The following is a 144,179-nucleotide window of genomic DNA, read 5'->3' as shown; positions in this document are numbered from 1 at the left end:
CATTTCACAAGAGGAAAAAGAAGCATTGTTTGCTATATTACACCTCCAAAGTAACAGATTCATAATTAATCTGCACGATGGTATTTTGCACGTTAAGGAAAAAGCAACAATCTTCTCTGAGGGCACACCCCACAGAACAGAGGCTCTGACGCTTGGGAATCAACTGCATGCAAAGGCCTTTATCACTTAGCAGTGGTTAAGACCTCATAGATGATCTGTCTTTGGCATAACACCCATATAGGCACATTGCAATGAATGACACAGGTAGCTTTAAAAAAAAAAAAAAAAGGAAAGAAAATAAACAAAAAACAGAGTCATCATGCATCTCTGTGTATTGGCTGGAAGTGAATGTGGGGGAAAGCACTAATAAGAGAACAGATGCCCTCATGATTCTGGCATCTACATTGCTTTCTGCTTCTGGAGTAAAAAAGAAATTTGTCATAAAAATAAATGAACTGACATCAAATATTCAAGTTTTGGGGGAAAAAAAAAAACTGAAGGCGATATGTAAATACACAGTAAACAAGAAAAGCTCCTGTTAACAGGTTTTTCTTTCCTCCCCAGGTTGACAGGCTCTGCACCAATGCAACTGAGAGAGAATGAGACCTGCTGCATTCAAACAATTTCTAACAGAGCTAAAACTCTGCACTGAACATGGACAAGGAAAGGTTGGGCAACTGCCTTTAGACAAGGCTGCCATGTCACTGCCCATTCAAAGGGCACTACTGTAAAGCAACAGGTTTGAATTATATTATTTCACAGCAAGGTGCCATCCATTCCTCCTCGCACTGCAATTTTAAATCCCAAAAATAGAGTGGCCTTCACAACCCTCCCACAGTGTACCTCTCACACCACCACAAATACAGCTCAATAACTGTCCATTGTCATCAATATTCTCCTGACTGAAGATGACTTAATAAAACACTCTTAGAAGCCAGTCAACAAGACTTACAATTAAAAGGGAGCCATTGTTAAGCTTCAGTGAATTATTGTTTTACTTAGTTCTCCACACTTCTACTAAACCCAGTATAACACTTCATCCCAGGCTGGATCTATGCTATGTCTAGCTCTGAATGGAGAACTCTGTAGACCTCCAAAAGGACAGGACTTGTTGTATCATCATAAAACACAACTTCAAAGGCCTACAAATCTCCTAGATTTAAACTATGCATAGAAGCCAACAAAGATCCATATGCTGATGAGTCAGTGCCTTCATAGAGCTGATTCACATCACACAGAAAGATGCATGAATCCTTATGCACGCTTCCTATGAAATGACCATTACATTTCTCTAACAATCAGATTCCTGCTGGCCAAAATGTTATTTGGTACCTGCACTCAGAGCTGGAGGCACTGAAGCTTTCTACCCATCAAATCTAGGATCAAGATTTGAACTGCAATAAAGTAATTGGTGTACCTGGTTAAAAGATGAGGCAGAGCCTCTCAGCATTGGCCTGGAGCACACAGAAGACAGAATCCTCCTATAGGAACTAATCCTTCAGCCGAAGGAAGAAATAGTCAGAACACCCACCAGGTCTTGCTACATTTCATATTACCATCCTAATAAACAAGAAGGTTTCCAACAGGCTCTTATTAACAAAGTTTTGCTTAGCCCAATGCTGTCTCAGCAGGAGGCTCCAGGGGTTAAGTCAATGGGACTGTCATAACCCAGACACAGGCAAGTGTCAGTCAAAGATGAACTGCAGGATCTGGAAAATGCTCTGCTCTACTAGATGCAAGGAGTCACAGTGATTATATGCAGTGTGCTTATGATCACCCCATGCACAGGCAAATCCATAAGAGATTACTCCATCCTACCCCATGCAGCTACAAACCACAGCTGACTTTGAGATACTGGCCTGCAGACAGAAGACATTGATTATCTTGTCCCTTTTTGCCAAGCACAATCTGAGAACTACAGCTCAACCTGCTTGTGGTATTACTGATCACCACTGCAGAAAGGGTCATGTCATCTCTGATTTCATCACAATATCTGCAAGAATCATGCAAAAAGTGCTGCTGCATCAGACGTAAATTATTCTGTGTTTTGTGCAAGATAGAGTTTTACTGGGCATGTAAGTGTAACTTCAGAAATGTTTTAAACAAGGAAGTGTTACAATCCTCTGTGTAAATGCTGGCTTCAGAATGGGAGGTGCCTTTTCTTGTTTTCCTTGGTTTAAGCTCCCTCCAAAATGATGCAACCTGACTTGTGAAAAGTTATCTTATAAAGAAACAATGAATTTATACAGGCATATCAATTTAAGTTCACACTTACATGCACCAGTATCACTTCTCCAGGCAGAAAACATATTAGAAAAAGGACTTTCACAGCATTATCAACAGCAAAAAGGAAAGAAGCTACATCAGATACCAGCACTGACAGAGAATTGAGGTCATCTCCCAGGTCTTGTCATCTACTCTGGAGGAAACCATGGTTTGGTGTCAAGCTGAAATGACTGAGAGATGGAACTTGACAGTCCAGACACCTGCAGCCATGTCTAGAAGCCAGTCTCCTTCTTCATCCCTCATCTTATCCAATTTTAAAACGAAAAGCTGCCCCCCAACCACCTCCCATATCTTTTACAAAGGTTAACTATTTAACACTAAAGATACCTACTATAAACAAAAATAATAGAAGACTGTACATGAAAAATTTTGAGGAGATATATGAGTTACTGCCCTGACAGCAATTTTTTTAGGTTTTGGTTGGTTTTTTTCTCAAATTTTTGAAGACAGAAATCTGGGTAACTCCTATCTTTAAAAACCTTCAATATTAACAAAAGTTTCCCTACTGTAAAACATTCAGAATTACTCTTTTCTTCTCTCTCTGTGTTAGGAAAAGAAAAAAAAAAAAAAAAACTCTTGCAAGGGGTTATGATGCATCTTTAATGACAGAGCTGAGAGAAGTGTCTGCCATACAAAGAAGGTAATCAGTCAATCAAGAGCCCGCTCACCAGACAGAAGCCGTCAGTGCCTAACTGCTCTGTCTCCACCTGTCCAGGGAAACAACAAAACACCATGGTACATGCCTGACAATTGAGTGCAAAATAGCACACATATTTATCTATTTCTAAGCATCAAAGGGGCAAGTTTTTGCTTCAAAATAACATTTTCAGGAATATCAAACCCAGCATCACACATGTACCGGTGTGCATTTGAAATAAGACTAGTGACTTTCTTTTTGAAAACAGCAGCAATTCTTAAGAAACAGAAGGGCAGTAGGTGAGAATTGCTATAATTAGGCTAGCTGGAAAATCATCTGCCATGAACTTGGCAATCTAGATCAGTTAAGCGAAGAATTGTAGTTTGAAGAAGGAAATACATCTCTTAAAACCAAAACAGAAGGGCTACAGAAGCTGTATGGTTTTGTATTAGTGGAAGCTGTATGGTTTTGTATTAGTGGGAGCATAAAGGTCATCATTTTTATTTCCTGGGTTCAATATTGTCTGAGACAAACCACATTATCCTTCCCTGCCTCGGTTTCCCCAGCTAGACAAGGATAATAAAGCCTACCTATGTTATAAAGGAATGATTGATTGTGCAGCTGACTTCATTAATATTCACAAAGTGCGTGGAAACCCTTGCATGAAAAGTGCTGCCCAAGTACTGACTGCTAAAACTGCCATTTTGCTGAGTGCTCTTGTGAAAAAACTTCGATTTTTTTTTTCTTTTTTTTTACAATTCTCTCCAGACGAGTAAGTGTTTGGGAAGTGCTTGGCATACAAAGACTTTATGAAAGCAGCAAGTGCCTTGAAATAACCCGCTCGTTATCCCGCGGCGGCCTGAGGGCGATCGCGCCGCGGGGCCCGCGGCCGATGACGCTCTCCAGGGTGCTGAAACCCGCGGGTGCTGCCCCGCCGCTGCCCCGGGCGGGCTCTCGCCTGGGCCCTCACCTGGGCCGCACGGGCTCTCGCCTGGGCCCTCACCTGGGCCGCAGGGGCTCTCACCTCTGCTCTCACCTGGGCCGCAGGGGCTCTCGCCTGGGCCCTCACCTGGGCCGCACGGGCTCTCGCCTGGGCCCTCACCTGGGCCGCACGGGCTCTCGCCTCTGCTCTCACCTGTGCCGTCACCTGGGCCACACCTGCCCGGGCAGGCCCTCACCTGCGCCCCTCCCCTCAAACGGAGCTAGCCCGACGCGAGGGGCAGGCTGGGCTGCCCAGCTGCAGTGCCAATCACTGCAGCATGTTATTGGACTATTTCAACACAAACCCGAGCTTCCAGTCTAGATCCCATTGCCCTTGCTTAGTGGCCTAATGGCATCCTGAAGAGAGGCAGCTCAGGTCACAAGTGATCTGTGATCTCACAGTATGAGCATCTCTCCTTGTGTTTTAGTCATGGAGAGGTCTGTGCATGCAATGGGTCTAAACCTTTCTGTGTGCAGAAGTCTTCTGTGGAGCACTCTGAACTCAGATTTCTGCACCCTGAAGCATGACCTGACTTAAAGCACACCGTCTATTCCTATGATAGGGAAAGGCAAGAGGAATAGCTACAGATTATGGATTACAAAATAAATTAAATAATACTTGGAGGGTAACCTCTCTGCAGCTTACCTGCCTTTATCTTTTTATTCTGGGTCACCACCTATCTAGTTATTTTTATGCTGACAGGGGCCTTGGCCAGCAAGCCTCAGAGCACTGTGCAGCTGTTCTGAATACTCTAAAAAACTGGGGGAAAACATGTCTGTAATGGTTTAACCCCAGCCAGCAACCAGGCACTACACAGCCACTTAGTCACTCCCCCACCAGCATGATTGGGCAGAGAATCAGAATGGTAAAAGCTGGAAAACTCATGTGTTGAGATAAAGACAGTTTAAGTGGGTAAAACAAATGCCACACATGTAAGCAAAGCAAAACACAGAATAGATTCACTGCTTCCCATGGCAGGCAGGTGTTCACCATCTCCAGGACAGCAGGGCCCCATCACATGTAACAGCAACTTAGGAAGACAAACTCCATCACTCCAAACATCCCTCCCCTCCTCCTGCTTCCCCCACTCTCTATACTGAGCATGATGCCTGTGGTGGTTTGATAGGAAATATGTTTTCTGGGATGCTGTGGTCAGGCCAATTGGTGCTCAGATTTTAATATTGGCACCTAATGTGGCCATTGGACATTGGATCTGCCTCTGAGAGCACGGGGTTAAAGCAGGGCTCTCCCTGGGAGGCTCTCTTGGGTTCTGGTCAGTGAAGGGTTCAGAGCTCCCCTGCCCGGCTGCGGGCTGGGCGGGGCAGGGGCAGCCATGCGGCCGGGTGAGGTAGGCTGGGCCCTGGACAGAAGGGAGGGGAAGGCCCCTGCAGGGTGGAAGGGTGGAGGAGCACTGAGAGGCATGGGGCAGCCACCCCCCACCCCCCAGGAGAGACAGAGAGAGAGCCTGTGCCTGTGCTTGTGCCACCTTGAAATTTAATAGTGGCCGGCCGAGAAGGAGAAGGGGGGGGTGTGAGAAGGTGCCTGGCAGGGCAGCCATGGGAGTTCTGGACAGACAGAGCCTCAGATTTTTAACCCTTTTCTTGGATGATGGAAACCTTACAAATGCTAATCCTCCTGGAGCTGAATGAGAAGAGAGATATAGATGAGATAAGAGGAAATGGGCCACGAGAGAAATAGAGAAGAACTCAGGTGGAAGAGATGATGGAGTAGCTTATACTGGACTCTTTTTGTGTAGCCACGGACAAAACCATGTTTCCTTGGGATACAGGGACTGCATTCTAGGGGGAGGCAATGCCTCAGGACCAAGAGGGTTCGGTGTGGGTACCCCTTGGCCCCAGGGGGTGAAAAATATGGGGGGGACAGATGTCCCAAAGTTGAGACTGTGCCTTTTTGGAGTGGGATGAAGCATCCTTAAAAGTTGATGCTAGAAGCAGCTCTGGTCCATGTTCAGTGGTGAGAGCGCTGGACATGAAAGGAAGAGGTCACCATTGGCACAAGAAGGACTCCTCCTCTTGATGAACTGAGGATTGAGTATTCTGAAGGGTGGTGCCGGACCGAGAGTCAATGATTTGGGGGATGTATTGTATTGGGAATTTGGTGGGGAGGAGGAGGAGATGTATTTGTGAAGTTTTCATTTTCCTTGTGTGTTTCTTTTTTTTTTTTTTCCCTTTCCCTTGTAGTTTAGTTAATAATTTTTTTTTTCCAAAGTGGGAGCCTGCTTTGCTTATTCCTGGTCACATCTCACAGTAGAAACCAGGGAGAGAGTATTCTCATGGAGGCACTGGCATTGTGCCAGTGTCAAACCATGACAATGCCACATGGTCTGGAATATCCGTTTGGTCAGTTTGGGTCACCTGTCCTGGCTGAGTCTCCCCCCAATAACCCCTGCATCCCCAACTTCCTCACCAGCTTAGCAGTACAGAAAGCAGAAAAGGCTTTGGCTCTGTGTAAGCTCTGCTCAGCAATAACAAAAACATCCCTCTATTAGCAACCTTGTGTTCAGCACAAATCCAAAACACAGCCCCATACCAGCTGCTGTAAAGATCATTTACCCCAGCCCAAACCAGCACATCTTATCTCTTTGATCAAAAGCAACACTTTAATGAAAGGAACCTCAAGTTTTCCATGTGTACTCCGCTGGTAGGGCTCACATAACAGGAAACCTTACCTGATCAGGGAATCCTACTGGCAGCCAGGAAGAAGAGGGGACAGGCCAGCTGCCTAACATACAATATGCAGGAACAAACTTGATATTTTGTTCATGAAATATACAGCAATTGGCCCCTCATTCTGCACTCATCATGAGTAAAGACAGGAGTGAGGGGAAATGCCCTGTTTTCCACTAGGTCTTTTGAGGCTCATTAAATTACCCATTGTTTTCTAACCTGGATATTTATGCCCTTCCCTTGTGAAAAAGGACAGCAAATAAAACTGCAATCCCCAATGCAAGTAACAAACCAAACTGCCTCAATCTTATATTTCTCTCAGGGACCATTTCTAGCTGTGAAAAGGCAGCTAGGAAAATACTTCTCAGAGTCACAGATTAGACTAAATTAATTAATGTTTTTAAGGCTCAGGTATTATAAGAATGCAAGTCATAGAAAAAGCTTATCCAAAAAATTAAAGGATCCTAAGTGCCTACCTCTAATCTTAGGAGCTCTCAGGATGGGGAAGAGAGATAAATAAACCCATACTTGCTCTGAGGGTTAACTCACTGTCATGGCTAAAATCCAAATTGAGTAATTACATTCTGTCTCCTGAGTGTGCCCTTGAAGTTTCTGCTAAGCATGTGACTTCTCTTCACTTCCTGTTGCCAAGTTCTGTTACGTGTGCCTAAGGATCATCTGTAGCCACCCATATGACCTGACACACTGCAGGAAGAGGAAGGTTTTGTTCATTCCCCACCCTGCAATTTTTTGATGAAAAGTCTTGTTGCATTATCATACCTCATGTGACTTCCAAAAGCATTTTGCTGGGGCTGCTTCACTATTAGCAGCAATACCGTATTTGCTCCATAGCACATTTTATAAGTACCTTTTCCCAGTGACAGCTATACTAGGAGTGTGCCAAGCCTCTAATATCCACAGCACAGCTCTTTATACTGCCTTATTTAACAGATGCTGAAAAGGCTGAGAACATGCTGGCTGTTTGTTTTCAGCATGGGGTTTAAAGTTTAACATTAGAGTCATTCCCTGTACTACAGCAAGGGCCTTTAAAAACCCCCACAAAAATCTCCTTGTGATACTAACAGAGCCATGAATTTTCTCTTGAAGACACTTTTATACATCTCTTTATTGTATATTTACTTAGGCTTCCTTCTTTACAGCACATTTTTTCCTAACAGGAAACATGTTTTATACCCCTACAACATTACTCCAGAGAAGCCAGGATAAAGCCAGAAGCAGCAAAGGCAGCATCTACTTCTAACAGGCTGCTTGATTTTCCTGGAATCCCTCCTAACATTAGAAATGCTGTAAAGGAGATTTTTAAAATGCCATTGGGACAGAAAGGAAACAAGAAAAACCACACACACTCACACAAAAAACCCCAAACAAACAAAAAAAACCCCAAACAAGCAAACAAAAAAAAACCCACCTACATGAAATTGCTTCCCCAACTAGATCTTGTATCCTAAAGATATACAAGCACCTTATTCAAACTGAAAGGGATTACCATTCGCTACTTGAATATTCAAAAATCTGGTTCCCCAAGTCTCTATTCTCTTTTTCATTTGGCATCTTGGACCCTGCTAGCCAAGATACAGTATCATCTTATAAAACCAGGAGATCCATAGGCAGAAGGCTTCCAAAAGATCCCAAAATGCACACATCCAAACAGACTACCTGTATTTCCTGGAAGCTGCAAAACAAGAGAACTTCATTCTGAAGTTAAATCAATTACCAAGGTTTTTTTTTTTTTTTGGTTTTTTAAATCTAATATCAAGCAGCAACTGGGAAAGGTAGATTTTCAGTATCTGTAAAAAATAATAAAATAATCGTCTACTTGTTACAAATGTTTTCCATCTACACAGTAAGTAACTTCCATTAACAGAGTAGAGGTCTGTCTTGTAACATGACATTCCAAAGTGCTAAAAACCTGAAGCTCCATTTAGCTTTAATAAAAGCTGTGGAGAATAAACCAAAAATTAGACCAGAGCTGTCTGATAGTATTTAGCTATACTGGGGGCAAGAAATTGCCTTCATCCATACCTGAAAAGAGGCCAACTGCCATGTAACTTGGCATCCCAAATGACTTCAAGGTTGAGCTCATGCTCTGGCTGCACAGAAGGATGCTCAATGCTCACCTGCTCTTGAAGGAGCAAGATGAGAAAGGCACTTAAAATCCAGCCTTCTGAACATTGGCAGAGCAACAGCTGCAAAATACCAGTCAAAAAGTTGGAATTAGTTGCAGAAAGAGCTACCAAGGAAGGGGCAGCTAGTCCTCTGCTTGGAAGTCTTGCAAGTCTCCAACTGTAACCAGACGAGGGAGGCACTGTCTGGACTGTTCCACGTCTGTGTCAGTGACTAACCACAGTCAGGAGACACGTAGGCAGCTGACTCCAACACCTCAACAGCAATTCTACTCCTCTGAATTGCATTACTTTTTTAATAACTTCACTCCAAGGTCAAGATATATGTTTATGTGATCCAGACCCACAGCTGTCACCTGTAAAAATGAAAGCCATCTCCTTAGGGAACACTGGAAATGCCCCATGCAGTTGAAGCCCTTTGGCAGTGAGAACAGAAATGTTCAACTGTTCTAGAACAATAAATCACAATGACAACACAGACTGACATGGAACATTTTCTCTCCAAGAGAGCATTTTTATGCTTTGCACTTTTTCCTCCTATTTGTGACACAGCCCACATTCTGTAATCTGAGTAAATGGCCATTTTCCATGCTTGACTCAGGCTAGCTACAGAAATGGAAAGGCAGGAGCATCACACCAAAGTGACATAAGCGAATGAGCCATCTGATGACTACCTACTAAAAGAGACCTAGGAACCTCCTGTTCCCCCCACCCTCCAGTTTGTCACTGCAATGTAGGCTAGGATACTGAGGTCAGAGCACTGCGCACTCAGAGGATTGATGTCAATCTCTGCAAGACATCATGCACTCTCTTCATACAGGACAGCCCTCTAGCTAGTTAAAATGGGCTTCAGCCTTGCTTTGGTTCCCTATGCTGTCTCATCTCCTCATTGGACTTTGCTTTGCCTCAGTGAACTCCCATTGTTCACAGCAGAACATGAAGGTTGATGAATTTATCCTCACATTACTCTCTGGAAGGCAGAGAAGTGTCAACTTCTCATCTGCAAAAGGGTGATAATTAAATGCTGAGAGAATAAATGACTCGCACAAGGTCACTTGGGAAGTATGTGGCAGAACTGAAAATTAAATGCAGATCTCCAGAGCTGCAGGTCAAGGCCCAGAACACAAAATCTTTCTGCCCTAGTGGCACAGTGAAGATCAGGTGTCCAGCATACCATAAGACCCTCTGTCAGAATGTGTGTGTCACTGCTACTGACACATCTTACATGTTGTTTATCTGTAGGAAGAATTTGATACATTTCAAAGAATCAGCTAAGTATTAAAGATTAAGCTGAGAGGAAAGCAACACAGAATCTACCTGAGAAGTTATTAAAGGCCTTTTCAACATCTTGCATAAGGCAAATATGCCCCATAGCCTTCTCTTGGGCATGCTACTAGTCCAGGGCAAAAGCTAACATCAACACCATATTTAATGTGTAGAAATCATTAAATGCAACCATGGATTTATCTTTATAATTTAACATAAGACTTGTTAACAGATTAAAGGCTTTGGTAGTGCTACAGATAGCATCAATAGTTTAATAACTATTTATCTGCAACGTCACACCTTACTTGCTGTGCAAACTTCTGTTGTCTTCTTATTGCAAAGCTCCCATACCTTCTCGGTAGTTTCTCATGGGCATCTCCTCACAGCACTGACTCCTTCTTCTTCACAGCACAGCCAACAAACTCCACCTCTCTCCTCACCCAGATAACCTACTCTTTTGTAGCACTCATCTTCTTATTGGACACAGCTGTGGCCTGTTAAGGGCAGGCCTGTTCCTAATCTTTGGTGATTAGTGCAGCTGCAACTCCTCAGGTGTGAGACTACCTTTGCACTTTCTTACATTCTATCTCTCCACAAACTTCTACTAAACACAGACTTTTCCTTCTCTTCTTTCATTTGCAGATGCTTCCAGCAGATATATGTGATCAGACTTCCCCCAATATGTGTCGCAGGTTTCCTTCAGATCTCTCCCTAAAAAACTTTTAGCTCTCAGGCTTTCAAAAGGAAATGAGGCACTGGAACAGGTTGCCCAGTGACGTTGTGGATGCCCCATGTCTGGACATGTTCAAGGCCAGGTTGGACGGGACTTTGAGCAACATAATTTATTGGAAGGTATCTCTGCCCATGGCAGGGGTTGGAACGAGGTGATCTTTGAGGCCCCTTCTGATCCAAGCCATTCTATGATCTTAACTAGTATGTGAGTCCTCCATCTGCTGTATTTTGAAGGTAGGAGTGACACAAAGTTGTCTCTGCAGGAGAAATGTAGGGGTCCTGTAAGCCATAAAGCCTCCTTAAGAAACCAGAAAGGTATGAGGAAGATGACTGGGAAGCAGCACAGAGCTGAGCTGTTATGGAAGTGACACTGGGTGGCAGGGCAGGGAGGCACTTCTGAAGGTACTAAGAGAGGAGCACATAGAAAGGTGGAGAGCTGAGAGAGGAAGAAAGTCATTCAAGTAGAGACCTGAACCAGCTGGATTCCAGCCCCAGAAATCTTTGATTTCATAACAACCAGGCAAACCATAACAGTATTCTGTAATTCTTCAACTCTTGGTGCTTCTTTTTAAGAGGTATCAGTAGCACAATGGATTCCAGTGGCTTTGCTCATCACTAATCCCAGGTGTTTGTCTCAGCTCTGTGATGATTCCTCCTCTTGTCTAATGCATGTTGCTGCACTGCTTTGGTGCTCTCTGAACTCTCTGTGAAGTCCCAGAGTGGCCTTTGTTCTTAATGTGTGCACAGAAGAAAGCAGATGGGTAAAGCTTAACTCTGAGAATCATAATAATAATTATAATAATAGAGGTAATAATAACAAATCAGATGCTTTCATCACAGTTCTGAAAAGTTGCTACTGATTTTGTAAAATTTGTATTTGTATTCAAAAAACTCAATTACAAATTTGTGACACTAATTCCCTGCTTCACTTGGACAGCTCAGCTTTCCATAGTGCAGTCAAGTTTCCACATAATTCCATGGTGTTTCATCAAACAAAATATTTGGAAATATTCTAACTATAATATTTTCTTTCAAGGCACATTTCACCATCAAAATAAGTTCGTATTTGTTTTGCATTTTTTTAAAGTAATATAAGTATTCATGGTCAGAAGTAGTATTTGGAGTAGAGAAAAAGATCAAATGGCTATAAATTATAGCCCAAAGGGAGTTAATAACTGTACTCAATTTTTTCTAGTAAATTAAAGTACTGAGGAAAAATTTCACCATGAAAAAAACCTCTGAAATAACTGGGGGAAAAAAACAACCAAATATGTTTTTATGTTTCTCACCTGTTTTTTTTTAAGTTTTTGCTTAAGGAAAAACATTACTCTTAAGCTGGTCCCTATAGTGTGTCATCAAATTACACTTTTGGAATTACAAAAAGTTAGGATTATCCAAAGGCTGAATTCATCCTAAAGAACATCCCCAGATGAAACATTCAACTGTTCTCTATAAGAACCCAAATTTGCCCTCTACTGCTATGACAATATTGCAGAGTATCCATAGACAAATCTGCTCTACTGCCAGTGAAGAGACAATGCTGCTGCCCTGTCTTGCTTCTGCATTCACATAGCAATTTTGGTTTTAAAAACAACCCAAATAATCAACAAAAAAAGTTGAAGTCAACATCCTAAAGCCTTTCTTGCCTTGTTCTTGGAGGATGTATATGTTGGTACATAAGAATAATCTTGAACATTTTTTATTAATATCTCAGCAATGCAACACTGTATCCCTATCAGGTCTATCTAACCACTGCCCACTGATTCCAACTGATTACTTACATCAGTTTACAGTGCCTAGGCAGAGATAACTTTATAGATCTAATACTCCAGAACTGCCAATGGCCCAAAGCCAATCAGTGGATTTGGCTGCTAGAACCAAAGCTGCACACCCCCTTCATAGCCACTATCTCTGCTAATGAAAAAGGGAAGGCTCACCTGGTATCACTGGGAGACTCACCCCCTCCTTAACAAATATTTCTTTTATGTCCTTCTTTCTCTTCCAAATCCACTGCTCTTAGCTCTAAGAGGCAAATTTCAGTAGGGCACCATGAATAGCTATCCAAAACAAACAGAAAAAGCTAAACCCTGTAACATTTGAGCAGCAGCTAGGTCAGGACTACTAACTTCCATGGAAGAAGAAAACTAAAATTACTTTTACTATTAACAGGGCAACTGTGGGACTAAGGACCATTGGCAAGGGCTCAGGTACAGCAGATCTCTGCACACAAGCCTCAGATGAGAGCTCTGGTTGCCCCACTGCCAGCACTACCCCAATGGATCTCACAGCCAGAGCTGACAATAAAACAGGACAGCTCTCCCTCCAGGCTGCCACTCTGTGCTCTGAGCAGCACCACCCACACAGGAATGGGGCAGCACCACCATCAGCAGGAGAGGAGCTGTGGGAATGGGGCAGCACCACCGTTAGCAGGAGAGGAGCTGTGGGAGCAGGGCTGAATGCAGATGGAGCTGCTGAGAGCCCTCCAGGCACTGAGCAGTGCAGTGTCCTACTCAGCTCAGAAAGGAGCAGTCCCAAGGGGGTGAAGCAGACCCACAACGCCCTCCCACAGCAGCCTGCATGGAGACACGGATTTTACACCCATGAATATACTTGAAATGTGATAAAAGGAGGAGGGAGATGCTGCAGAGGGGGAAATGAAGTCACATTTTCATGGAACAATGGTTTGAGGGGTCCCACAGGATCACGTGCATCATTTTCAACCTGGCAACCCCAAACGTGCAAGGCATTGGGTGACTAAGACACAAAATTAGACACATAAAAATGATTAACTTTCAAACCCTGGGGGTTTCTCCCTTTGATGGAAACATCTCTTCCCATTGCTGCAACTTCATCATCTTTGCTTTTGAGGGAAGCAAATTTTGATGACTCCAGCGGAAGAACACCAAACCTTGGATGGGAGTCAGAGCTTTGACATCAAAGTCAGCAATGCCCCTGCAAAATGAAGTGCAACTGAGAAGCACAAGCACAGTCACAGGCCCCTTCTCTTCTGTAATTTTGCTTTCAGCATGCTCACCCTTCCTAGAGAGGAGTGAAAGGACACAATGACAGCTTCACCACACCTTTGCTGGGATTGGCAGCTTCACACTACATGAATACCACATTATTCTCTCCCTGATCTCTCATTTTCCACTCTCTAGTTAAAAACATCATTCCTGTTGTGCCCTTCACACCCTTTCCCTCTCAGATACACTTCACCATCTAAGCCTTTTCCCCACGTTTTGCCACTTCCTGTCCTCCGTGCAATCCCATTCCCAGTCCTTCTAATCTGTTCCCACCTACACATCTCTTGCTCTTTCCTTCCTCAGCCTTAGCCCCTCTCCAACCTTTCACGCTTTCTCTGTTCTCCTCACATCTACAGCTGCAATCCCATTCTCTTCCCTACTTCTCCCATCAGCCTGTACTCTATTCCCAAACCTTCTTGCTCCCTCAGACCCTGTTCCCTGCCCCACAGCTCACTTTCCTGTCTCAGTTCCCACACATTTTTTTGTATTTCTCAGCTCTCACCACTTTCCTGAGGGATCATCCCTCCCACCAGGCCCAGCTTGCCACCTTTTGTTTATACACACAGTCAGGTCTTCCCTCTCCAGCTTTGCTTCTAGATCTGCCACATTTAGAGAGTCACCCTGACCTACTTAGGTTCCCTGACCTAGTTATAGCAGAAATACCAATTCTAAACACTTGAGAAAAAAGGGCAGTAGGAGGAGAGAAATAATATTATTATGTTTAGAAATAAAAACAAATCTACCAGCCCAGGGCTGCTGAGTTATTTCAGCTCTGACCATGCCCCCAGGGAAGCAAGAGCAGCAATTCACTTGATATTTCAATGCCAGCATGGCCACAGATAATTCAAACCAAGACATCACCTGCAAAGATGGTCTGTAGTCTCTTGCTCTCATCCCATTTTTTTTTTTTTTTTTTGATTCCAGCCTTATTCTGTCTGGCCTTACTCACCCAGAGCTTGTCTTGACCTCCACACAGATATTTCACAGAAAACCTGGGTTTGCCCACTGCTCTCACCAGCCCTCCTTGACTGTGGATCCAGGCGACAGCAGCAACCTGTTGGCTCAGGAACAGCATTTCTACAGCTGGGATTCATTTAGAAATCAAGCAATGCTTTGCATCTGTTTGTATGACAGCCTCAGCCCTTTCATTCTACTTCAGCTATTGTCACAGCTGTCTTCTCCCTTCTTCTCCAAACTGCATTGTTCACTCACCTTGCTCCTCCACCTGGCTTGGTGTTGCAGTGCTGTCACACCTTTTCTTTACCAGCTCTGGAAAGAAATGCTGTCAGCAGTGCCAGCACTGACACACAAACCCAACTAGAAATAGCAAATATTCTTCAGAACTAGTCAGGAGTCTTGGGGTTAGCAATGCCCATTCACTTGTGTTCTGTGTCCTGTGCTCATGACTTAGCAGCCAGGAACCACTGCTCTGTGACAGCTGGGGCTGTGATTCACTTCCAGCTAGGCTTTTATTTTAGTCACAGCTAATACACTTCCCTGTAGTGTTTGTATTTTAGGAATCATATTAGCCCTTTAGTTGCCTGGATGAGTTCATTAAATCAATGTCTCTTTACAGCTGACACTTGTGGTCCTGACCCACCCTGTATAGGGCCAGTGGCCTGACTAACACTAAAAGCAGCCTGCTCTGCACCCTGAGCTCACAAGGTACTCCCACCACCACAGCTTCAAATCTTGCCAAATATTCCAGCAGAGGCTCTCCCTCCATTGCCAAAGTCCCATCAAAAAAATGTAGCTGAGTGCACTGTAGCCCTCCCGCAATTCCACCAGCTATGTTTATTCAGACATGAGAGTGTAGTCATTCTGCATTTATTTACTGTGATTTTGTACCTGTTTGCCAGCTTCAACATAAACCACGTTTTTTGGCTATTGATTTCTGGGTTATGCACTAATCTGCTGAGCAAATGGCTTTGGAAATTTACTGTGGAGCCCCCAAATCCCTGTGTTGTCATCAGCCACTGCCTGCTAAATGTGCACTTGTAGATATTCAACTGCCGTTTTAGCTCCTGCATTTCCTTTACACCTGATTTCTCCAATCTGTCCCTCTACCTGTTGGTTTTTTACTCCTCATTGTACTGTATCTACATTTAGGTCTGGTCCTACAAACGCAGTGCACACCCACAGTCCATTCAACCACCCTTGGTTTTGACTAAAGGCATCACTTGCTGTTAAGATCCAATTTTTGAAATTATTACAGAGATGCCTCTGCCCAAATTAAAGAGCAAACAAGACCACATGCCAAAGTCAATAGTAAGGATTTTATTTAACTATAAATGTGAGGTAGACAGATAGAAAGAAATAGAAAAGGGGAAAAGTGGAGAAAGAGAGACAGATTAAGTAAAAAGGTATCACCACTCTGGGGGCCCAGTGGCATCCTGTTGGTCCTCCTGTTCAGTCTTCTCAGTGGTATGGGTGCCACAAAACAAAGAGTTCTATGAGTTAATATAGTCCAGGTATATGTGGGAATGCCCCAGCGCTTACCCTGCTGGGGGGAGTTTTACACTGTCTTTTGCAACCAGCTCTGGATCTGTTGCAACACTTTGGATCATGTGCAGTCCTCTGGTGGAATGCCTCAGAAATGAGTCTGGGGGCACTTTGGGGGTCCTTGATGATTTATGACACTTTTTAAATCATGACAGCTGCCTCTCACGAGTGCCCCATGTGAATGTGACCTTTCAGGAGGAGTTCTACAACTGAGCCCATGTGTGCAAGGGAGGATTCTCCATAGGGTCTCCTTCTTATCTGGTTTGTTGCCTCTGGTGGTGGGTGTTCAGCCCCTCTGTCTTATCCTGAACAAGGATAGAGGTTACACCATCACACACCCAAAAATTCTTCTCTTCTCCCTCAGCTGAGGGAGAGCATGCAAACCCAGTCTCAGCAAATACATGGCCTCCCCGTGCCAAATCTAGCCAGAGCTGATTTTCAGCACAGCTGCTGAGCTTGGCTTTCCTTGTGGATGGATCCTCTTCCCCCAGCCTTGTTTACTTGTCCCATCAGGTGGCTTAACTCATGGTCTAAATTCCCATCAGAAGGCATATTTGGGGGTGTGGGCTTCAGTGGTCACAGATCAGCAGAGTTCCTCTGTGATTTAAAAAATGTTTGAGCCATTGCCCATTTCAGTATCTCACACTGGCCTCTCTGCTCTTTCCCCCACACAACTCTGCCCTCCCAGCCCACATCAGCATCAGCAAGCCCAGGCACAGGCCTCCACACCATTCTGATAATGCCTCTGTCCTCTGACCTGCATGTTTAGTCAGAGCAAAATTAAATTCTTCCAGCATGCAGAATTGACAAGGAGAGTCTGCAATTTCAACAAATCTTGAATTCTGAATACACTGGGAAAGTGCCTCATGCCACAGGCAGGAACATCCTGTGTTAGCATCACCCCATTACCTCCATTTATAGACTGCCAAAAAGGGGTAAAAGGACTGGAAAAGGACAAAGCTGTGCCTGCACAAAGTATGTGCAGAGGATCCTTGCCAGCTTCTCAAGACAATATAAACCCAAGGAATTAAGACAATTCCAGACATGCTAATTACATTTGCCTTTGCAATTTCTGATGGGATTTTCAGATGTCTCAAAGCATTCTCTACCTGGCGTGTGTCAGCCACACTTCACTGCTGCTTTTATGTTATTAATATTGACAGCCACTCCGTTTAAATGCAGGTTAGGTTTGAAATCCTGTCTGTTTGCTTATCTCTGCCTTTTGCTCTTGTTTGTTTCCATTCATTATGGAGAAATCCTTCTCTCCATAAAGCCCCTTTGAATGCCTCAGCAAACATGCAAACACAGTGCTAAATGGATTAACTGGGAGGTACTGGGGTCTGAAGCTGGCCAGAATGGATGCTACTGGATCAATCAGCTCTGCGTACCAACTCACGGTCTACATTCCCCCTATGGTGTGAGATCTTTCTTTTGTGGAGTTCAGAGCAGGTCTAGTGGCATGCTGGGTATAACTTCCATATGATTGGAAACAAGCCATTCACAACTCAGTGCGTTTAATGGGGTTCTGGTAATGAGCACTGACTGCCTAGGAGCATGGGAACAGAATAACTAAACTGAAGATTTTGAATCTTTGTAGAAGAGTTGTCTTAAAGCTGTCACAAGAAGAGGGAACTCCTTTAACAGAAAAGATGGGTGTGAGCATAGGAAAACACAGGTGATGGTCTGGGAGCTCTAGGAGGAGCTGCAAAACATGGAAGACCCAGCCATGATTACTCATCAGATCCTAGCATTTCCTAGCTTTGACATAAGGTAAGGCTGCAGAGGAAGGATGGGAAGAAAGCAGTTACTTGTACTTTGCACAAGTAGTCGTTGATAATGTGTGTGGTCAGAAAAGGCAGTATGACCTTGCATTTCAAAGGCAACCAGGACAGATATAAACCACCTTGGACTGCACCTCCAACCTTGATAAGCCATTTTGATAATTCCTGAAGTTCTCCTTCCCCTGCATATTAATGTTGTGATGAAAAGTGACAAGCTGCCTGATGAACGAAAGCAGACGAGCGGATCCTGAGAGCACAGAAGGAAGATATCTGTTAACTTAGACATTAACTTTTGGGGGTAAAATCCCATCAAAAAATAAAGTGTTCATTTCTGTCCACCCATAGAGGTATTTTGATGTCACAGGCAAAATCTGATTACTGATTTGGGGGGTTTTCAACCAGTTTAATTTATTGTCAATGAACAAGGTTCTAACTATCGATTCTGGTACTGAGACAAATAAATGGGCACACAGGGAAAGCATTTCTTGCCTCTGCCAAGATTCTATTCCCTACTTTCTTCTCCCCAGTCCCCCCCTCACACGTTATACGCCGTTCCTCTGACTGACCCTGAGTGCAAGAGCAGTGCAAGAAAACGAGGTCGGTGCCTTCGCCTCCTCCGACTGCAGCTGCCGCCCCCGCCCAGCCAAACCCAGCCCAGCCAAACCCAGCCTGCCAGACCCGGCTCAGCTGCTGCTCTGCTCCAACGCGGCCTCGGACTCTCCTCGGTCTCCCCTGCTGCTCTGGCCTCCTTGGTCCCTGAGCATGGCCCTTGCCAGCCTTTCCAAAAATGCTGTGGCGGAGGTGCCACAGGCTCCCAGGGCCCGCCGGCCCCGCGGCCGAGCCCTGGTCCTGCGCGGGGCGCGCACAGCGGCCGCGCCCGCCCGCGCCCGAGCCCGCAGCCCCGGGACAGCCGCTCTTCCCCTGCCGGGAAAGGAAAGCTACCAGGCTCCCAGGGAAAGCTGCTGTCCCCCACAGAGCCCTCCAAGCCCTGCAGAAGCCCCGGTCCCCACAGAGCCCTCCTAGCCCTACAGAAGGCCCGGTCCCCGCCGCCGCTGGTGGCAGTGCCAGCGATGTAAGGAGCGGCCCCTGCGCCACCGGCCGCTCCCGCTTTGACTGATACATAGGTTTTCTGCCTATTATACATATATATTGGTTTTCAGGGAGAAAAGCATTTTTTGCTTTTAGCATGCTTAGGAGTTTAAATAAAAACAAATATATCTATATTGACTGTAGTTATTATGCTTGGTTTCATACAGAGTAAGTGGTTCAAACAAAAATAGATTGGTTGGAGTGAATGTGCATCAGTTCCAATAATAACACAGGCAGCTTCGAGGAGCATATAAGTTTCATTTAATGTGAACTGGGCTTTCAATGAAGAGGCAAGAAACACTGGGTTAGAATAGCTTTTAGTCTACATTTTCTGTCTAAAGGCTTCTGCATTTACCAAATTTCTGAAATAGAATGGAAGTCCATAAACAAGTGGAGAGAGGCGTTTGTCAGGAGGCCAGAGTGGTGTTACAGAGGGAGGAAGTGATATACAACAAAACATGATCCTGAGGTAGAATTTCCCACCTACAGTATCTCTTTGCAGTTATTCCCCTATGTGTGGGATTATTTCCCCCAGAAAGAATGGGCTTCAAACTGGAGCAAAAAAAAAGCTTAGTGTAACAAAGGGTTGCAGGTTGTGAGAAAACTGCAGTAGCTGAGAGCCAGTTTTCACAGGGAAAATTGAGAATGAACTGGGAGTTTAACAATTTTCTTGGGTCTAGGCCACATCCCTCAAGAAATGCTACAGACAACTAGGAGAGGGGTGCCTTGGGCAGGATTCAGACAGGCTTTCTGCCCCTGGTGTCGTGAATCCAGGAGCTACTACAGTCATAACAGCTCCAGGTTAGATAAACACAAAAGGAAAAGAGATCTCTTTAAGATATCAGATGTTCTTTCAAAAACATCAGGGAAACAATCTGAGGCAGTGATTCATTTCCAGGAATGACTGTTGATGGTGAAGGGATCAATTAAATCCAGCACCTCTGCTTCCCAAGACTATAAGATAGAGCAAAGCTGGGACTGTAATTCAAGAGTGAAGATTGAACAGTGACTTGTTCAGATCCATGTTAGATCACAAGAGACCTAAAGCAATGGATTTACACCCCAGACTCCAGTCATGATGGAGGTATGTGATGATCTTACCCTAGGCAGTGCAAGATACTCCTCTGCAGGCAAGGAGCCATTTGGGAGGCACCAAAAAGTAAGGCCATTACTTCATAGTCTTTGAGTCTATATGTTTTACCTATTTCCCTCTTCACTCCTCAGATTTCTTCTATGTCCTTCAGAAAATTGGACACTGCCTGTGCATTGGAACCCCCTGCTTCAAGGACCCACTCTCACCTGATGGTAATGAAAGGATATTTCTCATGGGATGAGAAACATGCTAGAGGAGAATACTCTCACTGTGCCTTTAGGATGGGCCTTTGAGGTAAAGGATGGGATCCTATCTCCCACAAAAGCTCCTGGAAGTTCCCAGCTCTGAGGCCATCTGTTCCCCATGGGACCATCTGTTCCCAGTGAGCAACACCCCAGGAGACTGTGTTTATCAAGACTAGCAGGTTGAAGTTTGGCAGGATCTGCAAGTAAGTAATAGGAGGCCTTTAAATGCAGACTTTCTATTTGCAGTATGTGAAGCCTGCATGTGTGTGTTTCCTCCAACCACCCATATACCACAGGGGAAAGCATTCAAAACCAGAATCCAAAAATAGAAGAAATTGTGTGACTCACAGCATTGCCACCCGGAGTTGTATGCTCAGCACAAATCCCAGGCAAAGCAGCTTTAGGTGCCAGGCACCCTCTGCACTCAGAGCTGCAGGTGGCCCCAGAGGAAAACCAACACTGTAACATATATTGATGATAAAGACATGTCACTCAACAGTGCTCTTCCCTTCAGATGGGTGCTGGTCCAAAGTCACATTCAGGGGGATGGGTTCTGCTGGCTCTGTGGGTCTTTGGTGAGAAATAGCTGAGAGGAGCAGCTTCCCCTGGTGTGCAAAGCACAGGCCTGGCTGCCTACATGTATTACAGCATGACACATAAAGAAGTATTAACACCACTGTCATTGGCCACGTTTCTATTTCCCTAGGTTTTTCAGCTAAGAAAGTTATGCTTTACTTCTGCTCTTAAATGTCTTCTGTTCAATATCATCATGGTCCTTCCACAAGATGTGCATATTTCAGAGGTCACTGAATTTGGTTTTGTCTATAGAGAAGAAAAGGTACATGGGAATTACCAAATTTTTCTGGGTAATATCCAGTTTCATGTCAGATAAACAGCAACCAGCTGAACATTTTCTCAAAAAAATGTATTTCTAAAAAAAACTATTTTTGGCAAGTTTCTTTATTTTTTTATTGTAAGACTGTCCAATATTTCAATATATTCTGGCCTCTTCTGTAAGAAGTACAAAGGATAAAATGGGTTGTTTTAAAGCAAGACAAAAAAAAAAAAATAACAGGATTTTCTTTGCCAAATCCCATCTTGAAGACAAGTGTCAGTCAGAAAAGATAAGTAAAAATTTCAGAAGGGCAAAAAACCTTATTTCATGATCAGCTCCGGCCATTTCTTTTTGGACCATGTTGGCCAGGTGAACTGTGTGATACAAATAGCAAACAGGTTTTCTGTGTGTACTCATGTCTCTCTCTAGTGGAAAGCCCTCATCACTACACAAATACAGATAAGAGGCGTGGACTCGTCAGCTCAACAAGGGGAGACCTGCGCCCCACAATACCCCTGTGTCCTGGGGGCTGATGCTGCCCCATCCTTGGGGCAGAGCTTTCCTGCCTTGCACAGGAACCCATTCCTTTTGCCCTTTGCCCTCAGGCAGAGCTATGCCATGACTTAACTTAACCATGGTATCTTGGAGAGTGGGGGACATTAGTGTCATATGCAGAGATAAATCAGTACCAAAAAAGTGTTGGCATTTAAGGATTTGAGTCAGATCCATTTGCACTGCAATGGACAAAAATAAAGAAATCTTCAAATGTCTTGTTAAATGCGTTTGCAGGTAGAAAACTGCACAGAAAGAGGCAGGCATCATCTAAATTCTCATGGCAAACCCTTGGAAATGGAGCCAAACACCTACCAGGTACCAGCCATCTCTGCCCAGCTCCTCCTAACCCCTAGGGACAGGCAGGTGGAGAGCCCTGGCAGTGCCCACTGGCCTCAGTTTACCAGTCCCTGCTCACATCCCTACACAGCCACTAAATCTTCACTTTAGGCTGTGATGTAGCAGTTCTGAGCCTGCTGGCGGGAGGCACATGCACCCCTGACTCCTCTTGCAGTGCAGCCAACACCATTGCAAAGCCCCCAGGGAGTGTGGCAGGGGGTGCAGCAAACAGTGCTGAGCCCTGGGCCTCCTGCTGGCAAGGGCCAAGCAGGGCAGCCCCTGCCGAGCAGATGTTGGGCTTGCACATGGCTGGGTTTTCCTTTCTGTGCTGACAAACCAGCACCATTCATCTGGCAGAGATGGGAGCTGTACAGCATGGAGAGGGTGGGTCATGCCTTGCCCTTTGCCTCTGCATGGCTGGGGGAAGCCAGATGCTCTCTGCTTGCCAGGGAATTGCTCCTTACTTTGCCAGGCCTGGCTCAAGCATTGCTGCCCCCATTTATTCTCAAAGGGCCTTGTATTGCATTTGCACAGGATCACTGTGGAGCACTGTTAAATCTGGGAGCTGCAGAGTCAGCACCAGTCATCCAGGGGCCCTGGGAGCAGCCTGCATTTGGACTGGCCACAGCCTGCTTTTCAACACACAGGGACCCTATCAGTGGCAGCACTAGGGTCCATCTCTGTAGTGTGCTGTGCCTGAGAACACTGCCCCACAGAAACCATGGGATGGCTGGAGGCTGCAGGAAACTCCAAGGGCTTAGCTGGGGTGAGAGGCCTGTGATGGCACTTAAGACCCAGGTTTTCTTAGGAGTGCCAAGTTACCCAAAGTTTACCTGCTGCCACATGGGCTTCCCACTAAGCAGTTTATCTCCTGCAGCATTGCCTCCATTTCACAGAGGTAGGAACTGAGAGATGCTAAAAGCAGAAAGCCTCTCTTACAACTGCAAGATGCCAAAATGCTGGCTGACTTGATGAACAGATGCACAGAGGCATGCTAGGTCCTGCTGATGGAGGGGCATCTGCAGGTGCTCCACACTTGGGTTAGCACTAATGAAGCACTCCAAATAACTGGGCACTTCTGAAAAATCCGGCCTAAATGATGCATCTGGTGTGGCAAAGCGTGTGTGAGGCATAGCTGGGAGCAGCAGTCTTCAGGCAGTTTCCCAGGTCTAAACACTAAGCTTTCTTTTCCTATGAACCCACATTTGACTGAATACCTTGTTATCACTGGCTTCTAAACTCTGTTTTAACAGAATTTTAAGCCCTTGAGGCCTCCTGCTGCTCCAGCTCCATGGTTTCCCTGGGGCAGTGCTCTCAGGCACAGCACACTACAGAGATGGACCCCTGTGTGTTGAAAAGCAGGCTGTGGCCAGTCCAAATGCAGGCTGCTCCCAGGGCCCCTGGATGACTGGTGCTGACTCTGCAGCTCCCAGATTAACAGTGCTCCACAGTGATCCTGTGCAAATTAACACAGATTCCATTACAGAAATCAGCATTTTGTTTGTAAGTAATTGTATTTATTTCTAAGTATTTGATGTATGTTGAGAGAAGAGCAGTGCATGCCCATGGGTAATATGGTCACCAAGGCCCTTGAGCTAAGCAGCACCCACAGTCTCCTCTGCTTATGCCCAGCAAAGCTGAAGACTGTGATATTCTTCACTCAGGAGAGATGACTACCATGTATCAGGCATGAGCTTTGAACTAGGGAGTAACAGGCATAAAGCTCTTTACTCATTTCATTTCTGTTACAACATCAAGAGGCTACTGAAAACAAAATAAAACTATTTCAGAGAAATATTTCTACTTTGCCTGTTAAAAATTGGCTGAAAGTGATACCTTTGATTGCCTAATTTGTAACATGCCTCTAAGATGGGATGACAGCAGTGACTGTCAAGGCATGAAATCCCATTTTTTGCCAGCAATATTTGTCTTTTACCAATGAGCTAATTGATTGAGCTTGGCTGTTGGAAGCCATGAGTTTTATCCACAATGAACCCTGTATGTGTTTAATACCTATCAGCTAGAGGTCAAAAATGAAAGGTATTTAATCTCCTCCTCTCAGTCCTAGCAAGAACGATTTTAAAGTGATAGGTTTAAGGGCCCACATCAATTTTGTCTCCTAAACAATCGTTTCGCCACATTCTTTCAGTTACACTTTATCTCCAGCAGGATCTAAGCAGCCTGTATTGAGCCTGACTTTAAATCTCGTCAAGCCCTAGCTTTCCCTGTAGCAATAGAGAGGGAAATATTTAGTGCCAGCCACTCTGCCACTTCACCTCCTGACACAATATTATTTCATCATAACCTGTCCAGTGAGCAAATTGCTTCTTTGGCCCCCTTGCTGTCTCTACGCAAGGGTTGGGCTATTGATTGTGACAGTGTGCCAGTGTGCACAAGGTGATTCCTGGAGAGGAGGGATCGATGGGAGCATAATTGCTACCTTGTTGGCAGCAGCTGGGGAAGAGGGGCTGGAACAAACAACTCAGTGGCAGAAAAAAAGCTGACACTGCTTCTGGAGCATCTTCTTCTGGCTGCAGGGTGCCTCACCATGGGGCAGGGGACACAGCTAAACTGATGCTAGGGGAAAAGGCATCAGTTATTTCCATGGAAATGGTTTTGCACTTATGGAGGATTAGAGATCTGCAGACCAGGGGAAAGAATGGTGAAGGATTTGTATCTAGAAAGGAGCCATAAAATGAAGAGTTGGTGGGAAAAGTGCCATGGCACTGCAGTTTTTTCTCCAAGGTTCATGTGCATTGCAATCACAGAAAATAAGCCTGGAAGGGAGACTTCAAGGGTTATATAATCCGTCCCCCTGCCCCAAGGCATGACCAGCTATACTTACACCACTGCAAGGCTGCAACCCTGGCTTGGGGCAGGATACAGTGGTATAAAATGGGCCATAAACCAGCACTTTAACACAAAACCAAAGGCTTCTATACTGTAGACTGTGCAGAGACTGTAGCATGCAGAGTGACCAAAATCATGCCAACATATTACCTGTTGGAGCAATCCACTTTGTAAGCAGCACCTCTGTATTAAAGTGCCTCAGTGGAATATTTTCCAAACTTTGCCTCAGAGAAAGGTGTAAGCTAATGGGAGTTTCAATTGGAAGCAGGTCCTTACAGGAACTGAAGCCTGCTTTCAAAAGTTGGGCATACTGGGCTAGGCTCCACCGCTTTCTTCTCTGTTTTCATTTCCTTGCAATGCCACAGATTCATTTCTGCCACACTGATGATGCAAAGTCATGACATTAACAGCTCTCAAATCTGTGTGGAAAAACATGTCTTCAAAATTCAGCAGTGATCTCATGCCAGCAAGCAGACACTCAGCTGGCCAGGGTCTTAGGTGACAGTCCTTTTTGCTTTCAACACACATTGCTGTTTTTCTCACGAGTACCATCCCAACTTATTGCAGCTTCGTGTACTGCAAAAGATAATGTTTGTTCTAAGTGCTGCTTTTGTCTCCCTGGCAGGGAATGGCTGGGAAAGAGCCAACACATTGCTGGTTATCTCCATATCCACCTGGAAGTGGCAGCACCAGAAGTCATGCCACAGAGCTTCAGGCTTGGCAGAGGGCAGGGAAGCAGCAGTGTGCTCCAACCACCCATGGTGAGACACACAGAAGAAGCTAAGCAAGGAAGGCCAGAATTGAAACAGCAGCAGTGGGGTGAGGGAGAGCACCAAAACTCAAGTCTCAGCAGCTTAGCTTTTTTCCAACCTAATGTTCAAGAAGCACAGAAGAAAACAGAACCCAGACAAAGCTGAGCTCTAACATTCCCCTGCTGGAGAGCCTGTCTGCAGTGCAGCTCGCTCCACAAAGACAGAAATTGCACATGGTCTTTTGCACGAGGTTCATATATCTTTTGTCTCCTCACTTGTCATGTTACATCATCCTAGGGACTTGCACAATATATCCCCGTATGTGGAGATTGTGTAGAGATGCAAAGTCACTTACTAAAAAAGATTTTTTAACTCCCCAACTTCCCCAAGCTTTATCTAAGTCAGACAGCAGCAGGGAGGGGAAGGAGGCAGGCATGTCACTTCATGTTTTGATCAAAGATTCAAGTTTGTTATTGATTCATCCAAGCCCATTTACCCATCTTCCACCCCTGAATTCTTCCTAGCATCACTAATTCTATCTCTAGTACGTACACACAAAGCCAAAGAATTTCCTCCTCAAAACTGTGCTATGAGAAAGCAAAGGCAATGTCTCATTCTCAGAAATTCCATCTTTTCCATCACACACTGGCCTCCTGCCTTCAGGCTCAGCTTGCAGCAGAGAACAGCTTTGTCATCACTTGTAAACAAAGTGCCTTAATGCAGCTGGAGAATAAACACAAACCACAGTGCTGTTTCACAGAGTTACTTCTCTGATGTTCTCAACAGTGTGTAGAGCTTACCTGGTGCTTTGTCCCCTAAGATCTCAAAACAGCAGTCAACTTAGTGGGGAAAAGGGCTTCTCCCTACACCTCAGTCCTAAAATGAGATTAACAGCCTAGAACAGACTTCAGAAAAGTTAAAAAGAGCTTGGAGTAGCTGTAAAGCTGTGTTTAGTGTATGTATGTTTATGATAGCAATCAACAATATTAACGTTAAGTAACTGCTCTACTCTGCACTGATGTGGCCTCACCTCGAGTCCTGTGTGCAGTTTTGGGCACCAAATATAAGAAGGACATAAAGCTATTAGAGAGTATCCAAAGGAGGCCTGAGAAGATGGTGAAGGGTCTGGCAGGGAAGCCTGAGGAGTGATAGAGGTCACTTGGTCTGCTTAGCCTGGGGAAGAGGAGACCAAGGGGAGACCTCATTGCAGTTACAGCTTCCTCATGAAGGAAAGCAGAGATGCAGGGATTGATCTCTTCTCTCTGCTGACCAATGACAGGACCCAAGGGACTCACATGAAGTCGTGACAGCACCAAGGCTGCCAGAGTGCAAGGAGTGTTTGGACAACACTCTTGGTACTTGTGTTTCTCTTGGGGCTGTCCTGTACAGGGCCAGGAGTTGGACTTTGATGATCCCTGTGGGCTTGTTCCAACTCAGGATGTTCTATGATTCTATTATTATATATAATAATCATATAATAGTAGAATAAAAAGTCAATAATCTCCAAATATTGGCAGTCCTTCAGAAGAAGAGGTAAGGTGTTATAGGAGGGTAAATCTAATAGAAGAGAACAAAAAGAAGGTAATAAAGGAAACCCAGCATGAGCATTAGCATACATTTATTGGAAATTCATCTAGTACAGGACTCAGAACTGGAGCACTTATTTCCTCTACTTGCTATAAGTTGTTATAGTTTCTGAGACTAAATACAGGGGAAGATGCCCATGGAAAAACAACTGTCCAGGCTGGAGAGGACTGTGTGCTTCACCCATTAACAGGGTGGCCAATCTGTATCACTCTTCTAGCCAAACCAAGCATAATTCCTCATGGAAAATTGGCAATGATCTCATACTCACTATAACACCATGTTTAGAGAAAAAATCCAAATCGATTGCTATTCATACATCAGATGGGCAAACAGATACCAGCTGCAGAGTAACCCACTTACTCTGAATTAGCAACGACTGTATTGCAATGCAGGCTTTGAGTTTTTCTAAAATATAAGCAGGGAGAGACCATCATAATGTCTGTGTTAATGACTGGGTATGAGGATCATGGAGCTGAAAATTATTTCTCCTAAACTTCTTTCTTAGAAGAGGACATGTGTTCAGATTTGGCTGGTTGGTCTGAAACTGTGCCTGTGTTCATTCATCTCTGGTTCATATCCAGTTTGTGTGCTGGGACGTATCACCATGCTGATTTCGGTTCAACAATATAATTTGAAATAGATGAAAAGCACAACCTTAAACTAACCTTCCACTGGTGCATTATTTAATAATTTAATAACACTTATAATTTTGGAATTAAAATTATACCATGTAGAAGCTTGGATAAGAATGCCAATTTGGTTATACACTGAAAATATCTCCTCTTTTCAGGAGCACAAGCAAGTTTCTATTATACATTAACATTATAGGCCAGATCTTCACCTAGCATAAACTGGCAACACCACTGTGCTGTACCAATTTATACCTACAGCTGATGTAGCCCAGTAACTTCAAAATAATCAGATCAGCAGCCCCATGCACAGCACTAAGTAGAACCATACACAGGGATAAATTACACATGCCTACTCACTGTGGGCATAGAGCAAGCTAAACTGAAAGGAGTTAAAACTGTGCACTCTGATGCATTCAGTCCTTTGATGTGAGCAACAGGGGTGATGGCAGTGTTGTATTGGAATTGGATATGAAGGCATGAACGTGCAGACATGGCTAAGTGTGACAGCTATGCTAATACTTGGAGACTCACGTAGTACAGAATGTACAGAATTTGTGATTTTCTTGCACTGAGAAAAGACTTCTATCAGATTCAGCTGAAGGTTATTGGTCTCTGAGGGCAAGGGGGACATATGCATCCTTCTTCACAAACTGCACTGTAGTAGGAAAAAAGTTCGTGTGTCCCCATAATTTTATGGGCTAAAGAAGCAGTTCTAATGGATGCCGAATCAGATAAATCCTGGCCTTCCATATGCTAGACTAGGTCAGTGTCCTAGTCTCAGAGGAAAGCTATAGACAGAGCAGGATATAGCCTTTCACATATGCTGCTAGACAAGATGAGCAAGAGAAGTCCAAGTTTGCATCAGCAGAGCACACCTTGGCTCCAGCTCTTAGTCAGCCTCCCACTCTGCCTTTTCATCCCACACAAGCAGCATAGCACCCCCAAATACCTGCATAGGGAAAAGCACAGCTTGCAGTATTTGTGCAGGCTGCCTGACCTGGCTCCTCCGAGAGCAGGAGCAGGTACAATCAGGAGTGCTGAGCTCTGAGAGTATAGCTTTGCCTTTGAATCTAATTAGCAATGCAAAGTTGCACCCGCAGCAGAGCCTGCCTAACGTACAGAATAAAACTGGCCTATTTCTTAATGCTCTTATTAGCACTAAATACCTTCCCTCTCTGCCCAGACACATGGCAGAGAGAGCAAGAGACGAGGGCTTTAGCTTTTGTGCATAATCAGGTGGGGCGAGCTATCTAACCCACACTTGCCTCTGCCTCCCCCCTTCCAGTTAGTGCTTTCATCATGTTGAGCTCCTGTGCTGTGGTTTCCAGGCGAATTTCCACTCAGTGCTCAGAGAGCTGAAACCTTTAGATTAATCCCAGATCTGTCAGCCTCCATCATTTTCAAGCAGGGCTGTGAGCTGCAGGGCACTCCGTTACTTTCTCTAGTACTGAGGAGCCTTAAGCCTCTTGCTCTCACTCTCCTGGAGAGTGGGCAGCCCCATTCTTCTCCCTCCCCAACCTGAGATGACCTGAGTCTGTGGCCAGTGTGGTTGCAGGAGGATTCTCTGTGAATCAGGTGATAAAATTGTTTCCTCTCCCTCAATGAATTTTGACTTGATCTGCAAAGTTCCAAGTCAAGTAAGAGACAAAGACTGCCAGCAATCCCCAGCAATCCCCTTGTTCCCTTACACATGGTTGCCCAAGCCCTTAAGCTGCAGCCACTCTGGCTCACACCATTATCCTGCTTGGTTGCTGCAATTGTGGAAATGAGCCTAAATACCCCACACAGGAACTCTTAAGCCATTTCACTGATAGTTTAACACTCTTCTTAGGCTAAACTTGAGATTTTGCTCAGATCTGTTTTGGTTAAACTGAACTTCTCTGGTTCATCTTTTGGTGATCAACTGCCAGGGGAAATTTTCCCCTGTTCCAGCAGACCATCATTGCCAGTTACCTAGCCCCCATCTCTAAAACAACACTCAGCAGTCACTCGTGGACTTTGCATCCTTTCCTCCTGCTTATTTCTGGTTTTGCCCTGCTGCAGGCAGCAGCAATGGCTGCTGAATAGAAGCTGAAGTACCTAGAACTACTGCCTAAGACAGCATGGTTCAGCATGGTTCAGTTTGGTTCCCAAGATCTTTGTGCTCACAAATCATGCATGAACCTTGAGAACTATGGAGAGCTTGCCTCCAGCAAGCTCTTAACCTGCTGGAGATGCTGCATGGCTAATCTATCAGCAGAACCCTTGTAAGATCAAGCAGAACAGACAGAGGATTTGCAAAAGTACTCACTGAAGACTCAGTTCTGGGCTCAGCACTGTACAAAGCACAGGCAAATAACTGGTCTCTACTGCAATGACCTCTAATCCACCACAACACTTCTTTCCAGCCTCTCCCCATCTCTGGAAGTGAACTATGCTTACTCAATCTGCAACTGGCTCTGCTGGATTTCCTCCCATGCTCTCTAGCATGGCAAAGGGATAGAAGTCTGCAAGAGCTGAGCGCTGCAGAAGTCACCACTGGTAGAGCAAAACAGTCCTGATCCTGACTTGTAGGCATTAATGTCATGTTCTGGAAGCTGGAAGGCTGGTATGAGAAGCTGGCCTGAACCAGAGCACATGTTTCCCTGTATGAGCCTGAAAGTTTTGGAATACCAAGAACCAAGGTTTTCCATGTCTGTGACAGCCCTTTAGTGCTTTAACCCCACTGATGCCAGGGAAGTGATGGGCAAAGAGAAAAGAACAATGCTGAAGCCCATAGAGGGGGCATGAAATGAAGCAAAAATAGAACAGTGAGGACTTGAAAGATGTGTCCCTAAAAAACATTGCATACATTAGGAAAGCCAGAATGTGTGAGCAGGGTGGTGCTGGTAGCCGCTGCCCATGATACCAGGACTTTTTCTGGGGTCCTTTGCATCACACAGGTGCTGAGATGGGCTAAAGAAACCCCATGTGCTGGACACCAGGCCATGCTTCTGATACCAACCACCTCTTGGAAGAGCAATCCTTGCCAGGAGTTTCAACAGGGACTATTTGAAACTTCAGATACAGCCCGGAAGTAAAGCCGGACATGCACACCATCTGGGATGCTGAGAAAACTGCGGTTTGCTCCGACCCCAGAGGAGCAGATGACTACCTAACACTGCAAGGAGGTCTCCCAGCCTGTAGGCCCTACAAGCCAGCCATGGGCAACTGTGATCCTGTCCTCTGAAACCCTGCCAACCTGGAGAGAAGAGCTGCTCAAGGGGCCAGGCTCACTTCTTCAGCAATTATCCTTTCTATGCGTACCTCCTCCTCATGTGGGTACCTCCTCCTCCTGTGTGGAAAGGAGAAATACTCTGGTGCTAGGTGCTGTGGGAAGAGTTTAACCCTTCAGCTCATAACAAATAAATCCCATTGTTCCAGCACCCTGGCTAGCACTCCCTCCAGTCTGTACCTCCTGAATCCCTTTTGAGAGCAGCTGAATCAATGTTTGACTTGTACAAACAGCTGCCTGACTGCAATTTGGAAGGGATTCAGATGGGGATTACAGCAAGGCAGTGGATAAAAATCTATTACATGGCAGTATTTATTTTAGATCCCTGTGGCACTCAGTGTGAACTCTGGCAGCATCTCCTGCTCCTTAGTCAGTGGCACAAGTGCAAGGGATTGAGAAGAATCACTTTCAGGAGTGTGTACTGCAGAGCAGTCAGAGGAGAGGACTAAGATCCAAACTGAGTACACATTTCCAAGCCAGACTTACTTGGCTCCACAGTGGATCCTCCCAGGGATGGTGTCGCAGACATCTTTTTATGAAAATCCTTTTCTTAGGATTTTTCTTCCTGAGAAGCTGGGAGGCTCCAGGAAGAAAATGTAAACAATGGTTGTCTGCTGCTGTGGAATGCAACAGGTGCATCTGTGATTGGCCCATCTTGGATGTTTACAATTAATGGCCAATCCCAGCCCAGTTAGCTTGGACTCTCTGTCCGAGCCACAGACCTTTGTTTTCATTCCTTTCTATTCTTAGCTTACCTAGCCTTCTGAGATGAAACCTTTCCTTCTATTTCTTTTAGTATAGTTATAATGTAATATATATATAATAAAATAATAAATCCAGCCTTCTGAAACATGGAGTCAACATTCTCGTCTCTTCCCTCATCCAAGAACCCCTGTGAATACTGTCACAGGATGGGAACATGTTTCGTTTTCAGGAGGATTTGATATTGGTAAAATTGCATTGCTTTGATAGCCCTAAGGGCCTGTGCCAGCTCTGGTTTACCAGACCAATGTTTCTGGCTTAGTGAAGCTGCATCCAAGATCAAACCCCAATCCTGCCTTCTCTCTTTGGGCACAGAAATGATCCAAGCCCTGAGTCAGCAGTAGGACCTGCCTGGGAGGAGGAAGCTCTTGTGTCTGGAGCAACATTGCAGCAAGCCCCACTTGGCTGCTGTCTACTAATAGCTTAGCAATGAAGGGAATAGGTCAGGCAAGAGGGCACCTTCCTGTAGGTGGCGATCTCTGAGATGAAGTGTCCCAGGAACAGGACTGCAAAAAACCCACTCAGTGCCCACAGGGGTCACCACCAAACCACCACTGCTGGCCCAGTCTTGCCAAGCTAGTCAGGAAGGTACTCATACCCAGGACAGGCATGAGTACCGTGAGTCCTTTCCCAGCTTAGGCACACATAGGTTGCTGGCATGAGGGAGCACCAGGGTAGTGCTGAGAGATGCCGCTGATTTAACAGGCTGTGACAGGGCTGTCCAGCAGCAAAGAGAGGCAGAGAATCCACCACTCTTGAAAAAGAAACACAGATAGGGGAAAGGTCTAAAGAGACTGAATTGCCCATCCCCAGCTTTGCCTTTTCTTGTGATGAAAGTACCAAATTTTCATCTGCTGGAGGTACACCACGTGTTGAGGGAGACAGACCTCTCTACACCAGTGCTGCAATATTTTCTCCACAGGGTGATAGTGCTAAGAGCAAAATGAGCACTGGCCAAGGCTGCCACCAACAAGGCAGCACATGTAGGCGCCCAATCCCTGGCAGCAGCATTTATTTCTGGACTGAGTGATGCAGAGATGACAGGAAGAAATGGACTGGAGAAAGGCTGGAGGAGCCAGAGCTTGTTTGGGCAGCCCTGGTGATGAGGGACCGGCCCTGAGCACAGCCACAGACTTCAAAGCCCAGAGTGGCTGTGTCCTAAGCACTTAACAATTCCCTCTGGGGACTGCTCACATGGCTGCATCTGTGCTGTAGTCAGCCCCATGCCAGTGGATGAAGCTTTCCCAAGGTGCCACCAAAAATACAAGGTAGCAGAACCTCCTCTTGCTCAGCTCTTCCATGGGCTCTGCACAAGTCACTGCTCCTCCTGCTGCTGTATGGGTGACTGTGTTGATGGACAGGCTTCAAATTAACCAGCATTGCTGGGGCCTAGGATGGTGGGTCATTTTCTCAGCTTAGCATTTTGAACTTTTAGTTTAAATTTTGCTATCTGTAGTCCATAGATAAGCCAGCCCTACAAAGATGCTGGTATACTTAATGAATGGAAAGCTTGCAATGTGCTTTAAGATCACAAGGGAGAAGATACAAGAGACAGGAAAAATATTGCAATACATGTAACATTTTATCAGATTATAACAAATTTTAAAGTGCTTCATGTATCAATCTTTATAAATAAAGATGTGCTCTATCATAGATCGTTTTCTAAAGGACCCACATTGCATTGAAAAAAACTAAAGATCTGGAGGGCTGGGAAGAGGCCATAATTCAGATTTCTATCCCCTGGACTCATCCCCTCCATATGGTCTTTTTTTCCCTTCACTTCCTCTTTCACTGCAATCCACATTTCTGTTATCCTCCATTTCACCCTGTCTTCCTCTGTCTGCTGTTGTGAAGTTATTGCTCACCGGGTTTTGTTTTCACACAGAAGCCAGAAAGTGTAAGAAATAACATGGGGCCCCAGAGGCAACCACACCAGGACAGCAGCATTCACATCCTTTCCTCTGGATGCTCTGACTGCCTTTAGGAGTTGCAACAGGAATAGGAATCTGTGACTCTCCCAGCTTTTTATGTCATTTCTGTGACCACACAGGCTTTACTGCTGGACCAAGCTGAACTCCCCAAGAAGGAGAGCTTCACTTTTTTGTCATGGAAGAGCCTTCATCCTTGTTCATGTAATTTAGTCCATCCTCATCCCCAGAGATCCTGGCTTACCTGAACAAGCCCAGCTTTTCCTCCCAAAGCAAGACACTGGGGCATTATGCTATATTACTGCTAATGAAGTTGCTTTGTTTGTTCTATTGCTTAGGGGAATAAGTTAATGTCTCAGAATGCCCTTTAACAGTATTTGTCTTTGTTTATTAAATATTTATTTTGCAAGATAAATGCGGATAAGAGACTCCTAACAGGATTCCTTCTGGAAGGAGAGAGTGCTAAGAGTTACAGAGGATAAAATGGGTACAGAGATACAGGTTGAGTTCTTATCCAGAACAGGATACATCACCCCTCCTTCTTAACATGTAAAAGATAAATAGTTTCAACCTCCTAATTCTCTGATTTTATTCCCCATCAACCAAAAGAAAGTGGATATGATGTGCTTATGAATCTTCTGCTCATCTTTGTCTGTGGCCTGACACTCCTTCCCTCCTTTTGATGTAAAAAGACTGAACTTCCCAACACAGTGAAAGGGAATCTTACAGGCTGATTGCTCCAAGAAGGATTTTGCAGGACAGGAGGAGAAAGCAGGATGGCACTGGTACAGAAAGCCTTCTGCAGCAGTATGAAGGGAAGGGACGAGGGGAAAATCACATGGATGTATCACAACCAGGATTAGCCTGTTCACTGGTAGCCTTGCGGACTCTGTACAGATCTGCTTAGCTTTTCTTTGAGTAAGCATATGGCAGAGGAGAAATACAGATAAACCATAGAATGTTAAGGGGATGAAATGGACCTTAATGATCATCTAGTCCCAACTTCCCCTGCCATGGTCAGGGATGCCTCCCACTAGACCAGGTTGCTCAAGGCCTTATCCATCCTGGCTTAATGCAAGAGGGTGAGCAGTTGGGATAAGAAGTGAGCACTGTGGGCTATCCCAGAACTTTGCAGGAAGGTTGAAACAGCCTCCCAACTCCTCCCCGTGACAGCAGTTTGGTGGGTCCCTGAAGCCAGTCTATAACTCACAGGATCAGAGTTTTTAGAGAGAGGAACAGAGGTTTTAGAAGGGACATGCCTGATGCATCCCAGCTCTCTGACCCTGATGCCCTGAGTAGAATTGGCAGGTTGGGAGATGGTGCTGGTCTCTTGCACTGCCACATTGTATGATCAGAGTGAAGATGCCATCTCCTCTCTGTCCATGCACATCCCTGGCATTTGAATCCAGCCTTTCTAGTCAGAGCCCACTGTGGCTCCTTGTAGAAAGAGATTCTCCCCCATGGCATCCTTCTGCTGGGAGGGTGACTCCCCTGGCCTCTTCCCTGGGAGCAGCTGTAAGGGAGGAATTGCCATCTTTTCCCAATGTGCATGGGAACTGAGCTGGGAGGGAGTGGCGTGGATTCAGCCTCCAGCCACCTGCAGTACAGAACGAACGGGCACATCATTACCCAGAGAGCTCTGTAATTTTGCTTTGCAAATGCTCGCCCACTGGCACAGAGCCCGAGGAGGGGAATAGGGAGAGGGTGGTTGCTCACAGCTCTGCATGCCAAAAAGGCACTTTACCATGCATGAGGCCACCAAAGCTTCCCCAGCCATGAGACCTTGCAGATTTAACTCTCTCTGCTGCTCCCCAAGGCAGCTTTTTGTAAGAGGGGTGGAAGAGTGGCAAGAGAGGCAGAGAGGGAACAAAGAACAAGGATTTTTTGAAGAGAGAGATGAAAGCAATGCAGGGAAGGGTAGAGGACTCTGGCTAGGGAAAGGGGTATGTGGAGGTTGTGGAAGTATGTCAAGACAGGAGTTCCTACAAGAGTTGCATGAAAGGAAGAAGATTCCATCCCCAAGGCTTTCCAAGCAGGCAAGCTGTAAGAACCCTCTGGGTACTAACAGCAAGAGTGGGAAAGAGCCTGCTTGGGACTTGCTGCTAAATGCACCAGCCTGCTTGTAGGGAGGCTGGTTCACACATAGATACTGTGTGTACCTGCAGCAGCATGCCATTCCTCCTGCCTCCACCACCTCCCCAGAGCTTTTTAATTTGTGGACAAATTTCAGCTAAATCTATGACACAGGTACATCTCTATCTGAGAAGATTCATGGAAACAGGCAAACAAACAACAGAAGAGAAACCAAATTTCTATTAAGAGATGTGAAATGTGAATTCAATACCAGCAGAGAACTCATACAGAAGAGTGCTTCGTTGAATGTGTCACGAAGTTCAAACTCTAGCTCTGAAAAATATCTTTTCTGCCAGCAATTGTACAAAACCACAATAATTTGAGTAAGCTGGATCCCTATGCCCTGCTCTGTGCTCATACTTGCTCACCTGCTAATTTTGAGCTCATGCCCTAGAGATGTCCCCTTCTCTGAGGTGTACATCAGAGATGGCAGTGGGCTGATCCTGCTCAGAACAAGAGTAAACCCAAGTGCTCAGCAATCATCTTTAAAGAAACTCTCCCTGCTCTGCAAGTTTGAGTCCCCACACACACTGCTAGAGGACTGCTACATCCTACAGAGGATCTGTACAGAGTGCTGTGTAGATCTTCCCAGGCAGCAGGGCCTTGCACTGACTTGGATTGCACCAAGAAACTGTGGCAGAAGTATGGCCCAAGACGCTGTGTGTGGCCAGGCTGCTGCACACCAGAGAGGGACAAGAAGGCTCAGCTGCTTTCCACTTTTCCCAGTGTAATCTTGTGATTTCTGCTGCTAGGCCTATGCCCATCTGGGAAGAGATTTTCAGGACAAAAGGGAAACAAGGCTGAATCCAGCTCCAACTTCTCTAGCAAGCTGGGAAATCATGTTCTGTTTAAGCAACTCTAGACATTCCTTTTCTACAAGCAGGTAACTCCAAAAAGAGCAACCTTTATGCTTTTCAAATACCATTCCCCAGCCTTGCCTTAAGGGCTCTGGCTAAATTAAGCAACATGTCAACATCAGAAACATCTGAGAAAAAAAACCAGAAATCATGTGGAAGCAGGTCTTTGGGATGCAGGGTCAGATGCTCTCCCTTTTATAGCAGAACACCTGTTTTCTGCTTCACTCTCAATTTCTAATAGCATAAGGCACAAGCAAACTAGATCCACTCTGGTCACTTGGCCTACTGTACCAGCAAACATGCATCCCAATTCTGCTGACACTCTTACATGCTCCAGTAGCATCTACAGCTTACAGTATATTTACTGGGCCTCAAGTCACTTCAAGAAGCAATTTTTAATGTAATTTGATGACATTTTGATGAGCCACACCATTTTATTACAGATTTGGATCAGCCCTTATTTTTAAAATTATTTCTAGAAGTGTAATATGATTTTTTTCAAGCAGATAATTAGGGGTTAATGCCCTGAAAAGCTTCAATCTGTGCCCCTTGATCTTACACATATACATGTAGACTTGACTTCAGCATCAGGGCTTTAAAAATTAATATGGACAAGGAACAGGCAGAAAGGGGGCAAACCCCAGAATGACTAAGAGAGCATTCAACATGTTGGTTGCTGTGATTTTTACTGGTTTTCTTCCCTTTCTCCCGAGTTTTTCTTCCAGTTCTCACCCATTCACAGCATGGTGCGGTGGCAGGTGAGTATTTCCTTGGCAGAGCTGAGAAACTAAAAACTTTAATTTTAGAACTTTAGAAAGAGTCCCTTCAGTAATGCTAACATCACTCAGTGTGATGTTGGAATACAGCTGGGAATTAATGGGTCAGAACAAAAAATTTTCCCCACTCTGGGAAAAAATGTGTATTGCTGTTGATTGCTTCATTTCTTTCCGAAGTACATGGGAGATTTCAAGAAAAGACCCAAAAAGAAAAGGAGAAAAATCACAGAGACTTTCTATATTTAGTAGCTTCTAAATTTTGGCACATTTTCTTGCTAAAAATACCTAGATGGTATTACCCATTGCTGTGGTGGGGGAATCAGTATTCTGCTTTTTACCATCCAATTATCCAAGCAACAAGAGAGGCAGACAATTGGAATTTAATATTCTCTGACAGTTGTCTGCTGAACACAGAGCATTTAAATGCCCGTTTGCAGAACATGTCGAGGAACAGAGTCCAGTTAGTGCGTAGCTGAGGTGCTTGGCAGTGCACCCAGCTCAGCCCAGAGAGCCAGCAGGCAGGATACCAGTGCCACTCCTCACCTTAGGCTGGGAGGAAGTGCCCTCATTCCCCTTAAACAAGGCACAGTGAATGGGACCACAAGCTACCAAAGACAGCAGCAGGATGTGCACAAGGAAAAGGGACATGCCTGAAGCAAGGTGCCTGCCCAGGCTCTCATCCCAGGACACCTCTGAGCAACTGGGGTACACAATCTATCCTCATTTCTGGATCAGGATGCAAGTTATTTCTTTAGGGAATGTGGGACTATGCTTACTCTGTTTCTTTTAAGCACTGCCCCAGCATGGTGCATGTTAGGCAGCCCAGTGCCCAGCCCAGCTGAAGACCCAAGCTGGGAGCATCCACAGCTTGAGGGGGCTTGGTTGTCATAGCCAGCCCTGCTTGGAGCCTGCATCTCTGAGGAAAGCTACTGATGCTGCTGCAGAATTGTGCTGCCCATTGTAACCTGGCTTACCTGAGTTATGTTTTTGGACCAGGATCTAGGAGCAAGTTTCCTTGCGTGGGTTCTTAGTTTCAACCTTCTTTATGTGACCAATCATCAGTTTCCTAGGACTCAGCCTTCAGTATAAATACTAGTAGTAAGTAACTACCTCCAAGTAGGAAGTGGATTTTATGAGTACACCTGAAGCTGCTGAGAGCCATTAGTTTAAAGTGCTGAACTGTATCCTTTAAACAGGAGCACCTTGAACCTAAAGTAGAAATTATTCCTTAAGAGCAGTATAATAAACAATAAGGATTTACAAGAGCATCTCTAGTCACAGAGATCTAGTCTCCCTTTCCAAAAGAGTAACAGGGCTAGGGAGGCAGCAAATGCAATGTCTCAACATTTTGACATGTGACTCAAGATATTTAAGAGAATATTGTCTAGAAGAATGTACTGAGGGATAATAACATTCAGTTAGAAAAACATTTCTTTAAAATAGTTATCATTATTACATTGCCAAATGTATTGAGTGGATCTTACAGGTATTCATTGGAGGGTCCAGCACTAGTCAGTGTTTCCATTAATGACTTGGATAATGGAAAAAAGAATATATACTTATTAAATCTGCCAATGTAAGCTGAGTGGGACTGAATACACCAGAGGACAAAAATAGAATACCAGATAATCACATCAAATTGGACAAATGATCTGAGAACACAAGATAAAATTCAACCAGGACATATTCATGTAATTAGACTTAAGCAGAAATAATCAACTTCATTAACACAGAAAAAGGAACAGCTGTCTAGGTGGCAATTCCACAAAAAGGGGTCTGGAAGTTACTGCACACCACAGTCTGAAAAGCAATTTTAAAAAAAGCCTCACCACCACAGGACAAATAAATATCGTACTGGGACTCTAATGTCAGTCTGACAGACCTGTGATGTAGATTTTTCCCTGAAGGATTATGTCCAGTGTTAGGTGTTCCACTCTGAGACAGAGGCCAATTGGACAGAGCCCAGGAGAGAAGGGGAATGGACAAATATTTAGGATCCGTGGCCAACAAAAGTAGACAGAACAGAGAATGTCCAGATAAAGAAATGATAACTGGGGAAGCACACCATAACAGTTTTCAAATATCTGAACAGCTGCTACAAGGAAAAAGGTAATCAGTTTTCCATGCCCATGGTGAATAAGAGGCAATAAATTCAACTCCAGCATGGAAGATTTGGGTTAATCTGTTGAGAATAGGGAAGCACTGGAATAAATTGCCCAGAGCTCAGTCAAAATATTGACAAAGGCAAAGGAGGTGCAGCTGGATATGCCGTGGGCAAGGAGACAGACGAGATGATCTCTCAAAGCCTCTTCCAATCCTATTTCCTATAGCTTTTTTGTAGTAGCAAGTTTAAACTGAAGCTGTTCACACAGCTCTGCATTCCCCAACTCTCACATCAGATATTTTCCACAATGAAGAGTTTTGAAGTTTTTACAGTACAGCAAAACACACCCACCATTCCATACCCAGCTTCAACAAATCTCTTTTCTAAATATGCCAGACACATATTTATGTGCTCTCAACGCTATGAGGAGCAGAGCCTGGAACATTAATCTTTCAGCAACAAAACTATAGTCCTCTTCCAACAAGCCTGTCTAACTGTTCCTAGGGGTGACTACAGAGCCTCAGACCTCCATGGTTGCCTCTCCCTTACTCCATAGCCCCAGCTAGGAAAACTGTTTACATCTCAGACTCGCTGGGCTGTGCATATTCCAAAAATACAGAGGTTTGGGGGGTTGTTTTGTTTATGTCTTCCTGTGTGAACTTCTCACACCCTAAATCTAATGCACCCACCCAACAAACTACAGTCACATCTAGAAAGATTATAAAACCCTAAAACCACTGTCAGTCTCAGACTCCAAGAATAGGACCAACAGCAACAAATGTTTGTAACACCTGTATTTAAAATCAGCCCCCCATCTCTTTACAAAAAGAGAAGTCCTTCTGCCAAGAGCTAGAGCTGTTGCAGGATCTGTGGTGCAGGCAGACGTGTCACAATGTTCTGCTGTGGGGCAGAGTGTGCTTGAGGAAATGGGCAGGGAGCCTGTGCTGGGAGTATCATGGCCTGCAGTGCTCCTGGAGGAACATGACACAGGTTATGGAAGTGTTTACTACCAAGAGGAGAAAAGTGACCACAGGACTGTAACTAGTGGAATGAGGGCAGACAAAGACATACTGCTTCCTTCTTTAGTGATATCATAAAACTTTCCTGGTGTTATGACCAGGAGTGCATGAAACACCATTTCCCATGCCATACATATGTCTCCTCATGGTTCCATGGTGATTCTCTCCAAATTGAGAAGGTCATGCTTCCTATTCAGTCTGCCAGCAATGAAGATCTTTAAGGCCATTTCTTTGATCAACCATAAAATCACAGACCAACACCTAGCAAAGTCAGTGAGTAATATATTTTCATGCTGAAGAGCTTCTGAGACAAGTTGTCAGCTGGCCCCAGTCATCCCAGCTCTTCCTGCAAGGGCTCAGCTGCAGCTGAGGGGTTTTTCTTCCCTGCTGCTCTGTCTGGCAGGGGGCTACTGCTGTTGCACACTGGGTATCCCCACCTCCTGGAGACTTAGAGGAAACAAGGGCATATCCTTAAGTGGCTGCCCAAGCAGGACACTGAGTAATTTTGGTACAAGACAGAAGGAGCCCGTGTGTGCTTCATCCGGGGAGATGTGGGTCCCTGCAGCCCAAGTGGACGTGCCACAGGGACAGGGCACAACTACACTTTTCTTATCAATGCACTCAAGGGGGAAGGGGGACCCCTGGGGCAGACAATCTCTGCAGCTGCCCATTCTTCCTCTCCCATCTCTCGCCCACGGCAACTCCCAGCGATGCTCCCAACACTGGCTGTGCCCCTGCTGCTTGAGTTAATTACAGTAATTATACCTGTGCTCCTCAGCTCCAGCTCACTTCTGTTGTCACTTCCCTGCCCATTCATTTGCAAACCTAATCACTCCGTGGATTTTTTTTCAAAAGAAAAAGCGGTAGGGAGAGCAAGGATACAAATGAAAAAAGAAAGTATGATTCCTGCAACAACAATACAACAGAAATTGAGACACCATTGAGCAAAACATGGGGTTTTATTTAGCAACCTTGTGAGGACTGCACACTGCTCCCAGTTCTGATAGATAGGCCTTTGCTGGGTTACAGCACTAGAACAGAGTGGGGAATAAAGAAAGAATTGCATCAGCCTCCCCCAGTGCCTGCCAAATTGCCTCAAGATACTGCCCGGTGCTTGAGAGCTCACCTGCAAAAAGGCAGGAGAGCTGCCTGAGCATCCAGTGTTCCCTGCACAGCAGGATGCCCACATGGACACAGACACCATGAACCCCCAACAACCACTCTGCCTGATGTGAGTCCTACCCATTTCTTGGGCAGCTTTTATGTGTACAAGGGGCACTGCAGGATCTGCAGCTGTGGAAACAGAAACCTCTTTTCATGCCTGGGAGGCTTTCCAGCAGTGACCCTGGAAAAGCTGTGGCTAGAAGCATGCACTTCAGGTCATCTGTCTGATGAGGATAGATTTGAGGTCAATCCTTTGAACACAGAGGGGGAAAAGTGTAACCAGGAAAAAAATGGGCAGAAATGGCTTCCTAATTGTTTGCAGGTGCTCTGAAGAAGAAGCGAAAGCAAGAAAAGGAAGCTATGATGTGCCCCGCCAGCTGACACTGGGACCAGTGTTATATTGCTGCCAGGCAGCAAAGGAGAGCAGATGGGTTTTGTCACCCAGTACTGTGGATACAGTTTTGAGGAGAAAAATACAAAACTGCTGGTTTTGCCTTTTACTGCAAAACAGTGAGAGTGAGAGGCAAAGGGACAGCCTGGCTCCTTTGCACTAAGTACAGCAATTTAATTACACTGCACTGAAGCACTTTCACACCAGCCATTACACCAATTGTTCTGTGTAGCCACACACTTGTGAGCTTGTTCACAGTATCATCCCAGATGCCAGAATTTCCCCACTGCGTACCAAGGCTTCTTTCTCTCATTAACCATGCTGGAAAAGCGGCCCAGGGGCTGCAGAAGTCCAAGAGGCTGAAAAGCTTAGGATAAACCTTGATAAAGTACTAGAAGTATTTAAGAGGACTGAAAACAATTGATATTTCTTATTACCAGAGTAAATGTTTCACTGTATGCTTTATACGCAAAATATTTCTTGTTTTGCATGTCTGCATAGTGAGCACTTTTCTGGACAGAAGCAGGAGGTAGAAAGACCTTCTGAACATCATGGGCAGGAAAAGAGGTAGTCAGGGAAACATGTTGGAACTATATAGTATTTCTATTTGCAGTTAATATCCAACTGGAATATTTTTTGGTGAAGTGAAAGCAAAAAATTCATTTTAGTGTAACAGGCAGGAAAATGCAAACACCCCAAAGTAATGCCTTGTTTCCAGGCAAGAAACATGAAATGAATACTGCACTGCAAAACATGTAACTGCAGCATGACAAACTAAAGGGTCTCCAAGTCCTTTAGGTGATGTGTTCAAAAGGGCTTTCTATCTCCCAGGAGGCTGATTGCTGGGGGAGGAGAGAGAGGACCTACAATTAGGTTGATTAAAATAGTGGTCCCAGCATGGTCTGTTCTTCACTGTTGCCAGGAGACTAGAAGGCTAGGATGAACAGTTCAAACTTTTTGTAACAAAAATAGGTGTTTACTTCCACACTATATGTTCTTGGCCCTCTCTAAGGCTTAGCATTCTCCATTAGTTCACAAGGAAAAAAACCCAATCCAACTTCACTTAGACTTGTGTTAAAATGGATTTACCATGTTCAAAACTGTACCAATTCTTCCGTGCCTCCATCATCCCAGCCCAGTGCCAAGCTCCAGGCTCTATGCTAACTGTTCAGTGGCTGTTCTTTCACTTTTTGTGATATTAATCTGGTCTTTCTTTCCAGATCTGGGCCCTAGAACCCAATAAGCACGTCAATTCTAGGTTGCTTGTCCCCTCCACGGAATCTACATCTGAAGTAAAGGGTGGGCAGGTGGCTCAGCTGATGGGTGAGGACACTGAGATGGGCAGCCATTCACAGGTTATTTGGCGGACATGCACTACCCTCAGTCAGTGACTTATGCTGGAAGAGGTGACAGTAATACCTCAGGAAACAGAAGATCTTGATGGAGAAACTAAGCCAGGTTATCTTACCAACTTGATCCACCTCCCCCTCCCACACTTTTCCCACCTGATACAGACGTAAAAGAAACACCAAGTATATTGGGGGAAAAAGGTTATAGTCCAGAGTGAAGCCCTAATTTTTTGCTTGAGTCCCTTTTAGTTAGCATCCTAAAGCATACAGAAAAAAAGCCCCAAAACCCAAAACAACAACCTAAAAAAAACCTGCAGTAGTAGCTGTTCCAAAGTTCTGAGCCTGAAGATCTTTATGCATTTGAAGCATTTGACTTAGGCCCTTTGCTTCAATGTAGGTCTTGTCTTTCCTAAAGCCAAAGAATTAATAAATGCATTAATAAAACTTAGCCAATATGCCTTTTCTAAGGCTTTCACTTCTTGTTGTATCTGTTACTACAAAAACTGTACATGCCAAGCAATGTGTTTGCTTTTTAACACCCCAATGGGTGTTAAAATCCTGAAGCAGGTGGCAAGGGGCTGTTATAGGTGGATGGATAGCAGGCATGGCAGTGTTTTAGAAAAGACGGATCAAGATGACAGAGAAGGTAGAAGATTGCAAAAGTAGCAGCAAAATTAGCTGAAAGCTGAAGTCCCTACTACAAATGTACTGAACATGCAGAGTTTGAATGCCAAAAGAGAGAGGATCCTTGCTCCTGTTAACACAGCAGCAATCAGGCAACAGCTGGAAAGAGGCATTTAAACCTCCCTGTGTAGCTGTGTTGCAACACAGTACATAATTACTCATCATGCTCCTTTCCACAGCCTGCACAGGCTGCCTGCTGGAATTCATAGAACCACAGAATGGTTTGGGCTGCAAAGGACCCTAAAGATCACCTAGTTCCAACTCTCCTGCCATGGACAGGGGCCCCTTCCACTAGACCAGGTCACTCAGAGCCTCATCCAGCCTGGCCTTGAACACTTCCAGGGATGGGGCATCCACTACTTCCCTTGGCAACCTATTCCAGCATCTCACCACCCTCACAGTAATGCATTTTTCCTAGTATCTAATCTACTCTCTTTTCTAGTATATAAATCTACTTCTCTTTCAGTTTGAAGCCGTTCCCCACCTGCCCTATCTGTTGGGGAAGATGAAACAGGAAAGCCTTATAAATATGATTGCCTGGCAAAAGATTTTGAGAATATGGAAACTATAAGCAAGATTGAAATGAAAGCAAGCTTTGAGATACCAAGCCTTAGTTACTGAACAACTGGAAAACAATAGTGTGGCCGGCTGAAGGTAATCCCCTTTTGATTAAACAATACCCTCTGCTTGCAGACAGGTCTAAGGGTCCGAGCAGACCCTACTAGCTTGGCAGAAGGGGTTCAAAGAGCAGTTTTTAGGGTTTAAAATGTAGCACAGTGTCTCAGTCTCTCTGCGAGCCTCTCAGGAACCCTGGGCCAGTCCCGAGTCGGCAGACACCGGGGAGGGCAGCCCCGACACGGCCGACAGCAGGGAGACACTCTCTGTGCCCCGAGGGTTTTGAGGGCACTTAGGCTGGTTGCCTTCGCCGCAGCAGAGACAGCAGAGACATCGGTAGAAGAGAAGGGGCCGACTCTTAGCAGGGGTAATCCAAGCTTTTATTAAGATCCCAAAGGAGCTCCTCCGCCTCAGGGGGCCTCCTGCCGAGAGCCCCGGGAGATGTCCGAAGGTCACATTTCAAGGGAGGAGAAAACCAAAAGCAGATAACATTTACTGACCAATAGGTATCTCTGGGGGATAGATACTGGGGGACAGGCATATCGGACAGCATATGGGACTAGGCCTGGGGGGCTGACCCCTGGCCTCTGGCAAATCACTCGACAACTTGGACCGAAACTTCTGGATGGGGGGCTGGGATGCTGAGTGATTGACAGAGAGCCAGGGTGGGGGTTTAGGGAATGATCTCATCCCAGGAGAGGGATAACACAGATAAAGGGAGGGGAGTACAGTCTGGGATAAACCATTTGGGAAAAATATTGGAATACAAAACAAAACTACTTCAAAGTATTACAAAATATAAAAACACACTACAACAGCACAGTATGGTAATGTAATGATTCTTATAGGCGGTATGTAAATGCTATAGGATTTGTATCTTGTACTAGATTGGTTAGTGAAAATTAGAATATTCAACACAGAAGAAGATTTGCTGTATTGTAAGAGGAACTTCATCCTCTTATTCCTCTCTCTCTCTTTTGGGCTCCTCTTTGGGGCCTGCTCTGAGCTGTGGCTGGCAGCTCTAAGCAGGGCCCCTGCACCCAGGCCCTTTGCAAGAAACCACAAGTTCCACAATCTGGCTTCAGAGATCTCTTGTCTCCGTTCATCCCGACCATCCTACCCACCATCACTCCTACTCTATCACTACATGATCTTGTCAAAAGTCCCTCCCCATCTGTTTTGTAGGTTCACTTTAAGTACTGGAAGGCTGTAATTGGGTCACCCTGATGCCTTTTCTACTCTAGGCTGTACAAATTCAGTTCTCTCAGCCCTTCCTCATAGGGAAGGTGCTTCATCCCTGTAAAGAACTTGGCCCTTCACTGGATGTACTCCAACAGGTCCGTGTTAGAGCTTCTGTGTTGGGGACGCCAGAGCTGTACACAGCACTGCAGGTGGGCTCTTACCAGAGCAGAGCAGAGGGGCAGAATCCCCTTTCTGACCCTGCTGCCCACACTGCTTTGGATGCAGCCCAGGATACAAACTGTCTCTCTGGGCTCAAGGACCTGGGTCATATCCAACCTCTCATCCACCAGCACCCCCAAGTCCTTCCCAGCAGGGCTGTTCCCATTCTGTTCAACTCCAGCATGTGTTGATACCAGAGGTTGCCCCAACCCAGGGACAGCACCTTGTACTTGACCCTGCTAAACCTCATGAAGTTCCCATTGCCCCACTTCTTGAGCTTACCCAATCCCTCTGGATGGCAACCCATCCTTCAGGTGTGTCAACCACACCACGCAGCTTGCTGTCACCTGCAGATTTGCTGAAGGTGCACTTGATTCCTTCATCTATGTAATAAATGAAGATATTAAATAACACTGCTCCCAGTACAGACTCCCAAGTGACACCACTTGCCAATTGCTGTACTACGGCCACTTCATCATGGTTTGGCTGTGACACTCCTTGGATACCATCTGGATCACGCAGAGGGGAATTCACACAAGAATCTAAAAGTCTCCTGACTAAATCCCATCATGTGCATGAGGCCTTCATAGTCACCACACCAAGCTTGCTGCTTCCTTGTACTCTTGTGGAGATACGGCACCACCACAGGGATTTCTAGCCAGAGAAAGAGGGCAAGCAGTAGCAGTGCTACCACAAAGTCTGGTTTGGTCCTTAGTCTTCAGGTACTTCACCACATTCAGACTGAACAGGAGCCCGTTAGTGGCCCTTCCCTGCATTTGCTCCAACATGTACACCCAGTACTAGGAACAAGGATCTCTGGCAGACATACCCAGGAATTCTTGGAGGGGCTCAGATGGGAGCATGAAAGCACAGCCACATTAGAGAAGGATACAAACCCACTATTAATAGCACTAGAAAAAGAGCCTCAGATTTCTCAACAGCATTTTAAGAGGACTGTTTCTGCTTCAAAACCACCTTGACTGGATGTCAAGGACATATTATAAAGGCAGGTCAGTCCAGGTGTGAAGCAATGTAGCATAGAGATAGCAGCTGAGACTGCCAGAAGCAAAAAACTAAGAACACAACCCAAAACCTTAAGCCCAGCAAGCTCAGAGTGGAATTACTAAATGAATTGCTTCCTGCAACCTCAGATGCTAATTATTTTGTGTTTTAATTTTTGTACTTAACATTCTTCTGTCCAAATCAAAATAAATCTAATTTAATGCCCCCACACAGACTCCAAGCATCTTTTTCCTTAAGAGCTTTTGCTGCTAGCCAGCACCTAAATACCATAGGGGGAATAGTGTCATTTAAACTCCTATTGTGGCTTTTGTCTTCATGTTGTGAAGACATTAAATTGTGTAACAGGGAAAGAATGGGCCTTCAGTCAAGCCCTTCAACTAGACATAGCTATCCACCCTTCAACAAAAGCTATTGGGAGGGTAACAGAGCCCAAAGAGATGCACCACAATGTTAACAGAACATGTGGTGTAATGTTCACACACATGTTAACAGAATCCAACAGATGCTTCTCAGGTTCATTTCCTGCCTCTGCAAGAAGGAAGAGCCAGACAGAGCTCAAGGGTGCATTTCTAGCTTACCCTCTTAAATTCCTAACTATTTACAAACTCTTCTTGGATAGCAGCCTCAGAGCCTTGCTTATATTCCTTCCATCTTGGATATTGCTCCTCTGACATAGTTCATTCCTCAAGTTTCCAGAAAGTCCTTGTGGCTAAGACAAAAAGAATTAAAAGTCAAGATTGCTTTCTAGGGTCTGCAAAGCCAAAAGTTGTTATTGAGCACCTTGACATCAAAGTAGGTGGTGAATTTACAGAACTATATATCCAACACCTATTTTGCCATAGATTCCTATCACTTCACAGGAGCTCTTTGCTTCCACCTTGATGACCTTTGCCACTGATGGTAGGAGAGGAGGGCATTTGTCTCAGCAGATGAATGGCTTCACAGATACAGAGGAATTCTGTGAGATAGGTTATTGAGTAGCTGACACAAGGGGGATTAACAAGAGTATGGGTTATCTTCATAACAAATACAGCCTGCCACAGACCTTCATATTTAAGAGCAGCCTCTCAGGGTAGACTTGGTAGCTTTGGTCAGTCAGTAAGACCTAGTACTAGTCTCAGCAAAAGTCTCGGATACTGCTTAGTAAAACATGGTTTATGATGTTTTGAGTCTCCCAGAGATGTTTCTACTGCAAACTTCTCCTCACATAGCCAAATTCTGTAGAAGACCAGGGAGGAAAACAGAGGTGCTACTGAGCCAACAGGCAACAATGTTTTTTGTCTGTGTAAGCAATGCATTGATGCACTCAATCAAAATTCTCTTCAGTAACATGGGGTGACAAGGAATATAGACTGGCAGAGACCACCACAAAACACAGCTCCATCCAAAAGTCTCTGCACTGCTTTGCTTTTCTCCCACTCTCATATGTCCTCAGCTGTGATCACACACCATCCCATGCCCACAACCAACATACAAGACAGGATGAAGGTCCCCTCGTGTACTCATTGTCAGGCTCACAAAGAAATTCAAGAAGACATACACTATTGTATTCAAAAGCCACCATCTCCAGGAGCAACACTTCCACTAGCCACCCTTGCCTTAGTTGTTTCCCAGACAAAGAAGCAGACAAATGCTCACCTTTCTCCAGGTCACCAGACAAAACAACCCTGCTCCTTGGGACCCTCCCTGCTCTGGGTTCTTCCCCCCGCCCCTTCTTCCCTTCCTTCTTCACATATTATACCAAATGAGCTACCAAAGCCTTCAGCAGATGCACTCATTAACTTCAGCAAGAGAAGACACAACCAAAATCCAGAGCTGCAACCTCATTATCATTTGTAATGAGTTGATGGAAAAATATTTCTGCCTGATTAGAATCTTTAGTGATCTCCTGATTACTTTGAGTTGAATATGGCTGGCCTTCTCCTTTGCCCCAGCCATAATTGCAGGACAGCTTCTAGTACACAGCATGTATCTCTTACAGCTCATACAGCTGCACCTATCTCTTACCCTCAGCCCAGCAGGAAGAGGTATACTCACTCTTCCCCTTCTGTGCCACACCCTGACAACAGCAAAAGAAAAATACTGCTGGTATTAATATATCAGCCCCTGCTATAAATCAGGATTAAACTTTCTGCTGCTTGGGAAAAACCTTTAGTCATCAACGATGTCACCAAAGACGTCAGCCAAAGACACTGAGTCATGTTGCACCAAATAATGTGCTGTGGCTGGGGGTTTTAAGACCCTTTAACAAGTGCTTGGAACCAAGATGCTCTTTTTCCCTTGTATTGTATCTATTAAAAAATTGCTCAGTTGAAGCAATGAGTACTGTTGAGTAATTCCATTTGCAGAGAGAAACTGCAAAATAGGTATTTACAAAAAAACATGCACTCAATACAGCATGGTAACCACAGGGCTGGGGATTCCCAAGGCTGAAATGCAGCTCAGGAGCTATCACACTTTCCTCAGATATCCTCCTTGCTGGCAGCTTCAGGAGGAGCCAGAGAGATCATGACAGCAAATGTTCCATCATCCCAAGAGGGCTCCCTGCAAGGTGAGCTGTGGTACGTCTGCAAGGCTCTTCCCTGAATCATACTGAGAGTTTTCTTTTCTTCTTCCAGCTTGGAACTACAGATGGCCCCACAAGACCCTGCTCCTCCATGTTTCCCCTGCACTGCAGGCCCACATGATGACCAATAGAGATGAGCCCCTCTCCACCCCATATTGTCAACTTATTTCAAAAGTTCCACACCTTCTTGGCAATTTCTCATGGGCAGCTCCTCACAGCACTGACTCCTTCTTCTTCACAGCACAGCCAACAAACTCCACCTCTCTCCTCACCCAGATAACCTACTCTTTTGTAGCACTCATCTTCTTATTGGACACAGCTGTGGCCTGTTAAGGGCAGGCCTGTTCCTAACCTTTGGTGATTAGTGCAGCTGCAACTCTTCAGGTGTGAGACTACCTTCCGCACTATCTTTATTTTCTTACATTCTATCCCTCCATAACCCCATATACAGTCTGGGATTTTATATGTGAAGAGTCCTCCACCTTCACCTCCTGTCCATTGTCTCCAATTCAAGGCCCTTAACTCCTCCTCCTTCAGATTCTTCAGATAAAACCCTTGCAGCCTGTGCTCTTGACTTTCTCTCCCAAAGCCATGACAGACAGCAGTTCTTCTCATCAAGTGATTCCTTCTTCCACAGGGACCAGCAGCATCTTTTCTGTGGCTCCCCAACATCCCAAACACCAGGCCAATTAGTGGGAAGGGACAGGAGAGGTTCTCCAAGCCCAAATTACTTTCTAAAACAACTGATGCACTTGGCATGGAAATCAGTTTAAGTTAGCCCCTTAGTATACACAGAGGTAGATTTTGAAAAAGAGGTAGGGGAAGGCAGGGAGAGAGGAAGGCTGGCTTGGCTCTAGACTTTTCATGCAGTTGACTGGAGCAACTGAACTTATCTTGGGAACTGAGATGCCTCATATGGTCTTGGTGATTCAACTCCAGCCCACATAACCTAAGATTATCTGGTGATAGAGCCAAGTGATTCATATGACTAGGAAGGCTTGGACAGGACACCTTGGTGACCACTGTGACTCAGTCTTTGCCACTGTTGTATCACAAGGAATGGCTGGACCCAGAAAGACAGAGTCAATTGGTTTGTCACTGTACCCTGAATTGCTTATAAAAGTTTCAAGGTACTCAGGCACAGCTGTAATATATGTAAATATATACATACATAGATATTCATAAATGTTAAGAGATACAAACTTTCTTGTTGTAAGTTTAGCCCTGTTATAAATAGAAGTATAAAGTAGGAAGAAACTGCTCTACTTGGCAAGTTTTAAGTGTTGCCCATTTGTGTGGCTTTTCCACCGCCCTCTGCACCAGCCAAAAAAACCTACTTTTAGAGGCTGCAGACTGGACTAAATGGAGCATTGGTCTAATCTGGCCATTAAGATTCCAGTCTTATGTTACAAATTGTGCTTTTAAATCATAAATAGTGCTAATATTTTTAATTACTTTTTTCCATCCATTGTCCTTTAGTCTGTGTAATGCCAGATGTTTAGAGCATGTGGTTTGTCCTTCCAGCAAAAGAGAACTAGATTTGTGTCTGGGAATAGTGTACACATTTGCTTTATTCCTGCAGCCCTGGAGCAGAGGTGGTGAACAGCCTGGCAAGTGCTCTCAGGGACCTCAGTCCAGGACTGGTGTAGATTTCCCTTTGAACTGACATCGACGAAAACCCACAACAAAACAGTGGTGCTTACAAGGCTCTCCCTTTAGGTCTCTTGACTCTGTCCCAAACCTTGCAGAATCTCTGTGCCATATCACATCCTTCTGTGGCAAACAAAATAAAAACAAATTGAAAGGCTCTGTAGTGGGATCATCCATTGGCACATGCCATGACAATATAAACGTATCCTGTCTCTTGACATTTGTTATTCAATTTTTAACTCAGGCATTAATACTCAGGACTTGCAATGCTTTCAACCTCTATATATCAAAGCCCTTCTGTGAAAAGAGAGATGCTGTGTAGGCTGCTAGAAGCCTAAAGATAACCCATTAAGTTTTGGAAATAGTGGCTAATATACTCACTGACCCAGCTGCAGATTAGAAAAGTGAAAAACCCTCTGCCCAGCATACAGCTGGTTTGGTGTGAGGCCCAGAATGGCTTCCCTGGAGTAATGTAGAATGGAGTTCAAATACATCTCTATGTGAATGTTGTAGTAACAGTCCCAGTTGCATAGAGCTGCCTTTGTAATCTAAATTCCCCACTCCTTAATACAGTCTCAAGCGAATCTGTTGTTTGAATCCATAAGGCATAATATACCTGCCTGAGCACTTCTTATTGCTATCCCAATACAGGCAATGAGGTCAGAGATTAAAAAGCACTCTGCTCACCAACCTCTCCCATTTGTAACTGTGCATTGTGTGTATTTATGGGCAGAGGCTGCAGTGTCCCACTGTGGAGAGATCAGTGGGCAGCTGTTTTCCACTGAACATGTGAGAAATCAATGACAAAATGAGGGTGCTGGTGGAGGCTGAGTCCCACCCTGCTGTAATAAACCCAGTCATCTTCTTCTCTCCTGACCAAGCAAGAGCCCTTGACTTTTTGCTGCGTGCTTTTAATTTCCGTTTTGTTTCCTCTTCCCCTCCAAACCACACTGTTTTCTCTTAGAATTGCTCACCCTCTCCTTCTCCAACTGTTGTCCATGCTCAAAGAGATTAACTCTGCCCCTTTCTCTGTGCCTGTTCCTCTGAAGATTACTGTCTCATGCTTGGAGTGGATAATCCATCAAGCAAATGGCCTGCTGCCACCCAGGGGTCTGTCGCAGTCCTTTGGCACTGGTGCACAGAGGTCTCTGACTGCACAGCCAGCGGAGCGTGGAGAAGGCAGCGCACCAGGAGCAAACCAGCACAGGCTGGAGTTTAGTGTTCCAGCCAGCATGGGCACACACAGAAATCAGCACATATGCACACTCATACTAGCAGCTCCACAGCCTCAAATCCCAGAAGATGACTGGAAGAGGAGCACAGGAATGAATTAGCTGTCAAGAGACAGCTTACCTGCTCTCACACTGCAGTGACCTCCATTACAAATTCTCCTTGCTAAGAGCCAGGTAGTTTTCAGATGACTTATGGAACCCGAATAGTGTTATTAGCTAAAGCAAATATGGAAGTGAGCTGGAGATGCACATCATGCCCATGCTGAGCTCACATCCTATGAGCACACAGGGTTCCCTGAGCCCTGTTCTTTCAACGCTCTACAAACTTCCCTGCCAGAACTGGTGCTTCTACAGGATGGTTGACAAACTCCTGGCCTGGTGATGCCATTGCAGGCTTGGCTCTTCTCATAGCTTTGCCAAAATGCTTCCAGCCTGACTGCTCTGCCTGTCCCAGCTGCCCAGGCTGAGCAGAGGTCTGAGTTACACCACTATTAAAGACTAAACTATTGGTCTTTGAAGTGATCTAAAGCACACCCAACATCCCTCCACAACAAGGACAACTGATAAGCAACATCAGCATCTTTACAATATATCCTAACCCACAGCCAAGTCTCCTTCAGCCTGGAGAGGCAAACCAAGCATGAGAGAAACATCACTGCAGAGTGGGCTAAGAAGGAAGGGTGCAGTAAGAAAAGTAACAGAGAAATGACTCAGCACATGGGTCTGCCATGCAGACTGCTTTGGGCAGGTGGGCACAGCCCTACCAGCTTCATGCAGCCAAGATGGGGCAACATCTGCCTTGTGGCTAAAGCAGGGAGCCAAGGGAAGGTGTGCCCCATGCTGTCAGTCCCTCCCTGTGCCTTGTTTTCTGTGCCCATAGCACCAGCCAGCAGTGCCATGAAGTGATGGCACACAGGCTTCCAGTGTAGCAGAAACTGGGGAGAAATCAGGCTCAGAAAACCAGTTGCAAGTGGAACAAATATGCAAGAAGAGAGGCAAAGTGCAAGACACAAGCTTATTGATGGGAGTGGGACTAAGCTGTCCAGGCTGCTGGCAGAGTGAATGGACATCTGGCTGATATAACAAGCCATTGAAGACATCCATTTTCCTCTACTTTTCACCACTTTTTCTTTCTTTTTTCCTTTGTGTTTCCCTTATTAGTAATTTTTTTAAGGGCAGACAGCTTATCCCATCAAGCTGCCCTGAGAGGAGGGACTGGGCTGCCTGAACCTTTACAAGTTTCCTACTGACAAACATCTATTCAAGTTTTTCTCCAGTTTCAACCGAGAGAGGCATACAGATCCCAGAGATAATTAAAGTCTTTTAAATGTAATGAAAATAGGTAGGTGGAGAGGGGAGAGAGGATTCTCTGAGCACCCCCACTGCGAGAGACTGCAGTGCAAGCTAAAATACCAAGTACCAGCAAACCTTCATAGAAGAAATCCCATAACTACCACAGGCCATAGAAAAAAGCACATTGAATATGCCTCTGCACTCAGAAGGGCACTTGCAGCTGGACATGGAGCAGGGAGTCAGCAGGCCGATGGAGGCAAGCACAGCCCATAATGGTTGGAGCAGCAGCAGGTCTCTGTTTCTGTGGCCTCTCTGCAGACAGTAGGCAAGCATCTGGGAGCAGACGCATCCATTGCACCCAGTCTATCATGAGGGTTCCCTTCCTGGCATCATTGGCCAGCCCTGAACTGTGCATTCATGGCTGGGACTGCCAAAAGTGTTTAAAAGACCTCTCCATCTCTCACAAAGGAAAGAGCATTCTCGTCCCTCTTTACATCTGTCCCAAGGAGACTGTATCCTCTATGCTAACGATGCTGGGCCAGCTTCCTAATGAAGCCACGCTGTGCCGCTAATGCTCCCACATCCTCTAGGCAGAGCCAATGAGTCTGCTCTCTGAGCAAGTCTTCCCACACCCTCCCCGCAAAGAAGCTCATGCCAGGTCACAGCCTGACTCCACCGCTGACTCTGCTGGCACAGGAGTGCCCGACAGTGCCTTCAGAAGCTGCTGAACAATACGAACCAGGCTTAATGATGGATGCGACTCTTGCATGCTCCCTGTGGATTTTCTGTACTCTGCTTGGGAGATCCCATTTCCCCTCCGAAGGAAGTAGGCAGCAAATGGAAGGGCATTATCCCTCCTATTTTCACCAAAACTTTGGCAGAGACAGCACATAAAAAATGGAAGGACCCATATACCTTCCTCTTTTAAAAACAGAAGGGCTAGGATGCTTTCCAAGCCTAGAGACAAACTTCAGGCCAAGGCTGACATTTCAGGGATCATTGCCAGTTAACTTAATGAATAAAATTCTCTTCTTCAGCCATGCTCTGCGCATGCTGGAGAGGAGCTAGATTGTTTTCCTGCCCCAGTTCTGGATAATAATTTTTGCTGCATTCACTCAGAGACATCTGTCTGTTTTCATGCCTGCAGTGTAAGCTGGTGTTGAAGTCGCATCTGCTAAGGAGCCTCTCAGCTCCCTATCCTGGGGGCTATTTCAGGGCAAAAGTACCCATTAACTGCTTACTCTGAAGCACACATTTAACAAAAGCACGAGCAAAAAACATAAGGCTCAAGCTCCATATATAAGTCATTGGCTACGGCTGTGCCTGGAAAGACAGCGAGGGAGTGGTTGGGAGCAGAGCGGCGAGGATGCATGGGCTCCGAAGCCCCAAGCCTGTGCCATGGCCTGGGCAGTAGGACTTGCTCCCGGGCATCCCAAGGCAACTAAAATTTCCAGCATGCACAGTGCCCCCAGACAGTCACCGTTCCCAAGGGCAGCCGGACTCTCATGGCAGCTCTGCCCACCTCTCGCTGGCCCTGGGGGGAAACTGCTTTAAACACTCACAGTCCTGCAGATCTGAATCCACATCACATCCCCTTCCTCTCACTGCACCTGAGGCCCAAGCAGTGCACCCCCATCTCACAAAGGGATGCTTCACCAACCACAACTTAAAAGATGCTGAATAAAATAGCAGTGAGTTCCAAAACCTATGATAAAAAGAGAAAGGGTGAAAGAGAGAATTGGGTGTGGTCTGTTTAGGGGGAATGAATGACTGGAAACAAACCCCAGATCCCTAAAAGCTTAGAGAAAACAGGAACAAAAAGTGGAAGAAAACCACATAAGCAGGGGGGAGGCAGTAAGGAGAAGAGCTCTTGGTATTGATGTTTGAAACAGTCTCTTTAAAATGGAAGATAATGACACTGAAAATTATTCTGAGCTTTTCAAAGGCATAAATGACCAAACTGCCTCCTGACTCCTGAATTACATTATCCAGAAAGAACTTAATAGCATGTTATTATCGCTTCTCCTTGCTGACAGGATTTCGGCACTGAAAAGACAAACAAGAAGAGCATTCATAATCACAGCCGCATTCACCTCTGCAACGCACTGGCCACGGCTAATTTCAGGTAAGTGTCTCGGCAGCCAGCCGGGGAGCTCAGCAGTGAGGTAATTGCCTTTGTCACTACCTGAGAGGGAGCAGCTGGGTGTCCCCAGTGGCAGCCAGCGCCAAAACCCTGCTTTATGGGAAAGAGGGGCACGCCCTGGACTGGCTGATGGCAGCTGATGGAGACCTACCTCCGTGAGGCTGGCTCCAGTGGGTCACGGTGTGTCCCATCCTGGAAGGTACCCGTGAGGGGCCCGAGGCTGTGTCGATGGCAATGGGTCCCTATGTCTGCTGCAGCTGTGATGCTGCTGGCCTGATGGGAGCTTGTAAGAAAAGCAGCAAGACAATAAAGGGGTATATTGGGATATGTGAGGGGTGGGGAGTGTGAGTAAACAGTATGGCCTGAGCTGTCCAGAGATAGCCCCAACCTTTGGCATTTGTCACGCGGTTAGTTTTCATGACCAGCAGCCCTGAAGAAGACAAAAGTGTTGCTGATTTCCAGAGCTGGAAGTTTGGTCAGCCTCTCTCCCTATTCCCCTACCTTTGCTACCCCATCCCCATGCCTCAATTGAGAGGTCAGAAGGCAACTTGGTCATATTGTGCTCCCTGCCAACACTCATGCCCTGGCAATGTCCTGGAGGGGCCTGGGAATCATCCTGGTGTAAGCTGGGAGTGACCCTGGTGTCATATAAAACCACTGTGCCACTGTCTGACAGCAGTTTGCTTTGGGCAATTCCCAAGGTTTTTCTTTACATCTTCCTTGTGCTCTGCCAAGGTGTGCCACTGCAATACAAAGGGGGTGCTCCATCTTCTCCTGAAACCATCCCCAATGGCCAGAGACTGGGCTGGCTGCAGCTAAGGCAAGGCAGCATGGGAGCTCAGCCCAGAGGGAAAGCAACAAGGAAGGGAAAGAGGCAGAGAGCCATGTCTGGCTCTGCTGAGCCGCCACTGCCACTGCCATAGATGCATTTGCATGGACACAGATCATGACACAGCCCAGCAAGATCTTTGTGCAAAAGACCATCCCTGCTATGGTACTGATGCAACAAGGCCAAGCTAAATGCCAGGGGCAGCCTTCACACAGCACTGTGCCCATAATTTATGTCCCAGGTTTAAGAGCATTTCATTTCAGCAGCCACGCTCTGACATCTGCAAGCCCCTGAGCCAGTGAAGAAGGAAACTGCCAATGGTACCAGGCAGCTCTGTGCTCTGCTGCCTGCCTGCTACTCATGTAGTTGTGATTTTTTTTCCCCCACAGCACAGTATGGCAAATAATCCTTCCCCCACTCCCAGCAGAAGACAGGCTGTGGAGAGAGTATGCAGTGTACCCAGAGCTGTCCACGTCATCAGGGTAGGACTCCCCAGCCCTGATTTTGCAGAAGGCTCCAGGGTAGGGGCCATAGGAGCACCTGCTCCCATAGCAAAATTTGGGTGCTGCCGATGCCCATGTCACAGGAGCACCCAAGCAGCTTTGCAACCCTGTACCCTCTCATGGACACCCCTACAGGATCTGTTTCTTGTGCAGCCACTGCTTGGTGGAGAGAGCAAATGCAGCAACCAAAGGAAACCATGGGAAGAAGACCTTGGACACAGCTCCCTTGAGTAAGACCACGGAGCAGTCGCAAAAATGAAGGAGTTCCATCAACCACATAACCTGGGCAGGATGAAGACTGAAGAGCAAACTGCAGGAAACAGCCCTCAGCCAGCAAGGGCTGCAAGGGCAACCTGACACAGCCTATGCAGCTCTCCATCACATTCACTGGCTTCAGGAACACCCTGGGAACACAACTGAACAGCCAAGTATGGTTTCTCCAGGGCAAGACTCTTGTTCCCTAAAATTGACTGTTTGGCCGGCTGTGCAAAGTTATCAGTGGTACCACACTTAGCTGACTCCTGCACCACATCTGTCTGCTTTCCTCTCTTTGTCTTCCTCTGCTGCTCTCCCCAGTACACACCAATGTGTTTTAGGCCCATTGATACCCCAAAGTAAAGATCTCAGTTTACATCACCTCATTGCTTAGGTCTCCAAACCAGCTGTTGCAGAACAGCTATTTGCCTACTGACCATTTGCTTACAGATACTATAGTTACAGGCTTGCCCTTCTCCAGTTTATTTGATGACACAGAGAAGCTACTGCAGTCCCAGTACATAGTGGGTGCAGTTCAGGCAGCCATGGGACTCACTGCCCTGTGAAGTATGCATCTCATATTGCCAAGTTTTCCTTACAGCCTTATCAGCATGATGGATAGTTTAGCCTTGGTGAAGTACAAGACAGCAATAACAATGCCCCCCTATGACTTTTTTTTCCCCACATTTTCATTAAGAGCAAAATGGTATTACCAGGCTTTATGCATGTCACTTTGTTTATTAGCTACCATTTAGTAACCTCTTCCATCTTTGCTTTATTAAAGCTAGATGTACTGCTAGGCTGAGGGTTGAAAGGAGAGAAAGGGCTCATGGTACAGCCACCCTGGGAAGATGCTTGCTTGTGTACATCAATGCTGAGCTGAAAGCTGCAAGCCTGCAAACCACCACCAGCTAATGTGCATTTTACATGCAGACTTGTCCTGCTAGATCAGGCCCATGTCCTGTAACCGTCTTAGCAGAGCTTCAGTTACAGGAAGAGACTTTATGAGTGTTTTTAATGCTCATATGTATCAGAGTACGGAAAAGTAGCCTCAGCAAATAAGATTCTGAATCAAATGGAAATAAAAAGAAAGTAAAACAAAATAAAATAATAGTAAAATGCCATGGCTCCTCCCTACTCCACTGTTCATGCAGTCTAGGTGAACAGTCTTTACCAGACCACCAAAAGTCATGAGTACCTGGTTAAAGTAAGCAGCTCAAAGGGGAAGCTGCGCACAGAGCATCCTGAGTTCTGACATTGTGGCTGATCTGGAGTGACATGGAGAATGGCACAGGATAATGCTCTCTGGCTCACACAAGTCAGCCCAAAAAAGTTGCTAGCATTTGACAAGGTCACCATGAGCTGCACAGGGTCAGCAGAAGGTGTGTGGGTAAGAGTATGGTCAATGTCCTGTCCAGGGCTCCCTCAGGCACTGCTGTGGATGGACACACAGCCATGTTCCCTGCAGGGGACAGAGGCACTGATCACTACCCCAACAGGTGTAGCTTCAAATACCCTGTCAGGGAAACTTCAAACTGTCTTGATGGGACCTGATTACCATCACACAGAGATCACTGAGCATCCTTCCCACTCAGGAAGCCTTCAGCTGGATGTACATATAATTTACTCCCTCCAGGTTTAAAACCTACTTAAAACCTGCATAAGCCACAACAGGGTCCTGGGAAGACACCCACTGCCTTCCAGAAGGGACTGGATGTGCAGGTTTTGCCCAAGAAAGAAGGACACAAGAGGCAGCTGGCTGATAAAAACTGCAAGGCAAGTTATGCAGGCTGGCATTTGCCAGCACAGGCAGGCTCACCCACAGCTCCACAACTGAACCAAACAAAAACAGTTGGTAAGCCTGGACTTCAAAGCAAAGACCTGGTCAGGGACATTATCTCATGTCTGAGCACAGACAGTGACACAGAATGAGAGCTGAGAAAGCTGAAACCCAGATCCAACCTCATCCCACAGCACTGACTCAATGGCCAGGTGAGCCAGCTCCCTGCCTGCTCCATGCCATGGCTGTATGACTTCACCAAGAGGCTGGCTGGGAGGGCCCATTGGGTATCTCACTCCTCTTCTGCCCTGAGGGAGACTCCAGCCAGCATACCAGCTGAGCCACTCTGCTGGCCAACCAGGATGGAGACCCCTTCTGGGTGATGTCTCCTGGCTTTGCACCACCCTCCTGGTGAAGTTCATTACTAACTTTGCAAACTCTGACTTGTGGCCATCAGCCCTTGTTTACTCAATGGTACTGCCAGAAGGAAATTGCCCCAATCTCCTTTCAGAGCCTCCAGCCATTATCAGTTCATCCCCTTACTTCTTCTTTCTAGGACTAAACAAGTGCATCTCCCTCACAGGCTATAGGAATAGGTCCTGACCATGTCATGTGCCCTCCACCAGACCAAATACAGTTCTCCAACATCTATCTTCAACCAAGAAAACTGAAAGAGGGCATAGTTTCAGGTGTGGATTCAGTAGCACCAAGCAGAAGAGGAGAATAAGCAGCCCTGGACATGATTTCCACTGTAAGTTCATGTTCACATGGGGTCCCCTGTAACCCCTTCCTGCAGAGCTGCTAGTCCACTAGTAGGTTTTCCTAGTTTTAGTGATACCTCATAGAGTAACATGCAAGGTATGTCACCATCACCTGTATGATTCTTGAAAAGGGTAATTTTTCTCAGGCAGATAATTAATTAATTAATTATTTGACAGTCTCTTACTGTCCAGGTCTTTTACAGTCCTGGCCAGCACCTGAGCAGATGGTGTAGGAAGAAGGATGACCCACATCCAGCAGACACCTCAGCAAGGCTGACTGAGGACCAGCCCTTCCCTTTCCCTTCCCTCTCCTTTCCTTTTTCCATCCCTCTCTCTGCTCCCATCTGAATGCTGGGCATCGTGCCCCAGCCCACTGTGTGTGACAGCTTCTTGCATGCTCCAGGACCCAGCAGGCTGCCCATACCCCTCTGGATGCAGGGTACAGGGGCAGATGGAATAGTAGAGGGGGATGCAGGGATGCACAGTGCAGGTGGGAGAAGAGCCCTGCCAAGTGATGCTCTGGAAGAGGGAGTCATTGTGAATGACTTTGACACTGGTCAAGCTGCACTCAAGTCACAGTTCATAAGACATATGCTGGGAGAAGCAGCATGTGATTCATTCTGAAGCTTCTACACTGCAACTGCATGAGGTTTGTACACCCCTGCAAGATGGCAGACAGCACCATGCAGCCTTGATCTGGAAATCTAAATGCCACCCACCTGTCATCATTAGCATTCACTAGATGGACTAGGCAAAGGCTATGCTGCCCAGCCTGGACTAATGCTCTCTCTGGCTTTCCTTCAGCTGGATGTGCAAAAGCACGTTCACTTCATACCCAAGATTCTTGGAAGTTTTGCACAGCAACTTCATTTTCCACCTCCAGCAGATGTAATGATGGCACATATAAATGCCAGATTAAATGTCCACTGGTTTCCCAACACATCTGAGAGCACTGACAGCATTAGGATTGGTGGTGCCATAAGGCTACAACAAAGTACTTCATATTGCAGGAGCTGAAAGATGCCCATCAGTTTTGCACCTCTGGCCACAGCTCTAACCCCCATGTTAGTCCTGAGGAAGAGTTGGTGGGCTGCAAGGCTAACATTTAGGGTCTGCACCAAACTTCAGTTCACTCACCGCTGAAGCTGGGCATACAGCAGCACACGTGCTGCCTGTAAGCAAAGCAGCAGAAGCCGTGTTTGCTGGTGGTGAAAACACCATTAAATGCAGGTTGGAAGGAGAGGCCACGTGTACAGACCTGGTCCAGGTTACTCATGTTTGACAACTGCAAATTGGGATGAGAAAGTGTCTTTTCAAAATCCTGTTAACACATTCACCTCTGAGAGCTTTCAGCAAAAAGACAAGGCAGGAATGTTACAGGGTCAAACACCATGTGTTTGCTTGTTCTTTCTTAAGACAAACCTTCATTGATTGACTGTGGGAAGAGTGAGAGCTGAGCACAACTGATGGAGGAGTCTCTCTGCTAACACTGCAACACAGAGCTTCCCAGGAGAGACTAATTACAACAGACAAAGCCCTGCCAAATATTCCCTGTTCTCTGCCTGCTGCACAATGCCAGAAACCAGTCTGAGGGGCTGCTGGTTCCCTACCACTTTTAGAGTCAGGACTCTCCTCAGGTAGCAAAACTAGCAGTCATGTGGTGGGATTTTGAAGGAGTGAAAGAACATGCATGGCTGAGTGTGGCTGTGAGCTTGACAGCCAATGTAAATGACAGCTACAGGGAGCCTCTCCACAACATGAGATCCTCTAGAAATGAGGGCCTAAATGTGGGATGAGCTTTACTCACAGATGAGAAACCCAAACAATGCTCTGGTCAGTATATCCAGCCATGAACAGGCAAAGGCATTTGCAGAGGCAGCTACAAGGTGAGGATGTGCAATTGGTGACCATTACTAGAGGGTTCCGGGACTTCAACAAGGCACACCAGGCCAGCTTTCTGAGAGGAGCTCTACTTGTGATAAGAACAAGTCAGGTCCACCCATGCTGGCCAGCCTACCAGCTGTAAGTGCCTGAGCAAGGCACTGATTCAGCCAGACTGCTCACATGAGCAAAGATTAGTCATGTACAGGCTGCAGCACCAGTATTCCAGGGCCCCAGTGACTCTTTGTCAACTCAGGAGTCTCATTCTGCAATTACCACCACTCCATTCCCTGATGCCATCATATGACCCAGAAGCCAAGGGAATCTCTGACCTGTCATTGCAGGGGTTGGAGACAAGCTTTGCAAGGACATTCAGTCACACTGGGTTTCTCTTTTGATCTTAGCAAAGATCAGAGAGCACATCACTCCTGTTGCCGCCCCCAAAGCAGGAAGGGCTCAGAGAGCCAATGCCAGGATCAGGTGACTGACTACCCAAAGAGACCTAAAACCCACATTCAGCAATACCTTGTCCAGAACCCTGCCAATCACACACCACTTCTTGGCAGTCCTGAGCCAGCCAGTTCTGCCTAGATGCTTTTGCATGTACACAGCTACTGTCTGCACATCTGCAGTCCCTAACCCAAGGGGACATGCCCAAGCCCACCAGCAGCCAGGTACCTTTTCTGGATTACCTTCCTTCCCTTTCCTGCACAGCCATCAAGATGATTGATTTGCCAGGGACTCACACACACACACACACGCGCACTTACCTGCAATCTGTCCCCTGCTTCCCTTCCCAAGCAAATAAACTCACTTCAAGGTGGGGTCTCACACCTGTGCAAGTTGGAAAATTGTATGGAAACTGGGAGAGTGAATGGCCTTCTTGTGGCTTGCTCTCAGGCACAGTTTGGTGTAACCCTCATCTTTGCAAGCTTTCTGACAGTACATGGACATTCCCATCCTGTCCTTCACATCCCCTTTCACCAAGATAGTTTGAGAAAAGCTGAGATGATGTAAGCAGCCACCTCCATCCACCTTTCCTGGCTAAAGGAATTCTTACAAGCAGCAGAGCTGTACCCCAGTATCTCAATTACATCTCACATAAAGCAGACCTCTAGGTGAGGCTTTCTGTGGCTGTCCCACAACTGCAGAATCAAAGCCATCAGACCTGTCACTTGCACCACCAAGCAAATGGCAAGTTTTTGTCTGGGCCAGAGCAGTAAAACATCATAGGCAGTGACAAGGTGAAATGCTCACTGTGCCATGGGGATGGTGACATCTCAGAGATGTGCTGCAGTGCACTCCCACAGGCAGGGAGCAGACAGGCTCAGCGTGGATCTGGGAAGAAAGGTGTGAGGTGTCCTCCCAGCAGAAAGATGCCCGCTCCTGCATTCCACCCACATGAGATGCAATGCCAGAGGACTCAGATGTGGCACAAACCTCTTGGACAGAGAAAAGACCAAGTGGACATTTTGCTTACAAGGAGTTGCCGGCACTGCCTGGCATCACTCCCTTGTGGAGAAATGGAAACGGGACTTAGGTTAGAGGCCCAAACATAACTCTAGTGCACAGCCAAGCATCCCTCCCACAAAGGTCTTCAATACAACACATTTATTTTGTTGTGTGGAAGTATTGTACAGTACACATACATTACCAGCAGTTTAGAGCACTAAGCTGTCATTCCTACTGCCTTCCTGGAATTTCAGAAGAGGGGCAAGATCACTGTCCCCTTCTCCCATTTTACCTGAAACAGGTAAGGAGAAGAAGAAGAAACAGGCCAGGAGAAGTCCAAAAACAGAGACACTTGCTGACAGGACTGGAGATGAACCTTAGAAACTTGGACTCCCGGTCCACCACTCTCACCATTTGAGTCCTCTTTCCCTGGAGAAGAGAAAACCCTAGTGACAGCTTTCCACAAGGTCTCAGTCCTCTGAGAAACCTTCTGCACACCTAACCAGAAATCAGACTAAGGAGATTGCACAAACTAATATAAACCCTATTGCATTTTAAAGGGACTCACCACCTCTGAGGGTCTGAGAAATGTTTTGGGGCATTCTAGGTAGGGCTGGGATTCTCTTAAATTCTTTAAGGTTGTTTAAGAAAGAGTCGAAGAGGCATTTGCTTCCAGCACAATCCCACTAGAATCTGAGTGGAACTTAAAGTGCACAAATGAAGAAAGAAGGTATCCTTACCTGTCTTTCCTGGCACAAGGTATCATGCACCTACTTTTCCTAAACCACAAAACAATAGGGCTCTGGTACCAACTCAACCTCTCTGTGCCACAGAGGAAGCTAATGCTGTAAAAGAAAAGGACAGTGCAGTGTGTAATGTGGAGTAATACCCAAAAATAGACAGAAATAGTCAGAAAGACAAATGTGCCATGGAGAGCAGAAGGGAGGGAGGGAGCACCCAGGCCTCTCCCACCAGTTCATGTCAGTATGTGAAATGTTGCATCCGTCTCAGGAGAGCAATGACCCAGTTCCCCAGCTGGGACCCCTTCAGCCACAGAAAGAGTTCATATAAGTTGATCTGCCACAGGCTTAGGGCTTCTGTGAGTGAGATCTGGGCCCTCCTGTAAAGCGAGTGACTCTTGCTCCTCTGGTACCTAGAATGAGAGAAACAGCTGCATTAGATCCAGCAGGAAAAAGCCCAGGAGGAAGGAGGCCTGTCCTACATCTTCTACACAACTGACCCTCCCCAGGGGTGGCAACATCCTCCATCTGGAGAATCCCCAGGAAGAAGGGATTTTCTCTAAGCAGTGCTTCTGAGGAGATGGGGACCACCTTTCTTAGAATGAATCTAGCAGAAGAGACAGCCTGCTCCCTTGAGAACTCAGTTCTCTTCCCACTGTGTGTAGTGATCCTGGGGCATGGCATTCCTCTACTTCTATGCCAGCTTCACCTCAGCTTATAGAGACAGGTGCACACTCCTATTGCTTTTCTAGGTAGCACACTTTTAAGAGTCCAGCAATCCTGACACACAGACTCCAGGAAAAGTATTTCTTCACCTTTCTTTAGCAGGGGCTAATTGGGATTCATAGGTCCCTCATCAGCCCAAGAAATAACTGTTATTTCATCTACAAGGAGGAAGAATCTGAGGCAGAAGTGCATTGATTCATAAGACTCACAGAAGGAAATCACTTGCACAACTCCTGTTCCTGGCTTTTAAACATCAGCCTGATCTTCAGTCAGCCCAATCCCCTCAATAAGGCTGTAGTGAACTTTCAGATCTATGCTACTCCCAAATATTGCCTAGTGGCAATGCCTATAATGGGCAAGAAGCCCCTTCCCCTCCTCTGGGGGGAAAAATCCTAAACCCTTAACCTAAGGCCTCCAACTCTAACTCTGTCTCCAGCCCCAGGGTGACAGGTTTGTCCTCTGGAGAGGGTGATGGGTGAGAACAGCACAGACAGAGGCTGAGATGTGTAATTGAGCAGGGGTAGGACCACAATGAGAGGAAGAGATCCACAGCTAACAATAATAGGTCAAGAGGTTGAGTCAGAGCCTTGTCAGGCCCCCTGAGTGGGGCCCTAATAAGCCTTAATGGATCTGACTAGCCTGGAACCACCCCCAACCCTCTGCCCATAGGCCCAGGAACTTCAGTTAATCTCAGACCTGCACCTTCAGTTCCTGCCTGAGCTACACTGGAAGAGTAATGGTCCTCAGCTCATGCCCTGCTGTGAAGCCCCATGGCCTGCACCTCAACTCACATATTGACCTCTTTGCTTGACCTCAACCCTAGCTGGTCACCATGGACCTGCTTGACAACCAACAGACATAATCTACAGATTGACTTTCTGGTTTGTTCTTAGAGCTGCCCCATCACCAGGATTCTGCCTTATCATGTGAACTTTTGATTGGATCCAACCACCATCTCAGGGTCTGTCCTGCAGCTCCTGCTGCTCCTTGTCTGGCCTCTGATGCCTGGCTAAGAGACTCACGTGGAAACAGCTCTGATGCAGCAGCGAGACATGTTGAGGAAGGAGCTGGCACTGGCCCGTGTGTGCAGGGCTGACTCAATCCCCCTTAACAAGTCGTTGGTCTTCAGCAGAAGCAGCATCTGGCGAGGAACGTTGTTGAGGAGCTGGGTGATCTGGGGCAAGTAAGCAGCAGCGTTGGACCGGATCTCCATGTCCTGTGGCCAGCCAGGTCATGTCAGGGAGAAAGGAGAGAGAAGGTGAGAGTACATGGCAAATTCAGGTACAGATGCAGCTGAGATTGGCCAGGAAGAGAACGGTGTTTTAACAGACCATGACAGTAGGCCAGAAGCTACAGAGCTCTGTCCTGCTTTCCTGCAGACACTGGGCACAGCACTCATAGCACAGATCACTCTTGCCATATCCCATCTGCCCCTCAGTGAGGTAAGGACCTATCCCCTCACTGGCAGGATTAATAGCCTCTCAGGAGAACAGCCACTCACTGCTGTCTTGGTTCTTAGTCCTAGGCAGCCTGCAGCAACCAGATCTCAATACTGCCCTTGGAGACTTCTCACCTCACCAGCTCCAAAACTGGCAGAGTTGAGGTAGCAGAATTGCTCAGGAAGGTGGAGGCATGCTGCAAAGACAACCGAGCTGCTTGCTCTTCACTGCCCCACGCAACTCATGGCTCTATGCTATATTGATGAAGCCGTTTCCAAGGCCTAGTTTAGTCCTCTGTCCTCAACACAATTCAGCAGAGGTGAGAAAAAAATTATGCAGTTAAGCATCATGTTAACCCAAGAGATAAAAATCATCAAATTGTCATCTGTCAGATCTAGATTTATATCCTGTATGACAGCAGCCAGTAGCAGATAATTAAGGAAAGAGTGTAAGTTCAAGGCAATCCTTCATTTTCTCTGGTTCTCCAACATTGCCTACTGAAAGAACCCAGTGCTAACTTAGGGACTACAGCCTGAGCCATTTAAGATGAGATCCTCTCCAAATACAAGCCACCAGAGCATGCAAGACAGTCAGCCACGCCTCTTCATGTTTTTAGATCTGAGAGTTCCCTCACCATCCCAGTAAATGTAGCACAGTGTAGCTGGGAGCTGATCCTATATACATACCTTGTCCCCACCTCTTCCTACAGAGGCCATGACATGAATCATGACATGACATCCAAAGACAAATCTCTGGGACATCTGAAATCTACAAAATCCAGAAGGACACATGCAGGGGGACAGTAAATAACTTCATACAGGAAGGAGGCTCTTTTGTGGGAAATGACAGCTCTAAAGCCTTCTCTCCTCTGGAATGAGGGATGACCTATATTGCATGACGTGGGATCTCACACTCTTTGTGAACTTCAAACTTTTTATAAAGTAACAGACCTGCACAAACTGGGTGTGCAGGTCATCATGGTCAGTGATGTACATAGCTCACACACCACCATGGTTGCTGCTGGCAAACCAATCTTTGTGTCCTCCTGCCTCCATCACTAACCAGATACACAAGGTTTCAGCAAGAAGATGCTTAGCTCTCCTAAATGTTGTTTTGTTCCACTATTTGTTGGCAGAAAATTCCTCCCTGATTATCTCTTATGCCTTTCCCCAGCCTGCATCATTACAGAGCTTACATTATTTTCCAGACATAGGTTTTCTTTTCTATTTCTTTTCCTTTTATTTTTAGCTCTAGCTGCTTGTCCACATCACAAAACAACCACATGATCAGTCATCACAACTGTCACTTTCTGTCAAGGGCAAAGCTTGTGTGCAGAGGAAGAAATAAGCTAAGCCACAGGACCTGAGAAAAGCCCCTTGGCTGCAGCTGCTGAGGCTGCTGCAGGATGCAGCAAAAGACATCATTAAATCAGATGAGATGAGGCTAGCAGCCACCCTGAGCAATCAGCTGCCTGGCCCTGGCTTAAGGCAGGACCAACCATACCTATGGCAATCCTCTTACATTTGCCCAGCCTGCACCTAAATTCTCCAGTAACACGAATCAAAACCTCCCCAGTCCATCTACACTGGCATTTCACTGCCTTGCCACTAGATCTGGCTTTTCTCATGTTTAGCTGAATTTAAACCCATGACTGCTTGTCCTGCTTGCAGCACTCTTTAAGTGCTGCAAGAAAATCACTTAAGAAAATCACTTCTACAACTCTTCCTGACCTGCCTTTTCCAGATTTTTTTCTGACCTAACTTGCTCAGACCTACCTCATGGGTTGCATCTGCTTGTCCACTAGTCCTTGTAGATTCCTACTGGACTTGCCCCAGTTTCAACAAACCTTTCTTGAGATGCAGTGTCCCAGACTGAGTACAGCACTACAGATTTTGTTTCAGGAAGGTTGTTTCCTTGTCTCACAGGCTATTGCCATGTTGATACATCCTCAGGCACACTCTCTGGAGCTCTGCACTGATGGTACCTGCCTACAGAGCACTCAGCTCTTGCTGCTGATAAAATCTTTCAAATTCACCTCAAAAGTAAGGGCAAGCAGCAGCTCATTTCCTAATGCCACAGCAAATCTGCTCAGCTCCCCATTATCTGCTGCAGGATTATCTAGTTTCAGCATTAATTGCGTCATGTAGGCAAAGACAACAGAGCTGGTTCCATACACGCAATTAAACTCAATGACAAAGTTCATTAGCACACACAGGGTACCATGTAGCTGCAGCTACACCTCTGGTGTAACCTTCACAAGCAAGTTGGGAATAAACATTGCTCTCTAACTCAGATTCAACACTGGCCTTGTAGTATTGGAGTCAATGCTGTGCCAATTTGCTTTGGCACCTCTGAATTTTCTTCTGGAGCTACCAGCTCCAGAACTCACCAGATCGAGCACAGATCTGTTAGACAGTCATTATATTATTTCTGATGTGCAGAAAATTAACTCAGGTAATTGGGAGGGAGGGGTCCATTACCCAAGATATCTGACCAACTCATTGCTATGGATAATGGCAAGCCAGTACAGCAAATTCTGCCACATCCATCAAAATGAAGGAACTTTTGGAAGAGACTTTCATAGGACAGTATTATAACACTACTTAAATGAATTTCATCCACTCTACTACAGATGTGTGCAGATAAAAGCAAACCATAGGATGCAACACACTTCTACTTACAGACACTCGTCCATTGGCTGAATCACATCACTTCATGATCTTCTGTAGAAAGAGCACATTGGCAGGGCTGCTACTATTCTTAAGGTGGGGTATTGTGTGTATCAGGTGTGCAAGGAGGCATGAGAAGGATCCCAGCATGTGTGGATACAAAAGGGTGGAAAATGTAAGTGGCAATTTCCCAGATTTGTAGTGATTGAGTTGACAGGATCTGCAGTTAAGCAACCTTGACTCCAAGTTAATAAGGTTTTTGATTGGGAGGTAATTTCCAGAGTTTTTTAGAAGTTTATATCAGTGGTGATAGTCATTTACATGAATAGTGACAATGCATTATCCTTCTCATGTCTTCCCACTAAACCTTTATGTCTCCTGTACCTTATCCTAGCCTCCTTGATAGTTTCCTGCACAGCTGCATTCAACATTTTTTTTAAAGAAAAGGACAATCCACTATTTTCCCAGCCAGAAATAGTGAATACTTAGGTATTAAAATATTATACAAAATTTAAGCAGCCCATGACAAGTGAATCTGGGAAATTAAATTCAGCCACTATAAAACACATTGCATATTCCAGAAGGAGTTCTGTTTTTTTTCTAGATCAGCTATCACTGCAGAAATTGCTACAGAGCTGCCAGGGATTGCCCAGCACCGCTGTACTATCAGTGGTGCAAGTGATTTCAACATAGAAAGGTACTAAGGAGAAGCAAGGGCACACTTTAGGGAAGGACACACAAGACCTACCTCACTGGCAGAGACTGGTGACTGGTCAATGCCCCTGTTGACAGATTCCCAAGATCTAGCAGTCAGCATGCAGGCAAAGAGAGGATACAAATCCCCTGCCCCAAGCCGCCGGCTGTACTTCTGCACCCTCTTCATATCAGCCTTGATGAGGGCCTGCCAAAGGCGGCAGTAGTCCATGCGGAATGACTCACTCAGCACCTGGGAATACAGACATGGTTCCCAGAAGCCCACAGAGGACAGGAAACAGGGGGGAAAGTCTTCCATCCCTTACCTCTGCTCTATTCTCCACTTCAGAGTCATAAAACACCATTAGAGTATTATGGAAGTATCAGGAAAAATTTATTCATATGTGCTTAGAGGGGCAAGGCTGCAGCCTGATGCCCAAAGGCAGCTTCACAAGGCCCTGGAAGCTCCTCATACCCACATACCTGGTAGAGCCCATGATCCAGGAGGATAATGTGAGCTTTGCCAGAGGCTGGGCACTTCTTCACTAGCACATTGCCTGGGTGTGGGTCACAGTGCACAAAGCCATTCACGAAGATCATTTCGCTGTAGAGCTTCCCCAAGTTGCGAGAGACCTGCGAGGAGACAAGAGATGGTCACACGCTGCCACCCACAGTAGGGTGCCTGCGGGGAGGGGAGGCAGCCTCTGTGTGACAACCCAGGAAGCCAGGGTCTGTACATGCTCATATCCCCACACAAGCTCCTGCAACTCCTCACACTGATGGAGGCACAGGGTGGCTGCGGGCATCAAAAGGTAGCAGGGTGGTCCAGGGCATTCAGGGAAGGATCCATGCAGGAAGCACCATGAAGGTGTTTGTGGGATCACAGGTTATTTAAAGCCACTTGTCTAGCATAAAAAAAAGAGATAGTACCTGTGGGTAGGAATGGGGTTTCTGGTAATGAAAAATGCGGTTTCTGGAGGAAAGTGGGACAGCAGATAGTGGCAGACATTCATTCACAGGGAAGGCAGGGATATTGCTGCTGGCTGGGTGAGACTGCTTGGAGGAAGACTCAGGTGTTTCCATTCATGGATGGCAGCAGGACACGGTGAAGAAAGTGTGAGGGTAGACTCAGCTAGTCAGTCTGCCCACCAGAATGAACATGGGATCCCTCTCCCCTCCCTCCATTCTCTCCATCACACTGTCCCCCACTTCCCCTCTTCCTTTCCTCAGACCCATGCTAATCTGATTTGCAATGTCTGTGAAGACGAAGAAGCAGAGAAAAGCTGTTTAAAACATCCTATCACTGCTGTGTCCCTCCTTATACTGCTCCTTATCACCAAGAGATGTTATTAAAGTTAAAAACCTCCTAGGAGAAAGCAAACATCCCCAGGGCATGAGATCAGTCCCCTGCCATGCACTAACACAGCAGCCTTGCCCTGCCATCCTACCACCAGCCCTCCCTACCATCCCAAGAGGCACAGTGCTCCACAGCAGAGTGCTGAACAAGCAATTAAAAGACAGTTGTTATAAATTATTCCAAGCATATCTCCAGACACACTGTAAGCAGCAAACTGGCAACTGTCCCCATAAGCAGAGGTGGTAGAAGAGGTAACAGGGACAGTAATGACAGCTCATCCTGCAGAAAACCAGACAGACAACAAAGGGCTTGCTTTACTCTAAAACATGGCCACCTCTGAGAGGAGCATTCACTATGAATAGTGGCCAAGTAACTACAAATGAGAAAAAAGAACAAGAACTCTTCCTGCAGCGCATTAACAGAGACAGTGGTAGTATCAGGTGAAACCATCCTCTGTCACTCAGGTGGGACCTGGAACCACTGCTGAACCACGTGAATGCTGGCCCGCCCCACGATGAATCACCCACACTGACAAACAGCACAGCCCTGTGATCTCCTGTACTTCCCCAATGCCATGCAGGTGTTATTTTAAGTACTGCCTGAGGGGAGTGATGTTTCCCTTCTGAATCACCAGCAGAGATCACCAGAGCCATGAAGTGATCCCTTACAAGTCTCCTTGATCGGCAAGCTCTATAATTAGATAGGACCAATGTACCAGGTGCTGTGATCTCATATAAGAGCTGAGTAGTCCTTGCTGACAGTCCAAGGACATGCCAAATAGTCTGCTTTAAGCCCATCACATAACTCATTCACAAAGCCTCCCAGGGACCCATACACCAAAAGGAATGGACTCAGACATTATGACCAATCACAGCATCAACCCTGACACTGGTGCACACACTGGGCTAACCACACTCGACCCTCACTGTCTCAGCTGTTTGTCTTCCAAGGCCATGGAAAACCACAGAATTTTAGAAGATGAGGACTTGGGGACAATCTGGGGCCCAACACGATGCCTCATACCCACTGAACACAAGTCCAGACAAGGACTGGCAGTTCTGCAAACCTATTGATTGGTCATAGCTGAAGGGGTTGTGCAATCTCTATCCTTAGAAGTTTTACAGACCTGACTAGCTAACACCCTGAGTAAGCTGGTCTGACCTTATAACTGACCCTGCCTTAGAAGACTTGATAGAAACCTTCCGGAGGTTCCCTTCCAAACCCAAATATCCTAGGATCCTACAAAAACTCCTCTCACCAGGTTATCCATGCCACCCTCATTAACAGCATCTTATGATATGGCTGCAAGTTCCATATGCAGAGATGGTCCCCCCACCCTGAGTCACCATCAGCAGAAAAGCGACTAAATAGATCTATGGTCATAGTCTCTTGCAGCCCATAGTGCATCACAAAAGCAGCTTGAGATCCATCTTCCCATCCTCCCAAGAAACAGAAGGGTCATATCTCTGCTCAGACTCACAGGCTGGATCATGGGAAGAAGACAATGTTCAGTGCAAGATCCCCATCCTCTTGCTCTTCCCTGCTGTTCTTATAGTTACCCATTCCCCAACATACAACCTTGACTATCTCCAGTATCTTCAACTAAACTTTGACTTCTTTAAGACATATGAATGTATTCTGCACTATTTCATTAGCATACAGAAGATATGTTACAGGGATTTATGATGCAATCATATTTCTGCAAACAGTCTTCACTTTCAGAAAAAAATTACCATGGAGCTGTGGTGCACACTAAAGTATTTTCACATAATTTTGTCTGTTGCCATACCTCTAAAATAGGATACAAAATAAATTAAGACAGAAAGCAACAATACTGTCAAATTCTAAACAAAATAGAAAGCTTTACACTCTAGGTCTTAAACTGTAGTATGTGAATAGCAACATATCATCATAATTCAGACAAAGGGACTTCACATTTCTTGAGAAAGAGTTTAGGAAAAAACCATGAAACTTTTATATACATTAATTCTTCAGTACTGTGCCTTGTCACTTCAGGCCCTTATTCCACCCTTATTGAGAAGGCCACTGGATAAATAATAACTACAGAATTCACTTTGGAAGAACACAGGTGAAATGAGAAAACAGACTTATGAAAACCTCTGCTCAGGAGAAGGGAGGAATTCAGCACACATTTAGGCTATGTAAGACCTCAGGGTGAAGGTGCATCACAAATTAGAAAAAAGGTTGCAATGATTTACAGAAGCAAAGACCACAGTTAAAACACAGGCTTTTTGTTATGACACAGAGAGGTCATCAGTCCTTTCCCTGTTTATCATCCAACAAAAAAAAGGTCTTTATCATTACCAGTGTCCCACCAGTGTCCCCCAGCATTGTTCTGCTGCACACTGTAAAAAAAATAATAATCAGTCTTGGAATTCTGCATTCACTTCCAGACACCTCATTAACTCAAGAGACACAGACTACACAGAGGGAGTTCAGAAAAAGCAAATAAATGAGCAGGATGCAGGAGGCATTTACTTGGGATAAAGATTAAAAGAGCTGAAGATTCCAACGTTGGCTAAGGAATGGCAGAGGAGGAACAGTCTACCAGTCAGGAGGTTTGAATAGCAAGGAAGCAGAAGCACCTGTAGCTCTGTATGTGCTATAAGAAATACCACCAAAAAAAGCGGGTGTCATCATGAATGGCATAATTTAGGCATAACACATAAGAACAAAAGCTATGCTGATCAGCAAGCAGAGCTTAGCTTGATATATCAGGATGACATCAGGCTCTGGGTCTCACCAGAGGCATGTCTCTGCCTATTGCCAGAAGGAGTGTTATTGCCTAAAAGAAGCTAAATTTTCCTGTCTGCGCTGCAGCAGAACATGATGACTACGGTCACCAAGTGAGGCTGTGGCCTTTACCAGTCAGTGTAAATACCAACCTGCCATTGCCAAATTATGTGACATGACCATGACATTGTGTCAGGCAAACCAAACATTTTCAGCCCAATGTTTTCATTTTGAAAAAAAAACAGAGCTGAGGAATAAAAAGATTGCTGACAACAATCAAGCAATGGAGTGACAGATACATTTATAAGAGCTGGACTTCAGAGCAACCTAAACACATTACCCAAGTGCTTTTTACCTACTCAATCTGACTTTCCACTTGACATTGCTCCTTTTTATTCCTTTCTACCACTTCAGTCCTCAAGGTCAACAAGTGCTATTGCTACTCTGGTCCTCCTCTACAATGTCAGACCTCCCAGCTTGGTGTCATCAACAATCTCCTTGATACAGTTCTGTTTGTGCTGAAGTCATCGCCAATCTGTTTAATGAGATCTGTTTGAAGAGCAAATCTCATTGCTTCTATGAGTTTCTTACCTGCTTTGCAATTTCCCTTCTAATCCCCACTTTTTCTTGGTAATGGAGTCATATCCAGTGTACCAAATATTTTAACAAGTACACCTACTGCATTTCTGTCACCTAACTAAGAGGATCCCAAGCTGTAGTGCAGGTACCAGCAGTGATATATGCAGCCAAATAGGTTGCTGCTATCAGTTTTGAAAGCCTAGACAACCTGTCACGCTTGCCCCTCTATGCAACTCTCCCCTCAACAAATCAGCACACCCACTGACAGAGCAACGTGACAGTAACAAAACTCTAGAAAGTCCATCACAAGTGAGCGTCTTTAAAACACCAATATACAGTAATTACCAAGAAACCTCTCAGAAAAGAAAGAATGCATGCAAATTTGAGTTTATGAGCATTCCTACAGTAAAAAGCACATATATCATGCTCATGGGTAGCATGATATAATGCAATGTAACAAACCAGCTTGGGTTATCTGGGGAAAGTCACTGATGCTTTCTTTCCTGGACTTGTGAGCAAGCTGGAGTGGTTCTGGCTCTATACCTCTAACTGACATGAAGAAGAAAGGCAAAGAAAAAAATACTGTATCATGGTCCTGTAGAGATGATCTCACTGCCTGCCCCTGATAAGTCCTAGATGAAACTGCCTGATAGGGCATCATCCCTTCCCATCCCACCTCCATTTGTGACTGTCTCTTTAGATCAGGAGCAGATACTAGTCTCTGGCTTTAATTTGGCTGTAATATTTGCCAATTATTTTAAGAGATGGCGACACTAACTTCTATTGATCTCATTAAAAGTAAAGGTCTTTGTGCAGCTCATTTCTCAGGGCTCAATATTACCTCCTCCGGCCAAAATAATAGCATTGATTTTGGAACCTTAATCGAAGGTTAATTGGATTGAAGACTGTATTGGGTTTTTGCTTGCTTTCATTGTTGTTATTACAGCCATTGTCTAAGGTTTTGCTTAATCCTGCTAGGGCAATTCTGGGCAATTAAACTGGTGTCAAATTAGCAAAGGGTGTGGATGGAGAATAGCCACAATTTGAAGCCTTCTCTGCCTCTGCTCTGAAATGGCTCTGATCCATAGTAGATTAGGATGGTCACACAAGAGATCTGATTTCATACCCTGTGATCCACTTGTGAGGATCAAAAGTGTTCTGTTAGGCAGTTCTATTACTATGCAGTGATCTATCATCACAGCAAGATGATGTCTGAACACACTTGATGTCCTGAAGATACAGGAATAGTTTTTAGGACTCCTGGAGTGCACTCCCAGCATGCCCCGTATATTCTCTGCTGCGGGCTCAGGAAATTATTTTCATGCTCAATGCTCCATCTTCCATGACATGTAGGTGGGGAGAAATACTCTGATTCATCCACCCAGGGAACCAATGGACTAACTCGTCAAGTTTGCAGATTCTCAAAAGGGCACAGCTAGAGAAGACTAGTCATTGTTTTTTTATTGTTTCTTGCATCTGTTGAGACCCAAAATGACCATGGGGATCATTTCCCTTGGTTTTAAATGCAGTTGTATTTCCTTGGATTTAATGTAAAGCATCTTGTTGAGACTTAAGCAATTGATTGACATCGATGCCCAATTACAACTTTCAGTAAGTCTGTGTGTAATTTAACTCTTTTACCTGGTGTCTGTGCACAGTTCAAAAGCTGAAAATAGCGGAGGTCATTACCCCTGCTTATCAGTGCCTTGTGAATTTCACTAAGCTTCAGACAAGATGAAATGTAAGAGAATCTGCAAAGAAACCTCTCGCCAGACTAACTCAGTAAGTGCAAAGAGCAAGAATAGCCATTTTCCCTAGAAACAGTGTTCTTCTCTATGCTCTGCTTCATCTAACACTTGAGTGTTATAAGCACAAATACTTCAGACATGAGAGGTTTCCACTGCTGACAAAAGGATCCCACCCTGGGAAATCCCACTTAAATTTTAGCAGCTACACAGCTACAGCTCCTGACTCTTGGCAGAAGGGTAAATCCCACACTGAAAGCCTATTTCAAGTTGCAAAGCCGTCAGCTACAGGAAGGTACCAGGCTCTTTATTGAGCTAAGAGATAGTGTTTCAGTGCAGAATCCATTTAGTAACAGAAAGAAGGAAAACAACACAGTAGGATGGAGTAACAGATGGCAATAATTGCACACAGTAGCTCATCTTAAGTACCTTAGCTGTTTGCTTTCAATTCTCAGCTGGACAAAACACTTTTCTGACTTCTGAATCAACCATGGCTCATGATGAGGCTCTTAGCAAGCTGAAGTACACGGCATTGTTTCCTTTCCTTGACTCAAATCCACATCAGGCTGATCATGGCGACTCTTCACTTGGCTACCTGAGCTGGCTGGTTGGTTTGAGGCTATACAGTACATGCCATGAGCACATCTGGAAGTTCCACAGGTCCTAGAGCCCGCTGATACAGCAGTCTCTGCAGTGACAAGCAGAGAACTCACAAAGAAGGACACAGAGAACCCATGTGGCAGACCAAAGATAATGTTAAGATTTGTATACAAATACAAATTAATCTGGTATCATCAGAATGGATACAAAAAGAATGTTTGTGCCATTTGTGATCTTTAAAAATCAATGCTCTAAGTAGCCTTGCTGCCCTTCCTTTCCTCCTGTATACAGTACTCTACAAACCCCTTGAGAGCCCCTCAGTCTAATTTTTCTCTCTTCCCTGCTCTACCCACTTCTTCCAAATATACCTTCCCAACCAAGACTGCAAATGTTATTGTGTTTTAAAATAGGAAGAGCCCAGTGTCCAGATGCCCCTTTCTTAGCCCTGACATGTTCTAGTCTTCCCTTAAAATTCCTGCCAGCTCATTCTTGCTAACTCCCCTCTCCAGATTTCCCTTTCACTGTCAATATCCCAGTTGCATGTTCCTCCTCAGCTACATCAGAGTGTACAAGTACACTTGCACATGTACAAGTACACTTGTACATGAATAAGTAACTGTTCCACAGACAGATATTTCAATGTTTGCACTTGTCTTTAGAAATCAAAGCCTTCTCTGATTAAATGCCATTACAATCCAGCACTTGGACGGATCCAGAGAGATTAATGTGCTTTTGGGCAGCTTTAATGATAATCCTGCTACAGACGGTATTAAGTAAATGTCAGTAACCTGGTTTGAAGGGAGCTTTCACCTCAGGGATCCTTTCCATTTAGAGGAGAGAGGCTCAGCTTGCTTTTCAAGGCTGCATTGTCACAAAAAAGAAATCCTGCTTAGTGAAGACTCCTCTTCCTCCACACCGTAAAACAAAATGGAACAAAATGATAGAGGGACTGATAAAATAAATATATTTGGGTGATTTATAGGGAGCTAATGCATCTCTTGAAAGCCAAGATTGCTGTCATATTATAAACCAGATCACAGTTTTGAAACCTGGGTTGCCACCCCCTCATGCTCCTTTCAGGGTCTGCTGCCTTTTGCTCATCTCCCCACTATGCCGTGCAGTCCTTTACCCAGGGCAACAACAGCAGCAGCCAATAATTAACCTAGGCAACCTTGTCCCCATCTGCTGCACCTTGCCACAGGATAAGCCTGGGGTGTGCACTGCCCCTACTTCATCTTACTGTGGCCATAATAACAGATCTCTTTTCCCATCACATTATTCTGTCTGGCTCAGTATTCTCCCCTTTCTACCTTGCTTTGTTGGCAATCAGTAAAAGTTAATTATTTATTTCAGGGGATGGGAAGAGGAAAGGAAGAAAGAAAATTCAGTCCTACCACTGAGCTGAGTAACATCCTCTACCTGACTGATGGCTGAAGCTCTGAGGCTTATACTTAGCAGTAGTAGAAGTCTGTTGACAACTTTTTAAAAATTACTTCTTAGCTATTATTTGGAGACTAGTTCAGACTCAGGAAAGTATGTGATTTCACTGCTGCATGGATGTATTGTGCCAAGTCTTCCCAATGGAAGGGTGGATAAATAAAATGGATAAATAAAAATATTAGCAGAACTTTTCACCCTACATTGCTCCTATGACAAGCAAAAGCCTCTGTAAGTTAGAAAGACTGAAATTAGCTGTTTCTCTACAACTGTGCTATCTCCAGCAGTCTGAGAAAATTCAAAGAAAATCCCAGGGAGCTACACTATGCTAACTACCTCAGTCTCAAAATGGACCTGCTGTCTGAGATCTATGAGGAAGCCCACCTCAAAATCTATCTAAATGTACATATTGCTCAAGAGCCTTTCTGTTAATACATCAAAACAAGCCCTTCTGACTCTCAAGACCTGAGGAATATTCACTCTTCTATCTGAGTATGTGGGCTAGATTTCACCTCTGCCTATAGCGGAAGTATAGAATAAACTCACTCAAAGAAAGAACTGTCTCACTTTGGACCAGTTGACTTGTCCAGATGAATGGAGCTGACAATGTTTTGCTACAGACAGAACTTCTCAAATCTCTCTTAATAACAAACTTCATGAGATAAAAATAATCAGAAACTGAAGTTGTTCCTTTAGGGTAACAGCAACTTCCATCTTGGAACAAACCATGAGTATCTTTAATGTAAGAGCATGGTCATCTTTCACTGTGTCTCCTTGAAGATCTTCCTAGTTCTGCAGCCTACAGGAAAGTGTTCCTCAAAAGGGATTATGTACTTTTCCAAAGAGCACAAGAAGAGAGATCTCTCAGATTGATTGCTCCCTTCACATCTTTGTGTACTCATTCTTCTGTCCCATCCCATCCTGTCAGCCTCCATTTTGCATCAAGGTCAAAATCAGTTTTGCACTGCTCAGCACGCCAAATTCCAAGATGGCTGAGAAGCTACCTCATTGACGTTGATGCCATTCCTCTCCATATAGGCCCTGTCATTCACTTGTCCCCCTTCCATAAACTCCATGAGAAGGACACGGCTTGTGGAGAGCTCCCAGTAGATCCTGGGGACCTGAAACAGAAACAGATGGGTTAGGTCAAGCAACAGCTTGGGAAAGGAAGAAGAATATATCACACAAATCCCAGAAAAGGAGTAAAAATGGAAGCAGCTGAAGCGAGGACTTGGCTTTTTTGATGAGCACAAGGCAGGTAAATTCATCCATCAGCCTCTTCCACAGGACAGCAGCAATGTGTAGAAGGATAATACACCAATTCAACTACAGTAGGATCTCATCTCATGCAACATTTCTGACCACGCTGTACAGGATTCTGACCACCTCCCATTCCCAGTGATGTCTGAGATACCTTTCTTACCTGCTCTGCAGCTTCTCTAGCTGGGCTGTTTAACTAGTACCTATTGCAAGTTTCTGAATCATCCACTCAGCTCCTTTAGACAGGAACTGCATCTTGTTTGCTACGCACAGCGTCCACTTACGCAGCTTTAAAAATTATAAGCCTTCATCATAAATTGTATCTCCGCAGTGCCCCTTGGAACACGAATGCCTTTGAGCTGACAAACCCTGCATACTTAGGCCATCTGCAATTGAACTGGGAGAAAAATCGAGTGTCACAAATAAGGGACTTGTCACAGAAACCCTGTGAGACCCTTAATTATCTTATTGCCAACAACACAGTAATGAGTGTAAAATGTCAAAGCAGTTTTCATTCAAGCTGTGGTAGATCAAGCTGAGTGAGGTACCAGAGAAGAAGTCTGGTGTCATCCAGGGAGGCAGTGACTTAAGTGTCAGTCAGGCTGGGTCCCCATTTTCCAGCCTCCCTCTCCAGACAAAGTTCTCCCATGCTGAAGTCTCTATTGTCAAGAGCCATTTTGCTGAGTTCCCCTTCGAAATTCCGCATGTTACTGTGCTGACCAACCCTCAATCTGCCCAAATCTGCTTTTGAACATGGGTGAAGCCACATACGTACATTTTAGTAAAGACATAAGGAAGCTCCACCCACTCTCACTGCTGTGCCCCCCATTACTGTGACAGACATAATAATTTTGGGTTATACAAATAGTAAGCCAGCTGTGCAGTCCCCTCTCCTCACCCTCCTGACTCAGCCATGGACTCCAGATCAGCACCTTAGGGCAGGACAGGAAGAGGTAAGAGTTGTTGTCCATCAACTGACCAAAACCAGGGGATGACCAGCCAGGCCACTGTAGCTCATCATAGCTTCTGAACAAGCAGCATTTGTTGCTTTTAACTATTGACAATATCCCAGTCCCTTACAAACTAGCTGCTTCCCTCCTGTTCCTGTCCTAGAGAAACCACTTCTACTTTACCATGTGTGTGCCACTTTAGATCAAAGGCTCCTTTGCTGAGTAATTTCAGTGCCTCTCAGTCCCATCATTCAACACCCCTGGTTATACTTTGCAGGTGAACCTTGCTTAGACTTTGATGCTATAGATCCACTATAAGCAAGGGAGATTCAGACACTCACAGCCTTCCCAGCTTATCTGCATGCCCATTCTTTGCAGTTAGACTGGTGAGAAAGCCTGCTAACTCCAAAACTAAGAGTTCCCCATCCCATATAGCTCTCTGATCCCTTAGCTCACTTCCAATGACACTCAGTCTTGTCTCAGGATTTACACAGGCAAGTCAGTGGGCTTGTAAAGCGCTATTCATGCTGTCAGAGATGCCTCTCTCAATCACAGCCAAATTCTTCAGTGATTTTTTTAATTACTCACAGATGTTTGGCTCTAATGGTTGTGTGTGGAAATAATTTATCTCTGGCTTTAAAAGCTCAAACAGGTTCACAGCACAAAATCTACTTCTCAGCTTTCTGGCATGTTTAGGAAAATTTATGATACAGAAGCCCAATTCTTCTGCTGCTTTTAGGTGATGAACACGTCTCTGAATTGGCAGGTCAGACGGGAGGATCCATTATTTAGCCATCTCAAGTCATTTGTTATTGTTACACATATTGATACCATGATAGCTCCTTAACCCAGCAAGGAGGTGATTGGCTGTCTCCATGGGGATTTACTTCACAGTACGCTACTTACAGTGCAATGGACATGCTCTCCAAGCTGCATCACTTCTGATAGGCACCCACTCAGCAAAACCACTCTGGCCTTCCCTGTGGTGGCTTTTACCTGTGTCTATGGGAAGGCCATTGCTGCCACTGGGCTTCAAAAGGACTGCTCCAAAGCTGGCATTAGGCAACATGGAATTACATCCCTTACATGGAAGGAGCAAGGAAAAATTGACAAATCAGCCTGTAAAGCCTAACAAAAACTCACCTTATTTCACACCTCTGTCACTGCTATCTTGGGACTTCTGCATGAACAGGAGGGAACAAGCTCCTTTAGAAATGTGTATCCACGAAGGTCCACAGGATGTGTTTTTTGCTACCTTTTTGTATGTGCCATGGGCTCATCAGTGACTGCAACCATGGCACTATATGTGTTTCCAGAAAGCACACACTGGTGGCTTGTGTCTCTTGTGTGTCAGCAAAAGATTTCTGAACATGTGACTTTGAAGATATGGCCTTATGTCTTTCTAAGACTGAGATGTGTACATGTCTGGTTGTACTTGAGATATTTATCAGTGACCTAAGTATGACACGGGGGAGGTGGGCTAAAAGTATCAGTGGGGAAGACCACACACGAGTGTAATTTGGTTTCTGTATGAAGTAACATGAATGCACTAGCCATAGATGTGTATAAAGGATAAATGTCCAATTCTAGGGTGAGAATGTGCTTTTTTGCAGCAGGAAGGACTCATGTAAATATGCTTTTTCCTGAGATACTACTTGACATCATCAGTTTCAGTCTAGCTTTTCTGCTCTATGTCCATTTCGTGCCCTTAGTTGAAATAGAGCCCAAGGAAAGGTACCACCAGATGGCTCAGTAAAGAATGGCAAATTCACAGTCTCTGAACACGTTCAAAAAGAAAATTTAAATGAAATTCAGAAAGAAAACTTGGGAAAATGAGCAGCAGGCTCCAGAGACTGCTGGTCCCAAGCCACCACTCCTGACCCAACAGAGTGCATTCAGTAGGAGACAAACAAGGAGAAAGCATGTCTCAGAGTATTTTCTGGTCCATATTAGCAGAGCAGTCTAGGATAAACAACACAGAGGGGCTGAACTTCATTTTCCCTCCTTACGTTTCCTCCACTTGGTGAATGAGGGGCATAAGACATAGAGAGGGACACTATTAATGCACATACATAGAAAGAAATATGTGTTTCCTCACCTTCAGGAAGTCAAAATTTTTGAGCATATGAGCAACCTTCTCAGCATTTCTGCCTTCATGGAGGAAATCCAGCTCCAAGGGCAGATTCTTCTTAGCTTCTTCCACCAACCACATGAACTCAAAATCTGGAAAAATCTGCTTCACAACCAAGAGGAGAACCTGAGAACAAGGAAACAGACAATCAGTTGCATCCTGGCTCCAAAGCCACACAGCTACACACAGTGCTGTTTTGATAGGATCATTCCATGTAACTTACAAGTAAAAAAAGCAAGTGCTTTTAGGGTTCCTGCAGTATCACAACACAGTGTCATGCCTTGGTCATGTAACACAAATTCTGGCCTACTCTTCCACAGAGAAAGGCTCATCTAGGAGTTAAATGATAGCCCACACATCAAAGGGAGGGCAGCTGAATGCTGCCTAGAAGCAAGAGAACAAAGCTCTGGAGAAGAGCCCGCGTGGCCAGATCTCACCAAGGGTGTTGCCCTTGTTGAGATCTTCTGAGTCCTATAATTCCTCCAAAGTCATTCTTTGACTTCATTTGAACAGCTCTCAGATAATATAGACGAGGAAGACCAAAAGTAATACTTGTCACCTCTATGTTACCTCTTCCACTGCTGAGCACAGAAAATCCTCTGGGCAGTTGAAAGAAAACAGTGGAGTTTGGATACAGTAAGTAGGCTACAGATCCTTAAAGAACACTTCTGGTGGAGCTCAGAGAGCAAATTGCTCTTCAGCATCAGGCAAAGCCATTCTCACAAGGCTCAGGAGGTATTTCCCAAGTATCATATATTCACCACATGGAATATATGGAATGCTCTTCTTCTTAAAGAGATTAGATATTCAGAGACACAGCACCTTGAAAATCCCACCCAAAAAGTTCCTTGAAACATTTGACTGAAGCAACATTTAAGGGGTGAGTGAATCAACATTACACAACTGGATGGCATAATCAAAGCTGCACAGCAGCCAAGTATGCTTTCTGTTCATACAAAGGGACAGTTTCTCAACCAGAGTTGCAAATTTACACAAGCTGACAATATGGACCACATGTTAAGGAAAATTGTTTTTACTGTTTTTAACTGAGTCATAAAACAAGTAAAAAAACCCCATAACAATAGAATGCACTTTGCTGTCTTTATTTTACCTGTTCTGCACATTCATCTGGAAACAGAAACAGGCTTTTAACTGTGTGTTATTGCACAGTTTCCCCTTCTCAATCTCCACCATTGGGATGGGAACTCCTGCACTGCACAAGGAACATTTAAAGTACACACAGGAAGCTGCTAACATCAAAATGTATGACAAAAATAAATTTACGAACCATCACTGCTCCTGTTCAGTTGTGTGACAACATTTGTTCTCTACCCTGTCTCAACTTCTCTTATCTAAATGTCAGTTGCAAACTCAATGTTCCTTTAAAAATGTAATCACCAGGTTCCAGACACTATTGAATTATATTTTTTACTGTTATATCTAGAGGCATAAATCCTTTCAAATTTATGTCACCCAAATGAAATGTAACCAGCGATCTTCATGAACATGAACATAAACTTCATAGGGTCTCCAAGACTATTCCATTGGTGCTCGAGGTGAGAAAATTCATGCTTTTTTTTCACTTTCTTCAAATGCTCTTTTCAATCAATTTGCCAACTTGACCATCAGCAGGGACATCCTAACAAGTATTTTGCCCACCCCTTTTCTGACACCTGTCAACATATTGTCTTGAAATAATTATTGACATATAGAGAGCAGTGAGGTATCTCTCTCTGGGTTTATCAGATGCTGTACTGATTTTTAAAGAGTCAGCATTGATGGTATGAAACCTCAAGTGAATTTAGGAATTTTCCAGCTACCTTTTCTTGTTCAAATTCTTTCCCATCAGTCTCTCAATGAGACCATCTCCATCAATATTTAAATCAACCTCTTTACCTAGCTGCAATGTCAGTCTGATTCTTAAAGGATCAGAACATTAGCACATGTGATCTAGCTTTCTATCAGTCAAAAACAGTCCCACACAAGGATACAATGATGCATGTAAGCCAAGACCCCACAAGAGAGACCTTTTAAAAACAAAACTGCATGCGTCATATTCTGAGCTACCTTTTCATACCTGCGTATATACAACATGTGAATGGTAAACCAGAATGTCTGTACAAGGACAGTACTAAACTACCAAAAGAAAATGCATTGGTTTATTTCCAAGTTTCCCAGAAGGAATAGTTTAAAGCCAGAAAAGACAGGAATCATTCTAAAATAATTTGTTTAAATGTCTCTTACCAGTATAATCAGCAATCACAGCAACATGGTGTGAGGAGGTATGTTCCTATGATATCCACTATTAGAAGGGCAAATGTCCCAAGGTAAACACAGGTTTTGGGTCATTCACACAGAATCCTCTTATTACCCTGATCCCATATTCTTTCATTACCTGCTCATCCTTAATCCTTGACTGCTCTTTGTCTGCCACCTTGTTTTAGGAGGGAGACAAGGATGTCATAAGCCCCCTGAGTCAGGAAGTGCTGTGCACATGATGACTCACAGAAGCAAATTCATTGGGCAGACCACTGCAGTGAGTCCTGGAGAAGATCTGAATCAAATTCAAATCTTCAGCTGGAGCCAAAGCCAGTTCAAACAGTTCTGTGTTCTCAAACCAGCATTGAAACAGACTGATCCTATCTTATTGGGAGATCTCTTTGGAACCCAGAAGTTTCTTTCACTGTGAGTTCAAATTAAATACTCAGTTGCAAACTTATGTGCCCCAGCTGGAACCAGCCATGCTTCTATGCAGACTAGCCAGGATTGCTCAAAGCAGGGTATTTTAACTGCCTAAAGAAGCTTGTTACACAGTGCTCTGAGAGGTTGCTGGCAGAATTTTTGATTTCTGATGTTCTGTGATGGAGAACTGTGTTACTGCATCAGCAATACCCTCCAAACACTCATCAGAACTCCTCAGCTTAAGCTTCCCCTCTTTAGTACCATGGACCTACCTGTCTGCCAATTACTGTGCACTTACTGTATATACAGACATTACATATATATACACACACACACACATATGCTTTATTAGGAGAGCAAAAAGCTTCAGTGTTACCACTTACAGACCTAATCCTTCCCATCTCCTCCACCACAGCCCTGTCCATTTGGTGTTCTATACTATATTGCTGGCATCTTTGTCTGTTGCAATGCAGTACAGGGCTGCAGTTTATTTCCATTTCTTCCTTTCTATAGCAAGACTTAGAAGTTTGGGAAAAGCTACAGCACTGCACTGGGAAATAAGAGTGGTACCTACCATACAGGAGCTAGGCATTGAAACTTTTTTCCTAGCTGAATCCCTCATTTGTATATTTGCCCCTGTTAGGTGACCCTCTCTGTATTTCAGTGTTTTTGTTTCTACCATTAATCAGTTCAGCATTATGGAGCTGATCAAGAAACAAAACTGAATCATAACAACCTCATCTACTGTTGAATCCACACTAGAATTTAATTGAAAAACATGCTAATCATGAACAATGATTTTCCTTGACCACACAGGCCTGACTACAAGAGATCAGTTCATGGTCCCTGAGACCAGTTAATGAGCACACGGGCTGAAAAGAGACTTCAGGACTCACTCTCTATTTCTTAAGTCTTATATGGACTTACTATAATGTCACTAATCTTTACCTGTCTTCTCCTCCTTCCCTCTTACCCTGTTGTTCAGTCTCTCCGTCCATACAATCACCAGCACTGCAATCCTCACCAATTTTCTGTATTAATCCTGCAAGACAGCATTGATCTCTGTGGAGGTTTCAAAGCCACAGGTTGGTGCTGTTATACCTGCTTACACCATAGATGAACGTGGTCCCCATACACTTCAATGGCAATTATTCTGTAAGTTTGAAATCAACATGTAATTTTACCTCCATGAGCAAAATATCCTTGGAGCTCTGAGCTTGGACCTTGGGGTGCTGGATTTTCACTGCCACTGTTCTCCCATCCTGCAGCACTGCTTTGTGTACCTGGGCTAGCGATGCTGCTCCCAAGGGAGTGTCCTCAAAACTTATAAAGAGCTCTTTTATCTGCCGAGAGAAGAGAAAAAGGCATCAGCTTGGAGTAACAGAAGCCATGCTCAGGAAAGCCCTGCCCCCAGGCCAGAGAGTTCACGTGCCAAAGCTGGGCAGACTCAGCCCTTTCATAGTTCTTCTGTCCCCCCTCTTAGCCTTGTCATTGCTTGGCCTCTGAGTGAAGCCTGCCAAACACGCAAATGCCCTGGAGATACTCTGCTTATGGAAACCTATGACAGAGTCCCAGCAGCACATTTCATCTTGGACTTGTAGTGGCCAGGCAGTGTGTGAGACTTCTTCAGGATGTCCTAAAAATGGCTTGAAGTGATTATGGTCAGCATCCTGGGTGCAGAAGCCAACAGCTGCTCCTTTGCATGTATTTCTTTTGCAGATATTTAATACCACCCACGATCACCCCTGAAACCCGACTGTGTGTATTCCTGTGCATTACAGCAGCAGCAAGCTTACTTGGTGAAAGCCAGCACATGACTGGGGAGCAGTGGTTAAGGGCTGCATTAAGGGCAGGGGGACAAAAATTACTGTTTCAACCGTGACAACTTGGCCTGAAAACATGTTTAATGTGATGGACTTTGCCACACCTTCCATAAAAGTAACCAGTTCTCTCAGCTCAGAAAAAGCACCAATCAGGGACAGCAAAGCACTTGGCAAGCAGGAGAGGAAATTATTTGAAGCTCTGGCTGAGAAATTCAGGACTATAAGGAAAGTTTCAGATGAAGTGGATTTACCAGGAGCAGGTCCAGGAAGCAAAATCCAAGGTAGACAAGGGTGAGGGCAAAGGCTCACCTCCCCTGCATAACATAGCACCCTGCTAGAGACCCTCTTGACAGCACCAGGCAGCACGGGCTCTGCAAACACTACAACCATGGTAATGCAATTTCAGCCTAGCTGATGAGCCAGGCCCCTCCACACAGTCAGTCAGCTCACAGCAAGGGCCAACACAGATATGTGGCTTCAGGCATAGTTCATATTATACTAGCTGAGGATTTTTGTCCTGCTCTGTAGGGCAAGGTGAACATAAGCTCTGAGGTTTCCAGAAGTCAGCAAAGGGACCCTGTCCCACCCTTCTAGCAGGCTCAACTGATTTCAACTGAGCAGTTGAGAAGCCTGTTATTTATGCAGTAACAAAAAAGAAAGAATGTCAGTGCATTTTTATAACCTGCTTTTTAAAAGGTAATTAAAGATGGGAGCTGCAGCAACCTAGCAATTAAATATGAATAAAGACCTTCTAAGCAAAGCCTTAAACGAATACTCTTTTTGCTGAAAAGGAAGAAAAATACTACAAGGAGCAGCCTGTTCCCTCCTGCAGCTGCCAAGGAATGGGCCCCCTCCCACACCACCCCACCCCTTCTCTCCCAGCCCCTTCCACAGAAAACTATTGCTAGCAACAAACTGGAGCATTTGCAGTAATTAGGTACCAACACAGACTCAGCTGCCTCCAGTAATTCACTAGGAAGGTTCATTTTATTTATTTAATTAATTCTCTTTGGTCCTGGCGGCAAAATCAATTAAGTAAAACAACTGCATTTAAAAACAACTAGTTATGTGTTTTTTAATTACAGCAGGTCCATAATTCAAACCTATTGACATTTGTGTCTCAAGAGAAAATGTGTTCAAGACACAGGGACTTTTACCTTTATGTGAAGTTTATGTATTCCCTGAAGAAAGGATCTATTGAGGGTAAAGATTTAAGGTGGCCAAGAGCCTGCTGGGCTGTAAGATCCCATAAGAAAGGAAAAAATGCAAACAGAGAACCTGCCACATGAGGTCAAGCTGGGATTTTCTTCAACTCTCTCACTACCCTACATCCTTGTATCAGAGGGATGTATCCTTTACAAATTGGTTACTACTCCAACTATCATAAAGCTGGGTAACATCCCCCAAAGGTTAAAATACAGAATTGGGCGTTCACTGGCTTGATTCCAGTAAGGTACATTTTTAGCAAGATCATATATAAATTGGATAAAATTCCATCTGCTCTGGATTTCAAAACCTCTTAATTACCTACACTGTCAATCCAGCCATTTTCATGAGAACTGAATGCATACAGGGGGAAAAAAAACTGCACATGTTCCCTCTGGCAGGAAAAATACACTTCATTATCGTGTGACTAAGTTTTCTAAAGAAACATAGTTGAAGAAAGCTGTGTCTAGGAGTTATTTTGTATTGAAGAGTTTAATTTATAAACTTGCTACTTACGACATGGAAGTCAGGTTAGCAGTCTTGTCTGTCAGAGCCAGCTCAGTGGCCCTCCCACAATTCCAGGGCAATTTTGTGCACGTTCACAGGCTGCAGACAAAGACAGCAAGGCAAGGGACTGCAATAGGGCCAGAGAATTGATGGGTACCCCAGGAGCAGAAGGGCAGAGCATGCACAGGGGGAGGGAGCAGATCACAGCCGAGCCATTACATGAGCAGGTGTGAGGCTGAGATAAAACTGAAGCACAATCATGGCTGGGCTCCAGGACCCCCCACTTAGCAAATGACCCTCGTTCATTATGGAATTGTCTTTTCTCAGCTAGCTGGAGGCAGCTAATGCCTCTGCTGCAGGCTGTGTCCCAGACACACAAAAGTGAGCAAGAGGCGGTGTGACATGGAAGCAGAGTGAGCCTGGTTCCCACACTGCCTGCCAGGGAGTAGGGTCTTTCCAAATGAAGGTGGCTGCACCCATCTCATGCAAGCAGCGAGTTCTTGGAACAGGCTGCAGGCTCTTACTGCTCACAAGCACCCTTAACAAAAATTGTCATTTCCAGAATGGATGATTAGCAAGCAAATGTCTGGGGCAGTCTTGGAGCACACCCGACTTCAGGAACTCTCAAGTTTTTTCCAGGCTACAGCTGGTCTCAAATGGCCTCATCAAACTCGCTGTTACCATCTGTAATCCTGGCAGGAGATGAAACAGCCATAGTTTCCCGACAGGTTTAATAAAGGTTTAAAAGGAACTTTAGAGCTGCTCTTTCAAAGGAGCAGGACAGCCAGCTGCAGGTTTACAGCCGTGCAGGTGAGCAGTGTCCCTGCACACAGTGGTTTCCCTTGCTCCTTCTGCAAGCCAGGTCCCCACCAACAAGCACATGGTCCACCAGCAAATGAATGTGCGCTGTACTTCACTTGCTGGAAACACAGCCCTGGCTGTTTAGTTCTGAAGAGTGAAGCTCATTTAATTTTAAATATGCAAAATATGCAAGATTGTTGGTATTAGTATTCACACCTCAAAGAAGTGATATAAAAGCTCTAACAGGATCTATTTACTTTGACACTTACTAGTATGTATTTGTGCTGAGGTTGCACCTAGAGACCACATTAAGCCCAGAGTGCCATGGTATGAGATGCACAGCCACCATGGGCCCTGCAAAAATTCATGCTTTCCAGGAATTCCCAGATGTCAGCTACAGGCTTCCTCACATGCTGAAGTGCTTTCCCAAAGCACAGCTGCTCTTCCCAAGGTCTGCAGCACATACCACCTGATGCCACAATGCTGGGCCACCAGGATGCCTCAGTGTTTTTTGCAAATCCTGTCCTTAAACACTTAGGAAGATACTGGAAATCAATTGGATTTAAGCTCCCAAATCCTGAGTCCTTTCTGAAAGTAATACCTTACATGACCTGCCTAGCATGTTCTGAGAAGTCTTTGACAGAGCTGGGATTTAACCCATATATCCCAAGTTCCAGTCTGATATCTTAATCTCTGAACCATAACAGTTAAATGTGCATGTCTTGCTAGCTAATTTCTTTTTAAATATATTGCCTCTTAATCCCAACCTTTTTATATCCATGTTTTTCAGCAAATGATGGAGTATTACTGCCTGGTTTCAACTTGCCCACTTCACAGAGAGGTATGTTTTCTTCCCTCCAGAAAGGCTGCTAGCATGGTGCTCTGGAGCAGGAGCCTAAGTCATGGAGCCCTTCCCCAGCCCAGCATTATATAACATTGTTCTACATGAGATGCAGTGGCTCTGCTCTGCCACTGTGATGAATGTTGGCCATGTGTCAGCAGTTTGTTCAAGACAAATTTAGGAAGGAGTGAGATGCGGGATTGCTAACAGCAGAAGGCATCAGGACTTTTGGAATTCACTTTATCAACACTAGAACGCTATTTGCTCTCAAATTCAATGCCCCTCCTGGTTTAAGGAATGTCAACCTCATCCTAGGCTGGTCATCTTTTCAACAAGATACACATAATGGCTCATGTTGCCAAGGACTCACTGATCCCTGCGAGTCTGCAAGACCAGAGCTCTAAGTGTGAGAAAAACATTACTTTGTTGTAGAGCAATATACTTCCCAGACAGCGAGGGTTTTTTCCCATCGTCCCTGCCCTTCTATCCCCTCCACAAAAACAAAATGTCACAGTGTTGCTCTGAGAATTATTAAGACAGCAAAAACTGAAAGATTAGATTTATCATAGTAGACAGTGGATTATGAAGAATAATTCATCAAACATCAGAACAAAAAGCCCACAATTTATAGGCGGCTTTGTTGAGTCAGTGAAATCTGATTGGACTTCTCCCCACCTAATGAATGCCAAGGTTAATTGATGGTTCCTAAATTCATCTGTCAAGAACATGTATTTATTAATCCAGTATTTTTAATAATATTGTAGATGTAAACAGAACAGTGGTTTTGTTTTCAATGGATTTGCTGGTGTTCATATTACATTTACACATACGTGCACATATATAGAGAGGCGTATGCTGCATCCAAACGAATGCAGGTAAAGGTATGTGTGTGTTCTCATGCACAGAAACAATTACCTATGGCTTATTACAGAAAATCCCTGCATCTTTCAGTGCACAGGATGGAAAAGTAAGGTGGTTCTTTTCAGGGGCAGAGATGCAATAAGTTGCCTGCCCAGAATTTGGAAGAGCTGAGGTCTAACATTGTTTCTCCTTGATATCCCCTGTGACACTGGGCCACAGGGGATATCCCTGTGGATATGCCATGCAACAGAACTCACGCTTCAATGAGCAGAATCAGGGCTATCAACACAGCTAGAAATCTGCCCTTGTCTAATTTATAAGGTCCAAAATTTTTAGCTTTGCTTTTAAAAAACCTATCTGTATAATACGTATACAACAATTATTACACACAGCCACAAACATGTCACTTCACATGCCAATGGTACACATTTGTTCCTGACGTGCCAATCATGGCTAATTTTGTTAATCACTGCTAACATTTCACAACAATAGCACAAAATCAGAGCTGTCCATCAACCATCAGCATTTCTTCCAGAAAAATGTGACTCAGGTGGGGTGTGAAGTTCACTTTTTCCTGTTATTTCTACCTTGTACCACTTTGGACCTCTGCAGCCCACTACCTGCTAAAACCCCGAGAATCTTCTCTGGGATCCTACCAACAGCATTTCTCAGTTACAAAGGCATTAGTGTTACAGAAAATGAACTTTGCTAAAGGAAGAGTCCTTGATCCCCCTCAGCCAAAGACCAGTTGTCATGGTTTGACACTGGCACAATGCCAGTGCCCCCATGAAGATACTTTCTCCCTGGTTTCTGCTGTGAGATGTGACCAGGAATAAGCAAAGCAGGCTCTTACTTAGAAAAGAAAACAGAACTTTATTAACTACTCTACAACTATAGATAAAAGGAACACACACACAGGGAAAATGAAAACCTTACAAATACATTTCCTCCTCCCTCCACCAAATTTCCAATACAATGCATCTATTCCTCAAACCACCAACTCTCGGTCTAGCACCACCCTTCAAACAATCAATCTTCAGTTCATCAAGAGGAGAGCAGTCCTTCTTGTACCATGGGCTTCCCCTGGAAACACAGCTGAAGCCTCGTGTGTTTCTGTGTCACTCGTGGCACTGCCCGGAGTACATCTGCCGTCGTGACCTCTTCCTTCCATGTCCAGTGCTCTCACCACTGAACATGGACCAGAGCTGCTTCTAGCGTTGTCTTTTTTAAGGATGCTCTGTCCCGATCCAAAAAAGGCACAGTCTCTCCTCTGGGACACCTGTCCCCACAATCTCTCCTTTGGGACACCTGTCCCCCCCATATTTTTTCACCCCCTGGGGCCAAGGGGCACCAACACTGAACCCTCTTGGTCCTGAGGCATTGCCTCCCCCTAGATGCAGTCTCTGTGTCACAAGGAACATGGTTCTGTCCATGGCTGTACAAAAAGAGTCCAGCAAAAGCCACTCCATCATCTCTTCCCACTAGGATTCTTCTCTACTCTTCCACTATTTCTCACTCGCCCAGACCTCTCTCACACTTGCACATTCTTTCCCCATCTTCCACTCTATCTTCTAGGAGAGGTCAATGATCTGTAAAGTTCTCATTCTCCGAAAAGGGGTTAAAAGCTCCTACAAGCGGCCGGCTGAACCCCCCCCTCTTCTCCGTCCCAGCCGTGCTGCCGGCGCAGGCCCATGTTTATCAAGTTTCAAGGTTACAGTCCCAGGCAGCGGCTCTCTCTCTCTCTCTCTGTGTCTCTCAGGGGGGGCTGCCCGATGGCTCCCGGTGTCTCTCTCTCTCTCTCTTCCACCCTTCCACCCCCGGGCTCAAGCCTACCTCTCCCAGCCACATGGCTTTTCTCCTCCCCCTGCCCAGCCAGCAGCTGGGCCAGGGCAGAGACCCGAACTCTTTCCTGCGGAAACCCAAGAGGACCCTCCCAGGGGAGAGCTCTGCTTTTAACCCCGTGTTCTCAGAGGCGGACCCATGTCCTAAATGGCCAAGTTAAATGCCAATATTAAAGCCTGAATATCCATTGGCCAAAAATACAGCATCCCAAAAAACACATTGCCTGTCAAACCACCGCACCAGTGTTCACTCACTCATTCACTGTCTGATACCTACGATCCTAGCTACTTCCTGATCTGCTCACCTATGATCCTTTTTCTGTAGTCTCTTTTGGCTAGACAAGCAGTGGAAAAGCCCACACAAAGCCACTCTTGTACTCATCACATCCATCCATTGAGCTGTGCAGCAATACCACAGTCTACTTGACTTGTATAGTACCTTTAATTATTACAGAGCTATACCTTGAGGAAAAAGCACCTTTTATTCCATCCCTGATGACTCCTGCATAATAGTCTGTGCTCAGACACACTCATGGTAGTTTCATTTATTTTCCTGAGTCAGATCCTTAAGACAAGGCAGAACTGTCTGAGACTATCACTCATCCCAGATCGAAACCTGGATCCCAGTGGTGACAGCTACAACAGGCAGTAAGAGCAATGAGCAGACAGAGCAGATGTATGTCTTCTGAGACCCTGTGTGTGAGGTGGACCTCATCTCCCAATCCCTCTAAAAGGTGAGCCACTTACCCATGGCTCCCGCAAATAAACAGCATTCAGCCTAACATAAGCAAGGATTGTGATGGCCAGACTGGAACATAACTGGCTCAGGAACATCGTCCTGATCGGCCCAAGGAGATAAATGTTTTTCACCAATTAAGCTACTGGATGTCCTACTAGCTTCCAGAGACACAGGATGCTAAAATTAACAGATTAGCTCAGCACCCAGAGATGCTTTCAACAGCTGAGAGTTCTACAGGTTTTCCAATAGCATTTCACCACAGCCTCTCCCGTGTTTAGTTTCATTCAGCTGTTCTTTGTCCAGGTGCTGGTTTCACAAAGCACTCTGAAAGCAGAGAAACTGCACAATATACTTCTGATGTAAGGCAGATATCAAGCTAAACTATAAGAAAGCAGAGTCCAGACATCATCTGCAGGGCTAGCACAACATCTTTGGTAGGACAAACATATAGATGAAACCAGAGAAAGGAAACAGCAAAGCTGGGATGTCTCCAAATAAGTTTCTAATCCATCCACCTGTGTGGGTGAACATTATTCCTGGTCAAAGTACTACATCCAGGTAGTTTTTCCTCATGTTTATAATCTCATACACAGAATTACATTCCAAAAAATTCTATTTCTCAAAAATGTCCATTACCAAGGGAAAGGTTTTGCTGTTGGAAGCTACATCATAATTTTAAGCTGCAAATCCAGTTCACTTCCCTGTGGAAAAGATGGAAGGTGGAAGAACCTTGCATGACTGAATCAACTACTTCCTCAGAATCCCCAAGTGATAACAAAGGGATTAACAGTCCCTCTAACACTGGCATGGACATTGAGAAAATGCTTATTTTCTGTCCCCAGATGCAGTTAATTAGCATAATGACCTGTGACCTGTTCAGCATCCCACTTCTTTCCATCTTAAAATATAACAAAACATCTTGTGCAGCTAGTCATCTTCCTGATACCCTAAACCACTTCTGCAGCCCAGCCTGTCCATGACTGGCCTCCAACAGCAGCCAGTGCTTCCTTATCCTAATGGTCAAGCAAGAGTCCACTAACAACTATGCTTGTGTGGAAAGCAAAGATGTAAAACTGCAGTCTCTCCACGTGCACAGTAAACACTGTCACTGTGCACTCTATTTTGCATGACATAAGTATCTTATAGCCTATGCAAAATGCACAGACCAAAGCAAAATAAAGCCAAGGTGTGTATATACATATATAATCCTGTTTGCTTTCCATTCCATCATGCTGAAAAAAAAAATAGGGACTTGTGAGCTACTTATTCACTCCAACAATGCAGGCTATCGGGCAGATGCTTCCCTGCTCTTCCCTTGCACATACAAATGCCCTGTTTAATTTGCTCTTTTATCTTTCTCCCAGTTGAGCAATGCTCATTAAATCCACTCTTTTCTCTCTTTTTGGGGAAATGCTACTTACTCTTCATCTGTCTGTGAAGATGGAGCCACACTGGTCAGTTGTTCAGACTGGAATCACAGTCCTTCAAGAGCACACAATGATGCCACTCCCAGCCATCTTTTGTATTTTAATTGAAAGCATTCTTTCTTTTTCCTCCCCCTGCTAACAAAGGAGGGTCTCATTTGTTACACCAGTGCACAGTGGAAACACAGCAGAAGACAACTCTGCTGCATCCCATCTGCCCAAAGGGATTCTTATTCCATGGCTGAGGTAGAGCAGTAGTGGCCCCTTTATATTAAGATTTTCAAGGCTTTCCGTGTTCTTTGCAGCTCTTCAGCTCCCAAGCAATAGAGCTGAAAGTGCTAACATAGCAGGAATATCCCAGTAGTTCCTAAGGAAGGGAAAAGTCTCCTCAGCCTTGTGCTCTTTTAATTGCTCTCTTAGTATATCTGAGCAGCTGGCTTATCCTTTTCCTAGCTTTCTGGAGATGTTATACAAAGCTCTGCTCACAACCTCTACCCCCACCACTGCATCTGGATAATGGCTCACATAAAATTCTCACTTCCTTTCTGCTGACTTGTAGTTCTGGCTCTGTACTCTACACCAGCCTGCTTCTAGCCAAACTACAATTTCAGCCTGCTTCTCAGTCATCTTCTTTCAGTCATATTCATTCAGTTCACATTCAACAAAGCCAAAGCACAGTTCCTAATCTTCTCAGTCAAGACATCCCTTATATCTCCTTTCTCATCACAACAGAGAATATCACTAACTTTCTGTCAAGCATGCCCTCAGCCTTGACCTTATCATCAACACTGACCTCATTTTGAGGTCTGAATCTAGACATCAAGTGCTAATGCTCACAAATGACAGGTGAAAACAAGCCAACTGTCCCCCATCCCCTCAAAGTTCCAATTTCTCTTGAGCCACACATGTAGTAAGATTTATGGAGGTCTCCAACACGTAGAACCCCTTGGCTGAATTCCTGAAGACATATTCCCAAAAGACATATCACCCCTAGAGCTGCCAGCAGCCTGGTGCAAAGACAGAACATTTCTAAAGAATCATCAAATCACTGAACAGCTCTGGTTGGAAGGCACCTCAAAAGACAGCCTAGTTTAACTTTTCATGGGAAGGGAAGCCTTGAAAATCTCCAGTGATGAGGTCTCTCTCCCACCACATCCCTGGGGAAGTTGTTGCCATGACTGGAAGTTCTCAAAGTAAAAAATTTCTTACCTGTAACAAGATAGAGCCTCACTCGAAATGCCACAGAGATGGGGCCAGTGGGCACAAAAGCAAGAAGGTTAGATTTAACAAAACGCCCAGAAGCATATGAACTTCTAAGACCGTTTTGACTCCAGATATAAACACATTGCTGCCATGCACTGGCTGAAACCTGTGTAGGAAAGGATCAAGGAGGCACAATAAACAAGCTCCATGTTAGTCACAGCCAGGCAAGGGGAGGCTCAGAGAAGACTGCAGAGAGGGCCCAAGGACCCTGTCAGCAGTAAGCCTGCACAACAGCAGCACTCCTGTGAGAAATAACCAGCTGCCAGAGCCTGAGGTTATATGGGACACACATCACCTGTGCCACCTTGAGAAACACACATCACCTGTGCCTCATCTTAAAGGCCTCTGATTCAGCTTTGAGAACCTGAAGTATATAAGACAAAGCAGGGGGGCTTAGGGTTAATGTGTATGGGCAGTTTTATGTGACTATACAGAGGGTGATGAGGGGATGCTTGGAAGAGGTGAGATACAAGGATTTGGTCAGGAAGTGAAGCTGTGCCAGGGCTTGAGCACAGAGTTAAAAAGGAAGCATGGAGCAGGGCATTTGTATACACAGCTTGTATGGGGAATGGCAGGCAAAGTCCACCCACAGAGAGGCAAATGAAGAAAAGGGTCAGGATGGTGTTTGTGTGTGTGCAGAGGCAGGGTGTGCAGGAGAAGTGGAGGGTTCCTGCAGTGTGTGTGCAGGACAGGACTGCATTTGTTTCAAAGTATCATAGTTTGGGTTAGAACAGACCCTAAACATCTAGTTCCAACCTCCCTACCATGGGCAGGGGCACCTTCCACTAAACCAGGTTGCTCAAAGCCCCATCCAGCCTGGCTTTAAACACTTCTAGGAATGGGGCAGACATGATTTCTCTGTTCCAGTACCTCACCGCCGCCATAGAAAAGAATTTTTTCCTAATATCTAACCTAAACCTACTGTCTTTCAGTTGGAAGTCATTCCCCCTTGTCCTATCACTACCACACCCTTGTAGAAGTCCCTCTTCAGCTCTCTTGTAGGTCCCCTTTAGGTGCTGGAAGGTGCTATGATGTCTCCCCCAATCTTCCTCCAGGCTGAACAACCTCAACTCTCTCATCCTGTGTTCACAGGAGAGGTATTCCAGCCCTCTGATAATCTTCATCACTTGGGACAAAGAGCAGGAATGACAGAAGCAGCATTGGACAATCCAGCAGCCTGTCACCAGGGTGGACAGGGGCACAGTACAATGATGACATGTAGAGGGCAAAGCCCAGTCCCAGACAGATTCTGCCCAGTTATATCCTTTCCCCGGCTTTGGTTATAATTACACAGATACAAGCAAGCCTGAAGTCTTATTGAAGCACAACACTGCCCCAGATTAATAGAACAGGGAAGTAGGAGTAGGGATCTGAGGTGGACCTGGAAGTACATGAAATCTGGCAGATGTGGGCAGGCAGCCATGCCTGAACTGAACTGGTATGAAGAAATGGATATAATAAGGTCACTATTTTAAAAGAATTATACTTAAAAGGTAGTAAAGCTCTGCTGAAGATGTAAAGCTCATAAGCCAGTTACTGGTGTTAACTGTGCCTTGATGGGTATTGAAACACCAGCACACATGGCAGACAAGTCAATATGAAAGACACAGCTATTCAGCAGTCCACACCAGAGACCGAGATGCAGGGAGTACACAGGAGCTGAGGTAGAATAACTTACAAAGAGGTCTGGATCAAGCCCTAGAGTTTGTATCCTTTGCAGCCAACTCTCAGGAAAAAAACATAAAGAGATCAGTAAAAGTCCCTCAAGAGAGACAACTGCACAACAAATTAAATCCACAACTGACTTCACCAATAGTGTCACTGGCACCATGCATTAGATCATCCCTAATGACCAGCCATACAAACCATGGAGCCCTGAGCTCTCTGCACTGATGCAAAGAGAAAAGTCCTATGCTAAACCAGCCACATCCTGTCCTGTTTCCTTCTTGTCAATCTCTCCTCAGAATATAAACTTTTCCTTTCTTCTCCTGACCATATTTCCCCTACTTTTCATGTCTGCTCTGATCTGTCTGCCTCTTCTACAGCTCACTTATCTGTCTTTCTCCTCTTCCTCCCATGCTTTTTCCTTGCCCCCAGATCTTAGTGCAGGGCTGCCAAATCCCTGTTTCAAGGGTGTAACCAGCTGATTTTCTTTCCTTAAAGCAGTGTCTGCTCTCATGTAAATTACCCTCCAAACCGAGCCTGTGAAACGGGCATGTTCACTAAACTCTATGAATAGGAAAGTAGGCACAGCTGGCCTATTCATAATCAACATAAAAAATAGATTAGCACTTTACAGATTAAACATTATTGTTTCAACAGTTAACATAAATCAACTACACTTACAGGCCTAGCATTGCTGCTGCCACTGCAGGGTGACAAGTACTGCAAAGGGAAGGGCTGACAGTCCATGGTGCAATAGGAAACAGCCTGAATGTAAGTTCTCCTCTGGCATCCCCAGTATGTACTGCTAGAGGTTGTTACCAGGACAAAAGTCGGCTATGGAAACAAAGTTAGGGGGGTAATTTTGATTAATTCACATGCATTTCCAAGCAATCTAGCAACCCACTATTCTAAAGCCAGAATCCAACTGCCTTTCTTCCTTCCCTCAGGCTGATGCAGCTCAAAAATGGAGCAAAAAAGTCATCTTCTGGAATAGGAATGGGACAGGAAGCCTCTAAATACTAACTGGTATGTAGCTCTGTTTCCTATAGTTCAAAATATTTGGGCTTCTGTGGATGAAGATAAACAGTTTGGGGGATTCCATCTATTGTAACCATCTCCAAAAGCACCTCTTTAGAACTAAGGATTCACCTCACCAAAGAGGGGCCAAGTACTGAGATCCACTTTAGACATGTCCTGTGGAGAGCAAGGCCAGGAGAGAGTATCCCGGAAGGGTCAGGCTGCACTTTCTCCCTTATCAGGTACAAGATACTAAGTCACTGGAGACACTCAGTCCAGTGATCACACATTGTGATCAGTGTGCTATGGCTGTGTAGTCATTAGAGAGATAAAGCCCACAGAACCAGTCTGCTCCATTCCTTTCCATTCCTTCCTGCTCACTCATTGAGAACCACCCACTGTCTCAAATGTTTATCTCGGAGCAGCCATTCTGTAATTTCTGAGCTGGTTTTAATGACTGCAAGGGACTGGCAAAGGCCTTGGCCAGGATATCCCATTAAGAACCAGCTTCACACCTCTTTCAAACAAAAAGGAAAAAAAATAGAAGAGGAACAGATTAGGTTATGGTCCAAAGGACAAAAGATGGATCGGGAGGGAGGCATTGGCTTATAGGTTTTCTTGGCAGCCAGGGCAAAGACATTTGCAGTTTACAAAAGGCAAGGCAGGAAAAGTTACATGGAGAGACTTCTTTACTATAACCCCTCTTAACAAGCCCTGGTAATTTTAATTGCTCTAGCCTCCTTCTAGGCTTTCTTGATAAATGGGAATAGCAGTTAATAGACCTGAACCAATCAGCTACATCCAATAAGGTGCTTGAGAAAATTAGCTTTGTTCTCCATGCACAACTGATACCAACTCAGTTTCATTCATTATCCAAAATGAGCTAACGAATGTAAATTTTCTATTAATAATCTGAAATTTGGAAGGATTGGTGCTGAAGAGCCTTTTCCAAGAACTTGCCAATTAGAGATGCAGTGATTATGTGAGCTTTGTAAGGAAGAAACTTGTAGGTTTGCTTCAGCTGAGCTCTCCTGGCACAAGCAGTAGGCCACATGAATTTACTTCTTCAGTTGTCACAGACAGCTTCAGAGGTTTGGCTCTGAACTACACATCCTGTAAAACTAAATACTGTAAAGCTTACAGAAAATAAGTGCAAAATATGTCTAATGTTCACATACATAACATGACAAAACTTCCTCAGGCTGGTCTGCCTATAAGGAACAAACACACTTTGCTGACTAATGGTGTAAAGAATGTTCAGACACCTTAGATCCCAATTTTTGCCTCAGTTCTCAAAACATAAAAGCATGTTGAGTGTGTGGCTTCTCATAAGGAGAATTTCCAATGCTCCTAGCAGTTTTTCACAGGAAAGAAAACTTGCAAGCAGAGTTGAAGTGTTTTTATAGCTCAGCATCCTTCCATAGAAATCAAGAGCTTCCTGTCAGACAGATCCCAGAAGTGCCATAAAACAAAACGTATTAGATCACTGTACATCTTATAAATTCATAAAAATTCTATGTGACTATTCTGTGTGTTAGAAAAATACAGATATGCCAAGGTCAGGCCCTGGAACTCCTTATTTCATCTTATGTCATTTGTTTCACCTACAAATAACCTATTGCCAAAAGTTTCCTGACTCACTGCATCATGTTCTCATGTTTCTGATGGGTCAAGAGCTGAGCAACTGTGCAGATGTAAAATTGTGAAAGAAATTAGGAGATAATAACTAGGCAGCATCAAGTAGGATATTAAAAGATCAGTGGGCAGGCAGATGATGGGATTTTTCACTCCCTCAGAGAAAAATCAGGCACAGTAAACCCAGCCTGTGTCAAGATCAGAACATCAAGAGTATTTCAGAGAGTATCAGCTGTGGGCTTTGAAACAGAAGCCAGTCCCTCAACATAGCACCTCAATGTTTCTGCCCTGACACAGATCCTGCCTGGAGACTGCTGAGCAAAGGAAATACACACTTGAAAAAAGAAATTCTCCATATGCGAGAATAAGGACTATTAATCCCAGTTATAGACTGCAATTTCCAGCAATTGTCTGAAATTGGAAGGGTTACCCACATGCTCAAAAGTGTTTTCTGTCAATGGCTTGAGCATTGCTGTGCAGCAGATGCACCACCTCTGCAGGACATGGACACTGAATACAGCCTGACACAGCTGCTGTGTGTACTGTCAGCCAAGATGTATTTGCTTCAGAGCAACACTTCAGGTATAATCAGAACTCTGAGAAAACTGTACTGAACACAGCTCACTGTCTGCACAGACACTGAGCCAACAAATTTCATGCAGGTACATCATACACTAACCCCCAGGCACCTAAAGAATTTGTAAATTGAAGGCAAAAAATGTCACTAGGCATCCAGTTCAGAACTATTCTTACCAGGCCATTCCCCATTGCACTTCCTATCTGAAGCTTTTCTCTTCCTTACAGAAGGCCCTCCAAACTCCTTCAGAAAATCTACTGTCCAACTTCCTATATTGTAAATCTTACTAATTTGAAAGAAGTCAAAAGAGGTTATCCTCTAATCTATACTCAAAACCTTCCCTCTCTTAGACTAAGGGGCCTAGAGTACCCAGGAAGAGGCTGCCATGAGCAGGACCCAGCCAAATTCTCCCAGGAGCTCTGAGTGGAGAGAAAACCCATGTAAAGAGACAGTGCCCTCTTCAAAAGCTCCTCTGGCAGTAAGGACAGCAGGCTGTCCTTGGCACGACAGTAAGGGTCAGTAACACTGGAGCTTGCATACAGAATGAGCAGGGACACAAGAAACAAAGCAAGGTTCACTACCTGAGCCATATAAAGCTCTCTGTTTGCTTTTCCCATCTGCCCTTGGAGCAGCAGTTCTGGACAGATGCTGCTATACCACCCAAGGGCTCGGTATAGAGGCAGCCACACTGGGATCTGCCAGTGACTGGGGCCTCTTACCAGAGACAAAGCAGGGCAAGCACAGCATAGGCTGCAGCAGCAGCAGGGACCTGCACAGGCAGCCACTTGTGCCTTTCAGTTGAGTAATGCAGGACCATTTGTTCTGGGTGACATTAATGCTATTCGCCATCCATCTCAGACTCTTTAAATTACCTTTTTATGGCCAAAATCCTTTTCATAATAGATAAAAATCTCTTTTTTATATCCCAAGTTATTGAAAGAAATGTGAAGGTTTTTTATTTGTCATTACAGTTTTAATAAAAATGTGGTTTTTATTGACGTCTGCTTGGAATCCCTGCTGGGTGTACTGCAAGAGACTCAGAGTGGTGGGAGAAGGGACATATCTTCCCATCCCACTTTCCAGCCCCTAACACTGTCAGAGTAATGGCCACCACAGCTCAGCTTCCACATTGGTGGGTAATGGATGGTAATGCAGAATGAGTGACTGACAACACCCATAGCAGGGAAAGAGGCTCAGGTGACCTAGATGTGGGTGCCCACAGTCTGTTAGGGATGTAACACATAGTGATGGACTTCACAGACCATCACTGCAGACCATTCACAGCACAGTACTGCTGGCTGGAGATGGTGTATTAGGACAGAACGAGGTTCACAAGCCACAGGAGACCTGGGTGTTTGGCAAAGCTATTCTGCATCAGTCCACAGCCCCAAGCAACCACAAGAGGGACTGTGCACTGTGGTATACATCAGTGCTTGTGGGCAGAGCACTCAACCACAAGGCTCTGCAGCACTGCAGGAAGCAGGCACCTGTCCTGACATCCTGGAAGGGTTAGACAACACTGCTCACCCAGGAAAAAGCATTCTGGAGCCATAATAGAACCTGCAGCAACCTTCATTATGACATGAAGACTTTGTGATATAGCACAGTAAATGAAACTTCTCTAGAGCACCATATGGTTCCAGCTACAGAAAGTGGCTCATTTTACCCTGGGAATAACTTGGATGCTGTAGGACATGCGGCATAATACCCAACAGCCTATTGAAGGCCTTGCTCTTCTCCCACCAGGCTGAGCATTACTTGAATCATTCTGCAAATCAGAAATAAGCATATGTCTTGCCAGAGCTTAAAGTGCTCATTGACAATTCCAAAAGAATCAGGGAATCAGGTCCATCCTTCTCCCTGTCACTGGCACAGCAAAGGCTGCCATACTATATCAAGAACTCATATAGAAATAGGAGTAAAAATAGTTTTTTCTATTTGTGTTATTTCTCATACTTTCATAGCAGTATGAGGACTGGGAAATCTCTTGCACTGGGGATTAGCACCTTGCTATGGTCTCATTTTCTGTCTTTCCCGTGGCAGTACACGTGGGCATACAAGTTCTGTCCCTCCCTGTCAAATGTCCATGCAGCATCACTGCAGATCACTGCAGTGACCATATTCCCAGGTGTATATGGGTACATTTCAAAAACAGATGAATAATATTTCCTGTACCCAACCCAAAAAACACTTTGGGAACTTTGGGAGTGCCCTAGTTCCAATTAGGACCAGGTTCATTTTTTGCAATAGCCGTGAGCAGTGTGGCCAGGACCCTAAAGTTACTTGATACCACCTCATGCCATTGCCAGTGGCAGGAGAAAGGGACTCTCTTCCAAGGAGAAGGGGCTCCTTCCAATCGAGTTAAAGTGGTGGACAGAACAGTCAGGTATTGTTTATTGTCAGGAGCTTTTCACGTAAATTGCTTCGTCTTATACCTTTCATTATTAATATTGTTGCTGTTATTGTTTGTCTTCTTATCTCATTGCTGTTTCCAGTAAATTGTTCTTATCTTAACCCATGATCTTTTGATAACATCTGAGACTGCTCAGCTTCAACCATTTCTACTCCTCTGCAACAGTTTCAGGACCTGTTAGATGTGAAGGTAAGTCAAGAGACAAGGAGAGACACTCATTCCCTTGGCTAGCCACACGCCTTACACCAGCCCATCACCCCCAAACAATGACAACCTGCACACAGCACCCGGGCAGCTGCACTACACAAGCACCCCCTCAACATGGGAAAGACCTTGCTTGGGACCACACCACCCTCAGATGCAGGGGGGTGCAAACTTTATCCTTGCCCTAATCCCCAACCAAACAACCTTACGCAAGAGACAGGAGCAATGACTAGAGAACCTGCCCAACAGGAACCTGCCAGAAAGGAGCAGGAACTGGGATATTTCTGAAAGGAAAGAGTGAGAGATGGGGAGGAAGGGAGTGTCTCCAACCAAAGAAAATTACCTCCAACATGAGTAAAGGCTTGGGTAAATTATGGAGTACACAAACATATCAAGAGGGAGAATAAGAAGCCTTAGGGAAAAGGTCAATAATTAGATGTAAAAATGCCAATGTGTAAGGATGGACTGGAAGCTGATGAGCAATAGGCTGTGAAAAGTGACACCTTGTTGTACATAGGAGAAGTAATACAGTGGTGCTGAGTGGATAGACCTAGGCTGTGGCCTACTGGGATGTGCAATACGAGGAGGTATTTTGGGACTAGAAAGAGGTAAAAGTGTGTGTTGGTGTAGAGAAGAGTACACAGTGAAGCATGGAGATGTCCCAATATCTAACCTGTGACAGCACTGTGCAGCAGCAGAGAAGTGAGAACCATATTAGGGAATGCACTGGCCAGTAGTGGAGCCAGGCAACAAAGGCACAAAGGATATTTGCAAGACCGGGGTTGTAAAAGTTGACAAGCAGCCATCCTATTAAAAGGGATGCTGTGATATGCCCTTAATCAGAACAGAGTGGCATCATCTCCCCAATATCTCTGTATCCCACAGCCACATGACAGTAGTTTCCAAAAAAACTACTAGAGGGAGGAAATGTCCCTAATCCCAGTGCTGTCAAAATTTCTTCTACCTTTTCTAGTTTCTAAGCACAAAGATTTTGTGTTTTTAAGGTGCACCCACTCTGAAAGTCTTGTTTTCCAGAGCTCCTCATCAGTCCTTCTTCCTAAATGCGTGGTGTCCACATCTTACCAGAAGTTGCCTGACTCTGCTCTGCATGTACTTTGTTGAGTTAGAGCACTTAGCTGAACCAGCTGTCTGTCCCTCTGTCACTAACAGTTCTGCAGAGAAAGAACATATTCAGCTTGCTTTCATTTTCCACGCTTGACACCTTTTCACTTTCAGAATCTTGTTCAAGCAAGGAAGATAAAAATAGAGGTAGGAGAGACTCTTTCATTCATATCTTAACACCCATTCTTATCAACACAGCTTTTCCCAACCGCTCCAAGAAATTCACCCAGAACAAGCCCAACTTGCACTATCTCCACTGTCTCCCCAAAAGATTCTTGCTCTGTGATCTCACTGGTGACTGTTTCCAGGAGTTATTGTAAAAATTTCTCTGCACAGCCTCTCCCACTGCTACTACCCTGTGAATCCCACCCCACCCACCTCAACTTCTTGCATATTAACACTCCAGAGAATTATCACCTCCCACCATCACTCATCCAAACCACTGTGGCTGAGATTAAAAAGCCAGCGTTTGCTCACCAATTATTTTTATCCTAGTGATCCCTGATAGGTACACTGGCCCTGGACATAAAATAGGGTTGGACAGGACAACCCAATAGTCAGCATATATGATGCTTCTGCTTCTGTGTCAAATCAACACACGCCATTCACCTTTACATCAGAGCAGCTCCCAGTCCCCAGCCATGACACCGGCCTAAAATGGGAGACCCTCCATCATCAGGGTATCAAGTAGGTTTGTGTGGAGACAACAAACTCATGGTGAACTGCCATAAATCCACCTCATAAATGCTCTGTCTTTGCTCAAATATCTGTCCCACTGGCATGGTCTCCATTTAAGCCAGTTTTCCCACAAAACATTTGTTAAACACCCAAGCCCATGATAAGATTCACAGGAGTAGGTCACATCAGAAGGCAGACTATTTCTAATTGACTGAAAATATAATGCTTCTGTACATGAAATTGGTTTTTTTTGATCTTCCTGCCCTTTTGCAAGCTCTTGCCTACTTTGTTAGCTTGTCACATTCCTCCCTAGGTATCTCTGTATTTCCAGTTGCTCTTCCTCTCATTTGTTCTGCACTGATCCAAGCTGTATGTAACTACTTCTTGGCTACACCTAAGAGTCATCTGAAGAGCCCTGCTCTTGGGCCTGATGGCAGAACTGGAAGTCTTACCACTGAATTTGAGAGCAGCAGGACTAGGCTCAGGCACTCTGAGAAGATTCCCTCATTGTCATTTTTACTTCTATTTGAATTCATCTGCAAGTTGAATCTGCAAGTTCATCTCAGGTATAATGCTGGCCCCAGAAGGGAAAGTGTCAGATTCCTCTCTGCACTCTTCTCTGCCCTGATACTCCACCTTGCTGCTCTGCTACCTGTATTTCAGATAAGTATATCATATTTAAAATATACTGAGGATCTAGCTACATTGGAATTAAATTTGTTCCTGAAGCAACCCTATTAAACCCTCTAGGCTCCAGCAATGACAGCTTTGGTGCATTAGGTTCCTAAATCCTTTCTGCTTTTAAATATCTTGATTTGGTACCTTGTAACTATTGATACAGGCATTTACATCAGCTTTTAATACTGCCCAGTTTTACAAGGTCCTTTATTTTTATACATGTTATTCTCTTCATTTATCTCTTTTATCATTGCTCTCTTTCCCTTGTTACCATTTCCTCTCCATCGCTTCCTTACCATTTCTACCTTTTTTACCCTCCCTCCCCTGTAACTTCAAAATTAAATATTGCTCAGCACTGCCCATGTGAAAGAAGTGAATGCTATGAGGTAAGACTGTATTTGAGCTGCTTCACTGGGAATCAATGAGGCACAGAGCATTCCTCTAGCTCCCAAGAAGCACAAAGAAATCAGGGATTATCAGTGGCAGCTGAACACACACTTGAGAGAAAAGGTCCCACCTCCAAGAGACACCACACAAACTGAGCCAGAGGTGCCTAGTGTGGTAATTTAATGTGGGTTAACTTTGGGGTGGCTTTCCACGGCTCCTGTGGAAGGGAGATTGCCACATGGAAGCCCATAGAGGCAAAGGCCTGCAGGGAGCAGCCAGCTTGCTCTGCTCCATCTATCCACTGATCTATGAAACACAGCTGGTACCAGCCTTGCTACAAGGATGGAATGCTGATAGAGGCAGCATGTTTCAGACTGGGGGCTGACATTAACCCTGCCATTGAACTGTAAGGAAATATTAATGGTCATTCCTGGCTAGACAATATGTAGACCCTTAAACTACACAGAGGCAGACTCACCCTGTTCAAATCTGCCCATAATATACCCTCTAGATGCAAATACTTCACTTACCTCATGTTTCCCCAGCACCTCCTTACCACACAGTCAGACAGGCCAGAACAACCAAAACAGCCCTAAAAGCATCTATGAGAAACAACAGATGTACACACCACTTCCGTTCTTCAACCTTCTGTCTTCCTCCCCCCCCACACACACACTTTCCCTAGCATCACCTTTGCACACTGTTGTCTCCAGCCTCCCTCCTTACCATGTCTGTTGTGATCCTTGAAAGGCCTCTTCTCAACCTGGGCTACAGGTGAGGGGACATCTTGTAAAGAGCAAGATGCAAAGTAGCAGAACACCCTCTGTAATTTACCATGGTAACTTCCCTTATATCTGATGAACACAGTCACTTACCTACTGATCTCAGTACTGTGGGCTGCTGAGGGTTAATGATGGCACTGACTCCTGAGCTACTGCATTACCTAACTGCAGCACCAAAAGTGATTTATGCCATTATTTTCTTTGGGGGTTAATTAGGGGCTCGAGAAAGTAAAGGGCTGTCAGTGCTAGCTGGAATTGGTCTAGTGCAGCCAGGGGAGAGCAGTCATCCCTCACAGAGCTCTGCCAATACGTCTTTGTCTTGAACATCAATAGCTCCAGCTCCCACTCCTCAGTGTGGCAGACAGCGCTCCATCCTGACCTCCAGCAGCCCCGTTCATCTTGGCATACAGAGTACACTGCTCTGTTGAGTCCTGCCATTTCCATCTGGCACCTTTCACACCCTTACTGCTCTGTTATCTTCTCCTCCTCACCAAAGCCTGCCAATAATGCCCATTGATGGACAGGGAAAACTCACATGGCCTTCACCCAGAAGCAAGGAAGAGGTATCTCCCCTCGGTATCTCTTATAGCTGAGAATCAGCAGTTTTCCTTCCTCTAGCTGTCCAGGGCTTGCTGAGGCCTGAGAAGCCACCACAAGCTATGGCTGCTCCTACCTCTTTGCCCAGATCCTCACGGATAACTTGCTCAATCTCCTGCCTGGTGCTCTGTGGGGCCTGGCTGTGCAGCACCTTGAGGGTGCGGGTGTACTCCTCGGGCAGGAGGTAGTCCAGCGCTCCCAGGTGCTGTCCCACCTTAATGAAGGTGCCTCGGTTGGAGCAGCACAGCTCCCGGAGGCGCTCAGCAGAGCGCAGGTGCACCTGTGAAGAGACCAGAACATCAGTCAAGCCCTTTTGCTGTTACATGCGTATGTCCACATACACATCTTGTTTTGTCCAGTATTTAAGCAGACCAAGGATTTCCTTTCTTGATTCTGGGCATCATCATCTAACATGTCAGTTCATTAGTAGGACTCTGGCTGGATTTAAAGGGTCTGAAGCAGACCAGGACAAGATGCTCCAGAATATAAAGGGTTTCAACACTTGTTTGTATAGGCATCATGATCAGTAACAGCACATTAATTTTTGGCCCATCCTTGCACAAAATAAAATGTCTGGCCATAGGGCAGCATTGATTTGTCACTGTGATTCTGCACTATGGTGCACTATGCACTGTGATTCTGCATAGTTTGGAAACTCCTTGTCAAAAGACAAAAATCACAACCTCAACCATTATGTTAGACTCTTAGCATGAGTGCAGTGAATTAAAATGAGAAGAAATTCACAGGTCTCATCCCAGAGACTTCCAGGAACTCAGAAGAAGAGTCCGTTAAAAATCAAAATTAAAGATCTCTCCTTTGGCAGGGAGGAGGACAGTATACAGGCAGTCCTTAATCTTCCTCACCTCGCTTTTACACGCACAAGGAGAATTACATCCCTCCAGTCCAGTCAGGTCTTGGGTCTTACTGCCTACATTGCCAACAAAGTCTGCAATGACAGTTGTTTGAGCAACTAAGTGTTAGAAGACTTACCAGCTGTGCTCACAGTGGCCAAATGCAACTACCAAATGACAAAACCCATTGGCAACCACTTGCCTGGTCTGTATTTCAGCTCTTTCAGTTCATTTTGCTCCTCAAGAATATACCAGCCACCACATCCTTCAGTGACAATGATTTATTCCCCCTTTATTACTGTCACTAGAAAAGCCTCCTACCAAGGACACAGCTATATTGAATAATATTTAATGAACTTCATATAAGTTTACCCTGATACATTAATAAAACCTACGCAGATCAATAACAAAAAATAACTGTGCACCCATCCTCTCTTAACGCCTGACACCAATCTGCATGAAGTCTCCTCATTCCTCTGGCTTCTGTGTCAGACATCATTGAAGGTCAAATCCTGTGTCTACAGCCCTCATCTGCACAAGATCCTGTGGTGATGGACTCCAGCAAATGCCTTGAAATACATGACAAAAAGGAACAATTCCACAAACATTCATGAACACCACATACACCCACACCATCCAGCAGCTATCTTTGCTCTCTGTGCAAAGCAGTGCCATGTCACATCATGGGACAGGCTGAGTGACTGGTATTTGGGAATGTGTCAGGGGCAGACTGAGTGCTGAGCTGCAAGTGCATGAAACACAGGCCTAGGGGAGTGTGAAGAGAAAGCCTAATGTGCAAGTCTTGCCCTCAGTGTGAGACTTGACAGTTTGATGCCCACGTGCTCACACACACGTATACGCGCATTTTCCTAAGTGGGCACATACAGGCAAGTGTAACTCGTGTGTGCCTGAGCTTCCCCCAGCATACCGCCAGCTCAAAAACACTCCCACATGTATAGGCTGCAAATAACACCCATGAGTATGCCTCAAGTCTCCCACATCATTCTCCTGCATTTTACACAACAGCTCTGAAGCTCCTGCTGTAAAAAGCCTCTGCTCTGGCTCTTTCCCTGTTTTCCTTTCCTGTGTGCAGCAAGGCCAAAAGCAGGCCAAAAGGGAACAAGGAAAGGAAGCCGTACCAGAAGATGAGAGAGCAAGAAAACCACGGTGGGAGTAATGGGACAGAAGAGAAAGGGAGAGAGGGAGCCTGTGCAGCTGGGTTGTTTGTTCCAGCACCGGGAGTGCAGCCCATCAGAGAGAAACAGCTTTTTTGCAGCTCCAATAGTCATTGTCTACCCACTGCCTCCAGCTGTGGACGAGAACCCCTGCCAGCAGTGAAGGAGAGTGGTGGCCAACCACACACCTCAAGGTGTTGGGCAGCCATAGCCAAAGGCACTGGCAGGAAGCAGGGGCAAGGCTCTTTACAGATATGCTCCAAGAAAGCCAACACTGAGCTCCCAGCATTGAGCTCAGGCCAGCACAGGGTCCTGTGATCTCCCACGCACAGCAGGAGCCCATCAAATGACTCCAGGCTGCAGCATGACTCAGGGCAGAGCAGCAGCACCCGGGGCTGTAGTGCAGTGCTGGGTGACAGGACAAGCAGCCAGCTCAGGGTAGCTGAGGTGCTGGCTCCAGTGCATTACCACACCACATGGATTCCCAAGGAAGATGGAAAAAACAGGCTGGAAAAGTCATCTAGCTAAAAATGCAACTGCTTGTAGACACACTTGCATACAGGGTGTATCTTCACATGTGGGTCACTGCTGGGAAGGAGTTGGCAATAGCACCTCTTTCCTCTAGCACAAGGTGAGAGGAAATTTTTGCCCTCACAAATTTATCCCCCCTGTTGAGAAGCTGGTTGGCTTCATGAATGCAGCAGTCCTGGACAAGACAGTCCTTAGAGAGGACTCCAGGAACAAAACAGAACAAAGCATCCTCCTGCAAAGCATCCTCCACAGTGCTCTCACAACTGGCTTGGCTTAAATTCCTAAGAGATAGATGTCCTGGCTGGCTGGCTGGACCAGGGAATTCCAGTTCCCGCACTTCTAGAGAGACAAGATGACCAAGCAGCTTGTCTCAGAAGAGGTAAATCTGTATCCCTACATCTTACAAAACTCCAGTCTGCATTAGAGGCAGAAGTACTTTGAGTATGAAGCAGGACTGTGAATGCAGCTTCCAAGGACTCTTTTCTTATAAACCAGATCAGGTTTTTTAGCAGAAAACTTTCTTAATGATCTCTATTATTTTCTTGGATCTCCCCAACACAGGTCAGAGTTCAGATGCAGCACTTGCTCCTCTGACAGACTACACTCCCCTAATCATGAACAAAGTAAGACCATCACATTCCTATACGGTGTCCAATAGTGGTGGCCCACGTTTCTGTTCCACCTTGAAGAAAATGCAAGGTAAATGGAAATCCCCAGAATGCCTCAGAACTTTTCTTCAAGATACTGATCTTTGTTGCCCAAGAAATTCTTTGAAGACTATTTTTATCAGAGGCAAGAGCTGGAAACAACACCTAGTTTTACACAGATGTAATTGTATGCATCACTCCTGGGAGCACACTACAAAGCAAGGAAGCATTTCATGTACTGAGGAATATCAAGAATAAATTTCCATCAGAAAGGCCTTCAGATCACAAATGTTGCCTGTGCACATGGCTCTTTCCCCAGTCCACATGGGCATCTCTTTCTGTCTTAAATCCTTTCTGCAAATTTCATCAGGACAAATTCTACATTGGCCCATATGGCTATCAGACTCCTCTGCTTTACCTACACCCAGGTTAGAATAGGATTAACACTGATTATTAAAACTGTGAAAGTAACAACTCTTAGGTATAGAGAAGAGGCAACTCTGGGATGAAGCACACGCTCAGCAAGCAGAGCTGCAAAGGGATATATTTTAATTTATGCTTGATGTACAAGCAGACCTGGCTTTTCAAGTAATTTGATTGCTTTTGAAGGAGCTTTTACTCACACAGATTACTGGCAAAGAACTGCTCATCAGAACATCAGATGTACAGATATCATGAACTGGCAGGTGTTAATCTAGTTTTAAAAACAAAGGAATTAATTTAGAAGAAAATAAATACTCAGACTAAAATCTACCAGTGAGAACTTCAGTATTTGATATCTAGTGACAGACCTGGTGGCAAAAGTGCTCAGAAAGGCCACTGAATACAGTAAAGTAAGTGGTCGAAGCAACTCCTCATATGAAATCCCTCAGAAAAGATATCCCACCTGTGCAGGGCATACTCTTAGCTGGCAAAATGTGAAATGAAGATTAGGAATGCAGAGAGAACAGCCTGCCCATCACTGCATACAATGGAGATACACTCTCCACGACAGTATTTCAAGAAAGGTGTCTCCAGAAAACACATGGAAAACTTCAATCACATAAAAATTAGAGATTAATTCAAAAATTAGCTGAGATGCTAATAACCATAATAAAAGGAAATCTCATATTAAAACTGTTAACTTGAAGAGGACTGAAAGGGAATAATTGTGTTGCCCTGTTTTTAAGAAAAGTCTAGACAAATCTGGGAAACTACAGTCCTTCAAGCTTTAATTCTGTATCAACTAAATTACTTGAGACAATAATTACAGAGAGTACTAAAAATCATCTAGCTAAACGTGATATGACTGACAAAAAGCCAACAGGGACTTTGAGGGGAAAAATCATTCTTCACCAGTCCACCAAAATACTGTGAGCTTGTTAATACAATAGCCAATAGAAAAGAGGTATTTACTGGGACTTTCAATAAATATGCTCACAAAGAATGAAAGGAAAACTCAGTAATTATTGGAGATACAAGAACATCACTTGCTCATTTTATCCCATTTCCAGCTCAGAAACCCAGCACTACAGACAGCAGCAATGGAAGACACCCCAATTAGGACAAGGCTGCAACATTTAGTGCTGTTTTCACCACAGCTTCATTTCAACCTGCTCTGAGCATTTTTAAACCAGATAACCTTGCAGAAGCCTTGTTTATCCATTCATTGTTTCTTCCTGGGAGATTGAACTAGCACGGGAAACAGAAACATGATGAAATGGGGAAGAGGTCCACATAATGCACAGAAGGCAGGAGCTCTCTACCATAAAAGGATTGACCTGCATTACTGTCAAAAACAACCAGCAAAGTGTCCCATTATGCCTGTTCTTACACCAAAGTTTCATTTTCCTGCCAGTGATCTGGCAAAGGAGAGAACAGTGCAATGACAAAAATTCCATGAGATGTAAGAGATATTATTCACCACTATGGAAAAATCAGCCCTGCCAAGTCCCTACCAAAGACAGGTGAAAAATCAATACACTGAGGGATCTCACCCTCAGCATAGATGACTGCAAGGTTACACATATTGGGAAGTGCAGTCTCTCCTCCCCACACACGCTGCTGGGCTTTCAACTCACTGGAACCATCCAGCACTTGGATCACATTCTTGTGGATGGCTCAGCCTGCTCAAGGCACAGAGTGAGTCAGGGAAAAAAAAAAAACTGTTTGACTGTGATAAAAAAGATTAAAATGTTAAAAATATCAAAACACTACTGTAAAAATTGAATGCACAACCCCACCCTGGATTCTAGACATCCTATCACAAAAGGGGTAGATAAATTAAAAAGGACAGAGAAAGACGAGGAAAATATGACCATGTCATATAAAAGTCATATTAAAAAAGATATCTGAAATGTTAGGAGATTGTTTAGATTACACAGAGTTGATGCATAAGAGAGAAAAGTTGTATGCAATAATGAAAAAAAACCCTCTCATTCCAACTCTCATAAACCCACAAATAGGGCATTCCACAAAACAACAACCATTTTTAAGTAGTTGGGTTTTTTTTACATCCCATTTTGCACAATACAGCATTAACCAGTGGCACTCACTGTCAGAGGATAGAGAAGCCAAGACCTTAATGGAATTCAGAAAGGCTTTAGATATTTATGATAAAACAACCACACCTGATTTTATATGGAGCTTTTCATCTCTAAAAGTGCTTTTACAAAGCTCTTTACAAAACTCAGGACCGCTATTCTCCATTTTACAGGCTCATAAGAACATTACAGCTAATAAAATGTCTAAAGGGCTTTAAACACTATTGCTCAGGGCACCAAGACAAAAATTACCCTATTGTCTGGCCACAACCAGAGAATGCAAACAGGGCGCATTATTAAAACCTTTAGAGAACCTATTTGGTGTATTCAGCTCCCAAATTCTGGTTAAATCTTCTGCTGAGATCAACCTGTTTCCAAGGGTCTTCCATGTTCACTAAATTACCTGCCATTCAAAGGACTTGTGACATTGGTGATGAACTCTTGCTTTCCCTCCACAGAACAACAGAACTGCTGCTTATGGTCTTTCATATTAAGCCTTTGGGATGCTGGGAAGAAACTTGTGGCACACAGTGGGAGGAAGCATTCCAAACATATATGCTTTCAGCCATCCTGGACAAGAACACTCTTCCAGAAATGCAGTAGACTAGAAGAGCCAGGCCGTCCTTTGGACTCCCTACAGAGGGAAGAGAGGATGTCATCACCTCTGTGGCGGATATCTCCAAAATACAATTGGGTAGGGAGAAAAGACATGTCAGAGAATATAGAAAAGAAATCTGGTCATAGTACTTTTCTCTTCCACCCCCGATAATGACAGGGCCATATGCACAGGACTAGTAAAACTGTAGCAACAGCTTTAGATGACCCAGGACAGCGCAAACCAGAGAAAAATGAAAAGATGTCCACCTCAATTTAACACAATGAGAAACTGAAATCAGTGGCCACACCAAAAGATCTGTAAAGATGCCTAGGAAGGATACAGCTATTGGTGATGTGAATAGGGTACTTGGGTGCTTTAAAAACAGCAATACAAAATGTTGAACCCATTTCAGTGACAGTGCAGTTCTGTCTAAGGGACTGTTATCTCCTCTTTCAACTAATCTGAATAAACATACAGTAAATGTAAACTACTACAGCCTTGACTGACACTAGCAGCCTGGTAATCAAACTGACTGGCAGCAAGGATGCTGCAGGAAGACACACAACTCTAAATGGAATTGTTATTGCCTGCTTTTTGTATTATCTTTCCTACTTACTTTTTACGAAAGCTCATTCCCAAGCACATTAGGTATTTGCCATTCAAATGCTTCCTTATACCAACACTAACTGATCATACTGCTGATGATGGATAGATCTACGCCTTTGGAATTGGAATAAGTCCCGGTGCAATGTACCTCACTACCTAATAATTCATTATTTGTGTGAGTTATGTTTAACTTAGTAAGATCTTTCAGAAATTCTGGCACAACAGTTGGTTGCCAGTGGGACAGAAAGGAAGTGAGAAAGAGAGCTTTATAGTTTAGAAAGGATTAAGGAGGGAGATGATCCCCTGACTAAACTGACAACTTCTTAGGCTCTCAGTCTCATAAACACAGAAACAAGGAGTCACACAGGATGACTAGCAGGATGGTCAGTAAACTCAGTACTAATGGAATATAGCCAGTAGGCTTACAGACAGCTGAAATCTAATGTTGGTATTGGGGCCTTGTATCAGTAGTGCTACAGGTAGCTGAAATTAAAGCAAACACATTTCATAATTCGTGCAAAACTTCCCTGGAGATCAAAATGGACTCTTCCGAACCTAGGCCAACACATTTTACACTGAACAGATATGCAAGCTCACACCTTCCAAGCCATCAGGTCTTTGTATTTCTACATACAAGCACACACAAGTGCTGACATACCACCTGTGCCACACATACTCCCAAGCCTTCCAGCTAAAATCCCTATTCACAACTTGGTTCATATAGGTGACTGAAGGCTGGCCTAGCAACAACTATTAGTATGAGATGCTACTTGGTTCAGAAAACATTTTTACACTAGACTGAGGTCCACCTCTTTGGCCAGTTACTCCCCAAGCTGCTCTGGAGAGTGGAAAGCAGAGTTTCTCAACTGCAGGGCAGAGCATCACCAGTCACCTTGCTGAACCCTGCCCTTGCTGGCTGGTGCATGCACAACCAGCACCGATCGCCTGCCTGTGTTCCATCTTCATTTTACTCCAAGCTCGGTCATTTGTGCTCTGATTATCTCTCATTACTGACGACCTTGCTGTAATGAGTTTTAATCTGCCTCGTATTAATTAGAAACATTTTCATTAGCCAGCTCAATTTTAGGTAAATAGCTAATAGAAGCAACTGAGCTGCAATTAGTTATCTGTGGGGCAGTTCAGGATAAAAATCTGAAGAGAGCAGCTGGTTCCCCTCTAGACACCCCTGTGACATAATGCACTGTTCTGTGTAAGTCTCCTGAGCCAGGAAAACAAGGAGCACAGGGAAGGGCTGGTCAGAGACAAAGGGAAAATAACATGCTAAAATAACTGTGCTGTAGAACTTCTGTGCCTATGGCAGGAGTCAATTTCCCTACACCCACAGACTTCACTTCCTGTGAACAAGGTTCACACCTCTGCTCTTGAGGCTGTTTTACCCTGTGACTACTCAAGAGATCCTTCACACAGGCTCTCTTGTGGGGCACGTACATTATTGTGAATGGTTACTTAAACATGAGGATAAAGTCAGACCAGATCTGCCCAAGACAGAAGGTTCAGACCCATGTATACACAAACATATAGTACTTGCAAAGACAGCAGGTTTATAAAAGTGCATTCAGTGCCTTATTGTCCTGATAGCTGATATACAAATACATCTGTCCTGTGCTTCATTGCAGAGGACCCAAGGAGGATAGAAAGTAACTCAACAGCATGTCTGCAGAAGGCACAGAGACATTCACAGAAGCCACAATGAAATGAGGCACATGTCTTGATCCATTGATCACGGAGCTACAGCTCAACGGAGGCAGGTGAAATGATAATAAATTTGACACAGCACCTCTCAAAATCTGGCTAACAAAATTAATTCACTTCAGCTTGGATCAAACCACGTGGGATGCCAGTGAAAACTGTGAAGACACCATGTTATTTAGTGTTGTATTTAGCTGTGGGGGGGGGCTCTCACACCCTTCCATCAGTCCTAGGAAGCCCTTTTTCATTTGCTGTTTTCAGTTACTGTAAGCAACAGTATCAATTAAGATGTGTATTACACTCGGAAATGTCCCCTAAACAGGAGCTGCTGACATACCCTGCAGAAACTGCACACTATTGACAGAATAACAAGAAATGATGTTGTGCAGTAAAAATGACCTGAAGGGAAAACACTCCCCAGACAGCTACTTCCATGTAAGAAGACTGTGCAAAGGCAGTAGCATGGGAAGTGAGAGCTGGTCTTGGACCATGGGTGGCGGGAAGAGCTCAAACAAGGCCACAGTAGCAATTAGCTTTGAAAGTGTAGCCAAATCCGTATGAGCTTGAGTGACAGCTAAGTGAAGAATCGTAGCAGCAGGATCCAAGATGGAGATCTGACAGCCTCTTCCCTGAGTTCCCACACCCCATCCTGCAATAAAATAGAGCTGGAAAAGCCATGAACTCCACAGGAAACCGCAACATGCAGAAGACAGACTGAAAGGCACACTGAAAGGTAAGTTTTGTAAGGAAGGATGGCCCAAGCACCATTGAGAAAGCTCAGTTAAATCTCATCTACTTCAGCTGAGGGTCCAGACAGAGTAGCTTCAGTCTGCTCTCCTACTGTGGGTGTGCAGAAAAGTAGGAAGCACAGAGGCAGCTGCTGCAGCTGGAGGGGAGAAATCATCACATCCACTTTGTCAACGCTGAAGAATCTGGGCTGGCATTTTTCTCTTCCCAGCAGTCGAATCCCACCCTACCAGCTGCACGTCACAGCTGACCTCCAGTCAGGACCTATCTGAGTCAACGTCAGGCAATTAAATCGTGCAACAGCAGCTTCTCTCCCTTGTACATATGTAACTTCTCTCCTGGCAGGTCACTCCAACAGCCAGGGGAGCAGAGCAAGCCTGCTCCCTCTCTTACAGCCATGCAGACACACACCAACATTCACCTTGGTGGCAGACCCCAGAAAGAAGGGTTTTTATTGCAGTGGCTCCAAAGAGTATACAGCCTCTTACCAAAATGACAGAGGCAGATTCCTTCCCCCTTCTTTAATCTGAAAAGCTCTGACCTTTAAAGCACAGACCTCTTCCCACAGGAACAGGATGCCTGAAGAGGAAAGAGACAGTAACACATGAAATACCTACAAGTGATTAAATTGGATTGACGAGGAAGTCAGGAAAGATAACAACCATGGGATTACACTGTCAATTCCAAAAAACTGCAGTGACTGTCATAGCACCACATCCAACACAGAAAGTGGCTGCAGTGCCAGTAAGTCATCACCAATGGCAAAGTGCGGTTCTACGTTCAAAAAAGTGCCTATGTTAAAAAAGAAAAAAAAACCACAAGGAATGTCCCTTTGTTACTCAGCAGGTCTGTTCCCTTCTGGCTATCTGTCAGAGTTGCTGAATTCAGTGAAAAGATATATATATAAATATAACTCCAGCTTTTTCATCTAGTTGACACCACATAGCTCCACACCAAGAAAGGCAGCTGGTGTCTATTAGCATCCCATCAATGTCACCAGTATGGGAGACTGAGCTGGTGCCTCTTCTGATTCATACACAATAGACTTGTTAAACTGCAATTAGAAGGTCCAATCCTTTCTTGCAGCCAGTCTTGTACTTTTTCACTGAAAACAATAGGTTTCTGCACGTGTCAGTAGAAGCAGAATTTGGATAAAACTGGCTTATGAGGGTGCCAGTGAAGGTAGCATTTGGTCTACTGAATTCTTTTGGCTGCTAGGAACACAAGGAAGAGAGACCTGTATTGACTGTGAGAGTGCCACCACAACATAGCATGAGATAGCAATTTAATGAAGTAAAACACAAATATCTGACATGGCACCAAACTGAGATGAACAAAAAGATGAAATGAAAGCCCAGGTGAGGCCACATGTTACCCAGAGTAGATTACTTTTGCTCCCACAAAAAGCAGAAGGAATTACCTCCAGCAGTACCAGAGGCAATTGCCTTTACTACAGCTGGTATCACAATGAACAATATTGTCCATGCCTTCCCTGCACTTGGCTGTGGCTCACCAAGGTTGTGAAGAGAATAAAGCTGAGATCATCTTTATATAAAACTAGATATGCTACATTTCTCCATCAACAGGCTAGTCAAAGATAGCCAATGTCTAACCTTGGCTAGAAGGCAAAGAGTAAACTCAAGAGAAAAGATATTGGTGCAAAACCTGACAGAACAATACTGACAAAGATCCTCCAAAGAATCAGATCTTGCTGGCCAAGTACAATCACTGTGTATGTTCAACATTTGCATAGCAAAAAAAAAGGGCATTAAAGAATTTGCACAACACAAGATGGACATGAAGCAAGGAAATTAAAGCACTTGCTAATAATCCGAAACTAATACTATCTATGATTTCTAGCCTCAAATATTTAATATTAAAGCATTTACATACTCCACACAGAGATCCCATGAAGAATGAAGTTACAGTGAAACTGAGAGTTGATGTCAGCAGGCAGGAGAAGATAGAAAATGACATAAACATGTTCTTGGTTCAGTCTCTGGAAAAGAAGGGAGCTTCCCTGTTCTCTTATTAAGGAGATCATGGCATGAATGGGGGCTGTGCACTGATTACCTCTGAAGATTTGCTCCTTTTCTGGACAGAGTGCTGCAGGGACAAACACTTGGCTGGAGATGGTAAAAGGGGACTCAGTTCCAACTACAGAGATCCTTTGATCTGTAGTTGCAATGACAACTTGAGGGAGACATCAAGGCAAAGCTGAGAACATGAACAGACCTCATCCAGGAGCTTCTTTAAATCTACATGATTTCTATTTTGAAGTCTATAATTGGCTCCCTCTTAATGGTTTGCTGATCAGCACCTGGCAGCCACTAGCACCCCAGAGTAGCCAGTCAGCCACGAGGCTGCCTGACTGCCTCTTTGAAAGCACAATTACCAAGTCTACATGGATTGCTGTCCAAACTATTCATACACTGTGGGAGCTTTTAAACACAGCAATGAGAAATACAGGTATTTCAAAGTCCTCCTCCTCTTAGCATTGACAGAATGGTTCAGTCACAGGGAAGCAAGGTGCCACAGTCACCTCTACTAGAGGAAAGCAGACATGTTTGGGCCACATCACAACAGCTCCCAGAGAGTATACCATAAGAATAATTTGGAGCAGGTGATCTGGAACTTCCTGAGGGACACAAGCATACTGGCCACTTGGAATTCAACCAGCACATCATTTTGGCCTCCCCGACACAGAAAACCCTTAGTGGCAATAAAGCAGTCCAGATAATGACTTTGTGTCTTGTTCTAAAATCCATAAAATTCACAAGTCCAGCATTCTTCACTTCAAGCCTTCATGATGCTGCTCAACCACAACCCAGATAGAAGGCGTTGGTCCAATACCAACCATGAAGACCTCCCCTCCATATGGCAATGCCCCCACCCTAGATCATTTTGTCACATAATGTTTGGAAACCAAAAGCTCAATAAAAGCAAGCTTGGAAACCCATTCTACACTCTAGTCCTAGTATTTCAAATCTCCCATCTCTAAGAAAAAATCTGTTGGCTTACAGAGAAGCATGTGTTTCAAGCAGTTATATGGGAGCTGTTAGATTTTACTACTCAGTTGCCTGAAAGAAAAAAAGAAATCCCCTCTGTTGGCCTATTAATCTGTCATAACAAGATTCTTCATAATTAGTTTGTCCCTAACAGTTGCTTTGTAGTGGTAGCAAGAGAATATTTCAGGAATGGCAATTACCTCTGGTGTCAAAATGATCAGGAAAACAAATGTTCAACCATCAACAAAATGCAGTGCCTTTTCCACTCCCACCTAATGGTGGGTGACAGCACTGCACATCAGAATTACAGAGTGGGTAATTACCAGGCACATTGCTATTGAGAATTCATTTCCTCTCTTGAGAAGAAATTTGTTAAGCAATGCAGGTGGAAGGAGAGGCATCTCTCACAGGGATGGGGGTCCTGTGGGTAAATGGTCTTATCAATACATTGCTTAATTTACTACACATATGTCCAACAATTATAAGCAGTGAGCACTATTTAAAGGAATTTTCCTTTATTAGATACTCATACATCCCACCATTTCAAAGATTTTGCAATAGGACAAAGCTTGACCTCTTTATTGTTACTTTATTTAAATGTAGTATCCTTCAAATAAAATTCACATGTCTGCATTAGTCCCTTCACTCCATCCATACTAACAGGAAGTACAGTGGGTTTTTAGACTTTTTGTAAATGGAAGAGTTCCTTGGATTTCAGCATATTGTGAAACCTGACATCCTACTGTCTCTGGAGTGAGATTTACAAGAATGAAACTAAGGCACACTGTGGAGCTCATCTTCTCAGATGAGGACCAAGTTGTGCCCAAGCCAGGAATCCTACTCCAGAGAGGGACTGGGAAGGGGAAACCTGCTGGTTTGGCTGCCATTGACACAAGTGTGCAAAGCCAGACTGGGAGAGCTGTCCTGTCTGGGTTTGGAAATGTATCCTCCCAGCAGTTGGGTCTCAGTTCTCAGAAAATTAGAATTGTGGCAAATCTTCCCCACATGAGTTACCAAGGAATGCAAGGCCAGGTGGGGTAAGCCTATATCCAATCTGCCACCAGGGCAGAGGCCAGGGAGGCGGCAGCCAGGGCTGAGGCATCACTGGGAAGAGGCAAGGACAGAGCTGGAGCAGGCAAGAAGCTGTTTCAGGCCTGGTACAGGATGGCAGTAGAAGTGAACAGAGAGCTCAGCTGTGTAGGGCCAGTGTGGGAAGCTGCATGCATTCAGATGGGGATACACCAGGAGGGATACATGCATGAAACTGCTTCTGTGTGCATTTTGCTCAGTACTTAACCACATTACCAAACACTTGTTAACCCTAAAATCAGAACATAGGTTTAAAAGAATCAAACATCACCTTCACTTCTGGTACAGATTCAGTCCACTTTGGGAAGACTGGAAATCAAGGAAGTTGCAGAGGACACAACCCTGCCAGTCAGGGTGGCAGGAGCTGGTATTGCTCTTGGGAGCCCATCAGATTGCAGTCACCTCTTGTCTTCAAGCACACAGTCCTGAACTAGCACCAGCTCAGAGTGAAGACAGTGCAGTTCCAGCTAACAGCTTTGCTGTTTCTCAATCCCCATCACTCAGGATTTCAATTTACAATTCCCCAGCCAAGGATCACCACTCTGTATATTGGCATGGAATAACTCCCAATTCAGACTGACATAGCAAAACCTCAGCTTACTACAAGAAATAGAAGCAGGGATGTTTTCCTGGAGAGGAAGAAGAGAGACTGAACAGGCAATACCAGGGCATTGCAGAGATGAAAAAGCTCCTGCTGAGCTCTGGAAATGCCTGGCTGTGCTGCCTGACCGTGAATGCAAAGGAAAGGGCCAGAGGGAGAAAAGCTTATCTTCCCTACTTCTCTTCACACAACAGTCCTATGATAAACAAAACCTGCTGCCCTTCAGCAGTTCTGTAAAAAACAACTTGTGTTCAGAAAAGCCCTACAATAACAAACAGGCTGCACAGTTACAGAGTTCACAGGCAACTCAAAATGAGTACATTTTCAAACAAAGACTGCACAGGCAGTAAAGACATTTTAAGAGATGGAGCTTTTTTTGAAAAGCAATTCTGCTAGTGACCTTTTCAGGGAATTTACCTCTAAATTCAGCAAAACTATCAACATAGTAAATGGATTCAGGCTTGGCAGAAGGCATTTCATAAAATACTGGCCAGTTTCATATATGTGCAAGCTCACATGCAAATTCTTGGTTAAAGTGGAGCTTGGAACAGAGTGGAGGTTTTATAAAGACAATCCTTGTTTATCTGTTGGCTGTGGTCCTCTTCCATGTCACATTGGCTCAGTACACTGACAAAAACAAGTTGTTACTGGTGTCAGACCTGCCAAAATGATGCTACTGCAGAGGAAGGAGCAGCAAGCTGCTCTGAATGGTGCACCATCAGCAGAACTTGCAGCCACTGAGCCAGAACTCTCAAGCCAAAAAAGATACAAGTAAACAAAAAACCCAACAAAAATTAAGACACCCCAAGCCAGTTCTACAGGACCAAAAGTAGGCTTAACTAGTGTAGCAGTGAATATGATTACCATCTTGGAATAACTCTTCCAAAGCCATCTTTGAACCTTTGACTCTGTTCAAAAAATGGCTACTTTGCTATAAGGATTCCCATCTGAACAAACTGGCACATGTCTACAGATAAGCAGATGAGCCTGTCCAGATGTACAAAAATGCACACTTCTAGGCAGGGCACATGAACACTAGTAAGTAAAGCAAGGGTAGCTTTAAAACCTGACACTGAACAGTACTTTTTGGTTTACTCCTAGAACTAAATCATCAACTACTCTAGCTCAAGAGAAACACAGCTTCCTTTTTTCCTAGTCCACAGGCCTTCCTCAGGCCTGAGAGAGTCCTGCCTGGCCCTGGGACACCAGATGGAAGAATACAGCAGTTCCTTTCAGAGACACCCTTCCCTCAAGTATGCAAACAGTGTAGCCCCCACATATGTTATAAGGATTTGCCTGGAACCTACTAAGATGCCTCCTACATTACAAACAAGTCCAGAGGAGTGTTTGCAAGACACCACCCATCACAGCAATTCCTTCACCATTGACTTAACTAGCTAAATGAAATCACTTTCTTGACAGGTAAGGTAATTGTCAGCTGCCCTCCAGCACATTCTTTTATCAGATCTACTTTGGGAAGAATGTGATAAGGTCACTGCTTTAGCAGAGCAAATCTACAATATTTAGTCCTGCTCTGAAATTCCAACCTGGACTGATACATGAAATATCCTCTGCATGCCACCTATTCTCTTCACCCCTGATTTTACATCTAATTTTTACTCCTAATTTGAAGTCTTTCAAGATAGTGTTTTACTGCAACCTCAGAAAAGGGAACAGAATCCACAAGATGGGTCTTGCTCAGGACTCAAAGGGCAAACAAAACAACACTTTAGAAGTCCACTTTGACATTGCAATTACATGTCTCTGCCCCCAGATGAAACTTTTAGGTATCTATTTTTCCTAGCCTCAGATAAGATTATTTTTACTCTCAAGCCAGCTGTCTTCCTGTTCTTAGAATAGATGAAGTACTGGCTACCTGTCAGCTCTACTGATTTTACAGGTGGCCTCCAACAACCATATGGGCCATTCCCTTTAAAGTTGGACTCAATGATCCCTGTGGGTCCCTTCCAAATCAGGATATTCTGTTTCTGTGTTCTGTGAACCATATAAACTGGTCGGTAGTTCAAGGCCACACATTTAGAAAACATCCCTAATCAGGGCCAGATCCAATATCAATGGGATCAGTGTTAAGTGACTTACAGTGGAACCCCAACTAATTTCTGCTTTTTGTATCCTTCGCTCTTTACACAGATCTTCCAACTCTAAGAAATCCCACGTTTGCATGTATTTACACCACTCACCTTTAGGGTGAAAATCTAGGCAAATCAACCATGACCATGAGCTCTTCAGAGAAAATACTATCTCTTGCCATACCTCTTGACTTTGCACTGCTGAGTGCTCATTTCACACTGGGACCCAAGGTGTAGCCAAACACTAAATAAAACCTGATTATTTCTTCACTTCTCATTTTTTCCTTTTATAATGTTTCTTACAATGCAAGCTCCTTGCAGCCTGCATCCTCCCAGGGCTTCCTAATGGTTTCCCCACTCTACCAGATGAGATGTTCTTCAGATACTGCTCTGGCTCCTATGTACCCCTCCAGTAGCTCTAAAGAAGCAATGTGACGACGTCCACAGGGATTCAAATGAAAAGGGATAGCCCCACCTGGAGGAGAGAGAGCTAAATGCTCCCCAGGCATTTCTGTCACTCCTGGGAAGCTGAGAGAAGACGGCTCAGGCAAGCCGAGTGCGTGACAATTCACACTTATGCTCCTGGAGCAAAGCACTTCAGGGACAAGCGTGCACAGCCAGGAAAAAAGCATGAAACACATGAGGCACTGCCTCCTTACCCTCACTTCTCTCCTTCTTCCTCCTTCAAAAATGTCACAGTAGATGGGCCATTTCTCTGAATAAATTGCTGTAGATGACTGAAGAACATCTAGTTTCATAGACACAGATCCCACCAAAAATGGACCTTTTCAATGCTACAAAATTAAAACCTATAGATGCTATGGCCAGAGCATTCAGCTGACACCACTCCAGAAAGCACAAGGAGGAAAAGGAAGTGTATTAATTATAAGATTTATTTTACAGCTTGTTATGTTTTCAGTGCAAAGCTTTCATGCTTTATGTGTTGGCAGGAAGTTTGCTAGACAGCAGTGCTCAAATGTAGAGTCATCAAGCCACCAGCTGGCCCTGACAGTAGCTTTTTTAGACTGCATTAGTGTTGACCATGCCTTTTAGATTAAGAGATATCCTGGGGAGCACATAATAGGGCAACCAAACATAATCAACTCAGGGATTGTGGATGGGCTCTGAAGCTCTTCACCTCTCTATTACTGGTTCCCATTTAGTTTGGTGACAGAAAGTCACTGCCACCTAATGGCTATTTGTGTCCCATAAGAAAGTTCATTTGTTTCTCACCTTAGTTCACCAGAGCCTGAAGCACAAGTAGACCCACCACTGCACACACTGGCTGTGGTGGAGAACAGTCCACAGTCCCCATTCACAGCTGCCTTTTTGAAGGAATGCCATGGAGAGTTCCTGAGGACTTCTCTCTGCAGACGCAGTCCACTTCCATCAGGAAGAAACTATTTTAAGACAATCACTTAATATTTAAGGCACATGGTGTTACTGAATCATAACAGAAGTCCAAAGGCACAAGCTATTTCATTGGTCTGAGCTATCCAGAAACTGTAGATTATTTTTGAAAACACACAACGTATACATTCATTCCTCTTTGTTCCAAGATCCTTCCACTGTGCAACTTTATGGTGAGACAAAACTTATTTTGAAAATACCCACTCCACTGTGAGAAGTAAATGCAGCAAAGCCAGGAAGAGCCTCCAAGGAGCAAGAAATCGTATTCTGTATAATGATGGCACAAGGTTATACTTTCCAAATATTTGCCCAGGTACTGACAGCCCAATAACCATAAGTTTGAATGACGAGAACATCCTCATTCTGCTCTCAAAAGGAGGACACTTAATTAACCTCCCCAAATGGCTTGTCCCTGACAAAGCAATTTTGTAGCCAACAAAGTTAATTCAAACATGGATTCCCACTGTCTACTGAGATACCTTGACCACAGATCCTTTTTCTCCTTGCTGTCTTCTCTTTATTATAAAAAGCAAAACTCAGAGCAGTAAAATTTTGTCTTACAGAGGAAAACAACAAAAAGATGTCCTGCTCCAGATTTTCAACTGTGGCCACTTGTGCCAAAACCAAAGACAACTGACCCATTGCAACCCTCTTACTACACTGACAACTCAGAATTCCATTGATACCAGGCATTGAACAAACTGCATGTTGCGACACACCTCCTGACTGACAGCAGGATCAACAGAAATTGATGCCAGCAATGAAGAAGTGTCAGCCAAGACATCCAGATGCTACACTGAGAGGAACACCACTGGAAATGACCCATGGTAGGCTGACTTGGTACTGAGGAGAAAAACACTGTGAAGGGCCAACATTCATTGAGGCAGAAGAATGTCAGAGAAATGTAGCCTTCTATAAAACTAAATGTTTTGTTAAGAAAACAATAGGTAAGGAAATGACACTGAGCATGCTGCCCTCCTTCTTCCTCTGGCCCAGTGCAAGCAGGAGTAGAAATGAAAAGAAATGCCCAAGCTTACATGTGCAAAGATGTCCAGAATCATTTAATGAAACAGACATGAAATGAAGAGAGGTCATACCTCCCCTAATACTCCTGACACTAGACCTACAGACATATGATGTCTTGGAGCCAAGCATTGACAACCGCCTTTGACACCAGTACACGGGCAGTACCATCATATGCAGGAAAAGGGCCCACACACCAGGAAAGGACCCCTAACTTAGGAGAAAGATTGAATTTCCAATGTGGTTGAGCCATTGGTGGTGAAATGAAGCAACCATTGGGAAGGACATAAAGCCCGAGCACATAAGGAGGTTCATCTCTGCCTCAGGCAGGGGCAGGAATGAAAAATAGCTGCTGCTGAGGGACAGCAATGTGTGCCATCTGGCAAGTGGGCTCTCATATCTCCTAGCTGACAGAAGATCCAGGGAGAGGCAAGCTAACCTCAGGACACACAGTGAATTCCCATCTACTGCTTGCCACCTCATGGAAAGTAGTTAAAACTTTGGCCATAGTATGGCCAATATGCTAGCCATAAAAAAATGATGGGAACTGAGGAGCTTAGAGTATTAGCATCAAAACTGGTCACAAGGGACAGAACTATATAGTAAAATTGAGGATAATTCCTTGGAGCTAAGCAGGAACCTGGCTAAAAGTCCCTGGGGAACCCATTTCCTTCTAAATCTGCTTTGCATTTAATTGTTTCCTAATGACTATGTTCCTGTTTGGCCCCAGTAGGCTCAGGCACTGGTGCTGCCACTGAACCTTCCCATCTATCATGCAAGGCCATGGTAATTTAGAGACCTCAGTTTAATGTCTCAGGGGGAATCCATGGAGAACAAGTTAAGCATTATTTGCACTGGAGTAGCATCACCAGTATGCTGAGTACCAGGAGGAGATCCACAGAAAAAAGTGTTTTTTCTCTCCCAGCTGCAAGAACATCACAGACATGTATGCACCTGCACCCCAACACTGGAGACAGAGGCACAAAAACCAGAGTCAGACCTTTTGGCACTATCAGCAGTTCCATGGTCACCAAATCTCTCTCACACACACAGAGCTACACCTTGCCTCACAGAGTCTCTCTTCTAGGTACAGCACCAAAACTGCATCTGGAAATCAGCAGCTAATTCATACACATGCTGACAAGAAAATTACAAACTCTCAGTATGGGAAAAGCAGGTTAAGCTGGCCTCACTAGAAGGACAGAAACAAAGACAGTACAATGAAGGGCTAAGAGTACTAGAGATCTATCCAGGACAGAAGCTAGCAGAAGCAATATCTTGATAAGTATTGTTAAAACACAACACTTATTTGGGTAGGGCATTCACATCATCTAGGCCCTATCCACTAACTAATCTTAAGTACCAGCTCCAATGGGGTAACTTCTTACAGGTCATTCTGAGCTAGTACAAGACCAACAAAATCAGCTATCATAAAGAGTTAAAAGAGCTGCAAGGTGGTAAAGACTTGGTTGCCATCCACTTGAAACTGCACTGAGATAAAGTCTGGTGTGCAATTGCCAAGGTCCAAAGTATCTCCCATGCCAAACTGATGCTTCACTAGCACAAGCTCTACAGGGATGTTGCTGAAGAACCCACAAGTTTTTCCTGCCAGGCTCAGTGGTGGCACTCCATAGCACCTGTCAACAGCAGGACCAGACTCCACTGGTCAGCGAGTTTCACCAACTCATGCCACGCCTCTGCCAGCTTCCTCCTATCTCCCAGCTCATGCCCCTTTCTGCAGCTGAAGGCTAGTGCTGGCCATGCTGGCATGCTGTGCTTGCCACTGGCTCTGCCACATGCAGGGGCTGACTAGTCCTGGCACCTGGTCCTGGCTGCCAAGCAGGGAGGACACAGCTCTGTGTAGTGCTAGCAAACAGGGCCCTTTCTGGCTGCTGGGGGTGGGAATTGACAAACCATCAAAATCCACGTAACAGAGGTTAATGAAACCATGGAGATACACAGCAAAACGTGAGGAATTTGCAACAGCTGCTGCAAATTCTGCCAAATGATAAGCTGTCTACAGTACTGATAACTCCACAACTTGAGTGTCGCTCAAGGAAGCTACATGCAGCCCTTCTGCAAACCAGGTTTCAAAGGCTCAGGGCAGAGACATGGGCAGATGAACAGTGAAGCTCCAGACTCCAACACACCTATCTCCATTTTATGCCAGAGCATCAGTGTCACTCACTTGGGATGGGGAGCTACATTAGAACAGCTTAGCATCTTTAGACAGCAGAGGATGAGAACAAGCCCAAGGAAGCCATTCTGCAAACCACTGCAGGTACACTAAGACCATATTGATGATGTGGATTTTCTGCCAGAGGAATACTAAAGCATGCTGGAATCCAATGTCACTGATTTCTACCTTAGTCAAGGTTGTTTCCAGCCTTATAGTCCCTCCAGTCTGAGAATCCCTGGCGAGCACCACTCCATGCATTACAACCAACCACATCAGTGGCCTAAATCCTACCTGCGCCAAGAAGAAAAAGGAGGCTAAAAACCTTACTTCAAACACACTATGCAGACTGGCCTAATTTGGCACAAGCTGTATTTCCCACTCCAAAGAAGCCTTGAACTCAAATAGCAGAGAAACCCTGGCTAGCATACATCACAAGCACCCAACTAAAACCAAGCGTCATTCACAGCTCAATGAACTATATGGCTATAGGCCAGAATGAAAGGTGCAGCACAAGACTTGAGAGGAGCAGTGAGAGTGCTTGTCTTCCTTCTCACTAGAAATGCTTTTGTTAATGCTTTTTGTATTGTTAATTACTGATATCAAAACACAACAGTGTGTTTCACAATGAGATGTACACTACTTTGCACAATTCTCATTTCCTCAGAGATCTGCAAGTTAGATTCATCTCTATTATTTCCTTTTCAACACGCTCCTTTTACTTAAATCAGTCAGCCTTCATGTTATGGCTATTACCAAACAATATGCAGAATAAGAAAGCACCACCAGGCCACTCTCAGCAGCTGACCACCACACAAACAGTCTGGCAGCAGAGATCTGGCAGCAGAGCCCAAATGCATACACCAAGGACTTGAGTCTGGTGAGCACTGAATGCATACAGCTACCTTTGACAAAGGACCTTCTCCACTGGGCAATGCAAATCCTAATATGGGGTTGTTATCTAATATTGCTGTTAACAATCTGGTAGAAAGCATATTGAGTTATTAAGATGACAGCATTACAGCAAGACACCTGTGCCTTGCAGTTTCCAACGAATGCAGTTCAGTGCTATTACCTACCTGTGATTTGAGGAACTCATACTCCTCTGATCCGTACGGGACACTCCGAAGAGAGGTGAGGTAGTCATAGGTGATAACTGCTGTCTGCAAATGAAACCAGAAATGCTGAGCAAGCTCTACAGTTATCAAAACAATAAGACTTCTGTTAAAGAGAATGCATGTACCTTAGGCTTCAAAGTTCAGGCTCCACAGTAAAGCCTATGGCAAAAGACTCATTAATAAATTAAACGAAAATAATTTCACTTCAATGAACACTTATAAAAAGAAGTGCAGGGGCCTCACTGATAAGTAGCTATATGTAAGCAACACCTGACACTCCTATACTATCTTCTATTTGAGATGCTCAAAGCATTTTCCTAATCTCTGTACAGCACCTTGCACAGCAGACTCCCATTTTCAGTCAGCCATGTGGGCTTCCATGGTAAGATCTGCTGCTAGTAACAGAGGTCATTGAGACTCTGTGCCCCATCAGTTATCCCACAGCTTCAGAGCTCCAAACTGCCTAACCAGCTTGCTCTGTGTATAGGCTCAGCAGGGAACAGAGTGACTGAGGACAAACTCAGACTAGCACAAGCAGCAGTACTTTTGGGGATATTCAACTGCAAAGGATTGTAGGGCCAAAGGGTTGAATATCCAATTACAAAAACAGGATCCAACTCAATGGGATCCAGCTCAAACCTGTTAGGTAGACATTGCCATGGACAATGGAATTATATTCTTAAGTGACTTCATGATTTTTGAAAATAGATCTAGGGTATTTCACAATTCCTATCACTAAAGTTCTTCTCTTTCCACAGTCAGAACATCAGTGAATGGGAGAGAAACATACAGGTCATGTTTGGAGGGAGAGAAGGGAATGTACACCTAGAGGAGCCTGTCCACTAATGTGCCATTTGAATTTCAAGATCCTTGCCATGAAGAACCATTTCTGTAACTCCCATTGAAAGGCACTTTTCCTCAAATCTCCTTACTGAAGGGGTAGCATTCCATTCTGGCACAGGATACTAGCCCCACCTTTCATCATAGATATGTCCAGGAAGGGCACAAAGTACAGTCAATGTATCATGAAAGCCAGGGAGGCAAGGGAAGCAAACCTGGTCTGAGACAAAGCCAGCAGAACTGACAATAGGGAAAAAAAGTCTAAAGTTCAGAAATGCATCCAAGAATGGACCAAGCTAGGAATCAGTAATAAACAGACACACTCCCTCCTTGTGGAGGTTAGGTTTCTCATGTTTCCTGATTTCCAAATTGTAAACTGAACACAGCAAATTTTTTTTCTGGCTTTTCAGGCTCTCTTGCCCCTGGTGAACTGAGGAGCTGCACAGCTACAGAGACCATACAGAAGAAAAATTTTTCAAAGCAACTTCACAACCTCAAAGAACAACTTTGAAGTGGAGGGAGGTTCGAATCAGTCTTGCATCAAGGCTTGAGTTGGTTCTTATTTTATCTCTGGTCCACAATGGTAATTATCACCTCCAACTCTAAAAGAAGCAGCTAACAGATTGGCCTGTATTACAGAGGAAGAGGGAATTAATTAAGCAGTTGCTAATTACACTGTAATCTTAAACACTAAATTAATATTATGATGATCCTGATAGGCAACTCTGACATTGTCAAATCCCTCCCAGTGTCTAGCTACTGCACAGAATGTTCCTTCCACATAACCAAAACAACTGGTATACTCTCAAAAGAATACAGCAAATGCACAACAGCTCTGCCAGTTTCTAATTTTACCGGAATACAGAAACGCTCTGCAGCATGATGCTGCCCACGCCACTGACTTCGTTCTCATCCAAGACTAGTGCTGTCATTCATGTTACAGTGTGAGACTGAAGCCCAGAGTTATGAAAAGACATACAAAATCAACCAATCCCTTCCTTTACAAATGCCAGATTACTTTCACTGAGCTTGCATCCGGCCCACTGTTAAATGTCCCACTTGGTATCAATGAATTCTCAACACTGTACACTCCTCCACTGCTCCTAAACCTATCCTCAGATCTTACCAAGTCATAGCACAATGTTCCCCCTCAATAGCTGTCTACCCATACATAAGAACCAGTTCCCTAAACAGAGGCTTCAAAAGAAATTTTCTGCAAGTGAGCTGTAAGCTTCATCAAGTTTCTTATGGAGTCTGCAAAGAACTACTGAACCAACATGCTTAAAATACAACCAGACTCAAATCTCTCTAAACAAACTCAGACGAAATCTGTCCAGAGTCTCATAGTTGTATGTCAGGTTCCTTGATACTCATGTGTTCTTTTCTCCAGGCTTTTGTTTTGTTTTGTTTGCCCCACTGTAACTTGTCTTAAAGTTTTGTGTCTGCTGCTGCTGAACTTATTAGCTCTTAAGAATTGCAGTCTCTTCATTACAGTCTGCTTTTGCCTGGCTATGGTTCAATGAGGAAATCAAGCATCCAGGTAAGAAGCCAGGGCAGGGCTAGATTGAAGGACAGATACTTTAGGTCTATGCAGATGTCACTAATATTCAATATCCAAAATCACTTGTTTGCTACAGAGATTTATCTTTCATTTGCAAAAAGAATAATCCCCAAGGTGAGCTTCTTAGAAGTAAATGTCTGCTCTATTGGCTTCACCTGGTCCATGGCTAAGGAATGACAGCAGTTCAAGCTGCCTGTGCTCAGATGAGAGCTGACTTCTGACTGTCCAAAAATGAGCAGGGAAGGCAGAGGTCACTGGTGCAGCAAGACTAAAGAATCTCTCAGAAGCAACTCAAACACATGCAGTCATACATACCAGAGGAAACTAAGAAATCAGAAAGAGACAGAACATTCTTTTTTAAAAGTATACACACAGAATTAAACACATGCTGCCATCACCTACAGAAGACTGAGCACTGGTAGCTTGGTTTTGGGGTCACTGCTTGCAGCTATGGGTATAGAACCCTCTAAAGCATTTAAGAGCAGGACCAGTGAAGCGCTTTATAGCCAATGACTTGTGACCTCCCTGAAGGCAGAGAACATGAAAGTCAGGCATGTCTGTGATTTGCCATCATCTAAAGCAAAGAATTTTCCCTTTCCCCTACTTCCTATTCTTCAGAAAATAATCTTTTACCATCACTCAAAACACAGACCAACTGCACAGTCTCATCACTGGAACTTCTCATTTATTTTTGTCTTAAACAGTAGATTACCTCAAAAACAGTGACTGAGAAACACTAGTCAAGCAGGCAGAACTCAAGGACACATTGGAGAACCCAAACACCCTGAATAATAGATTCTCCTCCAGCAACAAGAAGCTTCATTCCCTCTCTACGCCTCAATTTCCTGTGCTTTAAAAAGGAAAGAGCTGCTCCCTGCCACCAGGTAGCACTACCTTATGGCCAGGGACAGAGCATGAAGCTTAGCACTTGTTAAGTAAGAAGGAAAGATTACAGTCTGCATTTCTGCCTTCACCCTTTCGATATAAACATTCATTTTTCACAACAGTTTATGATGCTGCACACACACGGCACCTGAGCCAACCCACAGAGCTTGTTTCTTATTGCATCTGCCCTCAGGAGCCAACTCCTTGTAAAACTCATTAACAAAGTGCTTAAAAGTCACAGAAAATGCAGACAGACAGCTGCTTACCACTGGGGGTCTGTAAATGATGGAGATTGTGGCCTGAAGTGACAGATGTATAATGCAAGTGAGGTACGGGGAGACTAATACCCTCTCCAGAGTCTCTGCTCTCCATGTTCCTGGCTGCTCATGGATTCATCAGTGAACATTGGCAAGGAGAAGGCAGCAGCCTCCATTTCCAGTTTTATGAGAAATATCAGTGATGCATTCATTTTACAGATATATAAAAATATCAGATATAGCATTCATTTTGCACATCTGGAAACCACTCCAATCTCAGAAGTATGTAATCACCCATCCTCACTTTACTCTTGCTTTGAGAATGATCCCCAAAATAGCAGTCCTTCTCTCCCCAAATCTCATACCAAGGTCATAGTGCATTGGTTATCCTAGTTTATCAACACAGCCAGGATACTTATAACAAAATGTAAAAATGGCATATGCAGAGAACAGGGTTTGACCTAAGTCACTCTTAAAAGGCAGCAGGACACAGTACCTGGGTGACTGACCTTAAAGAAAACATGGGCCCAAAGTGAACCCTTGCTCTGAAGGTCCCACCCTACCCAAAGAAGCAGACACAGCTCTCAGTATCTCCATTTTTCTCTTTCCAAAATGTGTTAACAACAGTTGTATTCCTTACATGCTTCCACCTCCTTTCTCCCCACGGTGTCAAGAACTTGAAGAGCTCCCTACAGACATTCTGATTTCCTAAGCCAGCTGAAAATGCAGACAGGGAATGCAGAAAATCCCAAGTTCTTGTGAACTTCAATTCCCTTACCCATCTAGGAATCTTCCTGCACGTTGCTATGGTAGAACTTACTGTGGCAATGGCTCGGCCCACACGAACAACTCCAAAATCATTAGGATCCAGGAACTTGTTTCCATACAGATAGATGCCAGAAGCAGCTGCTGTCAATGAGGCAAATTTCAAGGCCCTTAATGCCATGACTGATGAACCCTGCCAAGATACAAAACAGCAACTGTAACATCTGATAAGGACTTGGTGATCTGATGCTCACAGCCCCAGAGGACCTGACAATCCAAGTTTTAATTGCTCCTTTCCTAATGACACATTGCTAGCAGTGCCCCCAGCCAAGAGCTCAAGCAATCACCCAGAAACTGGGGGTAAGTTGCTCATTGCTATTCTTAACTCAACAGTGTCTACAGGCCACAAATCCAGAAGTAACTCACTGCTAGACCTTGCATGAATGCAACAAAACACTTGTTCAGGATCCCAAAGGCTTTTCAAGGAGACACAACAGGTGGACAGACAGAAGGAAGCATGAGATCACCAAAAGTCAATTCTGATCCTATCAACAGGCACTTCTTCAACACAAATTTTTGAACACATCACAGCATAGGCAGATTTTAAGAGGACAACAGATGATATAAAAACCCAGATTAAAAAGAGCTCTTGCAACATCAACAACACCCAAAGTTTGTTAGAAACTCTGCTAGGCTAGTTCTAAAAGCTCCACATTGATGATGAGTGGTCTAGGAAGAGGCAAGGCATCCCAGGAGGTTGTATGCCACTCCAGCAGTGTCAGACAACCACAGAGAATGCAGATGGGGGACCTGATCAGTGACCAAGTGAGATTTGTGTTCTCATTATCACCATCCCATTCAAGTGCCAGACAGGGAATGTACTGGCAGAACAGCAATCTGCAGGAACGTACAGCCTATTCCTAGCTCTGTCACAGGCCCAACACAGGCCTGGGGTGAGACACTTCTCAACCACTTTTTTCCTGTGGGACAAAGGTGGGGAATGAACACATTTCCCACACTAAGCACTTTGGATCACTACATTCATTGTTTGCAGCATATAAATGTAACTCATTACATGTTAATTTATATATTTTCCATTTCTTTATTCACCATAGAGGACCCAGATATAAAAAAAAGGTAACAAGGAATTAGGTACATTTTTCTTTCCTTTCCCTATGGCTGGTACTGGGCAGAAAGTATGACTGACCATTCCTTCTGCTTCTACCACAAATCAAAAGGTATTGTAACCTCTCTGCAAGCTCTCAAGACCACCCTTGACACAGTGCAGGCTCTTACCCCATCAAGATGGAGTCTACTAATCCTCCCACTCCTAGGCTTGACTGAGAAACTTGCCTGCTTCTCATTGTGAAGCTTTAGCAGGGTCAGTCTGGCTTGTGCCTTTCCTCTCGGAGCCTTGTAACCAAAAAACACATGCAGTGACACAGGTCAAGTCTTTCAATAACACTTCACAAGAACACAATCAGCAAAATAAGCTAATATAACACAAGAGACCTTGGTACACGAACCTTACCTAAATTTTATTATTTCCTTTTATTTCCTTACAAACCCTAGGCAATTGTGAGGCAGAAAAGCTGAGGCATATTCTCTCAGTGCCTGTCACAGCTGCCTGCAGCAACCCAGCTCTTTCTCCTGTCAGAATGGGTAGCTGGCTAACCAGGACTCCTTTGAATCTATGATCAAACTCAACAGAAAATAAACCTGGGCTCTTGACTGCAGACAAATGTACATGCACTTCACAAAAAAAAAGTCGCCCTCCTTCCCCTGCCTCACTGGAATTCTAGAAATTTTGGGGGTTCTTCCAGCAGAACCAATCTTTTTTTGTACAGAGATCTCTTGTATCCTCTGTCACCTTCAAAAGTAAATATTTTGCAAAGTATTTTAATTAAACAATTTGTGCTCCTTGTATATTTCTGTAAAATGTCCTTTATTGAAAAGGGAAAGTTTCAGTGGCATTTTCTTAACAGAAAATATGCCTCTCCTTTCATTATTTTTTTCCTTCACTTTCTCAACTACTAAAAGAACATTTTATTGAAAGCAGGATTCAGGTCCATCTGTTCTTGCATGTTATTCCTACCTGAAGCTATAATCTGCAGTTTGTTACATCACATCTATTGCCATACCCGCCAGCTGTACGTCACAAAGAGAAGATGGGAACTTTAGGCAGCAAATAAACAGGCAGCAAAGCTGAATTTTCTGCAAGAAAGTTCCTACTTTCATGCTTAGCATGTTGAAGCAATAAAAAGGAAATAACTAAAACCCCTTCAATAAGAGGTACAGAAATAGAATTCTCTAAAGTAAATTGTATTTCAAAGTCTTGCATAAGGTATAGTGGAGCCTTTTCCATGTAAATGAGCCATTATGACACCCCTAGGGATATCTTAAGGGCCCTGTCAGCTGTGAAACAAGCCTTGGGATGTCACTGCCTCTCATTATTAAGCCCTGCGTTGATAGATCACCTCCAGCTCTTTTTTCACCTGAGTGAGGTGGCTCCTTTGACTTTCACACAACTTGGCACACCTAAGTGTCTCCCACGTTACAGCCAGGCTTCTCCTGTTCCCAGCAGGGGCAGCCGGGACGGTGCCGGTTCCCTGTCCGAGCCCCGAAGGTGACCCCACCGCCGCCTGCCGCGGCCCGGGAGCGGCGGTGACCGCTGACCGCCCCGAGGACCGTGGGAGCCGGCGCCGCTCAAAGCCCCGGCCGGGCCGCTCCGGCCGCCAGGCCCGCGTCGGCCGCCGCGCCCGGGATCTGCCCGTGAAGGACACGAGGGGCCGGCGCCGCCTGATCTCCATTCCTCTTCAGGCCGGGCCGGCTCTCCCGGAGCAGCTTCCACGCCCCGCGCCTCTCCAGCCTCCACGAACAGCCCCGGCCTCGCCGAAGGCTGCGACAACCGAGTCCCCGCCGCCGGGGCCGCAGCTGCGGGCGGCATTCGCCGCCCGGGCGCGGAGTCCCCTGCACGGCCGGGGCGGCCGCGAGGGCTGTGAGGGAGGGACGGCCCGGGCGCTCCGCCGGCGCTCGGAGCGGCACTTACCGACCGCCTCGCCGGCACTTCAACTCGCGCGCGCCCCACGCCGCTCCCCCCTGCACCTCGCACATGGTACGGCCCTGGCCCGCGCGGCACGCCGGGAAACGTAGTCTCCCTTGGCGGTAGCTCGGAGGGGCGGGGGCGCGGTGGGACTGCAAGGGGCGGTCCTTGGGCGAGCCCACGGGGGACTGGCGGGGGGAGCGTTGCGCTTCGATGGGTCCGCGCCGCGCGGCGCTTCGATGGGTCCGCGCCGCGCGGCGCTTCGATGGGTCCGCGCCGCGCGGCGCTTCGATGGGTCCGCGCCGCGCGGCGCTTCGATGGGTCCGCGCCGCGCGGCGCTTCGATGGGTCCGCGCCGCGCGGCGCTTCGATGGGTCCGCGCCGCGCGGCGCTTCGATGGGTCCGCGCCGCGCGGCGCTTCGATGGGTCCGCGCCGCGCGGCGCTTCGATGGGTCCGCGCCGCGCGGCGCTTCGATGGGTCCGCGCCGCGCGGCGCTTCGATGGGTCCGCGCCGCGCTGCGCTTCGATGGGTCCGCGCCGCGCTGCGCTGACGCCTCCGCCCTTGCTGCGGGGAAGTGCGCAGCTCGAACCCCGGATTGCAGGATTGCTACCTGCTCCTCTTCAGTAACTGCAAAGTAACGCAATCTCACTTTGTCAATGACGCTTCCAGAAAACCTATGCTCTGCACTCTTAAAAAAAATTCACACTTAAATTAAATTTGACATTCTATTTCGCAGAATCTACTAGGTTGAAAAAGACCTTTAAGATCATTGAATCCTATCTATGACCTAACACTACTTTGTCAATTAGGCCATGGCACTAAGTGCTACATACAGTCTTTTCTTAAAAACCTCCAGGGACAGTGACTGCACCACCTCCCCGGACAGCCCATTCCATTATTTAATCACTCTTTCAGTGAAAGAACTTCTTCCTAATGTCCAGCCTAAACCTCCCCTTCCACAACTTGTGTCTTGTGCTATTGATGGCTTCCTGGGAGAAGGTGCCACCCCTCACCTGGCTGCACCCTCCTTAGGTAGCCATAGAGAATGGTAATGTTTCCCCTGAGCCTCCTCCTCTCCGGGCTAAACACCCCCAGCTCCCTCAGCCACTCCTCATAGGACTTGTGCTCCAGACCCTTCACTAGTCCAGGTAGACAACATCCACAGACTCTCCCTCAGATACCAGGCAGGTCCCCTGGTCCTAAAGGGAAATAAGGTTGGTCAGGCAAGGCCTGCCCCTTCAAAATCCATGCTGGCTGGGTCTGATTGCTTGGGCATCCTGTAGGTGAAGTGGGGTTTTACTCAAGATGATCTGTTCCATAAACTTGGAACAGTGAGGTCAGACTGACCTCACTGAGACCTTGGCAGTGAGGTCAGACTGAGAGGTCTGTAGTTTCCCAGATACTCCGTTTGGCCCTTCTTATGGATGGGTTAACATTGGGTAACCTTGAGTCATCTGGGACCTCCCCAGGGAGCCAGGACTCATGGTAAATGATCGAGAGCGGCTTTGCAAGCTCATCTGCCAACTCCCTCATCACCCTAGAATAGATCCCATCTATTCCCCTAGATTTGTGAGCACCAAAGTGGGTCAGCAGGTCACTACCTGCTTACTCCTTGATTACAGGGTGGCTGTTCTGCTCCCTGTCCCCATCAACTAGCTCACGAGAACATGGCATTGCCTTCAAGAAAACATCCTGATGACAAGTCTCTCATCCTGGATTAACAGGTTTTCTATCCCTGTAGAAAAGTGCTGTAAAGGTGATTTAACTCCCTTCTCACTGCTGTGGGACAGTAGTGTGTTAAGTATTTTTCTAAAACATAAACATAATACGGAGAACATGTGAGGGTACTTGTATTGGATTGTGTGGCAAGATTTGATTGTGGGGGGTGGGGGATGCTGCAGGGTGGCTTTTGTGAACAGAAGCATCCCCCATGTCTCAGAGGGCGAGCACCAGATGGCTCCAGGACAAGCCTAATGCAATGGGCCAAAAGAGAATAGAAGGACTCACAAACACAATGGAATGGAGATATCAACCACGGAATTGCAATTGTGAAGAAAAAACAGAAATATGGGAAAGAAGTGACTACAAGAAAATCGACCAGAATTATATCCACTAGAGTGAAAAACACCAAAATAGAAACACACTAAGCTCAGACATGTTTCAAAAGCAGCGATAAAAGTCAAGGAGGACGACACAACTTGAAGGGAAGATATCATAGACATGGCATGGACGCTTAAACAAAATAAGAAAAAAAGAAAAATATTTTTCCCGTATGCTATCAAGTGCAGGCACATGCAGCAAAGCTTGCCAAAATGGATCCCCGCTGAAGGCCAAAAGACAAAAGAAGGACTGAGAAACATGCTGGAATGGAGAAAGCATCAAAGGAATTGCAATTGGAGAAGAAAAAAAAAAAAAAAATTGTGAAATTTGGGCAATTTAGTGACTATAAGAAAATGGACCGGGATTATATCAGAGCAGTGCAAAAAACCAAAACATGCCAAAACTAAGCACACAGACATTGCAAAAGCAGGGGAAAAAGTCAAGGAGGAAGAAATAACTAGAATGGGAAGATACGAGGGGCATGGTATGGACACTTAAAAAAAACTCAAAAAAAAAAGGAAAAAATCTTTCCCAAAGTCAAAGCCATCAAAAGGCATGGCATGTCCTCAAGTGCAGGGACATGCACCAAAGATTCCTCTCTTGGTCCCCATTGAAATCGCAAGATTCCCTTTCCCTTCCCGAAAGGAAATTTCATTTCCTTTCGGGAAGGGAAAGGGAATCTTGCGAATCCAAAAAGAAAGGCTTACAAACACTCTGGAAAGGAGATAGCATCAAATGAAATGCAACTGAAAAAAAGCCCCAAAAAAACAGAAAATTGGGAGTTTTAGTGTCTTCAAGAAATGGTCTGTGAGGAAATGAGCAGCGTTGCAAAGGACCAAAACATGCCAAAACTAAGCTCACGGATGTCGCAAAAGCAGGGGAAAAACTCAAGGAGGAAGACAAAAATTGGATGGGAAGTAATGCGGGAAAGGGCATGGATGCTTAAACAAAATAAGAAAAAAAGAAAAAATTTTTTCCCGTATGCTATCAAGTGCAGGCACATGCAGCAAAGCTTGCCAAAATGGATCCCCGCTGAAGGCCAAAAGACAAAAGAAGGACTGAGTAACACGCTGGAATGGAGATAGAATCAAAGGAATTGAAATTGGAGAAGAAAAAAAAAAATTGAGAAATTTGGGCAATTTAGTGACTATAAGAAAATGGACCGGGATTATATCATAGCAGTGCAAAAAACCAAAACATGCCAAAACTAAGCTCACAGATGTTGCAAAAGCAGGGGAAAAAGTCAAGGAGGAAGAAAAAACTAGAATGGGAAGATACGAGGGGCATGGTATGGACACTTAAAAAAAACTCAAAAAAAAAAGGAAAAAATCTTTCCCAAAGTCAAAGCCATCAAAAGGCATGGCATATCCTCAAGTTCCAGGACATGCACCAAAGATTCCTCTCTTGGTCCCCATTGAAATCGCAAGATTCCCTTTCCCTTCCCGAAAGGAAATTTCATTTCCTTTCAGGAAGGGAAAGGGAATCTTGCGAATCCAAAAAGAAAGGCTTACAAACACTCTGGAAAGGAGATAGCATCAAATGAAATGCAACTGAAAAAAAGCCCCCAAAAAACCAGAAAATCAGGAGTTTTGGTGTCTCCAAGAAATGGTCTGTGAGGAAATGAGCTGCGTTGCAAAGGACCAAAACATGCCAAAACTAAGCGCACGGATGTTGCAAAAGCGGGGGAAAAAGTCAAGGAGGAAGACAAAACTTGGATGGGAAGTAATGCAGGAAAGGGCATGGACGCTTAAACAAAATAAGAAAAAAAGAAAAAATTTTTTCCCGTATGCTATCAAGTGCAGGCACATGCAGCAAAGCTTGCCAAAATGGATCCCCGCTGAAGGCCAAAAGACAAAAGAAGGACTGAGAAACATGCTGGAATGGAGAAAGCATCAAAGGAATTGCAATTGGAGAAGAAAAAAAAAAAAAAAATTGTGAAATTTGGGCAATTTAGTGACTATAAGAAAATGGACCGGGATTATATCAGAGCAGTGCAAAAAACCAAAACATGCCAAAACTAAGCTCACGAATGTTGCAAAAGCAGGGGAAAAAGTCAAGGAGGAAGACCAAACTTGAATGGGAAGTTATGAAGGACATGGCATGGATGCTTAAACAGAATAAAAAAAAAAGAAAAAAATTTTTCCCGTATTCTATCAAGTGCAGGCACATGCAGCAAAGCTTGCCAAAATGGATCCCCGCTGAAGGCCAAAAGACAAAAGAAGGACTGAGAAACATGCTGGAAAGGAGATAGCATCAAAGGAATTGCAATTGGAAGAGAAAAAAAAAAAAAAAAAGGGAAATTTGGGCAATTTAGTGACTATAAGAAAATGGACTGGGATTATATCAGAGCAGTGCAAAAAACCAAAACATGCCAAAACTAAGCTCACAAAGGTTGCAAAAGCAGGGGAAAAAGTCAAGGAGGAAGAAAAAACTAGAATGGGAAGATACGAGGGGCATGGTATGGACACTTAAAAAAAACTCAAAAAAAAAAGGAAAAAATCTTTCCCAAAGTCAAAGCCATCAAAAGGCATGGCATGTCCTCAAGTGCAGGGACATGCACCAAAGATTCCTCTCTTGGTCCCCATTGAAATCGCAAGATTCCCTTTCCCTTCCCGAAAGGAAATTTCATTTCCTTTCGGGAAGGGAAAGGGAATCTTGCAAATCCAAAAAGAAAGGCTTACAAACACTCTGGAAAGGAGATAGCATCAAATGAAATGCAACTGAAAAAAAGCCCCAAAAAACCAGAAAATCAGGAGTTTTGGTGTCTCCAAGAAATGGTCTGGGAGGAAATGAGGTGCGTTGCAAAGGACCAAAACATGCCAAAACTAAGCTCACGGATGTTGCAAAAGCGGGGGAAAAAGTCAAGGAGGAAGACAAAACTTGAATGGGAAGTTATGAAGGACATGGCATGGATGCTTAAACAAAATAAAAAAAAAGAAAAAACTTTTTCCCGTATGCTATCAAGTGCAGGCACATGCAGCAAAGCTTGCCAAAATGGATCCCCGCTGAAGGCCAAAAGACAAAAGAAGGACTGAGAAACACGCTGGAATGGAGATAGCATCAAAGGAATTGAAATTGGAGGTGAAAAAAACAAAATTGTGAAACTTGGGCAATTTAGTGACTATAAGAAAATGGACCGGGATTATATCAGAGCAGTGCAAAAACCCAAAACATGCCAAAACTAAGCTCACAGACGTTGCAAAAGCAGGGGAAAAAGTCAAGGAGGAAGACAAAACTTGGATGGGAAGTAATGAGGGACATGGCATGGACGCTTAAACAGAAAAAAAAAAAAGAAAAAAATTTTTCCCATATTCTATCAAGTGCAGGCACATACAGCAAAGCTTGCCAAAATGGATCCCCGCTGAAGGCCAAAAGACAAAAGAAGGACTGAGAAACATGCTGGAAAGGAGATAGCATCAAAGGAATTGCAATTGGAAGAGAAAAAAAAAAAAAGGGAAATTTGGGCAATTTAGTGACTATAAGAAAATGGACCGGGATTATATCAGAGCAGTGCAAAAAACCAAAACATGCCAAAACTAAGCTCACAGACGTTGCAAAAGCAGGGGAAAAAGTCAAGGAGGAAGAAAAAACTAGAATGGGAAGATACGAGGGGCATGGTATGGACACTTAAAAAAAAACTCACAAAAAAAAGGAAAAAATCTTTCCCAAAGTCAAAGCCATCAAAAGGCATGGCATGTCCTCAAGTGCAGGGACATGCACCAAAGATTCCTCTCTTGGTCCCCATTGAAATCGCAAGATTCCCTTTCCCTTCCCGAAAGGAAATTTCATTTCCTTTCGGGAAGGGAAAGGGAATCTTGCGAATCCAAAAAGAAAGGCTTACAAACACTCTGGAAAGGAGATAGCATCAAATGAAATGCAACTGAAAAAAAGCCCCCAAAAACCAGAAAATCAGGAGTTTTGGTGTCTTCAAGAAATGGTCTGGGAGGAAATGAGCTGCGTTGCAAAGGACCAAAACATGCCAAAAGTAAGCTCACGGATGTTGCAAAAGCAGGGGAAAAAGTCAAGGAGGAAGACAAAACTTGGATGGGAAGTAATGAGGGACATGGCATGGACGCTTAAACAAAATAAAAAAAAAAGAAAAAAATTTTTCCCATATTCTATCAAGTGCAGGCACATGCAGCAAAGCTTGCCAAAATGGATCCCCGCTGAAGGCCAAAAGACAAA

The 144,179-nt window shown here is 44.9% G+C and overlaps 1 protein-coding gene across 2 annotated transcripts; it reads right to left on the bottom strand.

The window, feature by feature from the left end:
* Positions 1–63,962: 63,962 nt before the first annotated feature.
* On the bottom strand, positions 63,963–137,967 carry ADCK1 (aarF domain containing kinase 1). 2 transcript variants are annotated; one of them, XM_066552628.1, is made up of 11 exons: positions 137,901–137,967; positions 134,907–135,044; positions 130,505–130,588; positions 108,718–108,921; positions 86,765–86,923; positions 82,866–83,024; positions 79,562–79,678; positions 70,569–70,718; positions 70,141–70,338; positions 66,307–66,500; positions 63,963–64,971 (listed from the first exon to the last, which is right to left on the bottom strand). In XM_066552628.1, the coding sequence occupies exons 2-11, from the start codon at positions 135,030–135,032 to the stop codon at positions 64,800–64,802; spliced, it is 1,563 nt and encodes a 520-aa protein (XP_066408725.1). In that variant the 5' UTR covers positions 135,033–135,044; positions 137,901–137,967; the 3' UTR covers positions 63,963–64,799. The 2 variants fall into 2 exon arrangements, with proteins under 2 accessions (XP_066408725.1, XP_066408724.1); XM_066552627.1 differs by lacking the exon at positions 137,901–137,967 and adding an exon at positions 136,148–136,255.
* Between the last annotated feature and the right edge of the window lie 6,212 nt (positions 137,968–144,179).

Source organism: Molothrus aeneus, chromosome 6 (genome assembly GCF_037042795.1).
Source record: "Molothrus aeneus isolate 106 chromosome 6, BPBGC_Maene_1.0, whole genome shotgun sequence".
In the NCBI taxonomy this organism is placed as follows: Eukaryota; Metazoa; Chordata; class Aves; order Passeriformes; family Icteridae; genus Molothrus; species Molothrus aeneus.
This window is presented reverse-complemented; position numbering and strand designations above follow the sequence as displayed.

Bases quoted from the DNA above. Each gene is read 5' to 3' on its own strand.
- ADCK1 (XM_066552628.1), bottom strand. From the start codon at position 135,032: ATGGCATTAAGGGCCTTGAAATTTGCCTCATTGACAGCAGCTGCTTCT. The intron at 79,679-82,865 runs GTGAGGAAACAC...TTTCTGTTTCAG, and splicing joins AAAATTTTGACTTCCTGAAG to GTCCCCAGGATCTACTGGGA. The intron at 64,972-66,306 runs GTGAGTCTCTTA...CTCTCATTCTAG, and splicing joins TGCATCAGAGCTGTTTCCAC to GTACCAGAGGAGCAAGAGTC.